General features: G+C 46.3%; 5 long non-coding RNA genes across 5 annotated transcripts; 4 read left to right on the plus strand and 1 right to left on the minus strand.

Moving 5' to 3' along the window:
- The first annotated feature begins 16,971 nt into the window (after window positions 1–16,971).
- LOC103557229 (uncharacterized) lies at window positions 16,972–18,511 on the plus strand. Its single transcript, XR_546410.2, has 2 exons — window positions 16,972–17,100; window positions 18,256–18,511. It is a non-coding gene; the product is annotated as an uncharacterized lncRNA (long non-coding RNA).
- A 19,180-nt stretch (window positions 18,512–37,691) lies between these two features.
- LOC139080105 (uncharacterized) lies at window positions 37,692–60,517 on the minus strand. The gene is made up of 3 exons (XR_011534273.1): window positions 60,306–60,517; window positions 57,879–57,988; window positions 37,692–40,228 (listed from the first exon to the last, which is right to left on the minus strand). It is a non-coding gene; the product is annotated as an uncharacterized lncRNA (long non-coding RNA).
- LOC103557228 (uncharacterized) lies at window positions 46,957–48,522 on the plus strand. The gene is made up of 2 exons (XR_011534270.1): window positions 46,957–47,084; window positions 48,266–48,522. It is a non-coding gene; the product is annotated as an uncharacterized lncRNA (long non-coding RNA).
- Window positions 60,518–61,595: 1,078 nt separating the features above from the next.
- LOC139080101 (uncharacterized) lies at window positions 61,596–63,180 on the plus strand. The gene is made up of 2 exons (XR_011534268.1): window positions 61,596–61,795; window positions 62,977–63,180. It is a non-coding gene; the product is annotated as an uncharacterized lncRNA (long non-coding RNA).
- Window positions 63,181–83,711: 20,531 nt separating this feature from the next.
- On the plus strand, window positions 83,712–85,212 carry LOC103557231 (uncharacterized). Its single transcript, XR_546412.2, has 2 exons — window positions 83,712–83,832; window positions 85,006–85,212. It is a non-coding gene; the product is annotated as an uncharacterized lncRNA (long non-coding RNA).
- Window positions 85,213–105,802: the final 20,590 nt, after the last annotated feature.

The following is a 105,802-nucleotide window of genomic DNA, read 5'->3' on the forward strand; positions in this document are numbered from 1 at the left end:
GAGCGGGGGCTCCGTAGGGTTTCTGAGGGAGGCGCCTGCAGAAGGAGCCGCTCCTGCCGGCTCTGCGGTGCACCTGTCATGAACCCGCATTCACAGTGATTACTGTTCCCAGAGAGTGACTGAAATATCTTCCACTCCACAGCCCAGGTCCTGTCTCTAGACACGGGAGAGAACTGCAAGCGTGTTGGTGGTGAATGTAAATTTTTTTCTTGCCCAGGAGATCATGAAACTATCGGTTCCTGTTGGATCTTTGGAATAGGGCAATGGCTAGCTGTGGCTAGCTGAAAGACACGGGAGCACAAGCAGCCTGAGAATGAAATAAAGGGCCGACTTTAACTCTGAAAGTGCTCTCATATTATTTCCTGAAAATAAAGAAATGACCCGTGCTGCATTTAAGAAAGTGATTACCACGTGTAACTGTGGCTGGGAGAGACGTGTGTGTGGAGGCCAAGAGGGAACTGACACTGCACGACAGGGCCTAGATGTGGGGAAGCCTTGCGTGCCTGGGATGAGAGATGCTTTTACAAGGAAGTGTTGGGGTTTCAGGTATGTGCTGAAACAGGGGATTCTAGATCCCTAATTATGGGAAGATAACTGTAGTGTCCCCATATATGGCAGATGTGTATGCAGGGGGAGAAAATGGGGGACATTCAATCAGAAATTCACCTTATTCTGTTTTCCATTAATGCTGAGCCATTTTCTGGCCTTTCAAATGTTTATCGGTTGACTCTGTGAGACCCCACCCCAGGTCGTAGTGGCTTAAATACCCACCACCTACTGACCTCGTGAATCCATGGTTGGCAAAAGGAGCTGGGCTCAGCTGAGTGAGTCTTCTGGTCACACCTACCAAGTATTAGTCCTCTGGGGCTGTCATCACAAAAGACCACAGCCTGGGTGGTATAAGCAATAAAAATTGATTTTTTTCACAATTACACAGGCTGGCAGTCCAAGGTCAAGATGTCAGCGAGGTCGGCTTCTTCTGAGGCCTCTCTCTCTCACTTGCTGAGGGCTGACTTCTCCCTGTGTCTTCTCCTTGTCTTCCCGCTGTGCACACTTGTGTCCAAATTTCCTCTAACGTCAGCACAGCAGTCATCGTGGCTTATGGCCCACCCTAATGACCTCATTTTGATTTAATGACCTCTTTAAAGACTTTATCACCAAATATCATTACATTCTGAGGTATTAGGGGTTAGGATGTCAAGATATGAATTTTGGGGGACACAATTCAGCCGAGAACACCTGAGCTTACTCCTGCGTCTGCAGTCAGCTTCTGGGTTGACTGGGGCTGCGTTCTGGCTGAGACAATGGGAATCTCTGAGTCGAGTCTCTTCGCATCTCAGACTCATCCTGGTTTGTTCTCATCATGGTATCCAGGGTCTCAGGAGAACCAGAGGAAGCATGCAAGGTGTCTTGAAGTCTAGGCTGATAAGAGGCCCCCTCTGCTGTCTTCTATTGACTGAAGCAAGTCTTTTGATCACGTAGACTCCAGAGTTATGGAAGTAGACTCCACATGCAGATGGGAGGACATGCAAAGTCACATGGTTGAGGTCCAATTCAGGGAGAGAGGTACAACGATGGCCACGCTTCCATCGACGACAAAGAGTATCCTGGGCCCTTCTACCTTTATGTGCTGTGTGTTGTGTGAGGGGCTTAACTCAGCTCCGGGGAAGGCTCAGACCTTCACAAATGCTGCCTTACAGACAAGATTCTCTGGAGAACTGTCCAGGTGGATCAGGGCTCTGCTTTGAAGATGGGACCCAGAGTCCTACCAAGTATACTCCAGGGCTGTGATGGTAGTGGAAGAACTTGCTGAAAATATCATGCACAACTAATTGCAGAGAAAATCAGAATTTTCTGGAGTCCTTTATACTTATTTTACCCTTTACACTGTATTAGTTTTTGGAACTTTTAGAGGGGAAGGGCCCTATAATGTCATCAGTGCTGAAAGCCCCCAAAGGACTTCATCCAGATCTTTCCTTCCCTGTGGACCTCTATGTCATTGGAGGCAGTCGTGTCTCTCTCTACACCCAGGAGCAGGACTGTGTTGGGGGGAGGTAAAGGCAGAGCCATATCACCCCCATCATCTCCTGCAGGTTCCTCCCTCCAGCTGCCCAAGGTAGGATGAACTAGAGATAAGGCAAAGAACTTGCAAAACAAATGCATCTTCAAAACCATCCTCCAAACCCTCCAGCTTCACTGCTCTGTCTAAATGCTTCCTACGTAGACCTCTGGAGACCCCGCCTCTGCCCACACAGCCCCCGAATCAGAACATGGTCCAAGTGTGAGACTAACTCTCCTGCTGCATCTTCCCCCTGCCCTCTCCTGCTGTCTAATCCTCTCACCACACACATCCATACTGTGTTCATGCCCACGGGGAAGGACCTTCCCTGGCTTAATTGTAGCTCACCTTCCTGCTACCCATGGGAGTTATTCACCTCTTGCTCTGTTCTCCCTGGACATGCATTGACTCTGGCTGTTGGATCCTAAAGGGTGGAGGAGAGGAGAAGGGAAAAGTCTGCACAGTGACTGGCTGAGGGAGAAGGATGTCAGCAAATCACCATCTTTTATAACCCCAGAAAACTTCATGTATTCATGCCACCAGTAATTATTGAGTGGTATCTCTGCGTCTGTCAGGTCCTAGAGTAAACAACTCAGATAATATTCCTCCTCCTCCTCATCTGCTGGAGGCAGATGGACAACGAGAAAATCAACTAATTAAGTGACACCCATGCTGAGAAGAAGAAGAAAGCAGAGCTAGGGGATGTCTAGTGTCCACAAGGTGCTATGTTATACTGGGAGGCCAGCATGAGACTGTTTTGGGTTTTTTTTTTCCATTTTCTCAACACAAGCTTAACATAATGGAAGCCATATTGTAGAAAAGAAACCATATTGTATCTTTGAATGACCTCAGATCAACTAACCTTGCTGGATATGTACCCCCCAAGACATCCACCTGCTCTGTAGATTTTATGACCCCAGCTCGTGCACATACCTCCCAGCTGCGATAAGACGATCACCCCATTCTTTTGAGTTCCTCAGGAATGTGATGATCCCTTGAGCAGAGAGTCTACACTGACAGCCATCATCAATGACAACTGAAAGAGCTGGTGTGGTGACTCCTGGATCAACATTCCTAGCCCCTCCCCTTTAACCCACTGGCCTATATAACTGCTTCAAGATTCTGTGTCCCTCTTAAGAAGGTTCTTTTGGACATTAGTCAGCCATCTTCCCTCTTGCTAGCAAGTTGTAAGAAAATGCCCTTTCTCTGCCACCATCTTATGTTGTTTTGAGTACATACATCATAACACATAATCATTGTTAAAGAATTCCCCCAAAGCTTTTATCCTTTTTACATTTATTCAGTTTGCCTGTGTCCAATAATCACTTAGAGTGCCTACAAAAGTTTATGAGACATTAGACAAAATAGGCCATCATGGTAAGTTATTATTTTGGCTAACTAGTTTTGTGGTAGAGATAACATCAGCTTATTTGACCAAGAAACGTAGAATAAAGGCTGCATGTTGCATCAGTGCCAATGCTGGTAACTTTAAGAACATGCTCATTTTAAGCAAACCATCAATCTTAAATAAGTTTTCAGTTACCAAAGACTAACTTTATTATGTTAACTTGAATGACATTTGGGTTAGTTTCTATTACATTTAGAATTTATGTGGGCACTTACTTTTAGACAATTGAATAGAGCTCTTTAGAAATAATCCCATGCAGAGGTAAAATATCACACATATAACATATATATATAGACTCACATACACAGAGACTGCACAGCTGTTGTTTTAAAGTTTCTGCCATGAATCAGGTACAAGCCTCCCTAGTTATGAACCCAAATTTTCTTTTAAGCCTTTTACTAATATTTGTGCAGAAGACAATCAGGGTGCTAGATTTTTGGCGAGGGCACTCTTATGACTGTCTTTTTTGCGTTTTCCTTTTTTTTCCCCTTCAGTTCTAGGAATTAGTGATGGGCTAGATATTCCTCAGAGCATTGGCAAGCTCTTTGAGATAAGGGAAATGAGTGTGACCTGAACTGCCTCCAGAGCTGCATTTACAGTCTTGCATGGATTTTTCTTAAGGACAATTGCTCTTCATTTCTCAGAAATTGGGTTGTAAATTGAATCACATTGTAAGTTGATCTATGTGTCCAAATACATCATAAAAGCACAGAGAAACCACTCAAGTTTTCTCCAAGATGGAATTTCTGGGTCATATTTGGCTTATCAGTTTTTAACATTCCAATACCTACAAGCATTTATGGCTTGACTATGGATGAATGAGGCATCCCCAAAAGAGAGTGCAAAAGGAGAAGCTCTCACAAGATCCAGAAAGCTCCCTCCCAGAAATAGTCCAAGAAAACAAAGGCTTCTGCTGCACAGGCGGTAGTGCACTACCAAGGAACAAAGGTTGAGACGACGAAGGCCCCGATGGACTGGGAACCCTCAGGACCAGAGAGCTCATAAAGCCAAGCTCTCAAGACTTGGCTCTAGACAAAAAAAAAAAAAAACCCTATCGTATTTGCACATTAAGAGTTTTAGCTATGCTTTGGGTCTCTCGCAACCAGGCTAATACCTAGGTGGGATGTGCCATGGGGTTGGGGATTGTGTAAGAGACTTATTCAGGTGGTGAGCGCCTTAATGGCTCTTAACCCCCTGACCCATGCCCACCAATATTCCAGCCCTTTTGGCTTCCAAGATGCCCTTGGCAACAGCTTCCAACTTATGCGCACACTGCATGGGTGGGCCCACAGCAAAGCCTACTGGGCTGCCCCCCCGCAGACAACAGGCTTATGGAGGGTCTGCACTTGCTCTATGATTTTGCCTTTTTATGACAAATGACACACACACGCACAAAACAGAGACAAGGAGAAACACTAGCTGTCTCTGGGAGAAGGATCAATACAATGAGTACTCAGTAGTTCCTACGACTTACTTGTAGCTGAAAGTAGCCCAATTTGAGAGAAGGCAGCCTAAGGGGCTACAGGTGGGGATCGAATTAGCATTTCCCACTGTTTCAGAATCTAGACATCGCTGGTCAAAAGTATATTTATGTTCCAGCTAGAATCAGATCCGGAAAATTTCAAGCATCCCTGAAATCAAGGCCCTTACAATGAAGGCCCGGCCAAGGCTTTCTTCTAATGACCAATGTAATTCGCCTGAGGCTGACGGCAGCTTGGAAGGACTCTTAGCCACAAGCAGGAGTGCAACCCACATTTCTGTCCGACTATCTCTTACTGCAAAATAGGGAGAAACCATATTTCTGTCCAACTGTATTTTGAACTCCCCCCCAACAAACTGACAGTTATCAAGGCAAGCCCTCAGGACACAAAACAAGCATGGTCACATTCTGCTGTTCTCTGTAAACATTTACAGCTTCTGGAAACTTTCAGTCAAAAGGTGGAGCCCTTGACTCTTTAAAGAGTAAAGATTTTCCCTTGTTCCTTGGTTTGGAGGCTCAAAGGGCCCAAAATGGCCACTGGAGTTTTAAATTATCCCAGGTGATCTTGCCAGCTGTTTACAATTATCCTCATTTTAAGGGGCTTTTCCCAAGATGGCCACAACCAACAAGGTGATTTCTAGAGAGTTCGTTACAATCACCAAGAAACTCAGTCCCCAGGCAGCCGATTTTAACAAATAGGTCAGCTATAGACAAACTTGAACAGACACCAAAATCCAGTACTTCTGGGACCCTACCCCAGAGCTCAGGACTCTAACCCAATCCTTTTGAGTGCCCCAGTGGCTGTGACCCCTTTAAATTGTCTCCCACAATCCCAGCCTTGAGACTTTAACCCAGCAACCAGATCTCACCAGTGGGGCCTCTAACCCACAATCCTGAGGAGATATTAGACAATTTTAGGCACAGGCACATTTTAACGAGGTCACTCACACAAAAGACATCTGATCCTGGAGCTCTTTAAAGACACAGACACAAACACAAACACAGAAAAACCGAACACCAGTGAACCGGTTCCTAGATTTCGAGTGAAGTCCTATAGCTCTTCCTACTCCAGCAGGGCACCCTAATCACCAGATGGTCCCCTCACCCCAGAAGCCTGGGGAAGGGAAGTTCTCAGTGGTGCACCCAAGAGGCGACTTACCCTACTCTAGGATGTGAGCCCCTCGACCCACCAGAAGTAGCCATTTCTGTTTCCACCATAGGGAGCATTAGGAGGCAGCTGGCATGGGCACAGGAGAGCAGGAAGGGCAGATCCCCAAGACAAAGGCAGTTTCGGTGGCCACTAAGGACTTATATAACAGATCGCCCGTCCGCTGTCGACTGGCCTTGAGCAGGACTTATTGTCCCTTCGTGGTTGTCAGGTTTCTCCTACAGCACTAAGGGTGTGATAAGCTTATCTGAGACAAAAGCCAATCGTCAAGAGGCAAGATGGTGGCAGAGACAGGGCATTTTATTACAGCTTGCTAACAAGAGGGAAGATGGCCAACTAATGTCCAAAAGAGCCATCGTAAGTGGGGCACAGAACCTGGAAGCAGTTATATAAGCCAGTGGGTTACAGAGGAAGGGATTAGGAATGTTGACCCAGGAGTCTCCACACCAGCTCTTTCAGTTGTCTTTGGCAATGGCTGTCAGCATAGACTCTCTGTTCAGGTGTCATCACATTCCTAAGGAACTCAAAAGAACAAAGTTATCATCTTATCACAGCTAGGAGGTACGTGCACTAGCAGGGGTCATAAAATCCACAGAGCAGGTGGGTCTCCTGGAGGGTGCACGTCCAGCTGGGTTAGTCACTCAGAAGTCATTCAAAGTTACAACATGGTTTCTCTTCTACAGTACGGGTCCCTTATGTCAACCTTGTGTTGAACTGGTATCGTAACCACCCTCCTACTAACCTGCCTGCAGTCACAACCCTCAAGAAGTCCTTTTCCAGGGCCCTTAGAAGCTTGGGAACAGCAGAGAAAATGCTTTTGCCCACGTGACAGGCTGGATCTGATTTGAAAACACTGCCCGCCCTCCTGCCCTGCTACCAACTTGGGATAAAGTAGAACCACTCACCAGGTCCAACAGCTCAGGCCCAAATGCCTCTTGCAGTTGGGGCTCTGGCTGGAAATCTCCTCACCTTGGGGCTGCAGACAGGGGAAGCAGGGGTGCCAAGGAGGAAGGCCCAGGAGGCAGGCAGGCGGAGTCCCGTGCCCTGCGAGGTGGATGCACTGGGGGTCCTGGGGCTCTCCGCCCTGCTGCTGGCATCTGAGCAGAGCCCCGTGAGTCCGGGGCAGCCGGAGGCCAGGCACCTCCCATGCTCACCCCTGCAACACCCCGACCCACCCAGATGCCCTGGGAAGCAAGCGCCAACCCTACAGGAGCAGGCAGGCTGACTATGCCTTGGTACAGCTCTGGGCGCCAGTACATGCACGGCGGCACCTCATCCACCGGCTGAGCACCCCAGCCCAGTCCTTCGTGGATTCCTGCGGATGCAGGGTCCTCCCATGGCTGCGTGATTCCCCCCAAGGATGCATGGTTCCCCGTGCATGAGACCCACAAGGCTGCACGATCTCTGCGCGAACGCATGATCCCCCAAGGATGCATAATCCTCTCCTGGAGCTTGGGCGCGTGTAGCCCGCCCTTCCATCCAGAAAGGCCTCCTGGACTCAGCCAAGTGCTGCGGGTGCGAAGTGTGCTGAAGGCCGGCGTGGGTGCGCCCTGCCCTCCAATCACCGAGGCCACCCTGGGGGACTGCGGGGGAGGCCGCTTGGGGACCCGGGTTGAGTTGGGGGTTGGGAGGGGGCTCGGTGTCCGCGCGGCCCTGGAGGATTGTGATTCCGCTTTGGGGTTTAGGATTGGCCTGAGAGGACCTGCCAGGGACTGCCCAATCCCGCGAGGAGCCGGTCTCGGCCGCACCAGATGGCAACATTGTTTAACGCCTTTCCAGTTTGAACTGGGAACTCTTTCGGTGCAGGAGAGGAGGCGGCCGCCCACTTCCGCCGGACTACCTGCAGATGCATCTTCCTTTGCGGGGTCCCCGAGTATGGGGTTGAATTGAACGACCCCCCACTCCCTTCCTGGAGACCCCAGGGGACCCTGCACCCCTGCCCAGCACCCACGCACCTGGGGACCCTTGCTGCCTCCCAGTTGGCGGGGTCTCTTGTGTCAACTGGCATCCCTGTGCATGCCCCTCCCCCAGGGACGTGGTCACGTGATGTTTATTCTTCATTTTGTTAATTTGATGTATCACATTGATTGATTGGCAGATGTTGAACCATCCCTGCATCCGTGGAATAAATCCCACTTGATCATGATGTATGATCTTTTTAAAGCATTGTTGTATTCAATTTGCTAGTATTTTGTTGAGGATTTTTGTATTGACATTCATCAATGATACTGGCCTGTAATTTTCCTTTTTTGTGTTGTCCTTGTCTGGTTTTGGTATCAGGGTAATGTTGGCTTCGAAGGATGAGTTAGGAAGCCTCCCCTCCCTTTCAATTTTTTGGAAGAGTTTGAGAAGGATAGGCATTAAGTCTTCTTTGAATGTTTGGTAGAATTCACCAGGGAAGTGGTCTGCTCCTGGACTTTTATTATTTGGGGAGGTTTTTGATTACTGTTTCGATCTTCTTACTGGTGGTTGCTCTGTTCAAATTCTCTACTTCTTCTTGCTTCAGTTTTGGAAGGTTGTATGATTCTAAGAATTTATCCATTTCTTCTACATTACCCAATTTATTGGCATATAGCTTTTCATAGTATTCTCTTATAATCTTTTGTGTTCATAAGGTCTCTGTTGTCATTTCTCCTCTTTCATTTCCGATTTTATTTATTTGAGACTTCTCTTTTTTTTTTCTTGGTGAGTCTAGCTAAAGGTTTGTCAATTTTGGTTATCTTTTCACAGAACCAGCTCTCGGTTTCAGTAATTTTTTCTATTGTTTTTTTAAACTCTATTTCATTTATTTCTGCTCTGATTTTTATTACTTCCCTCCTTCTGCTGACTTTTGGATTTGTCTTTTCTTCTTTTTCCAGTTCCTTTAGGTGCACATTTAGATTGTTTCTTTGCCATTTTTCTTGTTTGTTGAGGTAGGCCTGAATTGGGCTAAACTTCCCTCTTAGAACCACCTTTGCTGTATCCCATAGATTTGGGCATGTCATATTTTCATTTGTCTCCAGGTATTTTTTGATTTCTCCTTTGATTTCTTCATTGACCCAATCAATGTTCAGTAGCGTTTCGTTTAATCTCCTCATATTTATGGCTTTTCTGATTTTCTTCTTGTAGTTAATGTCTAGTTTCAAACCTCTGTGGTCAGAAAAGATGGTTGGTATCACATCGAACTTCCTAAATTTATTGAGACTTGTTTTGTGGCCTAATATGTGATCAATCCTGGAGAATGTTCCATGGGCATTTGAAAAGAATGTGTATTCTGCAGTTATGAGATGGAATGTTCTATATATATATATTTACACTAAGTCCATCTGGGCGAATGTGTCATTTAAGACCCATGTTTCCTTATTGACCTTCTGTTTGGATGATCTATCCATTGGTGTAAGTTGACTGTCAATGTTCCCTGCTGTTATGTGTTACTGTCCACTTCTCCTTTTATGTCTCTTAATAATTGCTTTATATAATTTGGTGCTTCCTATTGGGTGCATATTTACAAAAGTTACATCCTCTTGTTGGATTGTTCCCATTATCTTTATGTAGTGTCCTCCTTTGTTTCTTGTTACAGTGTTTGTTTTAAAGTCTATTTTGTCTAAGTATTGCTACCCTGCTTTCTTTTCTTTGTCGTTTCCACACAGTATCTTTTTCCTTCCTTTCACTTTCAGTCTGTGAGTGTCTTTACATCAGAAGTTTGTCTCTTCTATGCACGATATATTTGGTTATGGTATTTTTATCCAATCAGCTGCCCTAAGCCTTTTGATTTTAGCATTTAGACCATTGACATTTAAAGTAACTATTGAGAAATATATTTATTTCCATTTTGATATGTTTTTTCCTGGGTGTTTTAGTAGTTCTTCTGTGTTCCTTTTTTCTTCTCTTGCTCTTTTCTCTTGTGGTTTGATGGCTTTCTTTAGTAACATGTTTGATTTCTTTCCTCTTACTTATTTGTTTATTTATTATAGGTTTCTGTTTTCTGATTGCCATTAGGTAACTATATAATATTCTATGTCTATGGCGATCTATATTGTGTTGGTAGTCTCTTTAGCTTGACCTCTTCCTAAAAGCGCTACTCTTTTACTCCTCTCCTCCCGCATCTTATGTTTTTGAAATCCTATCTGCTCTTATTTGGTGTGTCTGTCCATTACCCTCTTATCACTGAAATAAGTAATTTTAGTCCTTTTGTCTTTTAACCTTCATATTATCTTCATAAGTGGTTGATCTGCTACCTTTACTGTATTCTTGCCTTTAAAAGTGATTTTATTGCCTGGGATGATTTTTTGGTAATTTTTTTATCCCTATTTGTGGTCTTCTCATTCACACTTTAATAAGTCCCTTCTGTATTTCTTGTAGAACTAGTTTCTTGGTGATAAACTCCTTTAATTTTTGCTTGTGTGGGAAACTCTTTATCTCTCCTTCCATTCTGACTGATAACCTTGCTGGATAGAGTGTTCTTGGCTGTAGGTTTTTCCCTTACAGCACTTTAAGTAAGTCATTCCAATCTCTTCTAGCCTGTAGGCATTCAGCTGAGAAGTCCACTGATGGCCTTACGGGCTTTCCTTTGTAGGTCACTTGGTGCCTTTCTCTTGCCCCTTTTAGGATTCTCTCTTTATCTTTAATTTTGGATGTTTAATTATAATATGTTGTGTCAGTCTCTTTGGATTTAACTTGTTTGCTGTTCTGTGTTCCTGTGCTTGGATGTCTGTTTCCTTCCTTAGGTTAGGAAAGTTTTCAGCCATTCTTTCTTCAAGTAGATTCTCTTCCCCTTTATATCTTTCTTCTCCTTCTTGGACACCTATAATATAAGTGTTGGTGTGCTTGATATTGTCCCACAGTTCCCTTAGACTCTTCTCATTCTTTTTAATTCTTTTTTCCTTTATCTGTTCAACTTGGGTGATTTCCTCTAGTTTTTCATCCAGCTTGCTGGTCCATTCTTCTGTATCATTTCCTGTGCTATTGAATCCCTCTAGTGAACTTTTCATTTCCAGTATTGTATTCTTCATTTCTCATTGGTTCTTATTTATATTTTCAAATTCTTTGTTGAAGTTCCCACTGTGTTCATCCAGTCTTCTCCCAAGATTAGTGAGCATCCTTACAACTTTTTTTTTAAACTCTTTTCTGGTATATTTCTTATTTATGTTTCATTTAGTTCTTTGGGGGTTTGTCCTGTTCCCTTGCTTGGAATGTATTCTTTTGCCTCCTCATTATGCCTCTTTCTGTGTGCTTATATTTCTGTATTAGGTGAGTCAGCTATATCTCCTGAAATTGGAGAAGTGCCTTATGTAAGAGATGCCTTTTGAGGCCAGCACTACGCATCCCTCTCATCACTGCTGGTCCAAATGATTCAGGAGTGACCCCTGTGTGCACCACTTGTGTCCTCCTCTGAAGCAGGGTTGCTCTCACTGCAAGTAACCAGGGAGTCTAGGCTTTCCACCCTTTGTCGGCTGTTTGTAAATCAAGTTTGGGGAGCCCCAGCACCAGTGGCTACAAAGTCTAATAGCATACTACTGTTGCAGTTTTCCTGTTAAATGAGTAGTCACATGGTATAGCTGGTTGCCAGACTCAGGAGCTTACAGTTTCTGTAGGCCTCAGTCCTGCAATGCTGTTTTCTGCACTCTTAGGATTGCAGATGAGTGGGACTGTCCCCAGGCACGGGAACCACCATTATTTCAGACATTGGATGGTTGGCCCATCTCTTCTGTGGCTATTTGTGAAGCACAAGTCTTCTGCCACGGATAAGCCCCATCCCCTACAGGTCCACACACACCATCAACACAGCCCTTTAGAGGTCAATCCACCTGTCCAACTACATCATCCAAATTGGCTTCTTTCCCTCTGGGTTCTTAGTTTGGTTTTAACTTATGGAAGAAGGCCAAAAAATTCTGATCAGGCTCTGAATATCAGCTTCCAGTTTGGCTGAACTTCTCATCATAAGTTGTTAACTCCTCCCAATGTCTTGTCGGGTTTCAGAGGGACAAAGAGTAACCACCTGGCAATATTGAACAATTCCATTACCTTTAACATAGCAGTTTCACAGAATGCCTCTCAAAGTCTCATTAACACTGGGAGAATATTACAGGGGTATCTGTAAAGACATGGCCCAAGATATTTTCCTGTAGGTAAATTTTATAACTTAATTTTCTATTAGCTTTGCGACAAAACTTTCAATAAGGTTATTTTTTAATTTTGAAGTTTTTGCTTTTAAGTGCAACTCTTAAATAATCTGATCCAATCAGGATGTTCCTTCTAATGACTGCTACAATTCCTCTGAGGCTGGCAACAATTTCGTTGGACCCTTAGCGTAGAATGCAGTACAACTCACATTTCTGTCTGACTACCTCTGACTGCAAATGGGGTGCCACCACACTTTGTCTGACTGTACATAAAGACCCTGACCTGATGATTATTGAGCCAAACCCTCAGACACAAAGCATGGTAAGAATTTTTTTTCTGGGGCCGGCCTCGGGGCCGAGTGGTTAAGTTCGGGTGCTCCACTGCTGTGGCCCAGGGTTTCCTTGTTTCGGATCCTGGGCGCGGACATGGAACCGCTCATCTGGCCATGTTGAGGTGCCATCCCATGCCACAGTAGACGGACCCACAACTAAAAGATATAAAACTATGTACTGGGGGGATTTGGGGAGAAAAAAGCAGAAAAAAAACCCAAAACAAAGAATTTTTTTCTTTGTTCTTATATATTTACAGTTTCTGGAAACTTTAGTTGAGCAATTATGCCAGGAGCTGGACTCTTTCAACAATTTGAACAATTTCCCTATTACCTGGCTCTTATAAAGGAGCCCAGAAGTTGCCACGGTAACTTTAAATTACTCTGGGTTATCTTGTCAACCACTTACAGCTATCCCCATTTCATTAAGCACTTGCAAATTTCAACATGAAGCCAGCCAGAGTTCCCAGGGGAGGCTGCCCATTTGGGAATGGTCAGCTTTTAGAAGCTCAATTTCCCATTTTTTGTTAGTTTATATTTACTATAAAGTCTTACCAATTTCTAGAGACAGTGTAATGGGTCTGCCACTCTCGTGAGGTTCTCAGTCACCTCAAACACCTTACAGCTGGGAGGACCTTGTGTCCCTTCTCTTCAGAGCTGAACAAGTTCAGACTCTCCTTTCTCTATCAAGTGGTTTGTTCAGACTTCATAAACACAATTCTTTCTAATTTAGAGCCAGATTAAAAGGTCAGCCTTCCTTATTCACTCCGAAGTTACCTCTCTAGGCTCCTAAGGCCTAGGAATTCCCCTTGGGTTTATCTTCCCTAGGAATTCCCCCTAGGTTTCTCTTTCTTAGGAATTCCTCCTAGGTTTGTCTGTCTTAGGAATTCCTCCCTAGGTTCCTATTACTGATGTTATGTGCCAGTATCCCCTTAAGGCACCTAGTCTTAAGGATGGAAAGAGCTCATATAAACTCTACAACATTGACTTAAAATAAGGAAATCCAAGTTTCAGGGGAAATTACAGGGTCACCTGAAGAATGCAGTGATTTTGCGGGTCAATGGGTCAGTTTGTACCAAAGGCCAGTTCAGTGTAGATTCCAGGTGGTCTCCAGTGGATTTCTCTGAAATCTTGCTGCTATAACACCAAGAAACGTCAATGCAAATTATCCATAGTACATCTATAAGTCAAAATTGGCGTTGCCTTATTACGAGCCACATTTGATGAGTATAGCCTGGGTACTTTATTCCCCAAGGAAGGAAGGTCAACAACGAAGTGGGATGTACAGAGTGGTTATATACCTTCTTGGAACAAAGAGAGCACATCACACATGAGAGGAATATCTCTTTTACAGCTGTCAAATCATCTTATCTGGCACAGCACGTCCATGGTCCCAAACTGAGCACAGCAGGTCAGTAATGATCCTTAGTTCCCAGGACCAAATGCTAATCCTTAAACAAATGCTGATATGGGGGGAAGTTACATCCCCATCTTGAAGGGCATCATTCTTGTCTTTGGGTCATAGTAAATGTTTCAAGCAGATATACAATGCATGCTCCACAGGCCACGTCAGGCCTCTTTGGAAAAACAAGCTCAGGCTGAATGAGTTTTAAGCCAAATGACTTCCTCATATACTCCAATATATCTGATTATTGTTCATTATTCATCACTGTTAAGCCTGACTCTGTTCAAGAACATCTGCCCTCAGTGATTACTTGTACAAATAGACCTTCGATTTTAAACCTTGGATGTGTCTCCCTCCAAGTGAGAACCAAGTCTCAGTGGTCCCTTCCAGGGCCAAATGCAAGTAGCCTGAGAAGCACAGCTGGGTGCCTTGTGGCCAGAAATGTTGAGAGCTGGGTGAGGTGCCAGCAGGGGCAACATAGACACTGGGGAACTTCCCAGATGCCAGTGTGACAGCTAACACCCAAGGGCCACACAGGGGCCTCCTTTGCGCCAGGGTAGGACCCATAAACAGGCTGGATGGGAGTGTCTATGGTACCCAACCTCATGCAGCAAATGTGAGCTGTTGCTCTTCATGGGGAGAAAGTGACCCCATGTGGACTGTGATGGAGGAATTTGGGTCAGACATCCCAGATGTGGGATGTCTGTCATTCCACTAAGCAAACCTGCAACAGGGCCTTGTCACATGAAACATGCAGGTTTGGGTGGAGATTGTAAAGAACACAAAACATCGTCATTGCCTTCAGTGACCGTGTTCCGCCCTTTACAGTATAATCCTTTCTATGAGCCTGGACCAGAGATCTGCTGTCAGTTCACTTTAAACTAGTGCTGCAATAATCACCCATACAAAAAACAGACATTCATTCACCCCTGGTAAAAGGACCAGGAAAAGAAGAGATCCTGGAATAATTGGAGACTAGTTAACGATGAAAGTCATGGAAAGCCCACCTTTCTCCAGCTCCATGGAGGCAATATGTCAGTGAGGAATGCGGAATTCTGGTGGCTAGCTGACAGTGGGAAAACCGACTTTCTGATGAAATAACAGGATAAACACTGAGCACGGTTCACTCTGCCAGCACTGCCCACAGTGGGGTTGGGAAATGTCTTCTCCCAGGATGGGGAGGCCAGTGAGAACCAGATCAGTCAGACCCAGAGGCAAGTCTCCCCATTTGAGCTTCAAAATCTAAGCTGACGCTCTGCTTCCTGATCCTTCCCCTGGAGTCAGCAAACAAGAGGCTGTCATGTCCCTGTTGTGGGGATGGATTCTCCCTGGCTCCCACCTTCCAGCTTGGAGCATGAAGGCAGCTACAGAGGCATCCATGGAAGCAGTTGTTAGTTGGATGGGTGATAACTTGCTGCCACCACAGAGGGCAATGCACCACTGTGACCATGAAGCTTGAGCCTTCCTTCCTGGGTCCATTGTGAAGCAAATGGGGACATCTGAAAGCCCCCGTGGTAGGCTGAATAATGGCCACCCAGGCATCAGCTGTCAGCTCTAGAACCTGTGAAGTTGACCTATTTGGTAAACGGGACTTTGCAGGCGTGATTACGTTAAGAGTTTTGAGATGGGAGATTATCCTGGATTTTTCAGGTGTGCCCTAAATTCCACCACACATAAGAGAGACGCAGAGAGAAATCAGAACCCACAGAAGAGCAGGAGGCAATGGGTCCACGGAGGCCAAGACTGGAGGGATGTGGTGGAAAGTCAAGGGGTGCCGGTAGCCATCAGAAGCTTCAAGAGGCAAAGGACAGACTCTCCTTAGAGCCTCCGAGGGAGCGTGGCCCAGCCAACACTGTGACTTTGGACCAGGGACACTGATCTCAGAGTTCCGGCCTCCTCAGCTCTGAGAGAATCAATTTTTGTTGTTTGAAGCCCCAAGTATGTGGTCATTTGTAACAGCAGCCTCCTCAGGAAAGGAATCCAGCTCCAGACCCAGGAAGAAGGGACTTCCCTCCTGCTGCAGGAGCGTCTGCTCTGTCAGGACTCGCTGTTATCAGAGCAAATCATAGAAGAGCAAGAGTGCGCGCATCCTTCTCGTGACCCTGTGACATGCCAGAGCTGCTTCTGCTGCAGGTTTGAACACAGAGGAGGCCCATGAGAATGTGCAAGAAGACAGCACAGCAAAGATATGGCTGCGAATACCCCCCGCCCTGAAGCATTTCCGGGGATCCCATGATTTGTATAGGAAACCAAGAACATTCCTCACATTTCATATGTGATATTATTGCTTTACCTGACTAGTAGAAAAGCACAACTCTATTCCCAGGGGCAGCCCCCTGTCATGGCTGGGCTTCCTCTGCCTCGCAGCCTCAATCTCATTGCCAACCAACACACTTGCAATTACAGATAACCAAGAACTCAGCTAAACCTGGAGAAAACAAACAAGGGCCACGGTTGGAGCCATCCAGAGGAAGGTCAGAACTTGAGGTCCTTGGACCCATTGTGGACACAGTGTCCGCAAGAACGCAGGCTATTTTCACTGATGTCTGATTTATGCCCAGATCCACTTCTTTACAAATGGGAAATGGCTGCTGCAATCCTGGGGCAACATTGTTTTTGTACCTTTCAAACAAAAAGAGTTTTTCTTTCTCCAACAATTGAACAACCATGCTGGGCTTCACATTCATGAAGGTTTCTGCCACAACCCAGCCCTGATCATCATTTTGGTGAGAGGAATGTCCTCTCTGGTTGCTGAGGCCTTGGTTAGGGGTCCATCCTCACACACTCTCTGAGGTCAGGTGTGTGGGTCAAGCATCCCATGTCAGAGTGAGAAGTGAGGTCATTCCCGGAACCTGGATGGAATGCCTGAAGGAAGGGGTTGGGTAATGAACAGCATCCCATGTACAGATATCAATAGTTGTCTGTAATCAGGATCATAGCAGGCAAGGTTTCCAAACAACTGCTGTTGTGCAAGCACCCAGGAGGCATAGAAATAGAGGCTCCTCCGCCCACAGCAGCCTCGCTGGATCCCAGTCTCAGAGCAGGTCCACCGCATTCTCCTGCCACCCAGGGTCCAGCCGGCGTTCACCATGCGGGGACTCTGCTTCGTGCTCCTGACCTGCTTCATCCTTGTTGCTCACTTTGCTACAGGTGAGCTCTGAAGCCAGATTGGCTTGGGGGCCTGGGGAATATAGGCATAGTGGCTCAATGTCTGGAAATACGTAATGAATCTGAGCATCAAGGAGAGCATCAACCAAAGAATGAAAGTCTCAGGGTAGATTCTGAGCTGTCTCTTGATGGACTGAAACATGGCCCTCAGTATCTCTCAGGCTACATTTGGGGTCACTGCCTTGGAACATGGCCCAGTGAGTAGGTAGACACAATACCACTGGGCCAGGCCAGGCTTTGAGGCTGGAAGGTGAGGTTAGCCTTGGAACAGGCCATGGGGATAACTTCATGTAGGAGGTGCCGTCCCCAGGGCTCATTTGCTGTCTGACTTCCCTGCCTGGGAGAGAGCCCAGGATAAAGGAGAGAGCCGGACCCACGAGCCAAAACACTAGTGTGTGTTTCTCAGCTCCGATGCTGACTCGCAGTGTGCACTTAGACAAGTCACCGAACTGTCCTCAGACTTAACCCTGTCTTCTCCTGAAAAGGATTACAAACCCCAGAGTCCTACAGAGTCTGATTGAGGACAAACAAGGGAGAGCATAGGAGGGGCCTTATAGAGCAGCAGAGACACGCCAGGTGTGTTCCCCCTCTGTGACCCCTGCCCTTTTATTGTGTGTGTTCTTGACTGTGCACCATACTGTGACAGGCCCACACGCCAGCCCCTCCTGACACCTGGAGGCAGCACAGGGGACCCTATCTTCTCTTTTTTTTTTTTTCCCCCATCTTCTCTTTCTGCCCAGTTCCTCTGGCCCAATCTCTCCTGTCCTTTTGTGTCCAGGGCATGTCGGAGTGTGCAGTGTGGGTTGGTCCTCATCAGGCTGCATGAGGCTGCACAGAGTCCCCTTGAACATCTGGAGCAGGGGCTGGACTCTGGGGTGCAGGCAGGGGAGCCTTGAGTCAGCATTCTGGGCAGACACTTCAGTACCTGCCCTCTTTAGAGCAGAGGCTGTCCTGCCCACCAGGAACCAACATAGCAGTGGCAGCAGAGCAGAAGGAGCGGGGGCTCCATAGGGTTTCTGAGGGAGGCGCCTGCAGAAGGAGCCGCTCCTCCCGGCTCTGCGGTGCACATGTCACGACCCTGCATTCACAGTGAATGTTGCTCCCGACTGAGTGACTCAAAGATCTTCCTCTCCACAGCCCGGGTCCTTGTCCTAGACTCAGAAGAGAACTGCAATCGTGCTTATGGCCAATGTAAACTTTTTTCTTGCCCAGAAGATCATGAAACTATTGGTTTATGCTGGATCTTTGGAATAGGGAAATGCTGTCGGCGCTGTGGTGAGCTGAAGAACTCGGGAGAACAAGCAGCCAGAGAATGAAAAAAAGGGCTGACTTTAACCCTGAAAGTGCTGTGATTATTTCCTGAAAATAAAGAAATGACCCGTGCTGTATGTAAGAAAGATGGTTACTATGTGTAACAGTGTCTGGGAGAGATGTGTGTGTGGAAGCAGAGAGGGAATGGACATGTGCGTGACAGGGCCTAGGAGTGGGGAGGCCTGGCGTGGCTGGGGTGGGAGATGCTTTTACAAGGAAATGTTGAAGAAGAGGGGATTCTAGATGCCTAATTACGGCAGGGAACTGTGGTGTCCCCACATATGGCAGATGTGTATGCAGGGCGAGAAAAGGAGGGACATTCAATCAGGAATTCACCTTATTCTGTTTTCCATTAATGCTGAGCCATTTCCTGGCCCTTCTAAAGTTTACCAGTTGACTCTGTGAGACCCCATCCCAGAACACAGTGTCTTAAAACACCCACCACCTACGGAGCTCGTGATTCCATGGTTGGCAAGAGGAGCTGGGCTCAGTCAAGGGAATCTTCGGGTCTCACCTACCAGTCATTAGTCCTCTGGGCGGTCACAACAAAGGACCATAGCCTGGGTGGTTTAAGCAATAAAAATTGATTCCCTCACAATTATAGAGGCTGGCAGTCCAAGGTCAAGATGTCAGCGAGGTTGGCTTCTTCTGAGGCCTCTCTCTCTCACTTGCCAAGGGCTGACTTCTCCCTGTGTCTTCCCATGGTCTTCCTGCTGTGCACATATGTGTTCAAATTTACTCTTGTCAGCACAGCTGTCATCACGGATTAGGGCCCACCCTAATGAACTCATTTTAATTTAATTACTTCTTTAAAGAACTTATCACCAAATATCGTTACATTCTGAGGTACTAGGGGTTAGGACCACAACATATGAATTTGGGGGGACACAATTCATCACAGAACACCTGGGCTTACTCCTGCATCTGCAGTCAGCTTCCAGGTTGACTGCGGCTGCCTTCTGGCTGAGACAATGGGAAGCTCTGAGCAGAGTCTCTTCTCATCTCAGACTCACCCAGGCTTGTTCTCAATGTGTCTTCCAGGATCCCAGGAGAACGAGAGGTAGCATGCAAGGTGTCTTGAAGTAAAGGCTCATAAGTTACCTCTCTGCTGTCTTCTATTGACCAAAGCAAGTCAAAAGGCCAGGGAAATTCCAGAGTTATGGAAAAAGACTACACCTGCAGATGGGAGGACATGCAAAGTCACTAGATTGAGGGCTGATCAGGGAGAGAGGTACAATGGTGGACAATCTTCCACAGACCACAAAGAGTATCCTGGGTCCTTCTACCTTTATGGGCCTTGCGTACTGTATGAGGGGCTTAACTCAACCCAGGGGAAGGCTCTGGTCTTCCCAGATGCTGCCTCAGAGACAGGATTCTCTGGACAAAATTTCATATGGGTCATGGCTCTGTTCTGGAAATGGGACCCAGAGTTCTCCAAGTATAGTCCGGGGCTGTGATGCTAGTGGAAGAACTTGCTGAAAAGTATCATGCATGACTTAGCTGTTGTAGAGAAAATCAGAATTTTCTGGGCTCCTTTACACTTCTTTTGCCCTTTACACTGTATTGGTTTTTGGAATTTTTACAGGGGAGGGGCCCTTTACTGTCTTCTTTGCTGAAAGTCCCTGTAGGACTTCATGCAGACCTTTCCCTTCCCTGTGGACCTCTGTATGACTGCAGGCAGTCGTGTCTCTCTCTACACCCAGGAGCAGGACTGAGTCGGGGAGGTGAAGGCGGGGTCTTTAACACCCCCATCATCTCCTGCAGGCTCCTCCCTACAGCTGCCCAAGGAAGGATGAACTAGAGATAAAGCCGAGAACTTGGAAAAGAAGGCAGTTTTGAAACCATCCCCCAAATCCATCCAGCCTCAATGCTCTGTCTAAATGCTTCCTACGTAGACCTCTGGAGCCCCTGCCTCTGCCCACACAGCCCCCGAATCAGAACACGCTCCAAGTCACAGCCTAACTCTCCTGCTGCATCCACCCCCTGCCCTCTCTTGCCCTCTAATCCTCTCACCATACACATCCATGCTGTGTTCATGCCCACAGGGAAGGACCTTCTCTGGCTTAATAGCAGCTCCCCTTCCTGCTACCCATGGGGCTTATTCACCTCTTCCTCTGTTCTCCCTGAACATCCATCGAGCAGAGCTGTTGAATCTAAAGGGTGGAGGAGAGGAGAAGGGAAAGTCTGCACAATGACTGGCTGAGGGACCAGGATGTCAACAAACCACCATCCTTTATAACCCCAGACCCCTGCATGCATTCACACCACTGGTATTTATTATGTCGCCTCTCTGCCAGGTCCTGGGATGAAGGACTCCTCCCAGGTATGACGTTCTAGTGGAGGCAGATGGACAATGAGAAAACCAACTCATTAAGTGACACCTGTGCTGAAAAGAAGAAGAAAGCAGAACGAGGGGATGTCTAGTGTCCATGAGGTGCTATTTTATGCTGGATGGCTTGCATGACCTCTTTTTTGGCTTTTCGATTGGCAATTAATGTTAGTTTGTTATTGACACTCTCAGTACAACCTGCACTGAGGAATTCCTCCACCTCCTGTAATAGCTCTTACAAAGGAGGAGAACAGCGATGTCCTCAGACCCCCTGACACAGACACAGCACTGGACTCACCCCGTTTACAGATCCCTGGAGGGCAGGGAGCCACCCCGCATTCCTCTCTCACTTCACCCCACATCTCCAGGAGTGCTGCTGCCTTAGGGGAGAGAGTGGCCTGCCTCTCTGGGGAACACTGCCTGCTCTGTGATGAGGGACAGTGTGGGCATGAGCCATTGCCCCAAACACACACACAGGCGGTCCTGTGTCTCCAGTCAGGGGAATGCTTCCAAATTCTTCCAAACAAAGCACATCTTGGAGTTGGAGGCCTTAGCTTCATGATCTCCAGAACTTTCCTGGCGGTTAACTATGCCCTTTGGCAACATATGCCCTTCACATCAGCAGCACCCCCACCCCACTCATGAGCCTCTCCTCCAATCCAGTTCAAATGAGAGTCTGACAGGAAAGGATGGAGAGTCTGAGAAAGTCTTGAAAAGGGAGACACATAAGCAGAAAGGCCCGAGATCTGAAGTCAGCAGACACTGCAAAATAGCCCTGGCCTGCAATTCCTCTTCCTTCTGTGAGCTGGGACAGCCATTTCATGACACTGTAACCACCACCTGGATGCTGCAGGCAGGAGGAGAGATGGTGCTCAAGCAGAATCCTGTGATGTGGTAAAGGTCATACACTCTCAAAATTTTCTCAATACTTCCGCCCTTCAGTTGGGTTTTGATGCTTCCTGGCCTTCTCCCCTGATGCTCATACAGTCCATTAGCTTTTCTCATCATCTGCCTTCCAGTCTGCTCTATCCATGGATCCTAGAAACAACCCTTGGTAAATGGGCGCTGGGGTGACTTTCCTCTGACTACTCAGTTCAATGCACCATGCCACATAGGAGCAGCCTTTGAGTCACTAGAGTTTTGAAGAGTGCGTCTCTATAGAATCTGCACTAGGTGTTTCCACAGGGAGAATTCAATGGAGAGAACTGGTTAAAAGAGTTGGAGAAATCAAACAGCAAAAGAGGACATGGGGTGACAATGGCAGGACCCAGCCCCCACCCCATGGCCTGGGAGGGCCAAGAGAACACATTGCGGTTATCAGAACCCAGAGACTCTGAGAAGGAGCCCCACCCAGCTGCGAGACTGCCACTCCAGGAGCTCCTCTGGGGCTTCATGTGCTGTTTCTGGGAGTGCCTTGTCCTTTTGAGTTCCTTAAGAATGTGATGACCCCTGAACAGAGAGTCTATGCTGGCAGCCGTCATCAAGGACAACTGAGAGATCTGGTGTGGCGAATCCTGGGTCAACATTCCTAACCCCTCCCCTGTAACCCACTGGTCTTTATAACTGCTTCAAGATTCTGTGTCCCCCTTAAGATGGTTCTTTTGGACATTAGTCACCCATCTTCCTTTTTGCTAACAAGCTGTAAGAAAATGCCCTTTCTCTGCCACCATCTTAAGTTGTTTTAAGTACATATATTGTAACACACAATCATTGTTAAAAAGTTTCCCCCAAACACTTTTACCTTTTTTACATTTATTCAGTGTGCCTGTTTACCATAATCACCTAGAGTGCCTACAAAACTTCATGAGACATTAGACAAAATTAGCCATTTTTTTAAGTTATTATTTTGGCTAACCAATCTCGTGGTACAGATAACATCAGCTTATTTGACCAATAAGTGTTGAATAAAGGCTGCATGTCTGCATCATAGCCAATGCTGATAACCGAGAACATGCCCATTTTAATCGAACCATCAATCTTAAATAAGTTTTCAGTTACCAAAGACTAATTTTATCATGTTAACTGGAATGACACTTGGGTTAATTTCTATTACATTTAGAATATATGTAAGCTCTTACTTTCAGCCAATTGAATAGAGCTCTTTAGAAATCATACTGTCTGGAGGTAAAATATCACACCTACAACATATATATAGACACACATACACAGAGACTGCATGGCTGTTGTTTTAAAGTTCCTGCCATGAATCAGGTCCAAGACTCCCTAGCTATGAATCCAAATTTTGTTTTAAGCTTTTTTACTAACAATTGTGCAGCAGACACTCAAGATGCTAGATTTTTGGCAAGGTCGCTCTTCTTCCTTTGTTTTTTGTTCAGTCTTAGGAATTAGTGAGGGGTAGATGGTCCCCAGAGGGTTCACAAGCTCTGAGATAAGGGAAACGGGTGGGACCTGAGCTGCCTCTAGAGCTGCATTTCCAGTCTGGCAAGGATTTTTCTTAAGGACAATACCTCTTAATTTCTCAGAAATTGCATTGTAACTTAAATGACATTTAGGTTGATCTACCCGTCCAACTATGTCACAAAGGCACAGAGAAACCACTCAAGTTTTCTCCAAGATGGAGTTTCTGGGTCATATTTCATTCTCAGTTTTTAACCGATCAGTTATTACTTTTGTCTATGTATGAAAGAGGCACCAACAAATAAGAATGCAAAAATAGCAGCCCTCACAAGATCCAGAAAGTCCCCTCCCAGAAATAGTCCAAGAAAGCAAAGGCTTCTGCTGCACAGGCGGTAGTGCACTACCAAGGAACAGAGGTTGAGACGACGAAGGCCCCGATGGACTGGGACCCCATGTGGCCAGAGAGGTCACAGAGTCAAGCTCTCAAGACATAGCACTAGACAAAAAGAAAAACCCTCATCTCATATGCACATTATGAGTTTTAGCTATGCTTTGGGTTTCTCGCAACCGGGCTAATACCTAGGAGGGAGATACCACAGGGTTGGAGACTGTGTAGGGGACGTGTAAGAGACGGCTTGAGGTGGTGGGCACCTTAGTGGCTTTTAACTGCTTGACCCATGCCCACCAATATTGCAGCCCTTTTGGCTTCCAAGATGCCCTTAGCAACAGCATCCACCTTATGCTCATACTGCGTGGGTGGCCCACAGCAAAGCCTTCCGGGTCTGCCCAGACAACAGGTTTATGGAGGGCCTGCATGTTGCTCTATGGTCTTTCCTTTTTATGCCAAATGACACACACACAAAAAAACAGAGACAAGGAGAAATATCAGCTCTCTCTGAGAGGTGAAGGATCAATACAATGAGGACTCAGTAGCTCATACTACTTACTTGTTGCTAAAAGTCACCAAATTCCATAGACTGCAGCCTAAAGGGCTCGAATTAACATTTCCCATTGTTTCGGAACCTAGACATCGCTGGTCAAAAGTATATTTATGTTCCAGCTAGAATCAGATCTGGAAAATTTCAAGCATCCCTGAAATCAAGACTCTTACAACAAAGGCCCGGCCAAGGCTTTCTTCTAATGACCAATGTAATTCCCCTGAGGCTGACGGCAGCTTGGAAGGACTCAGCCACAAGCAGGAGTGTAACCCACATTTCTGTCCGACGATCTCTTACTGCAAAACGGGGTGCAACCATATTTCAGTCTGCCCATATTTTGGCAACCCCCCCCCCCCCCCCCCCGCCCCCGAACCTGCCAATTATCAAGCCAAGCCCTCAGGACACAAAACAAGCTTGTTAAGATTCTGCTCTTCTCTGAAAACACTTACAGGTTCTGCTAAGTTTTGTTTGAAAGGTGGAGCCCTTGATTCTTTAAAGAGTAAAGCTTTTTCCCTGTTCCTTGGTTTGGAGGGTCAAAAGGAGTCCAAAATGGCCACTGTAATTTTAAATTATCCCAGGTGATCTTGCCAGCTGTTTACAATTATCCACATTTTAAGGGGCTTTTCCAAGGTGGCCACAACAAACAAGGTAATTTCTAAAGCGAGTTCATTATGATTACCAAAATACTCAGTCCCCAAACAGCCAAGTTTAACAACTAGAACAGTCAGATGTAGACAAACTTGAACAGACACCAAAAACCAATACTTCTGGGACCCTACCCGAGAGCTCAGGACTCTAATCCGATCCTTTTGAGTGCCTTAATGGCTATGACCCCTTTATACTGTCTCCTACAACCCTAGCCTTGGGATTTTAACCCAGCAACCAAATCTCACCAGTGGGGCATCTAACCCGCTATCCTGAGGAGATATTAGACAACTTTAGGCACAGGCGCATTTTAACGAGGTCACCACCCCAAAGATGTCTGATCCTGGAGCTCTTTAAAGACACAGACACAAATACAAACACAGAAAAACCAGACACCAGTGAAGCGATTCCTAGATTTTGGGTAAAGCCCTATAGTGCTTCCAACTCCGGCAGGGCACCCTATTAACCAGATGGTCCCCACTCTCAAAGAGGGGACCCCAGATGCGGGGGCAAGTTCTCAGTGGTGCACCCCTGAGACAAATCCCCCTACTCCAGGATGTGAGCCCATGGACCAACCGGAAGTAGCCATTTCTCTTTCCACCATAGGGAGGGTTAGGAGGCAGCCAGCACTGGCTCGGGAGAGCAGGAAGGGCATACCCGAGACAAGGGGAGTCTCGGTGGCCACTAGGGACTTGTCCCACAGATTGCCTGTCCGAGGTCGACTGGCCTCAAGCAAGACTTGTCCCTTCGCGATCACCAGGTTTCTCTTAGGGCACAAAGGGCATGATGTGCTCGCCTTGAAACAAAAGCCGATCATCAAAAGGCAAGACTGTGGCAGAGAAAGGGCCACTTTTTTCTGACAGCTTGCTAGAAAGAGGGAAGGTGGCTGACTAACCTCCAAAAGAACCATCTTAAGGGGGACACAGAATCTGGAAGCAGTTATATAGGCCAGTGGGTTACAAGGGAGGGGTTAGGAATGTTGACTCTCGGGTATTACAGACTGGGCCTTGCCACACCTGATCTTTCAGCTGTCATTGACAATGGCTGTCAGCATACACCGGGGTCATCACATTCCTAAGGAACTCGAAAGAACGAAGTCACTGTCTTATCGCAGCTAGGAGGTACGTGCACCAGCAGGGGTCATAAAATCCACAGAGCAGGTGGATCTCCTGGAGGGTGCATGTCCTGCTGGGTTAATCACTCAGAGGTCATTCAAAGTTACAATATAGTTTCTTTTCTACACTATGGCTTCCCTTATGTCAACCTTGTGTGGAACCGGTGTCATAACCACCTCTCAACTAATCTACCTGCAGTCATAACCATCAACAAGTACTTTTCCAGGGCCCTTTAGAAGGTTGACAACAGCAGAGAAAAGGCTGGCACCCACACCAAGAGGCCAGATCTGATCTGTACTTTCCTGCTTGAAACCAGAAAACGCTGCCCTCCCTCCCTGCCCTGCTGGCAACTTGGGATAAAGCAGAACCAGACACCAACCCCCAACAGCTTGGGTCCAAATGCCTCCTGCAGGCTGGTCTCTGGCCGGAAGAGGCCGGGAGGGGAAAGGGTGGCACCGAAGGGGCGGCCCCACAGGGGCAGCCCTGGGCCCAAGCCAGCGCAGACGCTGCACGCGGGGTTCATGCGGGCTCTCCGCCCTGCTGGTGCCGGTAGCGCGCATGAGTGAGGGGCAGCTGGAGGCCAGGCGCCTCCCATGCTCACCCCTCCAACACTCCAACCCACCTGGATGCCCCTGGACGCACCTGCCATCCTTGCCGGCGCAGGCACTCACACTATGCCTGGGCACAGCGCTACACGCCAGTGCATGCACAGCGGCACCCCACCCACCGGCTGAGCACCCCAGCCCAGTCCTTCGTGGATCCCAGAGGAGGCACGATTCTCCTATGGATGCGTGATTCCCCCCAAGGATACATGGTCCCTCGTGTGTGAGATCCCCAAGGATGTACGATATCCCCGCGGAAGCACCATCCTCCGTGGATGCTTGCTCCCCCAGTGGATGTGTAATCCCCTCCTGGAGCCTCGGTGTGTGGAACCCACTCTTCCATCCAGAACGGCCTCCTGGACTCAGCCAAGTGTTACGAGTGCGAGACTTGCTGAAAGCCAGCGTGGGTGCGCCCTGCTCTCCCACTACAGTGGCCAGCCTGGGGGTCTCAGAGGTGGGGGAGGCCCCTTGGGGACCCTGGTTGAGGGGTGGGGTGGGGGACGCGGCTTGGTGTTTGCGGGGCCCTGGAGGACTTTGACTCCGATTTGGGGTTTAGGACGGGCCGGAGGTGATCTGCTGGGGACACCCCAGTCCCACAAGGAGCCCGGTCCCGGCCACACAAAATGGCAACACTGTTTAGCGCCTTTCCAGTTTGAACTTGTAACTCTTTCGGTGCCATGATGAGGCCTCCGCCGGGCTCCCTGCAGAGGCGTCTTCCTTGAAGGAGTCTCGGGGCATGGGGGTGCATTTAATGAGACCACGGCCTCCAGACCCCCAGGGATTCTGCACCTCTGCCCAGCACCCAATCAGTTGTGGACCCTGGTGGGCGCTGGCTCTAAACTACACTCCTGGGAGCCCCTTGCTGCCTCCAGGTTAGCGGAATCCCTTGTGTCAACCACCATCTCTGTGGATCCTCTTCCCCCAGGGGCGCCCTATCCACGCTGTTTCTAAAGTTTAGCTCACTGGGCTGGACCGCACCAATAGCCCCTGCTAGACCGGCACCAATGCTCCAGGGTCGACCGCACCCGCCGAGGAGGACTAAGACAAGACAGCAACCCCAGGAATCACCACCCACCCGAAGTGGTCGCCTGGATATTCTCCCTCCCTTTCTCCCGGGCTGGAGCAGCCAAGGCCTCAGCAGTCCTCAGCCTGGGCAGGGCAGTGACTCCTCACAGACTTTTTGTGCAGGGACCCTGGTTTGCAGTGTGTGCCCAGGGTGGTTAGAACAGGTAACAAAGCCTGAACACCAAGGAAGGGCTGTTGGAGCCCTGGCTCCTCTGTCCACACCCGCAGGGTTCCTGTCTGAACTGCCAGCAGTGCTCTGTTTCCACTGTCACAGCTTCGTATGACCATAAATCCGTTTTAAACTTTAATATGAAAACCCAAATTATAAGCAGATAAAATGATGACTGTGCATTGTGCCCTTGCGGATGCTGGACAGATACAAGCTCTCACCCCACTGTCACTGACAGGGACACAGATCCTGACCTGGATGTGTCTCACTCTTCCCACCCCATTGCTCTACCCTACTATCCTCAAAGATAAAATGAATAAAACAGCCTCAGAGAGGAGGTTTAACATTTTTTGAGGACATACCAGGTACCAGGTGTGTTTTGCTCCTGCTGTCCTGTGTCATCCTACAGTCCCTTCCTAGGACCCTGGGATCTGATCCTCTGGGTACCCTGGAAACTCCTGGCCTTTCCTTCAACCTCACGCCCCTCTGGACTGACATTGGCTCTGCCCCCTCTTGGGCTGGGTCTAGCTGAGAGCCCTGCTGGGGACAGGGGTGCAGTGCTGGCTGGGGACCCAGTCTCCCTCCAGCCTTCCCCTGACCCTGGTCTTTCCTCTTCCCTCCCGCAGGCCTCTGCACCATGGTTTCCCACTTCACCCCAGGACAGCTCCTCTGGGCTTGGCTGGCCCTGGCTGTGCTGCTGCCCGGCTGCTTGGTCCAGGGCCTGAGCTTTCTGTGGTTCCAAGCAGATGAACATCAAGGTCATTGCTTGCTGGTCCTGCTGCACGGCCTACAGCTTCACGTGTGGAAGCGGTAAGGACTGGCAGCCTCCTCTCGACTCTGAGGCGTGATTGCATGAGTGCAATAGGAGAGTTCTTCTGTGCACGTGGACTCTATCATACGGTCCTAGAACTTAAGGGATGGGCGAGTTTTCAGAGCCACCATGTGGAACTCTGTCTCAGATACGGGCCCCCCATTCCAGCCTGCACTTCCTGGAGCATCTCTATCATCAGGGGGCTCTTTCCCAATGCAGCTTTGACCCTTCAAAAGCTTTCTCTTGATGTGAGCCAAGTTCTCTCTCTCTCTGTTTCAAATCTTTGCTTGCAGCCCTAGAGCCGTAGAAGGTGACCTGCTTAAGGAAGTTCCATTTAAACACCTACTACCTTAGCCAGGGAAGGTGGCATGGATTTAACCTCAGACTAGAAAGCAGAGCTGACCTGGTGACAGTTGCATCATATTTCTTGCAGGAAGAAGGCATTTGGGAGCCAGGGCCAGTTTTTCCATAAAAAGGCAGCCTGGATGGGCCTAGTGTCCTGCGGGCTTACCTGTGGTCCCCATCTTCAGGTAAGGTAGTCTTCTCACTGGGATACCTGGATACCCAGAGTGTCAGGAGGGATGTGACAGTGATTGACATAAATGAGCAAATTCAGCTCTCAGCTGCCTCCTAATCCATAGAGTTGCCAGGAATAAAACATGGAGAAAAGTTGGGGGATCCGGTCAGTGAAGCCATGCAGCAAGTGTTCGTGAGTTTGGAGACCCCCAGATGGGAAGGGTGTTAGGGACTCACTGCCAAGTCTCGGAGCTCAGGCTGTGCTCCTGGCTCTTCTTGGTGCCTTCAAGCAAGTCCCAGGGCTTTTCTTGAAGGAGCTGAAGTGAGTTTCTGATCCTCAGCTGAGTGTGTGGAGGGAACGGGTCTCTTTACACCCAAAGCAGAGTCTCAGGTAGGAGACAAAGGATGCTGCTGAGAAGGACATCAGGCCACCCCCCGAATTTCATGGGCCCTCGGAGCTGGAGCCCTAGATTCTAAAGACACCAGAAGCACATTTGAGCCACAGCCATTTAGCCCAAAGCTGGGCCTTTGTGTCCACGCAGTGTGTTTCCTCTGAGAAGATTGGACCCTTACTAGTGAGAAGAGAGCAAAGATGTTTTTTTCACTGGACTCACAGGGCGTGGGGCCTCTGCTGAGCACTACCTACCACGTCAGCCCTTCCTTCAGCCCAGCCTGGGGAGAAAACCTAAGGGGTCAGGCCTCTGTAGTCACCAAGTACATGACCTCGAAGACAGATACCCTATTGAAAAAGTGATTCAACATTCCCCCTAGCAAACATCTGATGGCTCAAAGGAGGCTTAAGTCAACACCAGCCACTGGAAAGACGTTTCCTGAATAATTGCCACATAAACGTGCCTTCTGGAGCTCTGTGGGGCCCCTGGGGCCCATTTGATCCAGTGCCATCTTCAGAGAGGGGGACCACGTCAGCCCCGCGATGTGTCCAGATTCTTGCAGCTGGTGTCCGAAGAGGACTCCACTCTTGTCCTCCCCAAACTCCTGCAGACATTTCTTAAATGACGCCATGAATACTAAATATCCAAACACTGAAATGGAAAAGTGAAGAGAGACATGATAATTAGAAGTTGGGAGAAATGACTAGTCATCTACATCAACTCTTAGTTTTAAAAAGAAGTTAAGGTAAGTAAAAAAAATATGTAATTTAAAAGGACATGAAAAGAAAGAGTAGTGAGAAAAGGGAGGAAGTGTTCAAAGAGAAGCTAAAGCCAGCATGTATGATTACTCAAGGTGAGCCACAGTTTGGCTCCAAGATGTGGAACAGCCAGTGCAAGAATGAGAGCTGCGTGATTTGCAATGATCCCAAGATTAAAAATAAGCCAAACAGTCAGAAGCCTCCTTCGATAGAGAAAGCTTTGACAGGTAAATAATCAGCAGATCTCTTGCTGCTCCTGAGACCAGCCCACTGGGTTCTCACAAAGCCAACACGGAGAAGGAGGGGCAGTGACTCTCGGCAAAGCCAGGCTGAATGTTCTTTAATTTATCATTTTGGTATGATAAATACTAAATTTGGGGGGGGGTGGTTATTACCTTATCATCTCTTTTTCTTTTTTGCAGTAACGTTGGATTAGAATGTTATATAACTTTCAGGTGTACACTGTAATATATTTTGAACTCCGTGTAGATTACATCATGTTCACCTCCCAAAGACTCATTACAATCCACCCCCATACACATGGGCCTGATTACCCCTTTCGCCCTTCTCTGTCCCACTTCCCCTCTGGTAACTACTAATCCAATCTCTGTCTCTGTTTCTTTGTCCTTGTTTTTATCTTCTACTGATGAGTGAGATCATACGGTATTAGACTTTCCCCCTCTGAGTTATTTCACTCAGCATAATACCCTCAAGGTCCAACCCTGTTGTCACAAATGGCCAGATTTCGTCACTTCTTAAGGATGAGTAGTGTTCCATTGTGTATATTTACCACATCTTCTTTATCCATATGTCCCTTAATGGGCACCTAGGTTTCATCCAAGTCTTGGCTATTGTGAATAATGCTGCGATGAACATAGGGGTGCATGTACCTTTATGAATTTGTGTTTTCAAGTTCTTTGGATAAATAGCCAGCAATGGAATTGCTAGATCATATGGTAGATCTATTCTTAGTTTTCTGAGGAATCTCCATACTGCTTTCCAAAGTAGCTGCACCAGTTTGCACTCCCACCAGCAGTGAATGAGGGTTCCCTTCTCTCCACGTCCTCTCTAACACTTGTTTCCTGTCTTGTTAATTATAGCCATTGTGATGGGAGGTGATATCTCATTGTGCTTTTAATTTTCATTTCCCTGATAGTTAATGATTTCGAATATCTTTTCATGTGCCTGTTGGCCATCGAATGTTTTCCTTGGAGAAATCTCTGTTCAGACTTTTTGCCCATTTTTTATTTGGGTTGTTGGTTTTTTTGTTGTTTGGACAAATCAGTTCCTTGTATATTTTGGATATTAACCCTTATCTGATCTATGGTTTGCAAATATCTTCTCCCAATATTTAGGTTGTCTTTTCGTTTTGTTACTGGTTCCCTTTGCTGTGCAGAAGCTTTTCACTTTGATGTAGTCCCATTTGTTTATTTTTTCTGTTGTTTCCCTTGCCCAGTCTGACATGGCATTGGAAAAAATGCTGCCAAGACCAATGTCAAAGAGCTTACTGCCTATATTTTCTTCTAGAGCTTTGATGGTTTCACGTCTTACATTCAAGTCTTTTATCCATGTTGAGTTGATTTGTGCTCACGGTGTGAGATAATGGTCTACTTTCATTCTTTCACATGTGGCTGGCCAGTTTTCCCAACACCATTTATTGAAGAGACTCCTTTCTCCATGGTACGTTCTTGGATCCTTTGTCAAAAATTAGCTGTCCATAGATGTGTGGGTTTATTTCTGGGCTGTCAATTGTGTTCCATTGATCTGCGTGTCTATTTTTATGCCAGGGCTATGCTGTTTTGGCTAGTATAGCTTTGTAGGATGTTTTGAAGTCGGGAATTGTGATACTTCCATCCTTGTTCTTTTTCCTCAGGATTCCTTTGGCTATGAAGGGTCTTTTATTGTTCCATATAAATTTTAGGACTTTTTGTTCTATTTCAGTGAAAAATTTTGTTGAAATTTTGATAGGGATTGCATTGAATCTATAGATTGCTTTAGGAAGTATGGACATTTTAACTATGTTAATTCTTCCAGTCCAAGAGCATGGAATATCTTTCCATTTCTTTGTGTCTTCTTCAATTTCTTTCAACAATGTTTTATAGTTTTCGGTGTACAGATCTTTCACCTCTTTGGTTAAATTTACTCCTAGGTATGTTATTCTTTTGGTTGCAATTGTAAATGGGATTGTATTCTTAATTTCTATGTCTGCTACTTCATTATTAGTGTATAGAAACACAACTGATTTTTGTATGTTGACTTTCTATCCTGCAACTTGACTGTATTCATTTATTATTTCTAAAAGATTTTTAGTAGATTCTTTAAGGGTTTCTGTGTATAAAATCATGTCGTTTGCAAATAGTGACAATTTCACTTCTTCTTTTCCAATTTGGATCCCTTTTCTTTCTTTTCCTTGCCCAATTGCTGTGTGTAGGACTTCCAATATGATGTTGAATAAGAGTGGTGATAGTGGGCATCCTTGTCTGCTTCCTGTTCTTGGAGGGATAGCGTTCAGTTTTTCTCCATTGAGAATGATATTAGCTGGGGATTTCTCATACATGGCCTTTATTATATTGTGGTATTTATCTTCTCTACCCATTTTATTTAGACTTTTTATCGTAAATGGATGCTGTATCTTGTCAAATGCTTTCTATGCATCTATTGAGATAATCATGTGATTTTTTTTCTTCATTTTGTTAATGTGGTATATCACGTTGATTGATTTGCAAATGTTGAACCATCCCTGCATCCCTGGAATAAATCCCACTTGATCATGAGATATGATACTTTTTAAGCATTGTTGTATTCGATTTGCTAGTATTTCGTTGAGGATTTTTGCATTGATGTTTATCAGTGATATCGGCCTGTAACTTTCCTTTTTTGTGTTGTCCTTGCCTGGTTTTGGTACCAGGGAAATGTTGACTTTGTAGAATGAGCTAGGAAGCTTCCTCTCCTCTTCAATTCTTTGGAAGAGTTTGAGAATAATAAGTAATTAAGTCTTCTTTGAATGTTTCGAGAATTCTCCAAGGAAGCCATCTGGTCCTGGACTTTTATTTTTGGGGAGGTTTTTGATTACTGTTTCGATCTTCTTACTGGTGCTTGGTCTATTCAAACTCTCTACTTCCTCTTGATTCAGTTTTGAACAGTTGTATGATTCTAAAAATGTATCTGTTTCTTCTACATTATCCAATATGTTGATGTATAACTTTTCATAGTATTATCTTACAGTCCTTTGTGTTCCTGAGATGTCCATTGTGATTTCTCCTCTTTCATTTCTGATTTTATTTATTTGAGCCTTCTCTCTTTTTTTCTTGGTGAGTCTAGCTAAAGGTTTGTCAATTTTGTTTATCTTTTCAAAGAACCAGTTCTTGTTTTCATTAATTTTTTCTTTTGTTTTTTTAGTCTCTATTTCATGTATTTCTCCTCTGATTTTTATTATTTTCTTCCTTCTGCTGATTTTGGGCTTTCTCCAGTTCCTTTAGGTGCACTGTTAGATTGTTTCTTTGGGATTTTCTTGTTTGTTGAGATAGGCCTGAACTGCTATAAACTTCCCTCTTAGAACTACTTTTGCTGTATTCCATAGATTTTGGCATGTCATATTTTCATTTTCTTTTGTCTCCAGGTATTTGTTCATTTCTCCTTTGATTTCTTCAGTGACTCAATCAATGTCCATAGCATTTTGTTTAATCTCTACATATTTGTGGCTTTTCTTCCTGTAGTTGATGTCTAATTTCATACCTTTGTGGTCAGAAAAGAGGGTTGGTATTATTTCTATCGTCTTAAATTTATTGAGATTTGTTTTATGGCCTAATATGTGATCAATCCTGGAGAATGTTCCATGAGCATTTGAAAAGAATGTGTATTCTGTGGTTTGGGTATGGAATGTTCTATATTTATCTCCAAAGTCCATCTGGTATAATGTGCCATTTAAAGCCAAAGTTTCCTTATTGATCTTCTGTTTGGATGATCTATTTATTGGTGTAAGTGGAGTGTTAAGCTCCCCTACTATTATAGTGTTACTGTCTATTTCTCCTTTTATGTCTGTTAATAATTGACTTATATAATTCCATACTTCCTATGTTGGATGCATAGATATTTACAAGACTTATATCCTCTTGTTGGATTTTTACCATTACCATTATGTACTGTCCTTCTTTGTTTCTTGATGCAGCTTTTGTTTTAAAGTCTATTTTGTCTGATATAAGTATTGCTACACTGCTTCCTTTTCTTTGCCCTTTCCATACAGTATCTTTTTTCATCCTTCACTTTCAGGTTGTGAGTGTATTTAGGTCTAAAGTTTGTCTCTTGTATGCAGCACACATATAGGTCTTGTATTTTTATCCAATCAGTCACGCTAAGCCTTTTGAGTGGAGCATTTAGTCCATCGACATTTAGAGTAACTCTTGAGAAATAGATATTGATATTTGATATTCAATATTTGATATTTTTTTCCTTGTGTTTTAGTAGTTCTTCTCTGTTCCTTTCTTCTCTTGCTCTTTTCTCTTGTGGTTTGATGGCTTTTTTTAGTAATGTGTTTCATTTCTTTCCTCTTACTTATCTGTTTATTTATTATAGGTTTCCGTATTCTGATTATCATAAGGTTCCTATATAATATCTATGTATATGGCGATCTATATTGTGTTGGTAGTCTCTTTAGCTTGACCTCTTTCTAAAAGCTCTACTCTTTTATTCCCCTCCTCTCACATTTTATGTTTTTGAAATCATATCTAATCTCTTATTTTATGTGTGTCTATCCATTACCCTCTTATCATGGAAATCAGTAATTTTAGTACTTTTGTCTTTTAAAGTTCATATTATTTTCATAAGTGGTAAATCTGCTAGCTTTACTGTATTTTTTTCCTTTACCAGTCATTTTATTGCCTGATTGTTTTTGTTGTTGTTAATTTTCCTATCCCTATTTATGGCCCTCTCATTCACACTGTAATAAGTCCCTTCAGAGTTTCTTGTAAAATTGGTTTCTTAGTGATACACTCATTTAATTTTTCCTTGTCTGGGAAACTCTTTATCTCTCCTTCCATTCTGAATGATAACCTTGTAGGATAGAGTATTCTTGGCTGTAGGGTTTTTCCTTTCAGCACTTTAAGTAAGTCATGCCACTCTCTTCTAGCCTGTAAGCTTTCAGCTGAGAAGTCTGCTGATAGCCTTATGGGCTTTCCTTTGTATGTCACTTGGTGCCTTTCTCTTGCCACTTTCAGAATTCTCTATCTTTAATTTTGGACATTTTAATTATAATATGTCATGGTGTGGGCCTCTGTGGATTTAACTTGTTTGGTGTTCTCTGTGCTTCCTGTACTTGGATGTCTGTTTCCTTCCTTATATTAGGAAAGTTTTCAGCTGTTATTTCTTCAAATAGATTCTCTATCCTTTTGTGTCTCTCTTCTTCTTCTGGGACACCCATAATGCAAATGTTAGTGTGCTTGATATTATCCCAGAGTTCCCTTAAACTCTTCTCATTCTTTTTAGTTGTTGTTAATTCTTTTTTCTTTTATCTGTTCAGCTTGAGTGATTTCTGCTAGTTTTTCACCCAGCTCACTGATCTGTTCTTTTCTATCATCCACTGTGCTACTGAGTCCTTCTGGTGAACTTTTCATTTGCAGTATTGTATTCTTCATTTCTGATTGGTTCTTTTTTTTATTTTCCAATTCCTTTTTGACATTCTCACTGTTTTCATCCAGTCTTCTCCCATGATCAGTGAGCATCCTTATGACTTTTTGTTTGAACCCTTTCTAGTAGATTGCTTATTTCTGTTTGATTTAGTACCTTTTCTACAGTTTTGCCCTGTTCCCTTACTTGGAAAGTATTCCTTTGACTCCTCATTATGCCTCTTTCTCTGTGCTTATATCTATGCATTAGGTGAGTCAGCTATGTCTCCTGATCTTGGAAGATTGGCCTTCTGTAAGAGATGTCTTTTCAGGACAGCAGTTGCTTCCCTCTCATAACCAGTCCCAATGTTCCAGGAGTGACCCCTCTGTGGGCCACGTGTGTCCTCCTCTGGAGCATGGTTACTCTTACTGCAGGTGCCCAGGGAGTCTAGGCTTTCCCGCTCTTGCTGGCTGTTTGTAAACCAGGTTGGGGGAGCCCCAGCACCATTGGCTACAAGGTCTAAGAGGATATCCATGTTGCAGTTTTCCTGTTAAATGAGTAGGCACCAAGTGTAGCTGATTGCTGGGCTCAGGAGCTTACAGTTTCCTCAAACCTCAGGCCTGCAAGGCTGTTGTCAGCTCTCTTAGGATGCAGCTGAGTGGGGCTGAACCCCAGACATGGGAACCCCAATTGTTTCAGGCTTTAGAAGGTGGGGCCATTCTCCTTTGTGGCTGTTCATTAAGTGCAGGTCTTCTGCCATTGTTAAACAGCACCCCTACAGGTCCACACACACCATCAACACAGCCCTTGTCTGTGCACATTTCCTGACCCCCTGGAGCATACCCATTCACCCCACTGCAGAAGCCCCCTCCTCTCTACCTAGGCCCCCCACAGTGCACATGGTCCTCACCCAGGCCCTGCCTTACAGAGGCAGACACATTTGCCAGCCAGGGTGAATTTTGAAGACTTTTTCTAATCAGGGTCTGCAAAGGAGTGTTTGGCAAAACTGTAGTACACGAAAGCACCTGAAGGAGGAGCCACAGCAATTGTGTTTTGCATAGTTCTGATTGGCATCTAAGAAGGGATCACTTTAAGTGACTTCATAACAAGGCAGAAGAATCTACTAAGAATCAAAAAACCAGTAAACACAAATCTCCTGAGATAAAGTAGCTTATGGAAAATATGACTTAACACAAGAACGCATTATTTTTTTAATTCCAAGTGATACATGCTAAATTAGTGCTGTCAAAGCAAATAATGAATAGTCACTGTATAAATCAAATTTGGGTGAGGTTATTATGAGCCAAGTTTGAAAACTATGGTCTGGGGCCTTCTAAGGAAGGAAGGGGACCAATGAAGTGAGGTATACAGAGTGGTTATATACAGTATTGGAACGAAGAGAGTACATCACATATGACAGGAATATCTCTTTTACTCCTGTCATGAGATGCTTAAGTGTCACAACAGGTCAGTGGTCAACAAGTCAGCAGTCACAAGATGAGCACAGCAGGTTGGTAATTAACTCTTAGTTCCCAGGAAAAGATGCTTGTCCTTCAAGAAATACTGATAAAGAAGAAAGTTACATCTTTAAGGGCACCATTCTTCTCTTTGGGACATAATAAATGTTTCAAGCAGACATACAATGCCTACTCAACAGGCCACCTCAGGCCCCTTTGAAAACATAGTCAGGCAGGGTTAGTTTTAAACCAAATGGCTTCCTCATATACTCTGATATATCCTATTGATTTTGATTTATTCATCATTATCCCTCTTTTGATCAGCAATCCTTCAATAGAAAGCACTGATGATCAAAATATTTCCCCTCAGCAGCAAGGTGGTTGCTGCCTGCCCTGGGTGCATCATGTCCCTTGGTGCCAGGCTTTTATCTCATTGACTTGCCCAGTTATCCACACTTGGGGGAATAGTCAGATAAGTATAGGTGTATATATTAACAGAGGAAACATTTCACAGATTATATAATTTTTCTATTAATTATTGTCATTGGACAAGCATTGTACAGCTGTTTTTAAATAACTCCTCATGCTCACATTGTTTCCAGTTATAGAGTGGGTACAATAACAATAATGACAATTCAATAGTTGAAAACATTAACATTAAATTGAGTTATGTGGCACAGTCTTTATGAGAAAAGGATTATAAGATTGATCGACCTTCTCAAGTCTCTGAGTAGTCATTACTCCAGCCTGTATGCCAGTCTTACAACACTGAGTAAAGAAAATAGTCGTCAGTTTGAATATTGTGACTAATACAAAGACTTCAAAGAGCAATAGAAATAGGAATTGCCATCTGAATTACAAAAGGGAATCAATTGGGGCTGGCCCTGTGGCCAAGTGGTTAAGTTTGCATGCTCTGCTGTAGGCAGCCCAGTGTTCATTGGTTCGAATCCTGGGTGCGGACATGGCACTGCTCATCAAGCCACGCTGAGGCAGCATCCCACATGCCACAAATAGAAGGACCCACAATGAAGAATATACAACTATGTACTGGGGGGCTTTGGGGAGAAAAAGAAAAAAATAAAATCTTTTTGAAAAAAGAGAGAATCAATACCTGAAGGGTGCCAACCAAAAAAAATCACAACTGGTTGTAAGATCACTTAAGACATTCACCTGCTTTTTCATGTGCTTTAGCAGAGATGACACAATGAAAGAGTCATCAGGTATAAAAGCACAGCATCTAGTTTGAATCATTGTATATATACCACCTTGGAATGCTGATAGAATTTCTAAGGAAATTCTGTTTTGAATGACAGACTTTCCTATTAAAAACATCTCAGTATTTAATAAGGCTATTTCTGCTTGAATATCGTTAATGACTTTTTGAGTAAATTTAGTCAGGACTTCTAAATGTGACATGACATCTTCATGGAAGATGAAGGCCCAAGGAAGGAAGAAATATAGCTGCTAGGTGTCCATAGCAGTGGACCACTCTACAAGACCATCTGACCTTAAAGAGCAGAAGATGGGCAACAGATATTAGCTCAGGGTGAACCCTTCCCTGCTTCCAAGGGAAGTTAAAGGTGCAGTGTTTTAGCCATCCAGCCAGTAACCAAGGCCATAGATTTGTTCCACATAAACACTGAATCCCATTAGGAGTCACTCAATAAACACCTGAACATCAAAAACAGCCTGTTCCAAACCAAAGACTTTCTTGAAGGATGGTAGTGTTCTGAAAACCTCACGTGGAACAATTATAAAACAAGTATACAGTTTAAGCATTACAAAGATTTAGACGAGCAGATATAAGGTTGGGAATACAGACCTGGTCCAGAGTCTTGGGACAGCTGCCTGCAACAGATGCCGTCTTCTTCTCATCCTGGTCTGGAGACTTTTGCCTTGGTCAGTTGAAGCCCGGGATCAGAAATAGGCAGTGAAACCCACTCAGATGGAGAGGCCTTGGATACTCCTTTCCAACAGGGCTGCAAAGAGTCTTTTATCTGATGTATTTCTCAAAAAGCAAAATCTTCAGGTGGAAGTCCGTGATTCTTAAGGTCTTCATCTCTCAGGAACTCACTGTGAAAAGAATCAGCAGCCAATCTCTCATTTCTTTACGTGCCTCAATGAGACTTTGACGATGATGTAAGAAATCTGCTTTAAGAAATGTTGGCTCACACATTCGTTCATCTAACTGCATAGGCCATCCATTTAATATCTTGAAAAGGGACAGCTGATGCTTACCACAGTGTGTAGATCTAAGATTGAGGAGCACTAGCAGAAGAGCTTTCATCCAGAGGACATTAATTGCTTCTGAAAATTTTGACAATTGAGCTTTTTCTTTGCACCATGAATTAAAATGTTGCATTATTGGCCAATGTTACAAATAGATTTAATTATTTGTCTCACGAAATTAGTTCCCAAGTCACTGTGTAACTCAGTAGGTATTCCTCGAATAGGAATTATATTCTCCAATAAGAATTTACCTGAAGCCATTGTTCTTTTGTAAGGAAATGCTTCAACCCATTGTGAGAACATACAGATCATTACAAGAGAGATTTATATCCTTGAGATGGTGGCATTTGAATAAAGTCCAATTGCCATACCTCAAAGGGTCCCTAAGGAAGGGGAGGTGGCTTTATGACTCATGAAATTGTCTCCCTAGGTTATTTCTTGGACATACGGTACAGTGAACATGGTTTATGAGCCACTGTGGGAGAAATGTTCCAAAAGTATTATTACCCCCTTAAAGTCATCTTTTAAGATGTCCAGTGGGTTAATTGGTGTATTTGCTGGGCCAGTGGCAATTGTGCTCCAATATGCAGTGTGAGTTTTTCATATCAGGCCCGAGCCACATCTCTGTGATGGGGTCAGAAATTCCCCCTTTTGTTGCCACCTTGATTCTCTTCTTCTGTGGCAAATTCCGGAACCTGTAGAAGGAAGTCTTTCACTCGATTAGAAGAGTTAATAGAAAATAGCATTCATTCTTGAGGCTGAACAGTAGGTTTCGCTTGATAATGTCCTTGCTCAAGCTTTAAGTAAGACCTATCTGTAAACCAAATGAGAAAATAGAATGCAATCGTGGGCATTTTCCGCCTGTGGTGCTGGAAGCAAGGTAGTAGGGTTAGGATGGTGAAAAATATTTACCTATGTATAACCTGAGAAAGTTTATCATTATTTACTTGACACTGCTTCCCATGCATTTTAGCATAACAAACTACCCTAGTTAGTCTTGTATCTCGCTCTTTATAGGAAGAGAGAATAAATTACTTTGATAAGTCCAAGGGGCCTTCTGAAAATTCACAGAGAAATTTTCAAATCAAAAGAAAGACTTTATTTAGGATATGAATTTGGGGGGGCTTGTCAAAAATATCAAAAGGTTTTAAAAACCCTTGGTCAAACAAGATCAAGTATTTGCTGATCTTGTGTCACTGTGGGATAATGGTTGCTGTGAAACAATGCTTAGTCATCCATATGAACAAAGAGAGACTTACTCAAAAGTAAAGAAAACCTTTTATACTCTCTTTATGAAAAGCCAAATAAAAGTCTAGGAAAAATATCCTTTTATGTGAGAGAGAACCAAATTTTAATTTTCCCCCAGCTTACTTTTGGTATTAAATGTTACTGAATTAAATTTATTTTAATTTTGGCCAACATGACCCTGCACAAAACTCTTTCCTCACGGTTCACTTTCCCCAAAAATTCTGTACCTTTCTTGATACACTCAAAATTTATCCCATATCTTCTTTCCTTCCTAGAGCTTTAGGAAAAACTTATGTTTCTCAACAAAACAATCAAAAATATTTCCATTCTTTATACATACTTTACTGAAAACATACATCTTACTTTCCTTGAATACAAAGATGTTTTCCTTGTGAAATTTTTAGTAGTGTTAATGACATATATTAGTTAGGATTTTTAACCCTGTCAGACCTTAACTTTTAGTGAAAACTATGAAGTAAGCAGTTATGAATCATATTTATATTAGCATTCTGTGGTTTGGCAAATTTTTAAAAGCTTTTTATTATTTATAGAAAAATTCAAATTCATACTACAATATTTTAACAAAATATAACAGTTTTTACTAATAGACTCAAGCATTTTTTAGTTTCTCTGTAATAAGGAGCCCAAAGTAGATACATCTATCTTCTATAATTAACATCTAATATTTTATCACCATGGAAATGACCTAGATATGAAACAAATTTTAGCATTTAACTCAATTAGCAAAACCTAAGGTTTCAAGTTTCCAAAGGGTTTTGAAATTATTTTAAGTGCCTACCCCATAACACAGAGTGATTGTTAAAAATTTCACCCAACTCTCTTTTCATTTTCACGTTTATTTAGTTGACTTGTTTCCATACTGATAACTCTGAAAATAGGTTTATGTTAATCAAACCAACAAACTAAAATAAGCTTCCACTTGCCAAAGATTGTTGTATATTATGTTAACTTGAAAGATATTTGGGTTCATTTCCATTACATTTATATCAGTGCTTACTTTAAGCAAACTAAACAGAGCTCTTTACCATCTGGAGGTAAGATATCACACATATATGACATACATATAGACACACATACAGAAACTCCACAGCTATTGTTTTAAAATTACTGACATGAATCATGTTCAGTAGTATAAAGCTCACTAGTCATGAAAAAATAATGGAATCTAAATTTTGTTTTAAGCTTTTTCTAGTAATATTTGTGGAGAAGAACCTCAAGATGCCAGATTTCAGGCAAGGGTGACCTTACGGCCATTTTTCTTGCCTTTTTTCCTTCACTTTTCCTCAATCTTAGGAATAGGAGATGGGCTGGATAAGAGTTCCTGGAGAGGTGAGGCAATAAGCCTTTTTGAGATGAAGGAAATGTGTGGAATCTGAACTGCCTCTAGAGCTGTTTTCTACTTTTGCAAAGCTTTGTAACTTGAAGAGACTTGCTCTTAACCTCTCAGAAATTTGGGTTCTAACATAAAAATCATTAGAAGTCAATCTACCTGTCCAACTACATCATCCTAATTGGCTTCTTTCCCTCTGGGTGCTTAGTTTTGTTTTAACTTATGGAAGAAGGCCAAAAAATTCTTAGGAGGCTCTGCATATCAGCTTCCAGTTTGGCTGAACTTCTCATCATAAATTGTTAACTCCTTCCAGTGTCTTGTCAGGTTTCAGAGGGACAAACAGTATCTACCTGGCGGTATTGAACAATTCCATTACCTTTAACATAGCAGTTTCCCAGAATGCCTCTCAGAGTCTCATTAACTCTGGGAGAATAATACAGGGGTGTCTGTAAAGACAAGTCCCAATACATTTTCTTTTAGGTACCTTTTATAACTTAATTTTCTATTAGCTTTTTGCAACAAAACTTTCAATAAGGTTATTTTGGAATTTTGAAAGTTTTGTTTTAAACTGCACCTCTTATATAATCTGATATAATCACTTTGCTCCTTCTAATAGCCCATGTAATTCCTCTGAGGGTGGTGACAGTTTGGTAGCCCCCTTAGCTGAGAATAGAGTAGAGCCCACATTTGTGTTTGACTATTTCTGACTGCAAAATGGGAAACAACCACATTTTGTCTGGCTGTATATAGAAACCTGTACCTGATGATTATTGAGCCAAGGTCAGGACACAAGCAAGCATGGTAAGAATTTTTTTGTTTCTTGTAACTATTTACAGTTTCTGAAACCTTTAGTTGAGCAATTATGCCAGAACGTGGAGAGCAGGACTCTTTAAAGCACTTCCCTCTTACCTGGCTCTTATAAAGGATCACAGAAATGGCCACTGTAAATTTAAATTATTCTGGCTGTCTTGTCAAGCATTTACAGCTATGCTATTTCATTAAGCACTTGCAAGTTTCAGCATGAAGCCAGTCAGAGTTCCAAGGGGAGGCTGCCCATTCAAGGCTTTTAGAAGCTCAATTTCCTGTTTTTTGTTAGTTTGCATTTACTATAAATTCTGACCAATTTCTAGGGGCAGTGTAATGGGTCTGCCACTCCCATGAGGTTCTCAGTCAGCTCAGCACACCGTACAGCTGGGAGAAGCTGGTGTTCTTCTCTTCAGAGCTGAGGAAGTCCAGACTCTCATGTCTCTATCAAGCAGTTTGTTCAGACTTTGTAAACACAACTCTTTCTAATTTAGAGCCAAATTAAAAGGTCAGCCACCCTATTCCCTCCAAAGTCACCCCTCTAGGCTCCGAAGGCTGAGAATATCCCCTTGGGTTTCTCTTCCCTAGGAATTCCTCCTTAGGTTGCTCTTATCTAGAGTATGTAATAGTACCCCCTTAAAACACCTAGCCTTAAGGATAGAAACAGCTCATATAAACTGTGCACCATTGACTTAAAATAAGCAGATCCAAGTTTCAGGGAAAATCACTGGGTCACCTGAAGAATGCTGTAATTTGTGGGGGCAATGGGTCAGTTTGTACCAAAGGCCAGTTCAGTGTAGATTTCAGGTGGTCTCTGGTGAGTTTTTCTGAAATCTTGCTGGAATGACACCAAGAAATGTCAATGCAAATTATCCATAGTTAATATATAAGTTAAAATTGGGGAAGCCTTATTATGAGCCAAGTTCGAGGAGTATAGCCTGGGTACTTTATTCCCCAAGGAAGGGAGGTCAACAAGGAAGTGGGGTGTAAAGAGTGGTTATATGCCATCTTGCAGGAAAGAGTGTACATCACACATGATAGAAATATCTCTTTTACTACTGTCAAAGCATCTTAGCTGGCACAGCACATCAGCGGTCCCCAGGTGAGCACAGTAGTTCAGCAACAGTTCCTAAGTTCCCAGGAAGAGCTGCTAATCCTTAAACAAATGCTGATATGGGGGTAAGTCACATCCCCATCATTAAGGGCATCATTCTTCTCTTTGGGACATAGTAAATCTTTCAAGCAGATGTAGAACGCATGCTCAACAGGCCACATCAGGCCCCTTTGGAAAAACAAGGTCAGGCCCAATGAGTTTTAAGCTAAATGACTTCTTCATATACTCCAACACATCTGACTGTTTTCATTTATTCATCAGTGTTAAGTCTGACTCTATTCAAGAAACCCGATATTAGTGATTACTTATGTAAATAAACCTTCGATTTAACCCTTGGATGTGCCACCCTCTAAGAGAGAGCCAAATCTTAGCGGTCCCTTCCAGGGGCAAATGCAAGCAGCCTGAGAACCACAGCTGGAATCCTGGTGGACATAAATGCTAGAGCTTGGTGAATTGCCGGCAGTGGCAACATGGACCCCAAGGACCTTCCCAGATGCCAGTGTGATGGATAACACCCAAGGGCCACATGGGGGCCTCCTCTGACCCAGATGAAGACTCACAAACAGGCCCGATGGGAGCATCTATGGTACCTCACCTCATGCAGCAAATTTGAGCTGCTGCTCTTCATGGGGAAAATATGGCCCCATGTGGGCTGTGATGGAAGACTTTGGGGCAGAAACCCCAGATGTGGGATGTCTATCACTCCACACAGCAAACCTGCAGCAGGGCTTGGTCACATGAAACTCAGAGGTTTGGGCAGAGATTTTAAAGAACACAAAACATAGTCATTGCCTTTGGTGACCTTGTTCTACCCTTTAGAATATAATCCTCGCCTGTGAGCCTGGACCAGAGATCTGCTGTCAGTTCACTTTAAACTAGTGCTACAATAATCGCCTACCCAAAAATCAGACCTTTCGTTCACCCCTGGTAAAGGACCAGGAAAAGCAGAGTTCCTGACATTACTGAGGACTTGTTGACGATGAAAGTCATGGACAGCCCACCTTTCTCCACCTCCTGGGAAGCAATAGGTCAGTGAGGAATGCGGAATTCTGGTGGCCAGCTGTCGGTGGGAAAACCGACTTTCAGATGAAGTAACAGGATAAACACTGAGCACGGTCCGCTCTGCCAGCACTGCCCACAGTGGGGTTGGGAAATATCTTCTCCCATGATGGGGAGGCCAGCGAGAATCAGATGAGTCAGACCCAGAGGGGAGCCTCCCTATTTGAGCTTTGAAATCTAAGCTGACGCTCTGCTTCCTGATCCTTCCCCTGGGGTCAGAAAACAAGAGGCCGTAATGTTCCTGCTGTGGGTGTGGATTCTCCATGGCTCCCACCTTCCCAGCTTGGAGCATGAAGGCAGCTCCAGAGGGTTCCTTGGAAGCAGCTGCTGGTCTGATAAGTGACAACATGCTGCCACCACAGAGGGCTGATACAGCACTGTGACCACGAAGCTCGAGCCTTGTTTTTGTGTGCCATTTGTGAATAAAATAGGGATATCTTAAAGCCCCTGTGGTAGGCTGAATAATGGCCAACCAGGCATCAACTGTCAGCTCTAGAACATGTGAAGGTGACCTATTTGGTAAAAGGGTCTTTGCAGGTGTGATTAAGTTAAGGGTTTTGAGATGGGAGTTTACCCTGGATTTTTCGGGTGTGCCCTAAACACCAGCACAAGTTATAAGACAGACACAGAGGGAAATCAGAACCCACAGAAGAGCAGGAGGCACCAGGTCCACAGAGACAGAGACTGGAGGGATGTGGCTGAAAGTCAAGGGGTGGAGGTAGCCACCAGAAGCTGCAAGAGGCAAAGGACAGACTCTCCCTAGAGCCTCTGAGAGAGCATGGCCCAGCCAACACTGTGACTTCTGCCCAGGGACACTGATCTCAGAGTTCTGGCCTCCTCAGCTCTGAGAGAATCAATTTCTGTTGTTTGAAGTCACTACATTTGTGGTCATTTGTGACAGTGGCCTCAGGAAAGGAATCCAGCTCCAGACCCAGGAAGAAGGGACTTCACCTCCTGCTGCAGGAGCATCTGCTCTGTCAGGACTCGCTGTTATCAGAGCAAATCATGGAAGAGCAAGAGTGCGCTCATCCATCTTGTGACCACTGTGCGTGCCTGAGCTGCTTCTGCTGCAGGTCTGAACAGCAGAGGAGGCCCACGTGAACGTGCAAGAAGACAGCACAGCAAAGATATGGCTGCGAATCCCTCCCCCAAGCATCCCCAGGGGTCCTGTGACTTGTCAAAGAAATCTAGAGCTTTCCTCACATTTCATATGTGATATTACTGCTTTACCTGACTAGTAGAAAAGCACAGCTCTGTTCCCAGGGGCGGCCACCAACCCTGCCCAGCCCCCCATCACGGCTGGGCTTCCTCTGCCTTGCAGCCTCAAATCTCACTGCCAACCCACATGCTTGCAATTGCAGATAAGCAAGAACTCAGCTCAACCTGAAGAAAATAAACAAGGGCCACGGTTGGAACCATCCAGAGGAAGGTCAGGATTCGGGGTACTTGGACCCCTTTTTGGGTACAATGTCCACAAGAACCCAGGCTGTTTTCACCAGTGTCTGATTTATGCCCTGATCCACTTCTTTACAAATGGGAAATGGCTGCTGCAATCCTGGGGAAACGTTGCTTTTGTACCTTTCAAACAAAAAGAGCTTTTCTTTCTCCAACAATTGAACAAACGTGCTGAACTTCACAGTCATGGACGTTTCCACCACAACCCACCCCGATCATCATTTTGGTGAAAGGAATCTCCTCTCTGGTTGCTGCAGCATCGGTTAGGGGTCCATCCTCACACACTCTCTGAGGTCAGGTGTGTGGGTCAAGCATCCCACCTTAGAGTGAGATTCCCACCTCAAGGGTGTGCCTGAGGGAGCGGGGTTGGGTAATGAACAGTGTTCCATGTACAGATATCAATAGTTGTCTGTAATCAGGATCATAGCAGGCAAGGTTTCCAAACAAGTGCTGTTGTGCAAGCCCCCAGGAGGCATAGAAATAGAGATTCCTCAAGCCCACAGCAGCCTCGCTGGGTCCAGGTCTCAGAGCAGCTCCTCCATCTTCTCCCACAACCCAGCATCCAGCCGGCGTTCACCATGCAGGGTCTCTGCTTCGTGCTCCTGACCTGCTTCCTCCTCTTTCCTCACTTTGCCACAGGTGAGCTCTGAAACCAGGCTGGTGTGGGGTCACAGGGGTCTCATGTGATGGGAATGGGGACCAGCCCGTGTAGGGGGAGTGGCTTTGGGTCTAGAAATATGTAATAAATCTGAGCATCAAGAAGAGTGTCAACCAAAGAAGGAAAGTCTCAAGCGAGATTCTTAGCTTTCTCTTAATGAACTGAAACATGCCGCTCAGTATCTCTCAGGCTAAGGATGGAGTCATTTCCGTGAAACATGGACCCAGTGACTAGGTAGAGACAACACCACTGGGCCAGGCCAGGCCTTCATGCTGGCAGGTGATGCTGGCCTTGGGACAGGCCATGGGGATAACTACCACGTAGGAGGTGCTGTCCCCAGGGCTCATTTGCTGTCTGACTTTACTGCCTGGGATAGAGCCCAGGATAAAGGAGAGAGCTGGACCCAGGAGCCAAAACACTAGTATGTGTTTCTCAGCTCTGACACTGACTCAGAGCGTGCACTTAGACAAGTCACCAAGCTGTCCTCAAACTCAGTCTTGTCTTCTTTAGAATAGGAAGACAAACCCCAGAGTTGTACAGAGTCAGATTGAAGACAAACAAGGCAGAGCTTAGGAGAGGCCTCATAGAGCAGGACAGACATGCCAGGTGTGTTCCCCCTGTGTGATTCCTGGCTCTTGATTTTGTGTGTTCTTGACTGGATGGCCCACGGTGACAGGCCCACATGCCAACTCCTCCTGAGACCTGGATGCAGCACAGGGGATGGCAGGACGGAAGTCCACTAACCCCTGTCTACTCTTTCTGCCCAGTTCCTCTGGCCCAATCTCTCCTGTCCTTTTGTGCCCAGGGCATGTTGGAGTGTGCACTGTGGGGTGGTTCTCACCAGGCCACATGAGGCTGCACAGATTCCCCTTGAGCATCTGGAGTAGGGCCTGGACGCTGAAGGGCAGCGGGGGAGCCTTGAGTCAGCATTCGGGGCAGACACTTCGGTACCTGCCCTCTTTAAAGCAGAGGCTGTCCTGCCCGCCAGGAGCCAACATAGCAGTGGCAGCAGAGCAGAGGGAGCGGGGGCTCCGTAGGGTTTCTAAGGGAGGCACCTGCAGAAGGAGCCTCTCCTGCCGGCTCTGCGGTGCACATGTCATGACCCTGCATTCACAGGGAATGTTGCTCCCAATGAGTGACTGAAATATCTTCCTCTCCACAGCCCAGGTCCTGATCATAAACACAGAAGAGAAGTGCGGTTACGTTAGCGGCAAGTGTTATTGGTTTTCTTGCCCAGAAGATCATGTACATATTGGTTACTGTTGGATGTTTGCAGTAGGGAAATGCTGTTGGCCCCGTGCGGAGATGAAGAACATGGGAGGATAAGGAGCCCAGAGACTGAAATAAAGGGCCGACTATAACTCTGAAAGTGCTATGGTATTCTTTCCTGAAAATAAAGAAATGACCCCTGCTGTATTTCTGTATTTTAAAAAAAAAAAGTGATTACTCTGTGTGACAGTGTCTGGGAGAGACATGTACGTGGAAGCAGAGAGGGAACTGACGCGTGCATGGCAGGCCTAGGAGTGGGAGGCCTGGCGTGTGTGATGGGAGATGCTTTCACATGGAAATGTTGGGCTGTCAGGTATGTGCTGGAAGAGGGGATTCTAGCTCCCTAATTATAGGGAGGGTACTGTGATGTCCCCATATATGGCAGATGTGTGTGCAAGGGACAAAGGAGGGACATTAAATCAGAAATTCACCTTATTCTGTTTTCCATTAATGCTGAGCCATCTCCTGGGCCTTCAAACATTTATCGGTTGACTTTGTGAGACCCCAGCCCAGAACATAGTGGCTTAAACACCCACCACCTACTGAGCTTATGATTACATGATTGGCAGGAGGAGCTGGGCTCAGTTGAGTGAGTCTTCTGGTCTCACCTACCAGATATGAGTCCTCTGGGGCTGTCATAACAAAGGACCACAGCCTGGGTGGTTTAAGCAATAAAAATTGATTTTCTCACAATTACCAAGGCTGGCAGTCCAAAATCAAAGTGTCAGCATGGTTGATTTCCTCTGAGGCTTCTCTCCTTCACTTGCCGAGGGCTGACTTCTCCCTGTGTCTTCGCATGGTCTTCCTGCTGTGCACACCTCTGTTCAAACTTCTTCTTCTTGGCAGCATACCAGTCATTGTGGCTTAGGGCCCACCCTAATGACCTTATTTTAATTTAATTACCTCTTGAAGGACCTTATCTCCAAATATGGTTACATTCTGAGGTATTAGGGGTTAGGACATCAACATATGAATTTGGGGGGACACAATTCATCACAGAACACCTGGGCTTACTCCTGCATCTGCAGTCAGCTTCCAGGTTGACTGCGGCTGCCTTCTGGCAGAGACAATGGGAATCTCTGAGCCAAGTCTCTTCTCATCTCAGACTCTCCGAGGCTTGTTCTCATCATGATTTCCAGGGTCCCAGCAGAACCAGACGAAGAATGCAACGTGTCTAGAAATCAAGGCTTATAAGTGGCCTTGTCCGCTGTATTCTATTGACCAAAGCAAGTCTAAAGGCCAGGGAGATTCCAGAGTTATGGAAACAGACTCCACCTGCAGACGGGAGGACATGCACAGTCACACAGTTGAGGTCCGATTCAGGGAGAGGGGTACAATGGTGGCCACTCTTCCATTGACCACAAAGAGTATCCGGGGCCCTTCTACCAATAAGGGACTGTGTGTTGTGTGAGGGGCTTAACTCGGCTCAGGAGAAGGCTCAGACCTTTACAAATCCTGTCTTCAAGATAAGATTCTCTGGACAAATGTCCAGATGGATCAGGGCTCTGCTCTAGAGACGGGACCCAGAGTCCTATGAAGTATAGCCCAGGGCTGTGATGGCAGTGGAAGAATTTGCTGAAAAATATCATGCATGACTAGTTGTTGCCGAGAAAATCAGAATTTTCTGGACTCAATTATACTTATTTTGCCCTTTATACTGTATTGGTTGCGGAATCCACAGAGGGGAGGGGACCAATAATGTCATCTGTGCTGAAAGCCCCCCAATGTCTTCATTCAGACCTTTCCCTTCCCTGTGGACCTCTATGTGACTGGAGACAGTCGTGTTTCTCTCTACACCCAGAAGCAGGGCTGAGTCAGGGGGAGGTGAAGGAGGGGTCTTTAACACCCCAATCATCTCCTGCAGGCTCCTCCCTACAGCTGCCCAAGGAAGGATGAACTAGAGATAACGCCAAGAACTTGCAAAACAAATGCAGCTTCAAAACCATCCCCCAAACCCTCCACCACACTGCTCTGTCTAAATGCTTCCTACGTAGACCTCTGCAGCCCCTGCCTCTGCCCACACAGCCCCCAAATCAGAACACGCTCCAAGTCACAGCCTAACTCTCCCGCTGCATCTGTCCCTGCCCTCTCCTGTCCTCTAATCCTCTCACCGAACACACCCCGCATGTCTATGCTGTGTCATCCCCACGGGGAAGGACCTTCCAAGGCTTAGTAGCTCCCCTTCCTGCTACCCATGGGAGTTATTCACCTCTTCCTCTGTTCTCCATGAACATTCATCCACCAGGGCTGTTGGATCCTAAAGAGGAGAGGAGAGGAGAGGGGAAAGTCTGCACAGTGACTGGGCAGGGGACCAGGATGTCTGCAAATCACCATCCTTTATAACCCTAGACCCCTTCACGCATTCACACCATGGGTATTTATTGTGTCCTTTCTGCCAGGTTCTGGGATGAAGGACTGAGATAATGTCCCTCCTCCTGGGTATGACATTCTAGTGGAAACAGATGGACAATGAGAAAATCAACTCATTAAGTGACACCTGTGCTGAAAAGAAGAAAGCAGAGCGAGGGGATGCCTGGTGTCTATGAGGTGCTATTTTATACTGGGCGGCCTGCATGAGCCTCTGTCTTGTTTTTTCATTGGTATTTAATGTCAGTTTGTTATTAACACTCTCGGTAGGACCTGCACCAAATAATTCCACCACCTCCTGTAATAGCTCTTACAAAGGAGGAGAACAGCGATGTCCTCAGACCCCCTGACACAGACACAGCACTGGACTCACCCCGTTTACAGATTCCTGGAGGGCAGGGAGCCGCCCCGCATTCCTCTCTCACTTCAGCCCACGTCTCCAGGAGTGCTGCTGCCTCATGGGACAGAGTGGCCTGCTTCTCCAGGGAACACTGCCTGGTCTGTACTGAGGGACAGTGTGGGCACGGACCATTGCCCCAAACACACTCACAGGTGGCCCCGTGTCGCCGGTGCAGGGATGCTTCCAGTTTCATTGAAACAAAACACATCTTGGAGTTGGGGGTCTGAGTTCCATGATCTCCAGCACTTTCCTGGCAGTTAAATTTGCCTGTTTGTCAGCATATGCCCTTCACATCAGCAGCAACCCCCCTCCACCCCAGTTCATGATCCTCTCCTCCAAACAAGTTCAACTGAGTGTCAGACAGGAAAGCATGGAGAGTCGAGCAAGTCTTGAAAAGGGAGACACATAAGCAGAAGAGGGTCAAGATCTGAGGTCAGCAGACACTGCAAAATAGCCCTGGCCTGCAATCCCTCTTCCTTCTGTGAGCCGGGACAGCCGTTTCATGATGCTCTAACCACCACCTGGATGCTGCAGGCAGAAGGAGAGACGGCGCTCAAGCAGAATCCCGTGATGTGGTAAAGGACATACATTCTCAAAATTTTCTCAATACTTTGTCCCTTCAGTTGAGTTTTAATGCTTTATGGCCTTCTCCTCTGATGCTCATACAATCCATTAGCTTTTCTCATCATCAGCCAACCAGTCTCCTCTATGCATGGATCCTAGGAACAACCCCCTGGTAAAGGGGAGCTGGGGTGACTTTCCTCTCACTACTTAGTTCAATGCACCATGCCACATAGGAGCAGTCTTTGAGTCACTAGAGTTTTGAAGCCTGTGTCTCTATAGAACATGCACTAGAAATTTCCACAGAGAGAATTCAATGGTGGGAACTGGATGAAAGAGTGGGAGAACTGAAAAAGTAAAACAGGAAGAGTGGGGTGGCAACTGCAGCACACAGCCCCCACCCCAAGGACTTGGAGAGCAGAGTAAAGACATTTGGGTTAGCAGAACCCTGAGACTCAGAGAAGGAGCCCCACCCAGCTGCAAGCCTGCCTCTCTGGGAGCTCTTCTGGGGCACCACATGCCGGTTCCAGCAGTGCCAACAGAGACAGCCTGGAAGCATCAAAGCTCCAGGGCAGAGAGCCATTGCTGGGGCATCCAGAACAGGGGCAGGAAGCCAGCAGAAGGAGCAATCACCTTCTCCTCCTCTTCCTTCCCATCTTCTGTGGCTCCTGTCTGCAGAACCCAAGGGACGTGGCAGGCAAAGGAGGAACATGCTTTGCAGACTCTCAACCTTGGCCTCACAAGGTGGGCTTTGAAGAATCATCTGGAGCTGAGGGGTGATATTCAATTTCATGGTGGTTTGGCAAGCTGAGTCAAATTAGTCCCATCCAGGCACCATAATAATGACTCAGTGGAGGGATATCCACATTCATTACTGTGTAACCAACTACTCCAACCAGAAGTGGCTTAAACCAACACAGATTTTAGGTGCTCCTCATTCTGTGGCCCAGTAGTTTGGGTTGGCTCTCCCAGAGGAGATCACGTGTGGTCCTCTGGCGTTGGGACTGGACTGGGCCGTCTCAGATGGTGTCACTCATGTCTGGAGTTGGACTGTGTCTCCAAGAGGTCCCCAAAGTTAGGCCCCTACCACCCCCAGAGACTGAGAGATAGCAGCTCTGTCTCCCCAATAGTCACATATCAAAGAGGTGCCCTGTGTCCCTGAGAAAGACATTCTTGGCCAGGAAAACTAGGAGACTTTTGAAAAGATTTACGTACCTCTCAAAGGGACAGAGAAAGAGTTTACAGTGACAAGTTTTCTAAGTAAATTTTCTAAGGAAGGGGAGGTCAGGGGCCTGGAATCAGGAAGAAGTCCCTTCTAGTTTAGTCTAACTGAGGGGACATCAAGGCTGGACGGTCAGAGGCTGTTCCAGCTTCTTCACAGGACAGGCTCCGGGTGCTGAGAGAGAGAAAATGAGAGAGACAGAGACAGAGAGACATAGAGAGAGAGAGACAGAGACAGACAGAGAGAGAGAGAGAGAAACCCAAAGAGAAAGAGAAAGAGAAAGAGAGAAGCAGCTGCTGGGAGTCTGGGCCTGCACTGGGAACTCCTGCAACATAACTGCTCCCACATTCTCTTGGTCAGAGGAACTCACAGGCCGGCCAAATTCCAGGGGGTGAAGGAAAAGCTTCTTCCCTTAATGCATAAGTGGCAAAGTCATGTGGCAGAGAGGTGATCACGTGAAGATGGAAGGAAATGTGGTCCTTTGTCCAATCTGCCACAAAAGGCTTAGCTAAGGGGTCAGGTGTGGACACTTAGTCAGACACGCTTCTCTACCTTCTGAGATTTCTGCTCCACCCACTCCCACTCACCATCCACTTCATCTCATGGCTGTGATTTGAGGTGGAAACCACTCTCTTCTGAGCTGAGGCTATTCCCCAGGGACAATCACCCCTTTCCCCAAGATGTTATCTACTTTTCCTTTCAACAACAGCCCCCCCAGCTTCAAGGCAGAAGACATTGACTGTAGCTCTTATTCATACTGCTGCTGTCTCAGGAGAAAGACCCGCCTCCAAATTTTTTAAAGCATTTCCTTCTGTTTTTCACATATGAAATATGGGATATGTGGAGATGCCTTGAATAATACCTAGAAATTAGGGGAAATATTTTGTCTTAAAGGTTGAAATGTTGAGGAATGTATGGAATACCACAGCGATCACTCCTCAACCATAAACACCCCCTACTCCCAATCCTAACTCCTGTACGTGATTTCAATTTTACATTCCTTTTCTAGCAGATAGAGTTCTGCTCCCAGTGTGTAGGAACTGTGACATTCTCCCTTTGCAGGACAGCTTGGAAAGGAGCATCTGGGGAGTAGAATCAATGAATGGGCCCTTGTGGTAGAGGGGAGGAGATGGGACTTTGCCAATAACGGTTTGGGGAAAATGAAGCTGAAGGACTGGAAACCCAGACCTTAGGACTGCATGCTTGTATTGGATTAGAGGAAAGAGACTCAAAAGAGTAAATAAAATTTTGATCACCTGTGTTGTAGAATTATGTCTCTGAAATGGGGAGAGACGTAGAAGAAGAGAATTCGAAATTCTGATGAAAAACGGGAAATGCTTTGAAACGTGATGGCAAACTGGGCATGAGGAGGAGAGGAAAGGCTCTCAGGATAAGTAAACATTCCCTTTAGGGAAATAAAGCATTTGATCAGAAGCACAGTGAAACTGTAGGGAGGAACCAGAGATGTCTGACTCTGTGGTGTTATTCTGGTAAATGGGAAACAATCAGAAGAGTTTCACAGGTTCAGCTGCACCGTCCACTCTGCTCTTCCCTTCAAGAGGGTGCGTTCTTCCACGGCAGGTTGTTCTGCTGCAGGACTTGCCCAGGGAAGGAGGGAGCACTCCACCTCACCCACCACCTGATCAGTGCAGCAAGGTCCTGGGGATGGGAAACGCCCTTGACTCAAGGACGGCACCAAAAGCTGCCCCAAAATAAAAAGGAGCAAGAGTTTGGCTATTGCCTGCTTTAGGAGTTAAAGACTCCATCTTCCTCATCACCATCACCATGCCAAAGTACCACTTCTTCCTCAAATTATGCCACAAATATAGATGGATGGATAGAGAGACAGACAGATACATAGTTAGATAGATAGATAGATAGATAGATAGATAGATAGATAGATAGATAGATAGATAGACGGATAGATAGAGATCCTGAGAGAAGGTTTTCCACCACCCACGTTTCCTTCTTACACACTGGAACCTGGATTAACCCTCAAGCCCATCCGGAAAATCTTTAGTGAGGGCAGAGATCCTAACGGACTTGAATGTGAGAAGCAGAGAAGGTGCCACTTAACATACCCTGTAAGACTTCCAAACACCAGTTAAGTCCTGGAATCCCACAGACACGCACTCTGACTGGTGGGTACCAGACTGCCTTTCAGTGGCCCAGAGGCGGTGACCAGTTTAACCATCCTCTGACTAACCTGCCTGCAGTCATAACCACCAGGAAGTACTTTTCCAGGGCCTGTTACAAGGTTGGGAACAGCAGAGAAAAGACTGCTGCCCACATCGAGAGACCGGATCTGATCTGTACTTTCCCCACTAGAAACCAGAAAACGGTGCCCTCGCCCCACGCCCTGCTGGCAATTTGGGATAAAGCAGAAGCAGCCATGGTGTCCCAACACGTCAGGCCCAAATTCTTCCTGCAGGCGGGTCTCTGGCCGGAAACCGCCCCGCCATGGGACAGCGGGCAATGGATTGGGCGGGGGCCAAGGAGAGGAGCCGGCGGCCGGAGGCGGGGCAACAGCCATGCTCACCCCTCCAGCATCCCAACCCACCGAGATGCCCCAGGACGCACACGCCATCCTGCAGGGGAAGGCAGCCTGACTATGCCTGGGCACAGCGCTGGGCGGCAGTGCGTGCATGGCGGCACCTCACCCCACCGGCTGAGCACCCCAGCCCAGACCCTCGTGGATCCCCGCAAATGCACCATCTTTCTGTGTAGGCGTGATTCCCCCCAAAGATGCATGGTCTCCCCTACATGAGACCCCCACGGATGCACAATCTCCCCACGAATGCATGATCCCCTGCAGATTCATGGTCCCCCTCACCCCCTCAAGGATGCATAATCCTCTCCTGGAATGTGGGCGCCTGTAGCCCGGCCCTTCCCTCCAGAAAAGCCTCCTGGACTCAGGCAAGCCCTGTGGTGCGACATGCGCGGAAGACCGGCTTGGGTGCGCCCTGCTCTCCCACCACCGCGGCCTGCCTGGGGGTCTCCGAGGCGGGGGGCACTGCTCGGGGACCTGCGTTGGCGGTGGGGGGTACCGGGCTCGGTGTTTTGCGCGGCCCTGGAGGACTGTTTCTCCGCTTCTGGGTTTGGGACGAGTCAGAGGCGACCTGCTGGGGACACCCCAGTCCCATGAGGAACCCGCGCCTGGCCACACAAGATGGCAACACTGTTTAGCGCCTTTCCAGTTTGAACTGGTAACTCTTTCAGTGCCAGAGTGGAGGCCTCTGCCCACTTCCGCTGGACTCCCTGCAGACACTTCTTCCTTGGCGGGGTCCCCTGGGATGGAGGTGGATTTAATGACCGCCCGGCCTCGAGACCCCAAGTGACCCTGTGACTCTCCCCAGCACCCACGCAGACGGGGACCCTGGCTAGCGCTGACTCTGAACTACACCCTGGGTCAGAACTGAGCCCTTTGCTGCATCCTAGTTGGCGGGGTCCCTTGTTTGAACCTCCATCCCTGTGGGTCCCCCAAGGGCCATTTCAAAGACACACTGGGCCAGACCTGCACCAGGAGGAGCCTCTGTGAGGTTTGCACCAAAGCTCCCTGGGTCCAGCGCTCCCACTGAGAAGGGCTAAGACAGGACAGGACCCTTTGGTCTCAGCCCCCACCCCAGGTGTTCACATGGATATTCTCCCTCCCTTTCTCCCAGCCTGGAGCAGCCAAGGCCTCAGCAGTCCTCAGCCTGGGCGGGGCAGTGACTCCTCCACAGACTTTTTGTGCAGGGACCCTGTTTTGCACTGTGCGGCAAGAAGCCCAGGGTGGTTAGAGCAGGTGACAAGGCTTGGGGAGGAAGGAAGGGCTGCTGGGACCCTGGCTCCTCTGTCCACACCCGCAGGGTTCTTGTCTGTATCCTGGGCAGTGCTCTCTTTCTGCTATCGCAGCTTCGTGTGACCATAAATCCGTTTTAAACTTTAATATGGAAAACCCAAATTATAGGCTCATAAAACGGTGACTGCATCGTGCCCTTGCTGGTGCTGCACAGATACAAGCTGCCACCCCACTGTCACAGATGGGGATGCAGATCCTGACCTGGGTCTGACTCACTCTGCCCACCCCGATACTCCACCCTACCATCCTCAAAGGTAAAATGAACAGCCGCCCCAGAGAGGAGGCTTAACATTTTTTGAGCACATACCAGATGCTAGGTGACGATTATAGAGCCAAGCCCTCAGGACACAAACAAGCATGGTAGGAATTCTTTTTTCTTTCTTTGTAAATATTTACAGCTTCTGGAACCTTTAGCTCAGCAATTATGCTGGAAGGTGGTGAGTTGGACTCCTTAAAAAATACCCCTATTACCTGGCTTTTATAAGGGAGCCCAGAAGTGGCCACTATAACTTTAAATTATTCTGCGTTATCTTGTCAACCATTTGCAGCTATCCCCATTTCATTAAGCACTTGCAAGTTTCAGCATGAAGCCAGCCAGAGTTCCGAGGGGAGGCTGCCCATTCGGGAACTGGTCAGCTTTTAGAAGCTTGATTTCCCATTTTTCCTTTAGTTTCTTTTTACTATAAAAACTGACCAGTTTCTAGGGACAATGTTGCTTGTCTGCCACTCCCGCAAGGTTCTCAGTCATCTGAGAACACCTTATGACCGAGAGGAGCTGATGTCCCTTCTCTTCACAGTGGAACAAGTTCAGACTCTCATTTCACTATCAAGCAGTTTGTTCAGACTTTGTAAACACAATTCTTTCCAATTTAAAGCCAAATTAAAAGGTCAGCCTGCCCTATTCACATCAGAGTTCCCCCAGAGGCTCCCCTGGCCTAGGAATTCCCCTTGGGATTCTCTTTCCTAGGAATTCCCCCCTAGGCTCTTCTTACCTAGGTTATGTACCACTATCACCTTAAGACACCTAGTCGTAAGGTTGGAAACAGCTCATAAAGTTCTGGACTATTGACTTAAAATAAGGAAATCCGAGTTACAGGAGAAGTCACCGGGGTTACCTGAAGAATGCAGTGATTTGGGGGGGGCCAAAGGGGCAATTTGTACCAAACGCCAGTTCAGTGTAGATTACAGGTGGTCTCCGGTGGGTTTCTCTGAAATCTTGCCGCAACTGCAACAAGAAATGTCAATGCAAATTATCCACAGTTAATCTATAAAACAAAATTGGGGTTTGTTTATTATGAACCTTGTTCTAGAAGGATAGTCTGGGATCTTTCTTCCCCAAGGAAAGAAAGGTAACAGAGAAGTGGGGTGTACATAGTGGTTCTATAGACTCTTGGAACAAAGAGCCTACATCACATATAACAGGAATATCTCTTTTCCTACTATCACAGGATGCTTTGCTGGCAGAGAGCTCACAAGGTGAGCACAGCAGGTTGGTAATTAATCCATAGTTCCCAGAAGGAGATGGTAATCCTTAAACAAATGCTGATGCAGGGGGAAGTACATCCTCATCTTTAAGGGTATCATTCTTGTCTTTGGGACATAGTAAACATTTCAAGCAGATGTACAATGCATGTTCAACAGGCCACATCAAGCCGCTTTGGGAAAGCAAGGTCAGGCTGAATTAGTTTTAAGCCAGATGACTTCCTCATGTACTCCAATATATCCACTTTTCTTCATTTATTCATGAATGTTAAGTCTGACTCTATTCAAGAACACCCACCATGAGTGAGCACTTGTGTAAATAAACCTTCGATTTCCCCATGCATCTCTCTCCCAGAGAGAACCAAGTCTTAGTGGTCCCTTCGTGGGGCAAATGGAAGTAGCCTGAGAACCAGAGCTGGATGCCTTGTGTCCAGAGATGCTGAGAGCTGGGTGAGGTGGCCTGGCAGTGGCAACATGGACCACGAGGACCTTCCTTATGCCAGTGTGAGGGGTAATCCCCAAGGGCCACATGGAGGCCTCCTCTGGGCCAGCTGAGGACTCAGAAACAGGCCTGATGGGAGTGTCTGGTACCTCTCCTCCTGCAGCAAATTTGACCTGCTCCTCTTCGTGGGAAAAGGTGGTGCTGTGATGGAAGACTTTGGGGCAGAAACCCCAGATGTGGGGATGTCTGTCATTCCACTCAGCAAACCTACAGCAGGACTTGTTCAAATGAAACACACGGGTTTGGGCCAAGATTGTTAAGAACATAAAACATAGTCCTTGCCTTCAGTGACCGTGTTCCACCCCTTACCGTATAATCCTCCCCTGTGAGCCTGGACCAGAGATCTGCTCTCAGTTCACTTTAAGCTAGTGCTGTGATAATCACCCACCCAAAAACAGACCTTTCATTCACCCCTGGTAAAGGACCAGGAAAAGCAGAGTTCCTGACGTTACTGAGGACTTGTTGACGATGAAAGTCATGGACAGCCCACCTTTCTCCACCTCCTGGGAAGCAATAGGCCAGTGAGGAATGCGGAATTCTGCTGGCCAGCTGACAGTGGGAAAACCGACTTTCTGATGAAATAACAGGATAAACACTGACCATGGTTCACTCTGCCAGCACTGCCCACAGCAGGGTTGGGAAATATCTTATCTCATGATAGGGAGGCCAGTGAGAATAAGACCCAGGGGGGAGTCTCCCCGTTTGAGCTTCAAAATCTAAGCTGATGCTCTGCTTCCTGATCTATCCCCTGGGGTCAGAAAACAAGAGGCCGTAATGTCCCTGCTGTGGGTGTGTATCCTCCATGGCTGCCACCTTCCCAGCTTGGAGCAGGAAGGCAGCTCCAGAGGCTTCTCTGGAAGCAGTTGCTGGTCTTATGGGTGATAACTTGCTGCCACCACAGAGGGCAGATGCACCACTGTGACCACGAAGCTTGAGCCTTGCTTTTCCGGGTCCATTGTGAAGAAAATGGGGACATCTGAAAGTCCCTGTGGAAGGCTGAATAATGGCCACCAGGTCATCAGCTACCAGCTCTAGAAGCTGTCTTTGTGACCTTGATAGTAAAAGGGCCTTTGCAGAAGTGATTAAGTTAAGGGTTTGGAGATGGGAGTTTACCCTGGATTTTTCCAGTGTGCCCTAAACACCAGCACAAGTCATAAGACAGACCTAGAGGGAAATCAGAACCCACAGAAGAGCAGGAGGCACCGGGTCCACAGAGACAGAGACTGGAGGGATGCGGCTGAATCTAGTCAAGGGGTGCCGGCAGCCACTGGAAACTGCAAGAGGCAAAGAACAGACTCTCCCTAGAGCCTCCAAGGGAGTGTGGCCCAGCCAACACTGCGACTTCAGCCCAGGGACACTGATCTCAGAGTTCTGGCCTCCTCAGCTCTGAGAGAATCAATTTGTGTTGTTTGAAGTCACTACATTTGTGGTCATTTGTGACAGTGGCCTCAGGAAAGGAATCCAGCTCTAACCCCACCCAGGTGCTGGAGAAACACAACACAGAGGAGGACATTGTGGCCCCTATGGAGAAGGACGTTGACGAGAAGTACAACCCCACCTGGCACTGCCTTGTGGGGAGGACCTTCAGGTTACGCGACACAGGAAACCACACACTTCATCTACATCTGCTTGGGCCAGTGACCATTCTGCTGTTCAAATCTGGGTAAAAGCAAGGATGTGCCACACCCCCACTGATCCATCCCAAAACAAGGACTGCGGCCTAAATTCCAAATGCCGGGGACTGGAGTCTTCAGCCTTGCCTGAGGGAGCAACCTCGATCTTTGAACTTTACCCTGTTGTTTCAAACAGGACATGCTCTCTGCTGATTTGTTGTGGTTACAAAACAACTAGCAAAACAGCTTCCCTTTGTCTTTATTCTCACCGAGAAATAAAGGACTTGATCTCCTGCTGCAGGAGAGTGGGGTCTTGTCAGGACTTGCTCTTAGATCAAATTGTGACAGAGCAAGGGTACACTTCTTCTCCTGACCAGTGTGACGTGCCAAAGCTGCTTCTGCTGCAGGTGTGAACAGCAGAAGAGGCCCACGTGAACGTGCCTGAGACTGCACAGCAAAGATATGGCTGTGCATCCTTCCCCCAAGAATCTCCAGGGGTCCCACCATAGCCAACAAGAATCTACAACACTACCCCCATTTCAAATGTGAAAGTATTGCTTTACTTGACGAGTACAAAAGTGCAGCTCTTCTCCCATGTCCCCCATCAACCCTGCCCAACCCCCATGGTAGCTGGGCTTCCTCTGCCTTGCAGCTTCTAATCTCGTATGCCAGCCAACAGGCTTGCAACCACAGGGAACCAAGAACTCAGCTCAAGCTGGATAAAGTAAACAAGGGCCATGGTTGGAGCCATCCAGAGGCAGGTCAGTCTTCGGGGTCCTTGGACCCAGTGTGGACACAACTCTGCAAGAGCCAGAACACTTGCATCACTGTCTGATTTGTGCCCAGATCTGCTTCTTTACAAAAGGGAAATGGCTGCTGCAATCCTGGGGCAACATTGTTTTTGTATCTTGCAGAGAAAAAGAGCTTTTCTTTCTCCAACGATTGAATAAACATGCTGACTTCACAGTCATGGAAATTTCTGCCACAACCCACTCCTGATCATCATTTTGGTCAAAAGAAAGTCCTTTGGTTGTTCCGGCCTTGGTTGGTGGTCCATTCCGGAATACTCTCTGAGGTTTGGCGTGTGAGCCAGCATTCTACCACAGAGTGTGAAGTGAGGCCATTCCCACCTAAACAGTGTGCTGGGAGGACGAAGGAGGGTTGGGTAACAGAAAGCATCCCACGTAGAGATATGAATAGTTGTCTGTAATCACAATCATAGCAAGCAAGTTTTCAAAACCAAGTGCTGTTGTGCGAATGCCTAGGAGCCTTATAAACAGAGGCGCCTCCCACCCGCAGCAGCCTCACTGGGTCTGAGTCTCAGAGCAGCTCCTCCATCTTCTCCTGCCACGCAGGGTCCAGCCGGTGTTCACCATGTGGGGCCTCTGCTTTATGCTGCTGACCTGCTTCATCCTCTTTGCTCACCTTGGCCCAGGTGAGCTCTGAAGCCTGGCTGGTGTGGGGGCACCGGGGTCTCATGCCCAGGGAATGGGGACTAGGCCGTATAGAGGGAGTGGGTCAGGGTCTGGAAATAAGTAATAAATCTGAGGGTCAAGGAGAGCGTCAACCAAAGGATGCAAGTCTCGGAGGAGATTCTTAGCCTGCTCTTACTGGACTGAAGCATGGCCCTTAGTATCTCTCCAGCTAAGGACGGGTCATTTCCCTGGAACATGAACCCAGTGAGTAGGTAGAGAAAACACCACTGGGCCAGGCCAGACTTTCCAGATGGCAAGTGTGGCTGAACTAGGGACTGGCCTTGGGGATAACGACCACATAGGAGGGGCCATCCCCAGTGCTCATTTGCTGTCTGACTTCCCTGCCTGGGAGAGAGCACAGGACAAAGGAGAAAGCTGGACCCAGGAGCCAAAAGACCAGTGTGTTTTTCTCAGCTCCGATGGTGACTCGCAGTGTGCACTTAGACAAGTCACCGAGCTATCCTCACACTCAACTCTGTCTTCTCCTGAAAAGGAAGACAAACCCCAGAGTTGTACACAGTCTGATTGAGGACAAACAAGGGAGAGCTTAGGAGGGGCCTCGCAGAACAGCAGAGACACGCCAGGTGTGTTCCCTCTCTGTGATCCCTGCCCTTTTACTGTGTGTGTTCTTGACTGGATGGCCCATGGTGACAGGTCCACAAGCCATCCCTGCTGAGGCCTGGATGCAGCATGGGGGATGGCAGGACGGAAGGCCCCTGACCCCTGTCTGCTCTTTCTGCCCAGTTCCTCCGGCCCAATCTCTCCTGTCCTTTTGTGTCCAGAGTGTGCTGGGACTGTGCAGTGTCGGGTGGTTCTCATCAGGCTGCGTGAGGCTGCACAGAGTCCCTTTGAGCATCTGGAGCAGGGGCTGGAGGCTGGGGCACAGGCAGGGGAGCCTTGAGTCAGCATTTGGGGCAGACACTTCAGTACCTGCCCTCTTTAGAGCAGAGGCTGTCCTGCCTGCCAGGAACCAACGCAGCAGTGGCAGCAGAGCAGAAGGAGCGGGGGCTCCGTAGGGTTTCTGAGGGAGGCGCCTGCAGAAGGAGCCTCTTCTGCCTGCTCCGCGGTGCACATGTCATGACCCTGCATTCACAGTGAATGTTGCTCCCGATGAGTGACTGAAAGATTTTCCTCTGCACAGCCTAGGTCATAGGATAGACTCAGAAGAGGAGTGCATTCAGGCTGGTGCCCAGCATAAATGGTTTTCTTGCCCAGAAGATCATGAACGTCTTGGTTCTTGTTGGTTTGGGATAAAGAAATGCTGTCTGCACCGGGGATGAGCTGGAGAACACGGGAGGACAAGGAGATAGGAGTTTGAAATAAACAGCTGACTCTAATTCTGAAAGTACTGTGGTATTATTTCCTGAAAACAAAAGAAATAAGCAATGCTGTTTGTACAGAAATGATTACTCTGTGTAACAGTGTCTGGGAGAGACGTGTGTGTGGAAGCAGAGAGGGAACTGACGTGTGCATGGAGGCCCTAGGAGTGGGGAGGTCTTGTGTGCCTGAGATGGGAGACGCTTTTACATGGAAATGTTGCTGGAAGAGGGGATTCTAGCTCCCTAATTATGGGAAGGGAACTGTGGTGTTCTCATATATGGCAGATGTGTGTGTAGGAAGCGAAAAGGAGGGACGTTAAATCAGAAATTCACCTTATTCTGCTTTCCATTAATTCTGAGCCATCTTCTGGTCCTTCAAACATTTATCAGTTCACTCTGTGAGACCCCACCCCAGAATATAGTGGCTTAAACACCCACCACCTACTGAGCGCATAATCCATTGTTAGCAAGAGGAGCTGGGCTCAGTTGAGTGAGTCTTCTGGTCACACCTACCAGCTATTAGTCTCCTGGGGCTGTCATCACAAAGGACCACAGCCTGCGTGGTTTAAGCAATAAAAAATGATTTTCTCACACTTTTGGAGGCTAGCAGTCCAAGATCAAGACGTCAGCGAGGTTGGCTTCTTCTGAGGCCTCTCTCTCTCACTTGCCGATGGCTGACTTCTCCCTGTGTCTTCCCATGGTCTTCCCGCTGTGCACACCTGTGTGCAAATTTCCTCTTCTTGTCAGCACAGCAGTCATCGTGGACAAGGCCCCACCCTAATGACCTCATTTTAATTTAATTACCTCTTTAAAGACCTTTCACCCAATAAGGTTACATTATGAGGTATTAGGAGTTAGGACCTCAGCATATGAACTTGGGGAGACATGATTCAGCCCAGAACATCTGGGCTTACTCCTGCATCTGCTGTCAGCTTCTGGGTTGACGAGGGGCTGCCTTCTTGCTGAGACAACGGGAAGCTCTGAACTGAGCCTCTTCTCATCTCAGACTTGTTCTCTGCATGGCTTCCAGGATCCCGACAGAACCAGAGGCAGCATGCAGGGTGTCTTGAAGTCAAGGCTCTATCTTTAGGTGCCTTGTGTGCTGTATTATGGCACTTCTCAGCGAGGGGAAGGCTCTGGTCTTCCTAAATGCTGCCTGAGCGACAGAATTCTCCTGACAAAAGTTCATAAGGGTCATGGTTCTGCTCTGGAAATGGGACCCAGAGTCCTACCAAGTATAGCCCAGGAATGTGATGCTGGTGGAGGAACTTGCTGAAAAACATCATGCGTGACTAGTTGTTGCAGAGAGAATCAGAATTTCCTGCACTTCTTTATACTTCTTTTGCCCTTTACACTGTATTGGTTGTGGAATCCAGAGAGGGGAGTGACCCTATAATGTTATCTGTGCTGAAACCCTCCGAAGGACTTCACCCAGACCTTTCCCTTCCCTGTGGACCTCTGTGTCATTGGAGGCAGTCGTGTCTCTCTCTACACCCAGGAGCAGAACTGAGTCGGGGAGGTGAAGGTGGGATCTTTAACACCCCCATCATCTCCTGCAGGCTCCTCCCTACAGCTGCCCAAGGAAGGATGAACTAGAGATATAGCCAAGAACTTGCAAAACAAATGCAGCTTCGAAACCATCCCCCAAACCCTCCATCTCACTGCTCTGTCTACGTGCTTCCTACGTAGACCTCTGGAGCCCCCACCTCTGCCCACACAGCCCCCAATCAGAACATAGTCAATTCCCAGCCTAACTCTCCTGCTGCATCTGCCCCTGCCCTCTCCTGCCCTCTAATCCTCTCACCGCACACACCCTGCATGTCTATGCTGTGTTCATGCTCACAGGGAAGGACCTTCCCCAGCTTAATTGTAGCTCCCCTTCCTGCTACTCATAGGAGTTATTCACCTCTTCCTCCATTCTCCGTCAACATTCATTGACCAGGGCTATTGGATCCTAAAGAGTGGAGGAGAGAAGAGGGGAAAGTCTGTACAGTGACTGGCAGAGGGACCAGGATGTCAGCAAATCACCATCCTTTATAAGCCCAGACCCCTTCATGCATTCACGCCACCAGTATTTATTGCATCGCCTCTGTGCCAGGTCCTGGCATGAAGGACTCAAATAACATCCCTCCTCCTGCATTTGACATTCTAGGGGAGGCAGGTGGACAATAAGAAAATCAAATACTTAAGTGATACCCATGCTGAGAAGAAGAAGAAATCCGAGCCAGGGGATGCCTAGTGTCCACACATTGCTATTTTATACTGGGTGGCCTGCAAGAGCCTCTTTTTTGTCTTTTTGATTGGTAATTAATGTTAGTTTGTTATTAACACTCTCAGTAGAATCTGCACTGAGGAATTCCTCCACCTCCTGTAATAGCTCTTACAAAGGAGGAGAACAGCAATGTCCTCAGACCGCTGACACTGACACAGCACTGGACTCACCCCATTTACAGATTCCTGGAGGGCAGGGAGCCAGCCCCACATTCCTCTCTCACTTCACCCCACATCTCCAGGAAGGCTGCTGCCTTAGGGGAGAGAGTGGCCTGCTTCTCCCGGGGACACTGCCTGCTCTGTGATGAGGGACAGAGTGGGCATGAGCCATTGCCCCAAACATACTCACAGGTGGGCCTGTGGCCCCTGTGCAGGGGTGCTTCCAAATTCCTAGAAACAGAACTTGCCTTGGAGTTTGGGGCCTGAGTTCCATGATCTCTGCACTTTCCTGGTGGTTAAATTTGCCCCTTTGGCAGTATATAACCTTCACGTCAGCAGCACCTCCACGCTCACGATCCTCTCCTCCAAACAAGTTCAAATCAGGGTCAGGCAGAAAAAGATGGAGAGTCCGAACAAGTCTTGAAAAGGGAGACACATAAGCAGAAAGGCCTGAGATCTGAAGTCAGCAGACACTGCAAAATTGCCCTGGCCTGCAATCCCTCTTCCTTCTGTGAGCTGGGACAGCGATTTCATGATGCTCTAACCACCACCTGGATGCTGCAGGCAGGAGGAGAGTCTGTGCTCAAGCAGAATCTTGTGATGTGGTGAGGACGTAACTATGGAAATTTTGTAGATACTTTCTCCCTTCAGTGGGGTTTTGATGCTTCCTGGCCTTCTCCCAGATGCTCATACAATCCATTAACTTTTCTCATAATCTGCCAACCAGTCTCATCTCTCCACGGATCCTAGAAACAACCCCCTGGTAAAGGGGAGCTGGGCGACCTTCCTCTGACTACTTAGTTCAAAACAGCATGCCATGTAGGAGCAGCCTTTGAGTCACTAGACTTTTGAACACTGTGTTTCTATAGAATCTGCACTAGGTATTTCCACAGGGAGAATTCAATGGAGGGAACTGTATGATGGAGTTGGAGAAAGGAAAAGCAAAAGAGTGACAGTGTGGTGACAACTGCGGCATGCAGCCCCCACCTCAAGGACTAGGAGAGCAGAGAGAAGACATTGCGGTTATCAGAACCAGAGACTCGGAGAAGGAGCCCCACGCAGCTGCAAGACTGCCACCCTGGGAGCTCCTCGGGGGCATCATGGCCTGTTTCTGGGAGTGCTGACAGCAACAGCCTGGAAACAACCTCAGCTCCAGGGTGGGGAGCCATTGCTGGGGCATCTAGAATAGGAACAGGAAGCCAGCAGAAAGAGCAATCAGCCTCTCTCCTCTGCCTTCCCGTCTTCTGTGGATCCTGTCTGCAGAACACAAGGGACGTGGCAGGCAAAGGAGGAACACGTTTTGCAGAGTATCAACCTTGGCCTCACAAAGTGGGCTTTGAAGAATCGCTTGTAGCTGAGGGAAAAATACTCATTTTCCCAGTGGTTTGGCCATCTGAGTCAAAACAAGTCCTGCCAGGCACCATAACCATGACCCAGTGGAAGGATATCTATATCCATTACTGTCTAACCAACCACTCCAATAAGAAGTGGTTTAAACCAACACAGATTTTAGGTGCTCCTCATTCTGTGGCCCAGTAGTTTGGGCTGGCTCTCCCAGAGGAGATCATGTGCAGTCATACGGTGTTGGGACTGGACTGGGCCGTCTCAGATGGCCTCACTCACGTCTGCAGTTGGGCTGTGTCTCCAAGAGGTCCCCAAAGTTAGACCCCAACCATGCCCCAAGAGACGAGGAGACAGCAGCTCTGTCTCCCTAGATATTTCAAAGAGGTGCCCTGTGTCCCTGAGAAAGACATTCCTGGCCTGTAAAACTGGCAAGAAACTTTTCAAAAGATTTACATACCTCTTAAAGGGACAGAGAAAGAGTTTACAGTGACAAGTTTTCTAAGTAAATGCTCTAAGGAAGGGGAGGTCAGGGGCCTGGAATCAGGAAGAAGTCCCTTCTAGTTTAGTCTAACTGAGGGGACATCAAGGCTGGACGGTCAGAGGCTGGGCCAGCTTCTTCACAGGACAGGCTCCGGGTGCTGAGAGAGAGAATGAGAGAGACAGAGACAGAGAGACATAGAGAGAGAGACACAGACAGAGAGACAAAGGGAAAGAGAAAGAGAGAAGCAGCTGCGGGGCCTCTGGGCCTGCGCTGGGAACTCCTGTAACATAACGGCTCCCACATCCTCCTGGTCAAAGAATCTCACAGGCCGGCCAAATTCCTGGGGGTGAACAAAAAGCTTTGGCCCTTAATGGACACATGACAAACTCACTTCCATGAAACACATTGAAACTGTAGGGAGAAACCAAAGATGTCTGACTATGTGGTCTTACTTTGGTAAATAGAAAACAATCATAAGAGTTTCATAGGTTCAGCTGCACTATCCACTCTGCTCTTCCCTTCAAGAGGGTGTGTTCTTCCACGGCGGGTTGTTCTGCTGCAGGACTTGCCCAGGGAAGGAGGGAGGGTTCCACCTCACCCACCACCTGATCAGTGCAGCAAGATCTGAGGAATGGGAAATGCCCTTGACTCAAGGATGGCACCAAAAGCTGCCCCAAAATAAAAAGGAGCAAGAGTTTAGCTAATTGCCTGCTTTCGGAGTTAAAGATTCCAACTTCATCATCACCATCAGCATGCCCAAATACCGCTTCTATCTTAACTTCTATCACAAATATGGATGGATGCATGGATAGATAGATGATAGATAGATAGATCGATAGATAGATAGATACACACATAGATGGATAGACAGACAATAGACAGACATAGAGATCCTGAGAGGTTTTCCAGTGCCCACCTTTCCTTTTTACACACTGGAATCTGGATTAACCCTCACGCTCATCTGGGAAATCTTTAGTGAGGACAGAGATCCTAACGGACTTGAGTGTGAGAAGCAGAGAAGGTGCCAGTTAACATCCCCTGTAAGACTTCCAAAAACCAGTTTAGGCCTGGAATCCCACTTCTCCCACAGACCCACACTCTGGATGGTGGGTACCCGATTGCCTTTCAGTGGCCCAGAGGCGGTGACCAGTTTAACCATCCTCTGACTAACCTACCCGCAGTCATAACCACCAGGAAGCACTTTTCCAGGGTCCGTTAGAAGGTTGGCAACAGCAGAGGAAAGGCTGCTGCCCACGTGAAGAAGCGGGATCTGATCTGTACTTTCCTCCTAGGAACCAGAAACCCTGCCCTCCCTCCCCGCCCTGCTGGCAACTTGTGATAAAGCAGAACCAGGCACCACAAGCAGACAGCTCAGGCCCACATGCTTCCAGCAGGCGGGTCTCTGGCCAGAAACCTCCCCGCCTTGGGGCGGCAGGCAGGGGAAGGGGCGGGGGCCCAGGAGGCGGGCCGGCGGCGGGAGGCGGGGGCCTGGGGCCGAGCGCGGAGGATGCACGTGGGGCTCCCGGGCCTCTCCGCCCTGCTGCTGGCGACCATGCCGAGCGCACCTGAACGCGGGCAACCGGAGGCGGGGCGCCTGCTCACCCCTCCAACACCCAACCCACCCAGATGCCCCAGGACTCGCCTGCCATCCCTGCAAGCGCAGGCAGCCTAACGATGCCTGGGCACAGCGCAGCGCCAGTGCATGTATGGCGGCACCCCACCCTCCAGCCGAGCACCCCAGTCCAATCCTTCGTGTATCCCCGCGGATCCACGATCCTACTGTGGAGGCGTGATTGCCCCCAAGGATGCATGCTCCCCCGTGCCTGAGACCACGGATGCACGATATCCCCGTGGATGCATGATCCTCCCCGAATACATGGTCCCCCAAAGGATGCATAATCCTCTCCTGGATTCTGGGCACATGTAGCCCACCCTTCCCTGCAGAAAGGCCTCCTGGACTCAGCCAAGTGCTGCGAGTCCAAGACGAGTTGACCACGGGCCTGAGCGCATCCTGCTCTCCCACCACGGCTGCTAGTCTGGGGGTCTTAGAGGCGGGGTACGCTGCTTGAGGACCTGCATTAGTTGAGGGGGGTGGGACCGGACTTGGTGTCCGCGCGGCCCTGGAGGACTGTTTCACTGCTTCGGGGTTTGGGAGGGGCCGGAGGTGACTTGCTGGGGACACCCCAGTGCCCAGAGGAGTGGGTACTGGCCACACAAGATGGCAACACTGTTTAGCGCCTTTCCAGTTTGAAGTGGTAACTCTTTCCGTGCCAGAGAGGAGGCCTCCGCCCACTTCCACCGTGCTCCCTGCAGACGCATCTTCCTTGGCTGGGTCCCCTGGGATGAGGATGGATTTAATGAGGGCCCGACCTCGAGAGCGCCTGCCACCCAGCGCCCCTCCCCAGCACCCAGACACTTGGGGACCCTGGCGGGCGCTGGCGCTAAACTACACCCCTGGAAGACCCTTGCTGACTCTGGGTTGGCGGGGTCCCCTGACTCAACCGCCATCTCTGTGGGTACCCCAAGGGGAGCCCCAGCCGCGCTGTTGCAAAGGCGCACTGGGCCGGACCTGCACCAGGACAGGCCCCTGCGAGGTCCACACCAGAGATCCCAGGCCCAGCGCCCCGCTGAGGAGGGCTAAAACAAGACAGGATCCCCGGGTCTCAGCACCCACCCCAGATGCGATATTCTCCCTCCCTTTCTCCCAGCCTGCAGCAGCCAAGGCCTCCACAGTCCTCAGCCTGGGAGGGGCAGTGACTCCTCCACAGACGTTTTGTGCAGGGACACTGGTTTGCAGTGTGTGGAACGAAGCCCAGGGTGGTTAGAGCAGGTGACAGGGCTTGGGGAGCAAGAAAGGGCTGCTGGAGCCCTGGCTCCTCTGTCACACCTGCAGGGTTCCTGTCTGAACTGCCAGCAGTCCTCTCTCTCTCCGCTGTTGCAGCTTCATGTGACCGTTTTAAACTTTAATATGAAAACCCAAGTTATAGGCACATAAAACGATAACTGTGCATCGTGCCCTTGCTGGTGCTGGACAGATACAAGCTCCCACCTCACAGTCACTGACGGGGGACAAAGATCCTGACCTGGATGTGTCTCACTCTTCCCACCCCATTGCTCTACACTATTATCCTCAAAGATAAAATGAACAAAACAGCCCCAGAGAGGAGGTTTAACATTTTTTGAGGACATACCAGGTACCAGGTGTGTTTTACTCCTGCTGTCCTGTGCCATCCTACAGTCCCTTCCTAGGACCCTGGGATCTGATCCTCTGGGTACCCTGGAAACTCCTGGCCTTTCCTTCAACCTCACGCCCCTCTGGGCTGACAGCTGCTCTGCCCCCTCATGGGCTGGGTCTAGCTGAGAGCCCTGCTGGGGACAGGGACACAGTGCTGGCTGGGGACCCAGCCTCACTCCAGCCTTGCCCTGACCCTGGTCTTTCCTCTTCCCTCCCGCAGGCCTCTGCACTGTGGTTTACTACTTCACCACAGGACAGCTCCTCTGGGGGGACTGGCCCTGGCTGTGCTGCTGCCCGGCTGCTTGGTGCAGGGCCTGAGCTTTCTGTGGTTCCGAGCAAATGGACATCAAGGTCATTGTTTGCTGGTCCTGCTGCACGGCCTATAGCTTGGTGTGTGGAAGCGGTAAGGACTGGCAGCCTCCTCTCGACTCTGAGGCAGGATTGCATGAGTGCAGTAGGAGGGCTCTTCTGTGCACGTGGACTCTATCATATTGTCCTAGAATTTCAGGGATGCGGGAATTTTCAGAGCCACCACATAGAACCCTTGCTCTGATATGGGCATCCCTCTTCCAGCCTGCACTTCCTGGAGCATCTCTATCATCAGGGGGCGCCCTCCAGATGCAGCTGTGGCCCTTCCAAAGCTTCTTCTTGACCTGAGCCAAATCTGTCTACTGTTATTTCAGTTCGTTGCCCCCGGCCTTAGAGCCATGGAAAGTGACCCACTTAATGCTGTTCCATTTAAACATGTACTGCCTTTTTAGGGAAGGTAGCATAGATTTACCCACAGACTAAAGGGTGGAGCGGGCCTGGTGACATTTGCATCAAGGCTTTATTGCAGGAAGAAGGCATTTGGGAGCCAGGGCCAGTTTTTCCACAAAAAAGCAACCTGGATGGCCTAGTGTCCTGCCGGCTTACCCACGGTTCCCCTCTTTTTTGGGGGGCCCCATTTTCTTTTTTTTTTTAATTTCAGTAACATTGGTTTATAACGTTGTATAAATTTCAGGTGTACATCGCAGTATATTTCGAAGTCTGTGTAGATTACCTCATGTTTACCAGCCAAAGGTTAATTACAATCCATCAACACAGACATGGGCCTAATCTCCCGTTTCACTATCGCCCCCTGCCCCCTGCCCCCTCCCCCTCCACTACACACTAGTCAAATCTCTGTCTCTATCTGTTTGTTTGTTGTTGTTTTTATCTTCTACTCATGAGTGAGATCATATGGTATTTCACTTTCTCCCTCTGACTTATTTCACTTTGCATAATTCCCTCAAGTTTTATCCATATTGTCTCAAATGGCCAGGTTTCATCCTTTCTTATGGTTGAGTAGTGTTCCATTGTGTGTATATACCACATCTCTCGATGGGCACCTAGGTTTCTTACAAGTCTTCAATGTTGTGAATAATGCTGCAGTGAATGTAGGGGTGCATGTATCTTTATGCATTTGTGTTTTCAAGTTCTTTGGATAAACAGCCAGCAATGGAATTGCTGGATCGTATGGTAGATCGATTCTTAATTTTCTCAGGAAACTCCATACTATTTTCCATAGTGGCTGCACCAGTTTGCACTCCCACCAGCAGTGTATGAGGGTTCCCTTCTCCCCACATCCTCTCCAACACTTGTTGTTTCCTGTCTTGTTAATTATAGCCATTCTGACCGGAGTGAGGTGGTACCTCATTGTAGTTTTGATTTGCATTTCCCTGATAGCTAATGATGTTGAGCCTCTTTTCATGTGCCAGTTGACCATCTGTATATCTTTTTTGGAGAAATCCCTGTTCAGTTCTTTTGCCCATTTTTTAATTGGGTTATTAGTTTTTTTGTTGTTGAGATGTATAAGTTCTTTGTATATTTTGGATAGTAAGCCCTTATCTGATATATAATTTGCAAATATCTTCTCCCAGTTGTTAGGTTGTCTTTTGTTTTGTTAATGGTTTCCTTTGCTGTGCAGAAGCTTTTTAGTTTGATGTAGTCCCATTTGTTCATTTTTCCTTTTGTTTCCCTTGCCCAGTCAGACATGGTATTTTGAAGAAAGGCTGCTAAGACTCATGTCAAACAGCATACTGCCTATGTTTTCTTGTAGAAGTTTCATGGTTTCAGATCTTGCATTTAAGTCTTTAATCCATTTTGAGTTGATTTTTGTGCATGGTGTAAGATAATGGTCGACTTTCATTCTTTTGCATTTGGCTGTCCAGTTTTCCCAACACCATTTATTGAAGAGACTCTCCTTTCTCCATTATTTGTTCTTGGCTCCCTTGTCGAGAATTAGCTGTCCAAATGTATGTGGGTTTACTTCTGGGCTCTCAATTCTGTTCCATTGATCTGTGTGTCTGTTTTTGTGCCAGTACCATGCTGTTTTGGTTACTATAGGTTTGTAGGATATTTTGAGATCAGGGAGTGTGATACCTCCAGCTTTGTTCTTTTTTCTCAGGAATCCTTTGGTTATTCAGGGTCTTCTGTTGCTCCATATAAGTTTTAGGATTCTTTCTTCTATTTCTGTGAAAAAGATTGTTGGAATATTGATGAGGATTGCACTGAATCCATAGATTTCTTTAGGAAGTATGGACATTTTAACTATGTTAGTTCTTCCAATCCAAGAGCATGGAATATCTTTCCATTTCTTTGTGTCTTCTTCACTTTCTTTCAACAATGTTTTATAGTTTTCGGTGTAAGGATCTTTTACCTTTTTGGTTAAGTTTATTCCTAGGTATTTTATTCTTTTTGTTGCCATTGTAAATGGGATTGTATTCTTAATTTCTCTTTCTGTTGCTTGATTGTTAGTGTATAGAAACACAACAGATTTTTGTATGTTGATTTTGTATCCTGCAACTTGACTGTATTCATTTATTATTTCTAAAAGGTTTTAGTGGATTCTTTAGAGTTTTCTTATATAAAATCATGTCATCTGCCAATAATGACAGTTTCACTTCTTCTTTCCCAATTTGTATCCCTTTTATTTCCTTTTCTTGCCTGATTGCTTGGCTAGGACTTCCAATACTATGTTAAATAAGAGTGATGACAGTGGGTATCCTTGTCTACTTCCTGTTCTTAGAGGGATAACTTTCAGTTTTTCTCCATTGAGACTGATATTAGCTCTGAGTTTGTCATATATGGCCTTTACCATGTTGAGGTATTTTCCTTCTACATCCATTTAATTTAGAGTTTTTTATCATAAATGGATGCTATATCTTGTCAAATGCTTTCTCTACATCTATTGAGATGATCCTGTGACTTTTATTATTCATTTTGTTAATGTAGTTTATCATGTTTATTGATTTGCAGATGTTGAACCATCCCTGCATCCCCGGAATAAATCTCACTTGATCATGGTGTATGATCTTTTTAATGTACTGTTGTAATCCATTTGCTAGTGTTTTGTTGAGGATTTTTGCATTGATATTCATCAGTGATATTGGCCTGTAATTTTCCTTTTTTGTGTTACCCTTGTCTGGTTTTGGTATCAGGATAGGGTTGGCTTCGTAGAATGCGTTAGGAAGCTTACTCTCGTCTTGCAGTTCTTGGAAGAGTTTGAGAAGGATGGGTATTAAGTCTTCTTTGAATGTTTCATAAAATTCACCGAGGAAGACGTCTGATCCTGGACTTTAATTTTTGGGGAGGCTTTTGATTACTGTTTTGATCTTCTTACTGGTGATTGGTCTATTCAAATTCTCTATTTCTTCTAGATTCAGTTTTGGAAGGTTGTGTGATTCTAAGAATTTGTCCATTTCTTGTAGATTATTCAATTTGTTGGCATATAGCTTTTCGTAGTATTCTCTTATAATCTTTTGTATTCCTGAGGTATCTGATGTAAATTTCTGCTCTTTCATTTCTGATTTTATTTATTTGAGTCTTCTCTCTGTTTTTCTCTTGTTGAGTCTAGCTAAGGATTTGTCAATTTTGTTTATCTTTTCAAAGAATCAGTTCTTGGTTTCATTGATTTTTTTCTATTGTTTTTCTAGTCTCTATCTGATTTATTTCTGCTCTGATTTTTATATTCTTTCCTTCTGCTAATTTTGGGCTTTGTTTGTTCTTCTTTTTCCAGTTCCTTTGGGTGCACTGTTAGGTTGTTTATTTTGGATTGTTTTTATGTTGACGTAGGCCTGAATTGCTGTAAACTTCCCTCTTATAACTGCTTTTGCTGTATCCCATAGATTTTGTCATGTCATATTTTCATTTTCATTTGTCTCCAGGTATTTTTTTTATCTCTCCTTTGATTTATTCATTGACCCAATCAATGCCCAGTAGCATTTGGTTTAATCTCCACATATTTGTGGCTTTTCTGGTTTTCTTACTGTAGTGGATGTCTAGTTTCATACCATTGTGGTCAGAAAAGAAGCTTGGTATCATTTCAATCTTCTTACATTTGTTAAGATTTGTTTTGTGGCCTAATATGTGATCAATCCTGGAGAATTTTCCATGAGCATTTGAAAAGAATGTGTATTCTGCAGTTTTTAGATGGAAAGTTCTATATATATCTACTAAGTCCATCTGGTTGAATGTGTCATATAAGACCAATGTTTCCTTATTGATCTTCTGTTTGGATGATCTATCCATTGGTGTAAGTGGACTGTTAAAGTCCCCCACTATTATGTGTTACTGTCTACTTCTCCTTTTATGTCTATTAATAATTGCTTTATATAATTCGGTGCTTCCTATGTTGAATGCATAGATATTTACAAGATTTATATCCTCTTATTGGATTGTTCCCGTTACCATTATGTAGTGCCCTTCTTTGTTTCTTGTTACGGTTTTTGTTTTAAAGTCTATTTTGTCTGATATAAGTATTGCTACCCCACTTTCTTTTCTTTGTCATTTCCACACAGTATCTTTTCCCATCCTTTCACTTTCCATTTGTGAGTGTCTTTAGATTGGAAGTTTGTCTCTTGTATGCAATATATATTTGGGTCTTGTATTTTTATCCATTCAGCCACCCTAAGCCTTTTGATTGGAGCATTTAGTCCATTGACATTTAAAGTAGCTATTGAGAAATATATTTATTGCCATTTTGTTATTTTTTTTCTGGGTGTTTTAGTAGTTCTACTCTGTTCCTTTCTTCTTCTTTTGCTCTTTTCTCTTGTGGTTTGAAGGCTTTCTTTAGTAATATGTTTGATTTCTTTCCTCTCACTCATTTATTTATTTATTATAGTTTTATATTTTCCAATCACCATTAGATAACTATATAATATTCTATGTATATAGAAATCTATATTGTGTTGATAGTCTCTTTAGCTTGACCTCTTTCTAAAAGCTCTACTCTTTTACTCCTCTCCTCCCACATTTTATGTTTTTGAAATCATATCTAATCTCTTATTTTGTGTGTGTCTATTCATTCCCCTCATATCATTGAAAGAGGTAATTTTAGTGCTTTTGTCTTTTAACTTTCATATTATCTTCATACATTATTGATCTGCTACCTTTACTTTATGTTACCTGTACTAGTGATTTTTAAAAAGGTTGGTTCACACATTCCTTCATCTAACTGCATAGGCTGTCCATTTAATACCTTGAAGTGGGATAGCCAATGTTTACCAAAGTGTGTTGGTCTAAGACTGAGGAGCACCATTAGAAGAGCTTTTGTCCAGAGGAGAATAAATGCCTTTGAAACTTTTGACAATTGAGTCTTCTTTGCACCATGAATTAAAATGTTGCATTATTGGCCAATGTTACAAATAGATTTAATTATTTGTCTCACAAAATTAGCTCCCAACTCACTGTGTAACTCGGGAGGTATTCCTCAAACAGGAATTATATTTTCCAATAAGAACTTAACTAAATCCATTGCTCTTTTGCAAGGAAAAGTCTGAACCCAATACAAGAAGATACAGATTATTACAAGAGAGATTTATGTCCTTGAGATGGTGGCATTTGAAAACAACGTCCAATTGCCATACCTCAAAGGGTCCCTTAGGAAGGGGAAGGTGGCTTTATGACCCATGAAATGGTTTCCCTAGGCTGCTTTTTTGGACATATGGTATGATGAGCGTGCTTTATGAGCCATGGTGGGAGAGAGTTTCCAAAAGTATGGTTTCCCCCTTAAACTCATCTTTTTAAGTGTCCAGTGGGTTAATTGGTGTATGTGCTGGACCAGTGGCAATTGTGCTCCAATATGCAGTATGGGTTTTTCTTATCAGCACTGAACCACATCCAGGTGATGGTGTCAAAAATCCCCATTTGTTGCCACCTTTGCTTCTCTTCTTCTGTGGCAAATTCCTGACCCTGGAGAAGGAAGTATTTCACCAGATTAGCAGAGTTAATAGAAAATATCATGCATTCTTGAAACTGGACAGTAGGTCCAGCTTCATAATGTCCTTGCTCATCCTTTAAGTAAGACCCATTTGTAAACCAAGTCAGAAAATAGAATGCAGTCATGTACATTTTCCTCCTGTGGCACTGGAAGCAAGGTAGTAGAGTTAAGATGGTGAAAAGTATTTACCTATGAAATATAATCTGAAAAACTTTATCGTTATTTACTTGACACTGCTTCCAATGAATTTTAGTATAACAAACTATGCTAATTAGTTTAGTATCTCCCTCTTTACACAAAGGGAGAACAAATTACTTTGATAAGTCCCAGGTGCCTTCTGAAAATTCACAGAGAAATTTTCAAATCAAAAGAAAGACTTCATTTAGGATATGAATTTGGGGGAGCTTGTCAAAAATATCAAAAGTTTTTCAAACCCTTGGTCAAACAAGATCAAGTGTTTGCTGATCTTGTGTCACTGTGAGATGATGGTTGCTGTGAAACAATGCTTAGTCATCCATATGAACGAAGAGAGACTTATTCAAAAGTAAAGAAAACCTTTTATAATCTCTTTATTGAGAGCAGACTAAAAGTCAAGGAAAATTATCCTTTTACAGGAGAGATAATGAAATTTTGCTTTTTGTACCAGCTTACTTTTGATATTAAAACTTGATTAAATTTATTTCAATCTTGGCCCACTTGACCATGCACAAAACTCTTTCCTTATGGTCCTCTTTCCACAAACGTTCTGTAACTTTCTTTTTACGCTCAAAATTTATCCCATACCTTCTTTCCTTTCCTAGTGCTTTAGGACAAATTTATGTTTCTCAACAAAACAAACTAAAGTATTTCCATTCTTTATACATACTTCACTGAAAACACACATCTTACCTTCCTTGAATACAAAGATGTTTTCCTTATGAAACTTTTAGTAGTTTTAATGACATATATTAATTAGAATTTTTAACAATTTCAGACCTTGATTTTTAGTGAAGACTAAGAAGTAAACAGTTATGAACCATATTTACATTAGCATACTGTGGCTTGGCAAGTTTACAAATACTTTTTATTATTTCTAGAAAAATGCCACTTCATAGTACAATCTTTTAGTAAATACAAGAATGTTTTCTAATAGACTCAAGGATTTTTTACTTTCTCTGTAATACGGAACCCGAAGTAGATACACCTATCTTCTATAATTAACCTCTAATATTTTACCTGCCATGGAAATGACCTAGATATGCAATAAATTTTAGCACTTAACTCAATTAGCAAAACCCTAAAGTTTCGAGTTTCCAAAGGGTTTTTAAATTATTTTAAACACATATACCATAACACAGAATGATTGTTAAAAATTTCACCCAACTCTCTTATTGTTTTCACGTCTGTTTAGTTTACTGGTTCCCATACTGATAACTATGAAAATAGGTTTATGTTAATCAAACCAATAAATTAAAAGAAGCTCCCACTTGACAAAGGCTTTTTTCTGTTATGTTAACTTGAAAGACATTTGGGTTCGTTTCCATTACATTTATGTCAGTGTTTACTTTAAGCAAACTAAATAGAGCTCTTTACCATCTGGAGGTAAGATATCACACATATATGACATACATATAGACACACATACAGACACTCCACAGCTATTGTTTTAAAATTACTGACATGAATCAGGTGCAGTAGTATAATGCTCACTAGTTATGAAAGAATAATGGAATTCAAATTTTGTTTTAAGCTTTTTCTAGTAATATTTGTGGAGAAGACTTTCAAGATGCTAGATTTGGGGCAAGGGTGCACTTATGACCATTTTTCTTGCCTTTTTTCCTTCTTTGTTCCTCAATCTTAGGAATAGGAGATGGACTGGATAAGAGGTCCTGGAGAGGTGAGACAATAAGCCTTTTTGAGATGAAGGAAATGAGTGGAATCTGAACTGCCTCTAGAATCGCTTGCTACTTTTGCAAAGCTTTGTGACTTGAATAGACTTGCTCATTATTTCTCAGAAATTTGGGTTCTAACATAAAAGACATTAGAGGTCAATCTACCTATCCTACTACATCATCCTAATTGGCTTCTTTCCCTCTGGGTGCTTAGTTTTGTTTTAACTTATGGAAGAATGTCAGAAAATTCTTATGAGGCTCTGAATATAAGCTTCCAGTTTGGCTGAACTTCTCATCATAAGTTGTTAACACTTCCCAATGTCTTGTCAGGTTTCAGAGGGACAAACAGTATCTACCTGGAGGTATTGAACAATTCCATTACCTTTAACATAGCGATTTCCCAGAATGCCTCTCAGAGTCTCATTAACTCTGGCAGTATATTACAGGGGTGTCTGTAAAGACATGGCCCAAGATGTTGTCCCTTAGGTACCTTTTATAACTTAATTTTCTGTTAGCTTTTGGCAACACAACTTCAAATAAGGTTATTTTGGAATTTTGAAGTTTTGCTTTTAAGTGTACTACTTAAATAATCTGATCTAATCACGATGTTCCTTCTAATAGCCGATGGAGTTCCTCTGAGGCTGATGACAGTTTGGTAAGACCTTTAGCTGGGAATGGAGTACAACTCACGTTCCTGTCTATCTCTGACTACAAAATGAGTGCCACCACACTTTGTCTGACTGTATATAGAGAACTTGACCTCAGGATTATTGAGCCAAGCCCTCAGGACACAAACAAGCATAGCAAGAATTTTTTTCTTTCTTGTAAATATTTGCAGTTTCTGGAAACTTTAGTTGAGCAATGATGCTGGAAGGTGGTGAGCTGGACTCTAAACAATTTCCCTCTTACCAGCCTCTTATAAAGGAGCCCAGAAGTGGCCACTGTAACTTTAAATTACTCTGGGTTATCTTTTCAAGGCTTTACAGCTATCCCCATTTCATTAAGCACTTGCAATTTTCAGCATGAAGCCAGCCAGAGTTCCCAGGGGAGGCTGCCCATTCGGGAATGGTCAGCGTTTAGAAGCTCAATTTCCCATTTTTTGTTAGTTTGTATTTACTATAAATTCTGACCAATTCCTGGGGACAGTGTAATGGGTCTGCCACTCCCATGAGGTTCTCAGTCAGCTCGGAACACCTTACAGCTGGGAGAAGCTGGTGTTCTTCTCTTCAGACCTGAACAAGTCCAGACTCTCATTTCTCTATCAAGTAGTTTGTTAAGACTTTGTAAATACAATTCTTTCTAATTTAGAGCCAAATTAAAAGGTCAGCCTGCCTTATTCACTCCAGAGTCACCCCTCCAGGTTCCTAAGGGGTAGAAATTGCCCCTTGGGTTTCTTTTCCCTAGAAATTCCCCTTAGGTTCCTCTTACCTAGTGTATGTACCAGTCCCCCTTAAGACACCTAGTCTTAAGGATATAAAGAGGTCATGTAAACTCTGCACCATTGACTTAAAATAAGGAGATCCACTTTTCTGTGGAAATCACCAGGTCAACTGAAGAATGCAATGATTTGGGGGACCACTGGGTCAGTTTGTACCAAACGCTGATTCAGTGTAAATTCCAAGTGGTCTCCAGTGGGTTTCTCTGAAATCATACTGCAATGACACCAAGAAATGTCGATACAAATTATCTGTAGTTAATCTACAAGTCAAAATGGAGTTGCCTTATTATGAGCCAAGTTTGCAGATTATAGCCTGGGTACTTTATTCCCCAAGGAAAGAAAGTCAACAAAGAAGTGGGATATACGCTGTTGTTATATATCCTCTTGGAGCAAAGAGTGTACATCACACATGACAGGAATATCTCTTTTACTACCATCACAGGATCTTAGCTGGCACAGCAGGGCAGTGGTCCCAAGGTGAGCACAGAAGGTGGGTAGTTGATCCTTAGTTCCCAGGAAGAGATGCTAATCCTTAAACAAATGCTGATAATGGGGTAAGTCACATCCCCATCATTAAGGGCATCATTCTTCTCTTTGGGACATAGTAAATCTTTCAAGTAGATGTAGAATGCATGCTCAACAGGCCACGGAAAACAAGGTTGTGCCAAGTGAGTTTTAAGCCAAATGACTTCTTCATATACTCCAATACATCTGATTATTTTTCATTTATTCATCAATGATAAGTCTGACTGTATTCAAGGACACCCACCATTAGTGATTACTTGTGTAAATAAACCTTTGATTTTAAACCTTGGATGTGTCTCCCTCCAAGTGGGAACCAAATCTTACTGGTCCCTTCCAGGGGCAAATGCAAGTAGCCTGAGAAGCAGAGCTGGATGCCTTGTGCCCAGAAATGCTGAGAGCTGGGTGAGGTACCAGCAGTGGCAACATGGACCCCGAGGACCTTCCCAGATGACAGTGTGATGGGTAACCCCCAAGGGCCACATGGGGCTCTCCTCTGACCCAGATGAAGACTCCCAAACAGGCCTGATGGCAGCATCTATGGTACCTCACCTCATGCAGTAAATTGGTGCTGCTGCCCTTCGTGGGGAAAATGTGGCCGCATGTGCGCTGTGATGGAAGACTTTGGGGCAAAAACCCCAGATGTGGGGATGTCTATCGTTCTACACAGCAAACCTGCAGCAGGGCTGGGTCAAATGAAACACACAGGTTTGGGCCGAGATCGTAAAGAACACAAAACACAGTCCTTGCCTTCAATGACCTTGTTCTGCCCCTTACAGTATAATCCTCGCCTGTGAGCCTGAACCAGAGATCTGCTCTCAGCTCACTTTAAACTAGTGCTACAATAATCACCCACACAAAAACAGACTTTCATTCACCCCTGGTAAAGGACCAGGAGAAGCAGAGCTCCTGACATTACTGAGGACTTGTTGACGATGAAAGTCATGGACAGCCCACCTTTCTCCAGCTCCTGGGAAGCAATAGGCCAGTGAGGAATGCGGAACTCTGGTGGCTAGTTGACAGTGAGAAAACTGACTTTCAGATCAAATAACAAGATAAACATTGACTACGGTCCACTCTGCCAGCACTGCCCACAGTGGGGCTGGGAAATGTCTTCTCCAAGTGATGGGGAGGCCAGTGAGAACCAGATCAGTCAAATCCAGGGGGGAGACTCCCCATTTGAGCTTCAAAATCTAAGCTGATGCTCTGCTTCCTGATCCTTCCTCTGGGGTCAGCAAACAAGAGGCCGTCATGTCCCTGCTGTGAGTGTGGATTCTCCATGGCTCCCACCTTCCCAGCTTGGAGCAGGAAGGCAGCTCCAGAGGCTTCTCTGGAAGCAGTTGCTGGTCTTATGGGTGATAACTTTCTGCCACCACAGAGGGCAGATGCACCACTGTGACCACGAAGCTTGAGCCTTGCTTCTGTGGGTCCTTTTTGAAGAAAATAGGCACATCTGAAAGCCCCTGTGGTAGGCTGAATAATGGCCAACCAGGTATCAGCTGTCAGCTCTAGAACCTGTGAATGGACATATTTGGTAAAAGGGTCTTTGCAGATGTGATTAAGTTAAGGGTTTTGAGATGGGAGATTATCCTGGATTTTTCGGTTGTGCCCTAATTCCAGCGCACATTATAGGACAGATGCAGATGGAAATCAGAACCCACAGGAGAGCTGGAGACAACGGGTCCACAGAGGCAGAGACTGGAGGGATGCGGCTGAAATAGAAGGGTGCTGGCAGCCACTGGAAGCTGCAAGAGGCAAAGGACAGACTCTCCTTAGAGCCTCCAAGGTAGCGTGGCTCAGCCAACACCGTGACTTCTGCCCAGGGACACTGATCTCAGAGTTCCGGCCTCCTCAGCTCTGAGAGAATCAACTTCTGGTTTTGAAGCCCCAAGTACGTGGTCATTTGTAACAGCAGCCTCCTCAGGAAAGGAATCCAGCTCCAGACCCAGGAAGAAGGGACTTCCCTCCTGCTGCAGGAGCGTCTGCTCTGTCAGGACTCGCTATTATCAGAGCAAATCATGGAAGAGCAAGAGTGCGCGCATCCTTCTCGTGACCACTGTGCATGCCTGAGCTGCTTCTGCTGCAGGCATGAACAGCAGAGGAGGCCCACGTGAACGTGCAAGAAGACAGCACAGCAAAGATATGGCTGCGAATCCCTCCCCCAAGCATCTCCAGGGGTCCTGTGACTTGTCAAAGAAATCTAGAACATTCCTCACATTTCATATGTGATATTACTGCTTTACCTGACTAGTAGAAAAGCACAGCTCTGTTCCCAGGGGCGACAACCAAGCCTGCCCAGCCCCCCATCATGGCTGGGCTTCCTCTGCCTCGCAGCCTCAAATCTCATTGCCAGCCCACACACTTGCAATTACAGATAACCAAGAACTCAGCTAAACCTGGAGAAAACAAGCAAGGGCCACGGTTGGAGCCATCCAGAGGAAGGTCAGCACTTGAGGTCCTTGGACCCCTTGTGGACATGGTATCCACAAGAACCCAAGCTATTTTCACCAGTGTCTGATTTATGCGCTGATCCACTTCTTTACAAAAGGGAAATGGCTGCTGCAATCCTGGGGAAGCATTCTTTTTGTAACTTTCAAACAAAAAGAGCTTTTCTTTCTCCAATGATTGAACAAACATGCTGGGCTTCACAGTCATGGAAGTTTCCACTACAGTCCACCCCTGATCATCATTTTGGTGAAAGAAATGTCCTCTCTGGTTGCTGCGGCAGCAGTTAGGGGACCATCCTCGAATGCTCTCTGAGGTCAGGTGTGTGGGTCATGGATCCCACGCCAGTCTGGGAAGTGACGCCATTCCCACCTCAAGGGTGTGCCTGCTGGAGGGGTGTTGGGTAATAAACAGCATTCCATGCACAGATATCAATAGTTGTCTGTAATCAGGATCATAGCAGGCAAGGTTTCCAAACAAGTGCTGTTGTGTAAGCACCCAGGAGGCGTAGAAATAGAGGCTCCTCAAGCCCACAGCAGCCTCGCTGGGTCCAGGTCTCAGAGCAGCTCCTCCATCTTCTCCCGCCACCCAGGGTCCAGCTGGCGTTCACCATGCGGGCCTCTGCTTCATGCTCCTGACCTGCTTCATCCTCTTTCCTCACATGGCCCAAGGTGAGCTGTGAAGCCAGGCTGGTGTGGGGTCACAGGGGTCTAATGTGATGGGAATGGGGACCAGCCCATATGGAGGAGTGGCTGATGGTCTAGAAATAAGTAATAAATCTGAGCATCAAGAACATCAACCAAAGAAGGAAAGTCTCATGGGAGATTCTGAGCTGTCTCTTAATGGACTGAAACATCACCCTCTGTATCTCTCAGGCTAAGGATGGGTCATTTCCCTGACATGGACCAGTGAGTAGGTAGAGACAACACCACTAGGCCAGGCCAGGCTTTCAGGCCTGCAGGTGTGACTGGCCTTGGCACAGGTGGTGGGGATAACTACCATGTAGGAGGTGCCATCCCCAGGGCTCATTTGCTGTCCATCTTCCCTGCCTGGGAGAAAGCCCAGGATAAAGGAGAGAGCTGGACCCAGGAGCCAAAACACTAGTGTGTGTTTCTCAGCTCTGACACTGACTCACAGTGCACACTTAGACAAGTCACCGAGCTGTCCTCAGACTCAACCCTGTCTTCTCCTGAAAAGCAATACCAACCTCAAAGTTGTACAGAGTCTGAATGAGGACAAACAAAGGAGAGTTTAGTAGGGGCCTCGTAGAGCAGCAGAGACATGCCAGTATGTTCCAACTCTGTGATTCCTGCCCTTTTATTTTGTGTGTTCTTGACTGGATGGCCCATGGTGACAGGCCCACAAGCCAGCCCCTCCTGAGCCCTGGATGCTGCACAAAACATGGCAGGATGGAAGTCCCCTGGCCCCTCGCTGCTCTTTGTGCCCAGTTCCTCTGGCCCAATCTCTCCTGTCCTTTTGTGCCCAGGGCATATCGGGGTGTGCAGTGTGAGGTGGTTCTCATCAGGCTGCATGAGGCTGCACAGAGTCCCCTTGAGCATCTGGAGCAGGGGCTGGACGCTGGGGTGCAGGCAGGGGAGCCTTGAGTCAGCATTCAGGGCAGACACTTCGGTACCTGCCCTCTTTAGAGCAGAGGCTGTCCTGCCCGCCAGGAACCAACGCAGCAGTGGCAGCAGAGCAGAAGGAGCGGGGGCTCCGTAGGGTTTCTAAGGGAGGTGCCTGCAGAAGGAGCCTCTCCTGCCAGCTCCTCAGGGCACGGGTCATGTCCCTGCATTCACACTAACTACTGCTCCCAATGAGCAACTGAAATATTTTCCTCTCTACAGCCCATATCCTGGTCATAAACACAGAAGAGAGCTGCAATCCTGTTGGCGCCCGGTGTAGATTTCTTTCTTGCCCAGAAGATCATGTACATATTGGTTACTGTTGGATCTTCAGAATAGGAAGATGCTGTTTGCGCCATGATGAGCTGAAGAACACGGGAGGACAAGGAACCCAGAGAATGAAATAAAGGGCTGACTTTAACTCTGAAAGTGCCACAGTGTTCTTTCCTGAAAATAAAGAAATGACTCGTGCTGTATTTTAAAAATGTGATTACTACGTGCAACAGTGTGTATACATGGAGAGGGAAGTGACATGTACATGGCCGGCCAAGGAGTGGAGAGGCCTGGCATGCCTAGGATGAGAGATGCCTTTACATGGAAATGTTGGGGTGTCAGGTGTGTGCTGGAAGAGGGGATTCTAGATCCCTAATTATGGGAAGGGGGCTCTGGTGTCCCCATATATGGCAGATGTGTATGCAGGGGGAGAAAGGAAGAACATTCAATCAGGAATTCACCTTATTCTCTTTTCCATTAATTGCTGAGCCATGTCCTGGGCCTTCAAATGTTTATCGCTTGGCTCTGTGAGACCCCAGCCCAGAACATAGTGGCTTAAATACCCACCACCTACTGAACTCATGGGTCTATGATTGGCAAGTGGAGAGGGGCTCAGCTGAGTGATTCTTCTGGTCTCACCTTCCAGGTGTTAGTCCTCTGGTGCTGTCATAACAAAGGACCACAGCCTCGGTGGTTGAAGTAATAAAAATTGATTTCCTCACAATTATGGAGGCTGGTAGTCCAAGATCAAGACGTCAGCGAGGTTGGCTTCTTCTGAGGGCTCTCTCTTTCTCTTGCCAAGTGCTGACTTCTCCCTGTGTCTTCCCATGGTCTTCCCGCTGTGCACACCTGTGCCCAAACTTTGTCTTCTTGGCAGCACACCAGTCATTGTGGCTTAGGGCCCACCCTAATGACCTCATTTTGTTTTAATTGCCTCTTTAAAGATCTTATCTCCAAACACATTCTGAGGTGATAGGGGTTAGGATCTCAACATACGAATTTGGGGGGACACAATTCAGCCCACAACACCTGGCCTTACTCCTGCATCTGCAGTCAGCTTCCAGGTTGACTGGGGCTGCCTTCCGGCTGAGACAATGGGAATCTCTGAGCCGAGGCTCTTCTCATCTCAGACTCACCCAGGCTTGTTCTCTTCGTGGCTTCCAGGGTCCTGGCAGAACCAGAGGAAGCATGCAAGGTGTTTTGAAGTGAAAGTTCATAAGTGGCCCCTTCTGGTGTCTTCTCTTGACCAAAGCAAGTCAAAAGGCCAGGGAGACCCAGAGTTAAGGAAACAGACTCCACCTACAGATGGACAGAGATGCAACGTCACACAGTTGAGGTCTGATTCAGGGAGAGAGGTACAATGGTGGCGACTCTTCCATAGACCGCAAAGAGTATCCTGGGCCTTCTACCTTTATGGGTCTTGTGTGCTGCATAGGGGAAGAGGGGGATGTTCTCGGCTCAGGAGAAGGCTCAGACCTTTATAAATGCAGCCTTAGAGACAGGATTCTCTGGAAAAGTGACCAGATGGATCAGGGCTCTGCTCTGGAGACGGGCCCCAGAGTCCTACGAAGTATGGTCCAGGGCTGTGATGGCAGAGGAAGAATTTGTTGAAAAATATCAGCGTGACTAGTTGTTGCAGAGAAAATCAGAATTTTCTGGACTCCTTTATACCTCTTTTGCCCTTTTACTGTACTGGGTGTGGAATCCAGAGAGGGAAGGGGCCCTATAATGTCATCTGTGCTGAATCCCCCGAATGTCTTCATCCAGACCTTTCCCTCCCCTGTGACCTCTGTGTGACTGGAGGTGGTTGTGTCTCTCCACACCCAGGAGCAGGACTGACTTGGGGAGGTGAGGGGGGGGTCTTTAACACCCTCATCATCTCCTGCAGGCTCCTCCCTACAGCTGCACAAGGAAGGATGGACGAGAGATAAAGCAAAAGCAAAGAACTTGCACAACAAATGCAGCTTCGAAACCATCCCCCAAACCCTCCAGCCTCACTACTCTGTCTTAAAGGATCCAGGAAGAAGGGACTTGACCTCCTGCCCCTGCAGAGTCCAGTCTTGTCAGGACTCCCTGTTATCACAGCAAATAATACAAGAGCAAGAGTGCGCGCATCCTTCTCGTGACCACTGTGCGTGCCAGAGCTGCTTCTGCTGCAGGTCTGAACAGCAGAGGAGGCCCACGTGAATGTTCAAGAAGACAGCACAGCAAAGATATGGCTGCAAATACCTCCCCCAAGCATCTCCAGGGTTCCCGCAATATCTAACAAGAATCTAGAACACTCCTGCCATTTCAAATGTGAAAGCATTGCTTTACCTGACTAGTGGAAAAGCACAGCTCTGTTGCCAGGGGTGGGCACCAAGCCTACTGGGCCCCCCATCATGGCTGGGCTTCCTCTTCTGGCAGCCTCAAGTTTCATTGCCAGACAACACACTTGCAATTGCAGATAACCAAGAACTTAGCTCAACCTGGATAATATAAACAAGGGCCACAATTGGAGCAATCCAGAGGAAGGTCAGGATTTGGGGTTCTTGCACCCATTGTGGACACAACGTCCACAAGAACCCAGGCTATTTTCACCAGTGTCTGATTTATGCCCAGATCTGCTTCTTTACAAAAGTGAAATGGCTGCTGCAATCCCGGGGAAGCATTCTTTTTGTACCTTTCAAAACAAAGACAGCTTTTCTTTCTCCAATGATTGAACCAACTCAGTGGGCTTCATGGTCATGGAAGTTTCTGCTACAACCCACCCCTGACCATCATTTTGGTGAAAAGAATGTCCTCTCTGGTTGCTGGACCCTCAGTTAGGGGTCCATGCTAGAACACTCTCTGAGGTCAGGTGTGTAGGTCAAGCATCCCATGTTGGAGTGGAAAGTGAGAACATTCCAACCTGAACAGTGTGCCTAAGGGAGGAGGGTTGGGTAACGGACAGTGTTCCATATATAGATATCAGTAGATGTCTGGAATCGCAATCATAGGAGGCAAGGTTTCCAAACAAGTGCTGTTGTGAAAGCACCTAGGAGCCTTATAAACAGAGGTTCTCCCACCCGCAGCAGCCTCGCTGGGTCCCAGTCTCAGAGCAGCTCCTCCATCTTCTCCTGCCGCCCAGGGTCCAGCCGGCATTCACCATGCGGAGCCTCTGCTTCGTGCTCCTGACCTGCTTCATCCTACTTCCTCACTTTGCCACAGGTGAGCTCTGAAGACTGGCTGGTATGGGCTAGCGGGGGTCTCATGCCCAGGGAATGGGGACCAGGCAGTATAGGGGGAGTGGGTCAGGGTCTAGAAATAAGTAATAAATCTGAGCATCAAGAAAAGTGTCAACCACAGGATGAAAGTCTTGGGGAGATTCTTAGAAGTCTCATAATGGACTGAAACATGGCCCTTAGTATCTCTCAGGGTAAGGATGGGTCATTTCCCTGGAACATGGACCAGTGAGTAGGAAGAGACACCACCACTGGGCCAGGCCAGGCTTTCAGGCTGGCAGGTGAGGTTGGCCTTGGAACAGATGATGGGGATAATGACCAAGGAGGAGGTACCATCCCCAGGGCTCACTTGCTGTCTGACTCCCCTGACTGGGATAAAGCCCAGGATAAAGGAGAAAGCTGCACCCAGGAGCCAAAACACCAGTGTGTGTTTCTCAGCTCCGATGTTGACTCGCACTTAGACGAGTCACCAAGCTGTCCTCAGACTCAACTCTGTCTTCTCCTGAAAAGGAAGACAAACCCCAGAAGTGGTACAGAGTCTAACTGAGGACAAACAAGGGAGAGCTTAGGAGGGGCCTTGTAGAGCAAGAGAGACACGCCAGGTGTGTTCCACTTATGTGATTCCTGCCCTTTTATTGTGTATGTTCTTGACGGGATGCCCCATGGTGACAGGCCCACAAGCCAGCCCCTCCTGAGCCCTGGAGGCAGCACAGAGGACAGCAGGGCAGAAGGCCCCTGACCCCTGTCTGCTCTTTCTGCCCTGTTCCTCTGGCCCAATCTCTCCTGTCCTTTTGTGCCCAGGGCACATTGGGACTGTGCAGGCTGTGGGGGTTCTCATCATGCTGCATGAGGCTGCACAGAGTCCCCTTGAGCATCTTGAGCAAGGACTGGACCCTCGGGTGCAGGCAGGGGAGTATTGAGTCAGCTTTCTGGGCAGACACTTCGGCAACTGCCCTCTTTAGAGCAGAGGCTGTCCTGTCTGCCAGGAACCAACACAGCAGTGGCAGCAGAGCAGAAGGAGCGGGGGCTCCGTAGGGTTTCTGAGGGAGGCGCCTGCAGAAGGAGCCTCTCCTGCCTGCTCTTCGGTGCACCTGTCATGACCCTGCATTCACAGTGATTACTGCTCCCAGTGAGTGACTAAAATATCTTCCTCTCCACAGCCCAGGTCCTGTCTCTAGACACGGGAGAGAACTGCAAGCGTGTTGGCGGTGAATGTAAATTTTTTTCTTGCCCAGGAGATCATGAAACTATCAGTTCCTGTTGGATCTTTGGAATAGGGCAATGCTGTCGACGCCGTGGCTAGCTGAAGGACACGGGAGCACAAGCAGCCTGAGAATGAAATAAAGGGCCGACTTTAACTCTGAAAGTGCTCTCATATTGTTTCCTGAAAATAAAGAAATGACCCGTGCTGCATTTAAGAAAGTGATTACCATGTGTAACTGTGGCTGGGAGAGACGTGTGTGTGGAGGCCAAGAGGGAACTGACACTGCAAGACAGGGCCTAGATGTGGGGAGGCCTTGTGTGCCTGGGATGAGAGATGCTTTGACATGGAAATGTTGGGGTTTCAGGTATGTTCTGGAAGAGGGAATTCTAGATCCCTAATTATGGGAAGATAACTGTAGTGTCCCCGTATATGGCAGATGTGTGTCCAGGGGGAGAAAAGGAGGGACATTCAATCAGAAATTCACCTTATTCTCTTTTCCATTAATGCTGAACCATTTTTCTGGCCCTTCAAATGTTTATCGGTTGATTCTGTGAGACCCCACCCCAGATCGTAGTGGCTTAAATACCTGCCACCTACTGACCTCGTGAATCCATGGTTGGCAAGAGGAGAGGGGCTCAGCTGAGTGATTCTTCTGGTCACGCTTACCAGGTCCCCTGGGTCTGTCATAACCAAGCACCACAGCCTCGGTGGTTTAAGCAATAAAAATTGATTTATTCACCATTACCGAGGTTGACAGTCCAAGGTCAAGATGTCAGCGAGGTTGGCTTCTTCTGAGGCCTCTCTCTTTCTCTTGCCAAGTGCTGACTTCTCCCTGTGTCTTCCCATGGTCTTCCCGCTGTGCACACCTGTGTCCAAATTTCCTCTTCTTGTCAGCACAGCAGTCATCGTGGACAAGGCACCACCCTAATGACCTCATTTTAATTTAATGACCTCTTTAAAGACCTTATCACCAAATACTATTACATTCTAGATATTAGGGGTTAGGACCTCAACATATGAATTTCGGGGGACAGAATTCATCGCAAAATGCCTGGTCTTACTCCTGCGTCTGCAGTCAGCGTCCAGGTTGACTGGGGCTGCCTTCCAGCTGAGACAATGGGAATCTCTGAGTCGAGTCTCTTCTCATCTCAGACTCATCCTGGTTTGTTCTCATCGTGGCATCCAGGGTCCCAGGAGAACCAGAGGAAGCATGCAAAGTGTCTTGAAGTCTAGGCTGATAAGAGGCCCACTCTGCTGTCTTCTATTGACTGAAGCAAGTCTTTTGAACATGTAGACTCCAGAGTTATGGAAACAGTCTCCACATGCAGATGGGAGGACATGCAAAGTCACACGATTGAGGTCCGATTCAAGGAGAGAGGTACAATGGTGGCCACTCTTCCATCAACCGCAAAGAGTATCCTGGGCCCTTCTACTTTTATGGGTCTTGTGTGCTGCATGGGGGGAGAGGGGGATGTTCTCGGCTCAGGAGAAGGCTCAGACCTTCACAAATGTTGCCTTAGAGACAAGATTCTCTGGACAACTGTCCAGATGGATCAGGGCTCTGCTCTGGAGACAAGACCAAGAGTCCTACCAAGTATAGTCCATGGCTGTGATGGCAGTGGAAGAACTTGCTGAAAAATATCAGGCATGACTAGTTGTTGCAGAGAAAATCAGAATTTTCTGGACTCCTTTATAGTTATTTTGCCATTTATACTGTACTGGTTTTGGGATCCAGAGAGGGGAGGGGCCCGATAATGCCATCTGTCCTGAAAGCCCCCAAAGGACTTCATCCAGACCTTCCCTGTGGACCTCTGTGTCATTGGAGGCAGTCTTGTCTCTCTCTACACCCAGGAGCAGGACTGAGTCAGGGAGGTGAAGGCGGGGTCTTTAACACCCCCATCATCTCCTGCAGGCTCCTCCCTACAGCTGCCCAAGGAAGGATGAACTAGAGATATAGCCAAGAACTTGCAAAACAAATGCAGCTTCGAAACCATCCCCCAAACCCTCCACCTCACTGCTCTGTCTAAATGCTTCCTACGAAGACCTCTGGAGCCCCTGCCTCTGCCCACACAGCCCCCTAATCAGAACATGCTCCAAGTCCATTCTTACCTCTCCTGCTGCATCTGCCCCTGCCCTCTCCTGCCCTCTAATCCTCTCACTGCACACACCCTGCATGCCCATGCTGTGTTCATGCCTGTGGGGAAGGACCTACCCTGGGTTAATTGTAGCTCCCCTTCCTGCTACTCAAAGGAGTTATTCACTTCTTCCTCTGTTCTCCCTGAACATGCGTTGACCAGAGCTGTTGGATCCTAAAGGGTGGAGTAGAGGAGAAGGGAAAAGTCTGCAGAGTAATGGGCCGAGGGAGAAGCATGTCAGCAAATCACCATCTTTTATAACCCCAGAAACCTTCACGCATTCACCAGTAATTACTGAGTGCTGCCTTGGTGTCAGGTCCTGGAGTGAAGAACTCCGATAACATCCCTCCTCCTGAGTATGATATTCTAGTGGAGGCAGAAGGACAATGAGAAAATCAACTAATTAAGTGACACTCATGCTGAGAAGAAGAAGAAGCAGAGCTAGGGGACGCCTAGTGTCCACGAGGTGCTATTTTATACTGAGAGGCCAGTATAAGGCTGTTATTTTTTTCCATTTTCTCAACACAAGATTAACATAAGGGAAGCCATCTTGTAGAAAAGTAACCATACTGTAACTTTGAATGACCTCAGACCAACTAAGCCTGCTGGATATGTACCCCCCAGGAGATCCACCTGCTCTCTAGATTTTATGACCCCTGCTTGTGCACATACCTCCCAGCTGCAATAAGATGATAACCTCATTCTTTTGAGTTCCTCAGGAATGTGATGATCCCTTGAGCAGAGAGTCTACACTGACAGCCATCATCAATGACAACTGAAAGAGCTGGTGTGGTGACTCCTGGATCAACATTCCTAGCCCCTCCCCTTTAACCCACTGGCCTATATAACTGCTTCAAGATTCTGTGTCCCTCTTAAGAAGGTTCTTTTGGACATTAGTCAGCCATCTTCCCTTTTGCTAGCAAGTTGTAAGAAAATGCCCTTTCTCTGCCACCATCTTATGTTGTTTTGAGTACATACATCATAACACATAATCATTGTTAAAGAGTTTCCCCCAAAACTTTTACCCTTTTTACATTTATTCAGTTTGCCTTTGTCCAATAATCACTTAGAGTGCCTACAAAACTTCATGAGACATATAGACAAAATAGGCCATCATGGTAAGTTATTATTTTGGCTAACTAGTTTTGTGGTAGAGATAACATCAGTTTATTTGACCAAGAAACATAGAATAAAGGCTGCATGTTGCATCAGTGCCAATGCTGGTAGCTTTAAGAACATGCCCATTTTAAGCAAACCATCAATCTTAAATGATTTTTCAGCTACCAAAGACTAATTTTATCATGTTAACTTGAATGACATTTGGGTTAATTTCTATTGCATTCAGAATTTATGTAAGCACTTACTTTTAGTCAATTGAATGGAGCCCTTTAGAAATAATCCCGTCCAGAGGTAAAATATCACACACACACATATATATATATAGACTCACATACACAGAGACTGCACAGCGGTTGTTTTAGTTCCTGCCATGAATCAGGCATAAGGCTCCCTAGTTATGAATCCAAATTTTGTTTCAAGCCTTTTTACTAATATTTGTGCAGAAGACAATCAGGATGCTAGATTTTTGGCGTGGGTGCTCTTATGGCTGTCTCTTTTGCTTTTTCCTCTTTTTTTCTTCAGTTCTAGGAATTAGTGATGGGCTAGATATTCCCCAGAGCATTGGCAAGCTCTTTGAGATAAGGGAAACTGCTGGGACCTGAACTACCTCTAGAGCTGCATTTCCAGTCTTGCATGGATTTTTCTTAAGGACAATTGCTCGTTTTTCTCAGAAATTGGGTTGTAAGTTAAATCACATTGTAAGTTGATCTACGTGTCCAACTACATCATAAAGGCACAGAGAAACCACTCAAGTTTTCTCCAAGATGTTTCTGGGTCATATTTGGCTTATCAGTTTTTAACATCCCAATACTTAACAGCATTTATGGCTTAACTATGGACAAAGAGCCATCCCCAAAAGAGAGTGCAAAAGGAGCAGCCCTCACAAGATGCAGAAAGTTCCCTCCCAGAAATAGTCCAAGCAAGCAAAGGCTTCTGCTGCACAGGCGGTAGTGCACTACCAAGGAACAAAGGTTGAGACGACGAAGGTCCCGATGGACTGGGATCCCTCAGGACCAGATAGGTTACAAGGTCAAGCTCTCAAGACTCAGCACTAGACAAAAAGGAAAAACCTCATCTCATAGGCACATTAAGAGTATTAGCTATGCTTTGGGTCTCTCAGAGCCAGCTAATACCTAGGAGGGAGATGCCACAGGGCTGGGGATTGTGTAAGCGATTTCTTGAGGTGGTGAGCGCCTTAATGGCTCTTTTCTGCTCGACCTGTACCCACCAATATTCTAGACTTTTTGGCTTCTAAGATGCCCTTAGCAACAGGTTCCACCTTATGTGCATACTCCTTGGGCGGGCTCACGGCAAAGCCTACTGCAGCCCACCAAGATATCAGGCTTATGGAGGGCCTGCATGTTGCTCTACAGTTTTTCTTTTTATGACAAATGGCACACACACACACACACAAAAACAGAGACAAGGAAAAATACTGGCTGTCTCTGGGAGGAGAAAGATCAATATAACGAGTCCTCAGTAGCTCACACTACTTCCTAATAGCTAAAAGTAGCCCAACTCCAGAGAATGCAGCATAAGGGGCTACAAGTGGGATCAAATTAGAATTTCCCATTGTTTCAGAATCTAGACATTGCTGGTCAAAAGTATATTTATGCTCCAGCTAGAATCAGATTGGGAAGATTTCAAGCATCCCTGAATTCAAGACCCTTACAATGAAGGCCTGGCCAAGGCTTTCTTCTAATGGCCAATGTAATTCCCCTGAGGCTGACGGCAGCTTGGAAGGACTCTTAGCCACAAGCAGGAGTGCAACCCGCATTTCTGTCCTACTATCTCTTTCTGCAAAATGGGGTGCAAAAATATTTTTGTCTGACTGTATTTTGGGACACCCCCCCCCCGAAACTGAGAGTTATCAAGGCAAGCCCTCAGGACACAGAACAAGCTTGGTCAGATTCTGCTGTCCTCTGTAAACATTTACAGCTTCTGAAAACTTTCAGTCAAAAAGTGGCGACCTTGACTCTTTAAAGAGTAAAGATTTTCCCTTGTTCCTTGTTTTAGAGGCTCAAAAAGAACCCACCATAGCCACTGGAATTTTAAATTATCACAGATTATCTTGCCAGCTGTTTACAATTATCCCCATTTTAAGGGCTTTTCCCAAGGTGGCCACAACAAACAAGGTAATTTCTAGAGAGAGTTCATTACAATCACTGAGAAACTCAGTCCCCAAGCAGCCGATTTTAACAAATAGAACAGTCAGATGTAGACAAACTTGAACAGACACCAAAATCCAGTACATCTGGGACCCTACCCCAGAGCTCAGGACTCTAACCCAATCCTTTTGAGTGCCCCAGTGGCTGTGACCCCTTTATATTTTCTCCCACAATCCTAGGTGTGAGACTTTAATCCACCAACCAGATCTCACCAGTGGGGCCTCTAACCTGCTATGCTGATGAGATATTAGACAATTTTAGGCACAGGCACATTTTAACAAGGTCACTCATACAAAAGGCACCTGATCCTGGAGCTCTTTAAAGACACAGATGCAAACACAAACATAGAAAAACCAGACACCAGTAAAGCGGTTCCTAGATTTCAGGTGAAGTCCTATAGCTCCTCCCACTCTGGCAGGGCACCCTATTAACCTGATAGTCCCCTCTCTCAAAGGGGGTACCACAGATGGGTGGGGAAGGAAAGTTCTCAGTGGTGTATCCCCCAGGCAACTTACCCTACTCCAGGATGTGAGCCCCTGGACCCACCAGAAGTAGCCATTTCTGTTTCCACCATAGGGAGCATCAGGAGGCAGCCTGTCTTTGCACAGGAGAGCAGGAAGGGCACATCCCCAAGACAAAGGCAGTCTCGGTGGCCACCAGGGACTTATCCAACAGATCACCCATCCAAGGTCGACTGGCCTCGAGCAGGACTTATATTCCTTTCGTGGTTCCCAGATTTCTCTTACAGCACTGAGGGTATGATCAGCTCACCACAAGACAAAAGCCAATCGTCAAGAGGCAAGATGGCGGCAGAGAAAGGGCATTTTATTACAGCTTGCTACCAAGAGGGAAGATGGCCAACTAATGTCCAAAAGAATCATCATAAGGGGGGGAAAGAATTTGGAAGCAGTTATACAGGCCAGTGAGTTATAGGGGAGGGGATTAGGAATGTTGACCCAGGAGTCACCACACCAGCTCTTTCAGTTGTCTTTGATAATGGCTATCAGCATAGACTCTGTTCGGGTGTCATCACATTCCTAAGGAACTCAAAAGAACAAAGTTATCGTCTTATCACATCTGGGAGGCACGTGCACCAGCAGGGGTCATAAAATATACAGCCCAGGTGGATCTCCTGGAGGGTGCATGTTCTGCTGGGTTAGTCACTCAGAGGTCATTCAAAGATACCATATGGTTTCTTTTGTACAATATGGCTTCCCTTATGCCAACCTTGTGTTGAGCTGATATCATAACCACCCCCTGACTAACCTACCAGCAGTCATAACCATCAAGAAGTACTTTTCCAGAGCCTTTAGAAGGTTGGGAACAGCTGAGAAAAGGCTACTGCCCACATCAAGAGGCCAGATATGATGTGTACGTTCCTCCTAGAAACCAGAAAACGCTGCCTTCCTTCCCCGCCCTGCTGGCAACTTGGGATCAAGCAGAACCAAACAACAAGCCCTAACAGCTCTGGTCCCAATGCCTCCTGCAGGCGGGTCTCTGGCAGGAAAAGGCGGGGAGGGGAAGCGGCGCCACCCAGGAGGCGGCCCTGCGGCTGGCAGCGGCTGGAAGTGGAGGCCCATGCTGGCGCAGACGCTGCGCGCGGGGGTCCTAGGGCTCTCCGTCCTGCTGCTGGCGGCCGAGTGGAGCGCGCTTCAGTGCGGGGAAGGTGGGGAACGGGCGCCTCTCATGCTCACCCTTCCAACACCCCAACCCGCCCACATACCCCGGGACGCGCCTGCCATCCTTGCAGGAGCAGGCAGCCTGTCTATGGCTGGGCACAGGGCTGCGCGCCAGTACGTGCACGGCCACCCCACCCACCGGCTGAGCACCTCAGCCCAGTCCTTCGTGGATCCCCCCGGGTGCATGATCCTCCTGAGGAGCCGTCTTTCGGCCCATGGATGCATGCTTCCCTGTGCGTGAGACCCCCACGGATGCACGATCGCCCCGCGAATGCACCATCCTCCGTGAATCCATGGTCCCCCGAAGGATGCATCATGCTCTCCTGGAGCCTGGGCATGCGTAGCACCCCCTTCCCTGCAGAAAGGCCTCCTGGAATGAGCCAAGTGCTGCTAGTGCGATACTTGCTGAACGCCAGCGTGGGTGCGCTCTGCTCTCCCACCACCGCGGCCGGCCTGGGGGTCTCAGGGACGGGGTAGGCCACTTGGGGACCCAAGTCGAATCGGGGGTGCGGGCGACGGGGCTCAATGTTCGCCCGGCCCTGGAGGACTTTGACTCCGCTTCGGGTTTTGGGACGGGCCAGAGGAGACCTGCTGGGGACACCCCAGTCCCGCGAGGAGCCGGGTCCCCGCCGCACAAAATCGCAACACTGTTTAGTGCCTTTCCAATTTAAGCTGGTAACTCAGTGCCGGAGAGAAGGCCTCCGCCCGCTTCGGCCGGGCTCCCTGTAGACGCGTCTTCCTTGGAAGGGACCCGGGGGGTGGGGGTGCATTTCATGAGGCCGCGGTCTCGAGACCTCCAGGGATCCTGCGCCACTGCCCAGCGCCCACGCGCTTGTGGACCCTGGCGCGCGCTGGCGCTAAACTACACCCCTAGGAGCCCCTTGTTGCCTCCAGGTTGTCAGGGTCCCTTGTTTCAATCGCCATCTTTATGGATCCCCCTCCCCAAGGGGCGCCCTATCCGCACTGTTTCTAAAGCTCCTCTCACTGGACCGGACCGCACCAGTAGCCTCTGCGATATCGGCCGCTATGCTCCGGGGTCCAGCGCCTCCGCCAAGGAGAACTAAGACAAGACAGCAACCCCAAGAATCACCACCCACTCCAAGTGGTCGCCTGGGTATTCTCCCTCTCTTTCTCCCAGCCTGGAGCAGCCAGGGCCTCCGCATTCTTCATCCTGAGGGGGGCAGTGACTCCTCCAGAGACTTTTTGCGCAAGGACTCTGGTTTGCAATGTGTGACAGGAGGCCAAGCGTGGTTAGACCAGATGACAAGGCTTGGGGACCAAGGAAGGGCTGCTGGAGCCCTCGCTCCTCTGTCCACACCCGAAAGAGTCCTATCTATATCCCAGGACAGTGCCCTCTTTCCTGCTGGGGACAGGGACTCAGTGCTGGCTGGGGACCCAGGCTCAGTCCAGCCTTCCACTGACCCTGGTCTTTCCTCTTCCCTCCCGCAGGCCTCTGCACTGTGGTTTACTACTTCACCCCAGGACAGCTCCTCTGGGGGGACTGGCCCTGGCTGTGCTGCTGCCCGGCTGCTTGGTGCAGGGCCTGAGTTATCTGTGGTTCCCAGCAGATGGACATCAAGGTCATTGCTTGCTGGTCCTGCTGCACGGCCTACAGCTTGGCGTGTGGAAGCGGTAAGGACTGGCAGCCTCCTCTCGACTCTGAGGCAGGATTGCATGAGGGCAATAGGAGGGCTCTTCTGTGCACGTGGACTCTATCATACGGTCCTAGAACTTCAGGGACGGGCGATTTTCAGAGACACCACATGGAACTCTGGCTCAGATATGTGCATCCCTCTTTCAGCCTGCACTTCCACTTCTTGGAGCATCTCTATCATCAGGGGGCTCCTTCGCAATGCACCTGTGACACTTCCAAAACTTTTTCTTGACTTCAGCCAAATTCTATCTTTCTGTTGTTTCAGTTCATTGCTCGAGGCATTAGAGCCATGGAAAGTGACCTGCTTGAGGGCATTCCATTTGGAGACCTACTACCTTAGTCAAGGAAGGTGGCATAGTTTTAACCACAGACTAGAGAACAAAGCTGGGCTGGTGACATTTGCATTTAGCCTTTATTGTAGGAAGAAGGCATTTGGGAGCCAGGGCCATTTTTTTTCACAAAAAAAGTAGCCTGGATGGGCATAGTGTCCTGCAGCCTTACCTGTGGTCCCCCTCTTCAGGTAAGGTAATATTTTCACTGGGATACCTGGATGCCTGGAGTGTCAGGAGGGATGTGGCAGAGACATAAACGAGCAATTTCAGCTCTCAGCTGACTCATAATCGATCTAGTTGCCAGGAAAAAAAAAAAGAAAGAAAGGAGAAAAACCAGGGATCCCTCCATGAAGCCATGCAGCACTTGTTCGTGACATTGGAGACCCCACGGATTGGAAGGGTGTTAGGGACTCACTGCCAAGTCTCGCATCTCGGGCTGTGCTCCTGGCTCTTCATGGTGCCTTCGAGCTAGTCCCAGGGCTTTCCTTGAAGGAGATGAAGTGAGTTTCTGATTCTGAGGTGAGTCTGAGGAGGGAATGATTCCCTTCTCACCCAGAGCGGAGTCTCATGTAAGAGGCCGAGGGTGCTGCTGAGAAGGACATCAGTCCCCACCCCCCCGGATTTCATGGGCCCTCGGAGCTGGAACCCTAGATTCTAAAGACAGCAGAAGCACATTTGAGCCACAGCCATTTTGCCCAAACCTGGGCCTTTGTGTCCACACAGTGCGGTTCCTCTGAGAAGATTGGACCCTTACTAGTGGGAAGAGAGCAAAGATGGTTTGTTCACTCGACTCACAGAGGATGGGGCCTCTGCTGAGCACTACCTACCACATCAGCCCTTCCCTCAGCCCGGCCTGGGGAGGAAACCTAAGGGGTCGGGCCCCTGTAATCACCAAGAATGTGACCTCGAGGACAGACACCCTATTGAAAAAGTGAATCAACGTTCACCCAAGCAAACATCTGATGGCTCAAAGGAGACTTAAGTCAACACCGGCCACCAGAGAGATGCTTCCTGAATAAATGCCACATGAATGTGCCTTCTGGAGCTCTGTGGGGCCCCTGGGGCCGAACTGATCCCGTGATGGGGACCACATCAGTCCCCTGATGTGTCCAGATTCTTGCTGCTGGTGTCCGACACGGACTCTACTGTTGTCCTCCCCACACTCCTGCAAATGTTTCGTAAATGATGCCAGGAATATTAAATACCCTAAAAGTGAAATGGAGAAGTGAAGAGAGACGTGAAACTTAGAAGTCGGGAGAAATGACTAGTCATCTATATCAATTCTTAGTTTAAAAAAGAAGTTAAAGTAACTAAAAAAATATATGATTTAAAAGGACAAGACAGAAAACGTGAGAAAAGGGAGGAAGTGTTGAAAAAGAAGCTAAAGCCAGAATGTACGATTACTCGAGGTGAGCCACAGTTTGGCTCTGAGATGTGGAACAGCCAGTGCAAGCATGAGAACTGCGTGGTTTGCAATGAGCCCAAGATTAAAAATAAGCCAAACAGTCAGAAATCTCCTTCCTTAGAGAAAGCTTTGACAGGTAAACAGAAAGCAGCAGGTCCCTTCCTGCTCCCGGCACCAGCCCACTGGGTTCTCACAGAGCCAACACGGGAGGAGGGAGAGTGACTTTCGGCAAAGCCAGGCTGAATTTTCTTTTAGTTTGTATTTTAGTATGATAAATACTAAATTTGGGGGGGTTTGTTACTTTCTCCTTTTTTTTTGTACATAGCATTAGATTATAACATTATACAACTTTCAGATGTACACTGTAATATATTTCGAGTTTTGTGTAGATTACATCATGTTCACCACCCAAAGACTAATTACAATCTATGCCCACGCGCATGGGCCTAATCACCCCTTTCACCCTCCTCCATCCACACTTTCCCTCGGGTAACCGCTAGTCCAATCTCTGTCTCTATCTGTTTGTTTGTCATTGTTTTTATCTCCCGGTTATGAGTGAGATCATATGGTATTTGACTTTCTCCCTCTAACTTATTTCACTTAGCATAATTCCCTCAAACTCCCTCCATGTTGTCACAAAGGGCCAGACTTCATCATTTCTTATGGCTGAGTAGTATTCCAGTGTGTATATATACCACGTCTTCTTTATCCATTCGTCTCTTGATGGGCACCTAGGTTGCTTCCAAGTCTTCATTATTGTGGATAAGGCTGGGGTGAACATAAGGGTGCATGTATCTTTATGCATTTGTGTTTTCAAGTTCTTTGGATAAATACCCAGCAGTGGAATAGCTGGATCATATGGTAGAGCAATTCTTAATTTTCTGAGGAATCTCCATACTGTTTTCCATAGTGGCTGCACCACTTTGCACTCCCACCAGCAGCGTACGAGGGTTCCCTTCTCTCCACATCCTCTCCAACACTTGTTTCCTGTCTTGTTAATTATAGCCATTGTGACTGGAGAAGGAGACATCTCATTGTTTTTTTGATTTGCATTTCCCTGATAGCTCATGATGGTGAACATCTTTTCATGTGCCTGTTGGCGATCAGAATGTTTTTTTTTTTTTTTTTTTTTTTTTTAAAGATTTTATTTTTTCCTTTTTCTCCCCAAAGCCCCCCGGTACATAGTTGTGTATTCTTCATTGTGGGTTCCTCTAGTTGTGGCATGTGGGACGCTGCCTCAGCGTGGTCTGACGAGCAGTGCCATGTCCGCGCCCAGGATTCGAACCGACGAAACACTGGGCCGCCTGCAGCGGAGCGCGCAAACTTAACCACTCGGCCACGGGGCCAGCCCCTCAGAATGTTTTCTTTGGAGAAATCTCTGTTCAGATATTTTGCCCATTTTTTAATTGGGTTGTTGGCTTTTTGTTGTTGCGACATATGAGTTCATTCTATATTTTGAATATTAACCCCTTATCAGATATATGGTTTGCAAATATCTTCTCCCAATTGTTAGGTTGTCTTTCGTTTTGTTGATGGTTTCCCTTGCTGTGCAGAAGCTTTTTAGTCTGATGTACTCCCATTTGTTTTTTTTTTTTTTTTTTTTCCTACTGTTTCCTTTGCCATGTTATACATGATATTCAAAAAATGCTGCACATACCGATGTCAAAGAGTGCACTGCTTATGTTTTCTTCTAGAACTTTCATGGTTTCAGGTCTTACATCAAGGTTGAATCCACGTTGAGTTGATTTTTGGCCATGGTGTAAGATAATGGTCTACTTTCATTCTTTTGCATGTGGCTGTCCAGTTCCCAACACCATTTATTGAAGAGACTCTCTTTTCTCCATGGTAGCGCGTGGCTCCCTTGTTGAAAATTGGCTGTCCATAGCTGTTTGGGTTTATTTCTAGCCTTTCAATTCTGTTCCATTGATGTGTGTGTCTGTTTTTGTGCCAGTACCATGCTGTTTTTGTTATTATAGATTTGTAGGATATTTTGAAATCAGGGCAGGTGATACGTCCAGCATTGTTCTTTCTCCTCAGGATTCCTTTGGCTATTGAGGGTCGTTTATTGTTCTATATAAATTTTTAGGATTCTTTGTTCTATTTCTGTGAAATATGTTTTGAAACTTTGATAGAGATTGCATTGAATGTATAAATTGCTTAGGAAGTATGGACATTTTGTCCATGATGATTTTTCCAATCTAAGAGTATAGACTGTCTTTCCGTTTCTTTGTGTCTTCTTCAATTTCTTTCGAACTATGTTTTATAGTTTTTGCTGTACAGATCTTTCACCTCTTTGGTTAAGTTTATCCCTAGGTATGTTATTCTTTTTGTTCAATTGTAAATGGGATTGTATTCTTAATTTTCTCTGTCTGTTACTTTGTTGTTAGTGTATAGAAATATTACTGATATTTGTATGTTGACTTTCTATCCTGCAACTTGACTGTATTCATTTATTATTTCTATAAGGGTTTTAGTGGATTATTTAGGGGTTTCTATATATAAAATCATGTTATCTGCAAATAGTGACAATTTTACTTCTTCTTTTCCAATTTGGATCCCTTTTATTTCTTTTTCTTGCCTGATCATTCTGACTAGAATTTCCAATACTATGTTGCATAAGAGAGGTGAAAGTGGGCATCTGCCTCCTGTTCTTGGAGGGATAGCTTTCAGTTTTTCTCTATTGAGAATGATATTAGCTGTGGGTTTGTCATATATGGCCTTTATTATGTTAAGGTATTTTTCTTCTCTATCTATTTTATTTAGACTTTTTATCATAAATGGATGCTGTATCTTGTCAAATACTTTCTCTGCATGTACTGAGATGATCATGTGATTTTTATTCTTCATTTTGCTAATGTGGTGTATCACCTTGATTGATTTGCAGATGTTGAACCATCCCTGCACATCCCTGAAACAAATCCCACTTGATCATGATGTATGATCTTTTTTAATCTATTGTTGTATTCAATTTGCTAGTATTTTGTTGAGAATCTTTGCATCAATGTTCATGAGTGATATTGGCCTGTAATTTTCCTTTTCTGTGTTGTCCCTTCTGGTTTTGGTGTCATTACCATGTTGGCTTCATAGAATGAGTTAGGAGGCTTCCCCTCTTCTTCAAGTTTTTGAAAGAGTTTGAGAAGGATAGGTATTAAGTTTTCTTTGAATGTTTGGCAGAATTCACCAAGGAAGTTGTCTGCTCCTGGACTCTTATTTTTGGGAGATTTTTCATTACTGTTTCAATTTTACTGCTGGTGATTGGTCTATTCAAATTCTCTACTTCTTGCTTCAGTTTTGGAAAATTGTATGATTCTAAGAATTTATCCAGTTCTTCTAGAATATCCAATTTGTTGCCATATAGCTTTTCAAAGTATCCTCTTACAGTCTTTTGTATTTCTGAAGTGTCCCTTTTGATGTCTCCTCTTTCATTTCTGATTTTCTTTATTTGAGCCTTCTGTCTTTTTTTCCTGGTGAGTCAGGATAAAGGTTTGTCAATTTTGTTTATCTTTCCAAAGAGCCAGCTCTTGGTTTCATTGATTCTTTTCTTTTCTTTTCTTTTCTTCTTTTTGTTTTTAGTCTCTATTTCATTTATTTCTGCTCTGATTTTTATTATTTCCTTCCTTCTTCTGGTTTTGGGCTTTGTTTGCTCTTCTTTTTCCAGTTCTTTTAGATGCACTATTAGATTGTTTATTTCATTTTTTTGTTTGTTTGTTGAGGTAGGCCTGAATTGCTATTAACTTCTGTCTTAGAACCACTTTTGCTGTATCCCATAGATTTTGGCATGTCATATTTTCATTTTCATTCATCTTCAGGTATTTTTTCATTACTCCTTTGATTTCTTCGTTGACTCAATCGTTGTTCAGTAGCATTTTGTTTGCTCTCCACATGTTTGTGACTTTTCTGATTTTCTTCCTGTAGCTGATTTCTAGTTTCATACCTTTGTGGTCAGAAAACATAGCTGGTATTATCCCAGAATTCCCTTAGATGGTTCTCATTCGTTTTAACTCTTTATTCTTTTATCTTCAGCTTGGGTGATTTCCTCTAGTTTTTATCCAGCTCTCTGATCCATTCTTCCATATCCTCTACTCTGCTATTCAGTCCCCCTGGTGAGTTTTTCATTTCCAGTACTGTATCCTTCATTTCTGATTCGTTCTTTCTTATATAATCAGATTCTTTGTTGATGTTCTCACTGTGTTCATCCAATCTTCTCCCAGTATCTGTGAGCATCCCTATGACCTTTTGGTTGAACTCTTCATCAGGTAGATTGCTTATTTCTGTTTCATTTAGTTCTTTTTCTGCAGTTTTCTCCTGCTCCCTTGATTGGAGCATATTCCTTTGCCTCCTACGTATGCCTCTTTCTCTGTGCTTATATCTATGTATTAGGTGTTTCAGCTAAGTCTCCTGGTCTTGGAGAAGTGGCCTTCTGAAAGAGACGCCTTTTGAGGCCAACAGTGTGCTTCCCTCTTATCACCAGTGCAGATGATCCAGGAGTGACCCCTGTGTGGGCTACTTGTGTCCTTCTGCTGTGGAAGGTTTGCTATATCTGTAGCTACCCGGGGAGTCTAGGCTTTACACCCATTGCCAGCTGCTTGTAAATAGGGTTAGGGGAGCCCCAGCACCATTGGCTACAAGCTCTAATATCACACTCCTGTTGTAGTTTCCCTGTTAAATGAGTAGGCACCCAGAGTAGTGATTGCTAGGCTCAGGGACTTACAGTAGCTGTGGGCCTCATGCCTGCAAGGGTGTTGTCCACACTCTTAAGATTGCAGCTATGTGCGACTGGACCAAGGCACATGAGTCACCAATTGTTTCAGATTTGGAAGGTTCTGCTGATCTCTTTTGCGGCTGTTTGTGAAGCACAGGTCTTCTGCCACTGATAAACACCACCCCCTATGGATCCACACACACTGTTAACACAGCCCTGGTCTGTGCACACTTCCTCACCCCCTGGAGGGTACCCAGTCACCCCACTGCAGAGGCCCTCTCCTCTCCACTCACACCCCACACAGTTCACCTCGTCCTCACCCAGGCCCTGCCCCTCAGAGGCAGACACACTCGCCAGCCAGGGTGAATTTTGAAGACTTTTTTCTAATCAGGGCCTGCAAAGGAGCCTTTGGGAAAGTTGTAGTTCACAGAACCACCTGTAGGAGGAGCCAAAGGAATTGTGTTTTGCACAGTCCTGATTGGCATCTAAGAAGGGATCACTGTAAGTGACTTCATAACAAGGCAGAAGAATCTACAAACAGCCGAAAAACTCAAACCTCCTGAGATAAAGTACCTTATGAGAAATATGACTTAAAATGTAAATTTATTATTCCTTTTTATTCTAAATGATGCATACTAAATTAATGTTGTTGATGCAAATAATGAATACTCAATGTATAAGTCAAATTGGGGTCAATTTATTATGAGCCAAGTTTGAGAACTATGGCCTGGGGCCTTCTAAGGAAGGAAGGGCACCAATGAAGTGGGGTGTATAAAGTGATTATCTACCATCTCAGAACAAAGAGCATACAGCGTCTATGACAGGAGTCTCTCTATTACTACTCTCATGAGATCCTTACAAGGTACAGCAGATCAGTGATCAATAGGCCAATGGTCACAAGATGAACACAGAAAGTTGGTAATTAATCCTTAGATCCCAGGAAGAGATCCTTGTTCTTCGTGAAATACTGATACATAGGGAAGGTCCATCCCCATTTTTAAAGGCACCATTCTTCTCTTGGTATATAATAAACGTTTAAAGCAGATGTACAATGCCTAGTCAATAAGCCACCTCAGAACCCTTTGAAAATAAGGTCAGACAGAGTTAGTTTTAAACCAAATGGCTTGCTCATATACTCTGATATA

This window comes from Equus przewalskii, chromosome 28, assembly GCF_037783145.1.
Source record: "Equus przewalskii isolate Varuska chromosome 28, EquPr2, whole genome shotgun sequence".
Taxonomy (NCBI): Eukaryota; Metazoa; Chordata; class Mammalia; order Perissodactyla; family Equidae; genus Equus; species Equus przewalskii.